Below are 123,764 nucleotides of genomic sequence, written 5' to 3' on the forward strand. Positions count from 1 at the left end.
GACTCATTCATATACTCGTAAAAGCAAACTGTTGTCTACGTACCGGCTAAAAGATAGCAACAAATTTGAGGTGCAAAACGTCACAAGATTATTACAAAACAAATCTCTTATCCGACACTGGCCAGGCGCTGCAGCTTACACATTCAACTAAATATTCGCCTATTGAAAGAAAACACACACTTTCATAGAATTTGTACGAAAATAAATCAGCCATTGTATGCACAAACAAAAGTGTGTAGAATTCTATAAGTGTGGCCAATACAAGCAAGTGTGAAACATTTTCGTATGAAAGAGATAAGAAAGAGCTTTTACACTTCTCTTACATTTTACTCGTACTTACAATACTTGTGTGTGATCATGTGTCTATGTGGTTGTGTGCATGTTTCCTGCAATAAGAAACAAGACGGTCCAGTAAAAGGACTAGTTCTGTTACGGTGAGTGGCCATACGAGGCGGCTACCTCTAATGTGATTTGTTATGTTTGTGTCTTATACTTTGTGAAGGTTATTAAAAAATCGAAACGCGTGTTTTAGACGTTTAAGCACATTTAAACTAAAAGCCTTGCCTTATCGGTGCAAAGGCGCCATTATGATTTCTTTGGTTCCCTTTGGTTCTTGGACTGATGGCTCCTAAGTCGGCTTTTATTTGAAATACATATACTGCAAGATTATTTGGATGTATTGAAGGTGAGCGAGGAAATTTCTCAAGTTAATCAAGTCTCAGCAGTCAATGGGAGTCTTAAGTGGTAGTCTTAAGGCCCTCGGTATATCGCTGGCGACACGGATTGCGGGACTCACAGCTGTCTGAAATCAAAAAGGCAAAAAGTTTCTTGTTCAGTATGAATGTCGTTATTGTGTAAACTACGATCTTAAAAAAAATTGACTTCATGGCACCCGTTCAAAGATGAAAAACCGTTTTCTTGACTCTTTTTTTTTACTTTAAAGGTTCGAAAAAAATACTACAATTTTTTCCCCCGAATGGCCGTAGTTCACTCGATAACGACATCAATTCTACGCCATTTAAATTATATTTCATCAAAATCGTTTTAGTAGAACTGTCTATATCTGTGTCTATTGTCCGTTGGAAGACCATTTTTTGAAGGCTGACAACTTCTTGAACGAACCTCGTATGGCAAAAAAAAAATTTATTTTTTTAACAATGGATCAAGGAATAGAACACTCAATACAGGAATAGCATACTCGTTTCCGTTTTACATGCTTTAAAGGAAACACCGAAAAAACGCCATTTCAAATTAGGCGAGGGCCTTAACCGGGCATTGACCGATAGAAAATCTTATATAATATATAATATCTCAATATAATTTCATGTCGTTATTGTATTTACTGTTTAGCGGACGATGGGTATAATCATCTCAGCATCTTCCCTTCAGCTGCCAAACTTCTTGTTAAACGTTTACCGTTCGTTAATCGTTTTTTTTTTTTATTTTTCCAAGGGTGGTACGATCAGCTATGGTCAACTACAAAATTGCGGCAGTAACTTCGGATGCCACGTCACATGGGACTCGGCAGCAGAATTCTGCACGCTCATTTCACACGCATTCACACACTCGTCCCATCTGTCGTTGTACAGACGGCAATGCAGTAAAAGAAGCGAAGACTGTGGTTGATTTTTTTCCTATTTTACCAACACAATCTCAGTTTTTTCGTTAAAAAACAGTTCTCATGACCCATGTGACGTCAGCGCATCAGCTGATTCTTTCAAATTCGCTGAGAACCGGCTGACGGTCTGATTTTAGCCACACCTCTAAAAATCTGTTCTGTTGGGTGTTTTCTTCCATATTAAAAAAAATGTGGAGTAGGCGTTAAATGGCGAAACTACACAAGAGCTCGTCCAAAAAGAATTCTCAAAAATCAGCGTGATTTTTTATCTATTTAAAACTTACACTTTCCTATACCAATTCAATGATCTATAAAACGCCCGCAACACTGATACAGTGTGATGCGATATCCGGAAATGATATCTACATTTTCGCTGATAGCCAAGCGGCGATAAAATCTCTCACGAAACAGTCGACAACCTCCAAGGAAGCCATGAAATGCCGCACATCTCTTAACGAGATGGCTGAGTCATTTCATTTAAAGGTAGCATGATAGCGAGACTCGACACCAAATAGACCGATGAATACATAGATAATGACATAGGGATACCCTTATAAATATGTATGTAAGCTACTCTTCCTTGAATAAATTGTAAGGAAAGTAAACGAAAGATAGCGTCAACTGTGGCCGACTCTAAATGCTAGACGCACAGAATCTCTGCTAAGCCAAAAAGCCAAGTCTTAGCACACTGATCTCAGTCATAACAGGGCACTGACTAATAGGTAGACACGCCCAAAGGATGGGTGTGCAAACACATGACTTCTGTAGAAGTTGTCTAGATGAGGAAGAGGAAGAGACAGTCTCGCACCTACTGTGCCACTGTCCTGCTCTATCCAGACGCAGGTTTACTATTCTGGGTAAACAATTTTTTAATGAGTTAGAAGATCTCAATTCTGCAGAAATCAGAGATATTCTAAAATTTTAAAAAGCACACACTAGTTTTAGGAGAGATAGGGACAAGGTCTCCACGCGGCATCATAATGGGCTATGAGCCTGAGTGTGTCCCACAGGACAACCGCTTCAACCTAACCTAATCTAAAACGACATACCCGAAATTTTTAAAATTTTGATGAAAATTTGCCGAATTTTTACAAATTTTATACAAAGTTTGAAACTTTGGTTTTCTAGGGTTCAGATAAAATAAATTCGCCTTCTATGTACTGAACATTATATCCAATGGCGGTTCCGATTTGTATCTTCAAGCAATCAGAAACCTGCATCTTTGTTGTTTTGAGACTGCAGCGCTTGTTAGAACTACGATGGCGAGAAAACCACTGTTCTGCGCAAAGCAGTAATCTTGGGCTAGAATTTGATTGTCTTGTAAATTTATTTTTCACGCAGTTTGCTCTTACAGTTTTTATTTAAAAAATTCTTGAAATTGCGCTCCGACTGGTACTACCCTAAAATGGACTAGTTAGGCAATAGTCCGTACGTAGATCAATTTTCGTTTTACATAAGGGCGTGAGTTTATAAAGTCATGCATTCACGTATTTTCCAATAATAATTCAATAAGTTTTTATGCATGATTAAGATTAAGAACGCAAAGCGGCGCGACGTCTTAATGAGCGTAAAACCATCAGCATCACGAGCTCGTCAGCTGACAATCAAAGCTGCAGATGGTCAATGGGGATCAAGGTCCATTAGGTTTAATGGAGATTTTTAATATTATTTCAGTAGGCTTTAATTATTATGAAAGTATTGGTTTTATTAGATTCGAAGCGAATACTTTTTGGTTTTACGAGCGTGTGACCTTTGTTGGTGCAGACTGTCATTAAACCTTCAAAGGTAAAAAAGAAATACAAAAGTGTCAATTATGGTTATTAAATTTTTTCTATATGCCATCTATTTAGTCGCTTTTCCTATTCATCCCAAATTCAGCTAGTTTGAACTGATATTTTCAATTGAAATTGTAGAAACAATTTTTTACGAGTCTTTATTAATGAAGTGTTATTTATTTGACAACGAATTGGGTCTCATTTCAATTTGCGTTAATCAAAATGTAACTAAGCGATTGGAGCTGCACACTGGATCTGTGTCTGTCGCAAATTCGGAGTATAAAAGAAATTTGTTGTTTTTCGTTATGTTGTATATTAGTAAATTTGTAATTTTGTAATGATGCATATGAATGGAGGAGGAGGAGGTCTTTAGACTAAAAAAATGTCAGTGTGGTTTTGACGCAAATAGAAAATTCGGTGAAATTCCACACATTTTTAAGATCTTATCGAAGGAACTCAAGTGGGGTCAGCGATCAGAACGGGTTTGAACTCAGAAGCTGTAATATCTGCTATGTCTGCTATGAAACGGAAAACATATCCCGATTCAGTGTTTCCAAGTATGTTTCAACTGCTTGCGCCACATATGGCCTAACTTGTCTTGTTGAAGCATCTATTTTTCGCACACCTGCATGTAATCCGAATGCTTCTCACGCAGTATACGACTCAAATTTGCCACAAAAAACGCCCTTCAACATTCCACAGCGAATCAAATAGCTGACTTCAGTCACTTTCAATAATTCTACGAGCTGATTTTTCCCTGTACATGGGTACTACGCTTCATGCGGAATGCATACAGGAGACAATGTGCTTTGAACTTCAACACAAGACCATATCGAACCATGGACCCAATGTACAAGTATATATTAAAAGTGAACTTATCATATTTACGCAATGCCTCTCCAAGACCGCCCGAACTAAGGTTGGGTTTATAGCTTAGTTAGGCATAACTTTCTGCGAGTTCTCATTGATGAGACCTTCAACTGGGCCATCAGTGTGGCTGAATGGAACTTTTCTCCTCTGGTGTGATTAGGCGCACATTTACTATCCTGAAGGTAACCTTTCATGGCTCTAATAACACTGGACCAATGTACGAGTTCTTATTTTTTTAGGCCTAATTAAGCCACATTGAACAAGGTTGTAGGGTTTTTGGTCTCTAGAAAGGGCAAGGTTTTTTGGTCTCTAGAATTTCAAAGTTTATAAATGAAGCTTGACAGTATAGAGTATTTTAAACAAAATTAGACAATTCAAAAAAATACACTGTTCTACAAAAATTCTCATTCATAACAAAACCACATAAATTCAAGCTTTTTGCAAAATTGTTTAATATTCATCCAATTTTCACCTCAACTTCACACTTGAGTATTTATAGAAAATTTGTGATGCACGCTTTAAAGCCTATTCAATTCTAGTATAATAAAGTGAAGTTTGCAGAGGCTCGAAATTCGCATTGATTTTTGATCATTTTTTTCTTTGAAGATGTTGCGTCTTTTCTACAGTTAACGAATGCACGAGATTCATTTTTTTTTCAGTTTGAAATTTTAATAGAAACTCGTCGAATTTTTATAAACAAAGTTTGAAACTTGTGTTGATTGAGCTGCATATACCACCTTGTTCAAAAAGTTCCCGGAATATATTCAGCAAATTCAAAATACAAGTTTTTTTTTCTCAAAAGTGATGTGGCGATCTTCAAAGTACTCTCCATCAACTGCAACTCACTTATGCCAGCGTTTGATTCAGCTCTCAAAACATTTTCGGTGTAGCTATCAGAGCCATCTTCGATTTTTCCATACTTCCTTTTGGCTGTTAAAACGTGTTCCCCGTAGTAGTTTTTTGACTCGATCATTAAAAAAAATCGTAGTGAGCTATACCAGGTGAATTGGTTATTAAGCCGTTGCGTTTTTGGTGAAAAATTCACGGATAATGATGACACAGTGCGACGGTGCGTTACCTTGGTGCGAAATCCACGAGTTATTTTCCCACAAACTCTTTCGTTTTTGGCGAATTTCTTCCTGTAAACGTCTCATAACGCCCAAATATTACCTTATATATAAAATAAAGTCAACTTTTTGTGTGTGTTCGCTAACCGGCCATGACTTTGCACCGAATTAAACCAAACTTATACACATTGTTAAGTAGGTATTGAAAATGGTTTACGTATAGTTTGGATGCCTATTGGTGGATAGGGCTCGAGATATAGGTCAAAACGTGGACCCGGGTAACCTTCGGATGTGTATGTACAATATGGGTATCAAACGGAAGCTGTTGGTGAATGCTTTAGTACAGAGTATTTTTCATGCCGCTCCGTGACTAGGGCCTCGAGATAGAGACCAACACGTGGACCCTAGAATATGTTTGTACAATATGGATATCAACTGAAAGCTGTTGGTGAATGCTTTAGTACAGAGTATTTTTCATGCCGCTCCGTGACTAGGGTCTCGAGATATAGGTCAAAATGTGGACCCGGGTAACCTTCGGATGTGTATGTACAATATGGGTATCAAACGGAAGCTGTTGGTGAATGCTTTAGTACAGAGTAGTTTTCATGCCGCTCCGTGACTAGGGCCTCGAGATAGAGACCAACACGTGGACCCTAGAATATGTTTGTACAATATGGATATCAATTGAAAGCTGTTGGTGAATGCTTTAGTTAGGAGTATTTTTCATGCCGCTCCGTGACTAGGGTCTCGAGATAGAGACCAAAACGTGGAGCCTAGAATGTGTTTGTATTTTAGTGTGCCCAGCGAAGCGGGCCGGGTTTGCTAGTTTTATATATATAATTGGCGCTTACACCCTTTTTAGGTGTTTGGCTGAGCTCCACCTATTTGTGGTGTGCGTCTTGATGTTGTTCCGAGTTTTAAGCCTACTCTGAACGGCAGTTGGTTTTTTATGAGGAGCTTTTTCTTGACAGAAATGCGCTCGAAGGGTTACCATTATCTGCTAGAGGCGACTGCCTCGAAAAAAATTGTCTATCATTTGATGTTTCACTTACGGATATACGAACGTACGCATTTCCGAATGATAGTTACGCACCAACCCATTCAGCTGCGATGGTCACTTTGTTATACTAATTTGTAAAAATTATCATCAAAATGGTTAACTTTTTAACTTTATGCTTAGCAGTTTTATAGGACATTCACCTTTAGTACAATAAAATGTAAGTTTGAAGTCACTCAAAAATTGAATCGTTTTTTTTTGATAATTTTTTGTTTGTTTGCATACAATGTTGACAATTTTCTTCCATATAAAAAGTTGTCGAACATGCGCTTTATGTGGAAGAAAATTGTCAACATTACAATCAGAAAAAGCGCACGCGCCGAAGTTTTTGATATGGTAGAAAATGTTGAATACCTCAGCGAAAAAAAATGTCACAAATCCAAGAGAATTTCGAACCACTTGAAACCAGCACTTTATTATACTAAAATGCATAGGAGATAAATCTACACACCCAGAAGTTTTCTAAACATTTTGATGATCCTTTTTTTATTACAATATTATTTATTTTTTTTTTTAATTTTTTGTAACTTTTTAATTATTTGTAAGTTCTTTATTATTCAATAATTTATATTTTTACAAAACTTGAACTAACTACCAACTGAAACACTATCATTATCGAAGATGTGGATGAGCTCTGCTACTTCGGTAGCCAAATCACAAAAGATGGTGGCGCAGTTGCAGATGTGGCAGCTCGTATTTGTAAAGCACGAACTGCGTTTCATAAGCTAAACAGACTGTGGCGATCTTACACTTTGTTAGTAAAAACAAAACTTAAAATTTTCAATACCAGCGAAAAATCGGTTTTCCTATATGGGTCTGAGACCTGGCTTGTGTCTGACCACATACGATAAGTCAACGTTTTCAAACGTTTCTCAACAAATGCTTCAGAATTATGTATATGCCGTACCTTTTGGCCGAGAACAATCTCCAATATGGACATTCTTCGGCTTACTAAAAGCTACCCAGTTAATTCCGATATAAAAAGACGAAAATGGAATTGAATTCTCCGTAGAGAAGGCGATAATGTTTCCAAAATGGCTTTCGACGTCGCAGAGATCGCCCACGTTAAAATTGGTTGCGGAAAATCTCCCACGAGAGACCTTCCACCGACATGTGGAACCAAATTAGACACATAGCGGCTGACATAAATCGTTGTTGAAAAACATTTGTTTCCGCGCTATGTTCCGACTAATATCAAGATAACCAAGAAGGTCCACGGGGGGAGTATTATCTCCACTTCTATGTGTGATCAGTAAGATCTTAATAGAGGTGGGGTAAAAGCGGTCACGTACGCTGATGATGGGGTGCTAATGGTGTCAGGACTGTGCCCCAATACGATCAGTGGGATCATCCAAAGGGCGTTAGGTGAGCTTAACTCTTGGACTACAGGATGTGGCCGCGTAAAACAGAACTTGTGCTTTTTACCACCAGACACAAGGTACCAACTTTAACCCTACCAAATATCAACGGACAAACTCTTTCACTTTCACCGAGTGCAAAGTACTTAGGAGTAATTCTGGACTCCAAACTTAGCTGATACGACCGATTTTAACGTATGGTTCGGTAGTTTGGTGGAAAGCTCTAGGTAGAGATTACAATACCAAATTACTCGGCAGAATACAAAGATCAGCCTACGCAATAACGGTCGGTGCAATCAGGGCATGTCCTTGGGAGGCTCTCAATGTACTGACACACGTTATTCCAATAGACCTACGAGTACATATTAAGAAGACGGCAACCATGAGTGCGTTTAGATTAAATGAAGCGGGTCGCTCGAAAGAAAAAACTCAGTTAACCTCGGAGATTACTGATTACATCGTCTCAACGGTAACTTTCAACAGGAATTTTGCCACTCTCTTTCCATCTAAGAAGGAATGAAATAAGGGACTTTCACTAAAAAAACTTCGACACTACAGTCTACACAGACGGCAGTAAAATAGATTGTGGTGTTGCAGCTGGTAAATATAGGGTGGGCCATGTAAAATTTGCTTTTTAAATCGGTTATAAAAAAAGACTAATCAATATTTAAAAAAATTTTTTTTTTTATTTTGAAGATTGAACATTGTCATTTATGAATGAAAAATAATATCGTTCAAATGACTGCCACGACTGGCTTTACAGTAGGCCATTCGATCAACCCAATTTTTAAGCACATTTTCGATTATTTGGGCTCCAATTTCATGAATGGCAACTTCGATTTCGTGTTTTAAAGCATCAATTGTCTCTGGATGGTTCGCATAGCATTTGTCCTTAACGGCTTCCCACAAAAAATAGCCCAACGGGCTTAAATCACAGCTCCGAGGCAGCCAATTGATATCGGAATTTCGGCTGATTATTCGGTTTTCAAAAACGGTAGCCAAAAGTTCGAGTGTAACTTTGGCAGTGTGACAAGTTGCACCGTCCTGTTGAAACCAAATGTCGTCCATGTCATCCTCTTCAATTTATGGAAACAAAAAGTCGTTGAGCATGTCACGGTAACGCTCGCCATTTACTGTAACCGCGGCTCCTCGCTCATTTTCGAAAAAAATGGCCCGATGATGCCGCCAGACCAAAAACCGCACCAAACAGGTACTCGTTGTGGATGCATTTGCTTCTCTACAGTAACGTGTGGATTTTCTGGGCCACAAATCCGACAATTTTGCTTATTGACGTAGCCACCGATGTGAAAATCAGAAAAGAAGAAGAAATACACTTTGGAAATAGGTTTTCAATATTTCCCAATTTTGTTCAAGCGTATACCGTCGCATTTCGTAAATGTCAAACCTTTAAGTAAATTATGAACACATTTGACATGTCATTTGTGTTACCATTCTCAAAAAAATAGGTGGTTAAAAAGGAAACGCTATATGGTCCATTCTCATAGACTTGGAATTGAAAATTTTGTGCGCCTCCCTAATACCAGCAGTGTATTCCATGATGAAATCACTGGCAATTGGGGAAGCTAGTAGGCTACTAATCACAGATTTCTCTTTTAAGGGCAATATCGCTATTCTTTCGGATAACCTTCCCAGGCACTGGAAAAAAATTAAGTAAGAAAATCATTGGGAATATTGTAAAACGATGAAGTCACTTCCATAATTATGTGAACACAAGTATATATCATATAATCATCCAATTTTGACTGTGAATAACATTTTTATTAAATAAAAAAAAAAATAGTTTCGAGTAATGGAAATCTTTATTTTGACCTGTGCGCGCTTTATTGAATCTCTGTTTGCATTCTGCCGCTGTCTATCTCACAAGTGTCAAATATGATTGCCGTACGAAGCCATTTGCAAAAATATATATTTGAAATATTATATAATTACTGTCTTCAGAGACAATCAATAAAATTTGGCGATATGATTTTTGTGGAGCATTTTAATCCCCTAATTTCTACTTGCAGTTTTATGCCTTTTTTGTTTTAAATAAAGTTTTATTAAAAAGGGTTAAATTGTTAAAAAGTGTTAAATGCATTAAAAAATGTACACTGAAAATTTGATTGGGACTCACCGAAGAATGAAAACTCTTACGGACCCTTCAACGAAAAACTGCTTCTAGCGCAAATTTCACAGCCCAACAAAAAAAGCACATCGCCCAACAAATGTGTTTGTTTTTTCATTTTCTTTTAATTCACGCAATCATAATAAAAACAAAGAGGCGCTTACATATGGCATAAGCAAATATATGCATCTGTATGTATGTATGTGTGTGTGTACACCTGTATTTATTTATTTCTCTTTGTTTACTATTCACAACATGCGGCGGTGTCTGGCCGTTGCCAATTTTGTGCTGCTTTTATTTTTGTTAATTAATTTATAAAAGTCTATGCAAATATACATTTGTGTGTACGTATGTATGTGTATGCGCAAATTTATAAAGTATTTGGTTCTTGTTGTTCCGCTTTACACTTTTTAATGACGTCGAAATGAACTAAAAGACAATGAAAACAAATTATATTACTTGAAAACTTTTCGTTAAGCCGGATCTTGTGGACTGTTTGCGGTGTGCGCTTTCCTTAATTGTTTAATTAATATTATTGATAATATAGGGTGGTGCAAAATGAAAGATTTATAATTTTTGCGTAATCATATTTGCACTTCCAAACTAGACAGCTACAGTATGAGAAAAAAGCAACATTGCGCTGGAGGTCCATATAAATATTTTCATCACTCAAAATCATTGTTTTGTTATTTAACAAAAAAGTTGTTGGAAAACGTAATTGGATGATTAATTTTGCGCCACCTTGTACTTGATCTCGTTTTATAAATATTTCCTTAATTTAAATGCGAATCAAGTATTGTAAATAATAATTTTAGCCCCCAATTTCTTTCCTGCTTTAAAGTTTGTTCTTCTTCTTTTGCAATTGTGTGACTTTGCATTTAACATTAAATAAAATACACAAACAAAATATGCACCTCACCGCCAAATTCGAGTTGGTTCGAAGTGTTGTTTGCGTTGTTGTTGTTGATGGTGTTGATGCTTTTCTTAAAATCGTATACAACTGAATCGTGACACTTTAATTGACACTCGCGTGGCTTTTTTGCTGGTTGCATTGATTTCAATAAATTATGGATTTGGCGAGATGTATCTGTCACTGTGTCTGTAATATGCTCGTCAATCTTATCATTCCCCACATTGCAGAAGCGTAACAATGACTGTAGGCAGCTGAAAAATTATGGATTTCAAGCTTCCGCTAAGTAAAGAGCGTGGCCAAATTATTATAGTAAATGCAGGCATATATTGAGCCTCTATTTTGTGCTTTAATGTTTATTTAGTAATTATTGAAAGAACAAAATTTAACGCAGTGTGTAATGGAATTGTGAATGACCGGAATTTTCCAAGCACTCAGGTAATATTGCTCACAGCAGAGGGAATACAAAAGATGGCGTCGTGCGCCTTGCTATTCTACTATCAGTGAATTTGACAGAATTAGCTGATTTCCTGCTGTAATTATTGAATATTTGTAGTAATTTTATTGTTGTACGAGGGTTACCTGCCTCGGGCCGCCATAGCCGAATGGGTTGGTGCGTGATTACCGTTCGGTTTTTTTCTAATAGGCGATCGACCCTCGGCAGGTAATAACGAACCTCCTCATAGAAAACCATTTACGCTTCGTAGTCGGCTTAAAACTGTAGGTCCTTCCATCTGTGGAACAACTCGGTAGGAGCTTGTCCAATCACCTAACAAGTGTACGCGCGAATTATTTACTTATTTAAAACACAGTAAAATTATAATGAAAATAGTTTCATTGTTTTTCAAAATATTCTTTTTGAAAGTCAATGCACTTCTGCAGTAGCACTTTTGCTGTTTAAAGGCTTCAGCAACGCCTGCAAGCGTAGAAAAACGTTGAACTCACTTTTATTTTTAATGTTCGGGAATAAGAAGAAAGAAATAATTCCAAGAAATCAGGTACCAAATAAGAGCTGTAAGACGGATGACTCATTAGTTCGATCTGTTGAGTGCTCAAAAACTTGGGTGTGTCGATATGTGAGAGGTCGCATTGTCTTGGTGAAGGATGATTTATCTTGGACGGTTTGTTTTCCCGCCGAAAACTTCTGGAAAGCAACTAGTTATGCACCACACAGACTTGACTGTTTTAAGTTTCTCTAGTGGAACAGTTGCGACATGGCCAGATTTTCCGAAAAAAAACACCCTTCACGGAATTCATCCTGCAAGTATTGATGGCCACATTGGAACTCGTTATACCAGCGTTTCCTTGTGCTGAGTGTGGTATTTCAACGCCAAAAGTCGAAGTAAGTTGATCAATGCACAACTGTCTCAATAATCCACATCGAAATTCGTAATAAATCATCGAATGGAAATTTTTTCGAGTTAATTCCATTTTTTGGCCGCGACGCATTTTTCAAATTATTGGAAAGGGAACCAATAACGCTCGCAAGTGAAAACGTTATATGTCAGTTTACGCCAAAAAATACCAAACTTTTCGATAAAAATATTGAATTATAGTTCAGCAAACGTAGTCTTGCAACGGCGCCAAATATAAAAGACAACCCTCGTATACAGCGTATTTAAAATAATAGTGGAGCGACATATGGCACTGCAAAGTTTTAACGAGAAATTTTGTATTTTTTTGCTTTTATAAAAATATATTTGATAAAAAATAAAAAACATAAAAGTATAAAAATAAAGAAAATATATAAAAACATAAAAATGTAAAAATATAAAACTCATAAAAATATAAAAAGTATAAAAAATAGAAAAAATATAACAATATAAAAAACATAAATATATAAAAAATTAAAAAAAATATATAAGAATATAAAAACTATAAAAAATTAAAAATATAAAAATATAAAAAATTAAAAAAATATAAAACGTTAAAAAAATAAAAATAAAAATAAAAATATTTAAAAAATATAAAAAACATAAAAGTATATAAATATTATGTAAATTACTAAATGTAAATTACTCATTGATCGAGAATTTCACAGCGTTGCTGATCGGAGGTGGCGAGTGGAAACTACTTGCGTTACGACCAGACAAATCTGGCCATCCTACAATCTGAAACAGACAAAAACCCTTATAAGTCTTTCGAAACACGAACTAAGGCATATAACATCTCTTATCACCGGCCACTGCCTTTTGGGCACTCACGCACGTCGGCTCGGGGTTCCTCAAAACGACCTGTGCAGATACTGCGAGGACGAAGATGAGGAAGTATCGAGCAGACATTTGCTGTGCAGTTGTCCGGGTCTAGCCAGAAGTCGACTCGCTCTTCTAGGCTCTCCAACTATTGACAATCTTTCAGTACTCTCGGACCTGAAAATCGAATCTCTCATCAAATTTTCGAAACGAATTAATATCTTTGACCAAAATCTACAATAAAAATCTCGGTTAGGTGGGGAAATCATTTAAAATAATGAGCTCTAGGGCAACACAACGGACCCAACTTGCGGTCTATGTGGCACTCCGATGCGGGGTCACCCTTAAACCAACCAACCAACCATATAAATATTAAAATATAAAAATATATAAAGATGGGAGAATATAAAAAATATAAAAAAAAATAAAAATATAAAAAAACATAAAAAATACACAAAATATTAAAAATTTAAAAAATAAAAATATAAAAAATTTAAAAAAATAAAAATATAAAACATATAAAACATATACATAAAAATATACAAAATATAAAATATTTATAAAGTATAAAAAATATAAAAATAATATATAAGAATATAAAAACATGAAAATATAAAAAACATAAAAATATAGAAAAATGTTATAGATTTAAAAATATAAAAATTAAAAAATATAACTTTATATATATATAACTTTAAAGTTAATAATATAAAAAATACAAAAAATTAAAAATATAAAAAAATTAAAAAAGAAATCAAATATAAGAAATATAAGAATATAAAAATATAAAAGACTAAAAAAATAAAAATATAAATATTTAAAAAATATAAAAAATATAAAAAAAATTAAAAATATATAAATATTAAAATATAAAAATATTATATACAAAATATAAAAAATATATAACGATATGAGAATATAAAAAATATAAAAAAAATAAAAAATATTATATAAAAAAATAAAAATATAAAAAAATAAAAAATATTATATAAAAAAATAAAAATATAAAAAAATAAAAAATATAAAAAAATAAAAAATATAAAAAAAATAAAAAATACACAAAATATTAAAAATTTCAAAAACAAACATACAAAAAATTAAAAAAAAAATACACAAAATATTAAAAATTTCAAAAATAAACATACAAAAAATAAAAATATAAATATTTAAAAAATATAAAATATTTATAAAGTACTAGCAAACCCGGCCCCCTTCGCTGGGCACACTAAAATAGAATAGATATGGTTTAGAACAGAAAATATATGGTTTTCATATTATTTATTTCTTTATTCTTTATTCAAGCGCTTTGTTTTTGAGTAAATATAAAATATAAATTGAAAACAGGAAAAAGGAAGATTGTTTTTAAATTTCAAATCAATGCATATGAATAAACAATCGTCTTTTTTCCTGATCATCCATGCATTTTTCGTTTCAATTTATATGTTTAATTAAGCATTGGAGCTTTTTTAACCATTATCCATTTATATTTTTCAAAAAAAAAAAAAAAAACGAAAAAAAAATTTTTTACCACGAACACATAATTTCATTCGGATTTCACATTAAATTCTCAAATTTCGTAAGAAATTATTCACTGTTCCAAAATCCACTCCAAAAAAATTCACAAACAATTTTTACATGTTGCACTTACGTTTTTTCCTTATGGCATCCAAATCAAAAAGAAATATTGACACATTGTAACTCACACTGTCAATTTGACAGTTCAGTTCCGCCCCAAGCGTTAAAAAAGTAAGCAACATTATGGCTGGCTGAAAAGAACGCTGTACCCGTTGCCACTGCTCCGAATTACAACCAAACTTTACGAAACCCATTTTCAATACTTACTTAACAATGTGTGTAAGTTTGGTTTAATTCGGTGCAAAGACACGGCGGGTCCACGTTTTGGCATATATTTCGAGACCCTAGTCATCAATAGGTATGAAAATTACCCCGTATTAAAGCACTTATCTCGAGACCCCAGTCACGGAGCGGCATGAAAAATACTCTGTACTAAAGCATTCACCAACAGCTTCAATTTGATATCCATATTGTACAAACACATTCTAGGGTCCACGTTTTGGTTTCTATCTCGAGACCCTAGTCACGGAGCGGATGGAAATACTCTGAACTAAAGCATTCACCAACAGCTTCCATTTGATACCCATATTGTACATACACATCCGAAGGTTACCCGGGTCCACGTTTTGACCTATATCTCGAGCCCTATCCACCAATAGGTATCCAAACTATACGGAAACCATCTTCAATACCTCCTTAACAATGTGTGTAAGTTTGGTTTAATTCGGTGCAAGACCCTAGTCATCAATAGGTATGAAAATTACCCCGTATTAAAGCACTTATCAACAGCTTTCGTTTGATACCCATATTGTGCATACACAACCAAAGGTTATCCGGGTCCACGTTTTGACCTATATCTCGAGACCCCAGTCACGGAGCGGCATGAAAAATACTCTCTACTAAAGCATTCACCAACAGCTTCAATTTGATATCCATATTGTACAAACACATTCTAGGGTCCACGTTTTGGTCTCTATCTCGAGACCCTAGTCACGGAGCGGATGGAAATACTCTGAACTAAAGCATTCACCAACAGCTTCCATTTGATACCCATATTGTACATACACATCCGAAGGTTACCCGGGTCCACGTTTTGACCTATATCTCGAGCCCTATCCACCAATAGGTATCCAAACTATACGGAAACCATCTTCAATACCTCCTTAACAATGTGTGTAAGTTTGGTTTAATTCGGTGCAAAGACACGGCGGGTCCACGTTTTGGCATATATTTCCAGACCCTATTCATCAATAGCTATGAAAATTATCCCGTATTAAAGCACTTATCAACAGCTTTCATTTGATACCCATATTGTACATACACAACCAAAGGTTACCCGGGTCCACGTTTTGACCTATATCTCGAGACCCCAGTCACGGAGCGGCATGAAAAATACTCTGTACTAAAGCACTCACCAACAGCTTCAATTTGATATCCATATTGTACATACACATCCGAAGGTTACCCGGGTCCACGTTTTGACCTATATCTCGAGCCCTATCCACCAATAGATATCCAAACTATACGAAAACCATCTTCAATACCTCCTTAACAATGTGTGTAAGTTTGGTTTAATTCGGTGCAAAGACACGGCGGGTCCACGTTTTGGCATATATTTCCAGACCCTAGTCATCAATAGGTATGAAAATTACCCCGTATTAAAGCACTTATCAACAGCTTTCATTTGATACCCATATTGTACATACACAACCAAAGGTTACCCGGGTCCACGTTTTGACCTATATCTCGAGACCCAGTCACGGAGCGGCATGAAAAATACTCTGTACTAAAGCATTCACCAACAGCTTCCATTTGATACCCATATTGTACATACACATCCGAAGGTTACCCGGGTCCACGTTTTGACCTATATCTCGAGCCCTATCCACCAATATGTATCCAAACTATACGGAAACCATCTTCAATACCTTCTTAACAATGTGTGTAAGTTTGGTTTAAGTCGGTGCAGACACGCCCGGTTAGCGAACACACACAAAAAGTTGACTTTATTTTATATATAAGATTTTTTTCAGTTTGTGTCCTAAAAATCCAAATATCTTACGGAACCCTATTTTTTTCCAAAATAAAATGTAATCCATGTTACTCGTGGATAATGTAGTTTTCGAATGGTGAAAGAATTTTTAAAATCGGTCCAGTAGTTTTTGAGCCTATTCGTTACAAACAAACAAACAAACAAAGTTTTCCTCTTTATAATATTAGTATAGATAAACAATATAAAAATAATAAATTAAAAATATGAAAAGTATAAAAATATAGAAAAATGTTATAGATATAAAAAATATAAAAAATATAAAAATTAAAAAATATAAATATAAAAAATTAATAATATAAAAAGTACAAGAAATTAAAAATATAAAAAAATTTAAAAAATTAAAAATATAGAAATATAAGAATATAAAAATATAAAAAATTAAAAAAATAATATAAATAATAATAAATAATATAAAATATAAATATTTAAAAAATTTAAAAAATATAAAAAACATAAAAATATAAAAAATTTAAAAAAAATATAATATAAGAATATAAAAAATATAAAATAAATAAAAAATATAAAATATAAAAAGTATAAAAGTATAAAATGTATAAAAAATTTATAAATTATATAAATTTAAAAATTTAAAAATGTAAAAATATAAAAATATAAAAAGGATAAATATATAAACAATATAAGAGGGTAAAAATATAAAAAATAACAAATATTTATTATAAATATATAATGTTGTATACTTTAACAAAAAAACATTTTAAAAATTTCGAAAAATTGTCATAAGAATTTAAATTTTTTTAACCAGAATTCCTAGAAAATTTCAAATATGATTTTTTATAGCCCATTGAATTTTGTTGTAATAAAGTGTCAGTTTAAAGTGACTCAAAATTCGCGTTGATTTTTTATAATGTTTTCATTTATAACCAAAAGGAGTTTTCCTTCAACATTGTTTATCAAAACTCTCTCAATATCTTGAAAATGAAACCCAATAGGTTCACATTTGTAAGTTCATGCATTGCATTGGATTTTAATTTTCTTATAACCCATGGTGAAAAGATTTTTAGAGGGGTACTACCTAACAGACCTTTATTCGGCTCTGAGCGAATTTGATAGATATGCCAACGTCATTCGTTTTGTGTTTCAGTAAGCTAAAGCTAAATTTTGTGCAACACAAAACGAGTGACGTAGAATTCAAAGTTCCCCTCAACAAATTTTTTTTCACGATACTTAACGAGCAAACCTGGTATCTATCATCCTTGCTTAAAACCAACTTTAGCACCAGCTTCTGATGAATTAAAATTTAAGCCCAGGTCTAAGCTAGAAAAAAGTTACCAAATCGACTATGATTAAAATAATCTATGGGTTTTCTTCAATCTGTGTTCAACTATTATAGAACCGGCTTATTTTTGGCGATGATTATGCGTCATTGGAATATTTCATGGTTCCTAACGAAGTGGAGCACTCGCGACAGTGGTGCAACTGTACCTTATCTAAGCTCTCGCTCTCTCCGACCTTGAAGTGGTGGTTTAACTTTTTCTTTAAACAAAGTGTCGATATTTATTACTAATAAATTAACTGCGTACACAATAGTTACACATCATAAATCAGCCATTAATTGTGTCAACAATTAAAAAATAAGAATCACTAAAATATTCTATTAGTGCAACAAAAAGACAAAACAAAAAAAAAACACATTGCAGTCAATGATCATCATTATCATCTTATTTATGGTCAGTGTGAGTGTGAGTGAGTAATTCACCTATGTGCCGTCGTAAAATCCCAATTAAATTTAAATAATTTATCGTGTTTTCGAATTTGCCTTTTTGCTTAAGCGCTCGTAATCGAGTTTGTGTTCGCGCACTCGTATTTCATACTCGTTGCGCGCGCACTTAGCGAACTCAGTTATGTATAATTTATAACATTTTTTGTGACGGATTACAACTGTTGCTTATTACAACAATATCTGTTTTGATTCTGATTATGAATGTATTATATTATACCCTACGCGAGAGCCGCCGACACCCCGGTGTGTAATAAGCGGCTGTAGTGTTGCAATCCCTGTCGCCTGGGGTAATTAATAATACATAAATGATGTGGTGGATGGGGCCGTAACTGGTTCAAGGTTATGGCCTGTTCCTGTTAGCGCGGTTTATTGTACTCTACTATTTAGAAATAAATTCTACAAATATGTACACAAAAACCAACAAAAAACATGAAAAGTGTAAAAATATAAAGAAAAACGCAAAAACAACTGTTAATTCCTTTTTATGACCTTTCCACTTATGATTTTCGTCGCACATCAACGCTGGTTCCTAATTATTTATACGATGTTTCATTTGTTTCGGAATTTTCCATATTTGCCTCATGGGCAGAAATTGAATATGTTTTTTCTTTACATTTCTTTTTAGTTGAAATATTTTCGTACATAGAGTATGGGTTTATATGTATGTGTGGGAATTTAGTTATTATTTTGCCATAAGAGTGTCCCTTGTGAATTTATTAAGTAGGTATGTGTGTATGTAGATGATTTTGAAGGTTCACTATGTCTTTTTTAGGCGCGCACTTGGACCTAAGGGTACTAGAAATTCGTTCGCATAACGGTTGTATGTACATCGAGATAGATATAAACATATGTATATCAAAATGCTCAGAATGATGAGGAGAGTCGATGCGTGACACGATTACTCGAGCAAACATTAAGGGGGAATTCTGGTCTAGACGCCTTAATTTTAGGTATTTTTAAAACTAAGATAAAAAAAAAAGAAAAACATTTTTACTATCAATTTTTTATGGTTTTTATTAATATTGAAAAAGTATAAGAAAAAATTAATCCAAAAAAAAAAAAGCGTGGAATTACAGGCCGGCGGCGTGGGGGCTACATAAAACACGGTGTTCCATCGTTAACATGATTCCAACCCTTGTAGTGATCTAAAACAAACAAATTAAAAAAATTCTTCTTTAGTTAGGATGTCGCTATCGGATTACGCCAAATCAAAGAAAAAAAAAATTCACAAAATGGCATCAACTTGAAAAAACAAAAAAATTTGTTTACTCTGTTTTTTTACCTTCTCAAATTTTTTAAAAATACTTAATAATAAATACTTAAAAATAAATTTTTCAAAATCTGAGACAGGTGCGATAGACAAATGCATAATAAAAAATTCTTATCAAACTTCAAAGCGATCGGTCAAGTAGAACTTGAGATATCATGATGACGACCATCTCAAAAAAAGTAGTTTTGAGAAAATCGCGTTTGAAGTTTAAGCAACAATTCCAATAGAATAACTTAGATCATAATATTTACTACTCACTCTGGATTAATCGGCGATATATTTCCTGGTATATATTATAGAAGTATAAAGTATATACATACATATATGTATAGAATAAATAAAGGTTGTGTGGGATACAAAAGATTTTGTGGAAAGAACGAGTCCTCAAGTCATCCGGTAACATCTCGTCCCCTTTCTGTGTTAACCTCGTAAATTCATTTTTTTTTCGAAATTGAGATTTTTAGTGAAAAACACTCCTTAGCACTCCTGTTACGTAAAACAAAACAAACAATGTTCATAATGATTATAGAATTTTTTTCAGAGCGTTTCGATTTTTCTCGTATCTACATGCTCGAATTCAAAAACCTCGTATCTACTATAAGTATCGTATCAAATAAGTTATAACTTTTCATAGAAGTTAAGTAACTCTAAACATTTTTATCGATTTACTGAAAATTATGATTTTGTAGATACGAGGTTAACACGGAAAGGGGGCGATCTGCCGTTCATTGTGCGATTCGCTCCACTCGGCCGGCTTAGACGCCACGTCACAAGATCCGCTGTGTCTCCGAAAATAATTCGAATTTTGAAAAATCCGTTGAAGGGCATATTTTGGAAGGTCTAAACTTTGAAAATATGCAAAAAATAAATCGATTTTTTCAAATTTTTAGACCAGAATACCCCCTTAAATAAAGGGTGATCAATTACGAGGTAACCGATTTTAAATTGAAATAAAAAAAAACGAAAATTTTTTAAAAAATTTTGGGTAGAACCTGACATTTATGTTTTAAAGATAATCCCTACCAAATGATTGCCGCAACTGTGCCGTAAACACCAATTTTGAACGACTCGCTGGAGGGCTTCGGTCGGTATCTCGTAAATAACTTTAGGAATGTTGGCTTCCAATGCCACAATCGAAGCCGGTTTATCCACAAAGCATTTAAAATTTACATAACCCAATAAATAAAAATCCAAAGGTGTGATGTCACACGATCTTCGTGGCCAATCCACTGGTCCGAGACGAGAGATAAATTGCTCGCACACCGAAACGACGACGCAGTAAATCCCTTGTTTCACGAGCTGGTCTTGTTGGAACCACGGGCGCGTTGTGGATATAGCGGGCTTCAATTTCCGTTCGTCCGGCATGAAAAAGTTGTTTATTATGACGCGGTAGCGTTCGCATTCACTGTTACATTGGCGCCAGCCTCGACTTTGAAGAAATATGGACTAATGATTCCTCCAGCCCATAGGCCGAACCAAACGGTTGTTTTCAATGGATGTAGTGGCTGTTCTTAAATAGCTTCGTGTTGCTCTTTAGCCCAAATATGGCAATTTTGCTTATTGACGTAGCCGTTAAGCCAAAAATGGGGCTCAACGCTGAACACCATAAGTTGGCCTGAGCGTGCAATGAACACTTTTCACAGAGCGTCGATTCTCTTAGAACAATTTTTGCGATTTGTAAACATTGTTGAGAAATTTTAATGAATGTTGAAAAAAATGATGTACTTAGTTTGACAGTAGTCTCGCGTTGTCTGTCAAAAAACCCTATTGGATCCTTCCACCTGATCACTCTTTACAATATTTGAGGAAAATAATCAAAGAGAAACTCTCAGATTTTCTTTCGACTTTATATTTTCTTTGTGAATTGTTTGTTTTAGTTATGCCTATTTATTCCTGTCTACTAAGTTTTTTATTGCCTAAGATACTAAAAATCAATCGCTGAAAATTGAAAAAAAAAAAAATTCCATGATTATTTAAAATTGTATGCCAGCGTACGTGAAACATTAAACACGCACTTACTTTTAGTTGCTAGTTTATGTGCATACGACGGTCGTTTGACAAATACGTGCAAAAATAAAAACTACTTAATGCTTTGGGGTAAAACTTTTTAATTTTTCAACTTAGTCTCCTTTTAGGCTTACATTTTGTCCAACGCTGTTCTAGTTTGATGATCCCTTCCAAATAATAGGATTTGTCCAAGTCTGAAAAATAGCCATTCGTTTCTGTAATCACTTCCTCGTTTGAATGAAATCTTTTTCTCGCCAGTCATTTCTTCAAATTGAAGAACAAATAGTAGTGCGTGCGAGGTATCCGAGGGAGCCAAGTCTGGAGAAAAGAGTGGATGTGGAACGAGTGGGAACCCTATTTCCATTGATTTTGCGGCCAAACTGCTGAGAAAAAGGAAAATCATTCGACTTTCCCGATTCAAACGAATGCCAAACACTAAGAAATAGACCGATCTGGCTGAAACTTGGTGTGTGTTCTCCAAGAGATGCTACTATCAAATAAAATTTCGATACGCGCCAGTGGTGAAATCTCTCTGACTTCGCACGGACTTTTCAAACGACCCTCGAATGCCAAAAAATGAACGCACGTGCCCTACTCTAGTACATGAAAACATTGAAGGCTATCAGCAGCCTTGCTTTAATGTAAAATATTCAAATACTTTAGCAGATTGTCATTAAATATTATATACATATACACACTTACATACATACAGTTTGTCAAGAAAATGTTTTGACATACTAAGATATTCAAGTTATGTGCACTTTTTTAACTAAAATCATCATTTTCTTATTGAGTTGGGAGAGCCTTTCAAAATTATTTCATTAACTTACAACCGTAACCAGTATTTCGTAACGGTTAACATTTTGAATCCCCAAAAGCGAGAAAAAAAAATGCAAAAACAAAACAAATTCTTCTCTCGGCTACCAAGAAAGTTTTTTACATACGAGTATCTATTTCGGCATCGTAAATCGCGCAAAAAATGAAAATAGGCTGGAGCCAAAATCTGCAAGTGAAAGAACACGGAAAATATCTGACCGCACCGAACGTATTTTATTGAGAAAAGTAACCGGAAAGAGACAAGGAAATCTTGCTGGAGAGCTTAGAGATGAGTGTGGGGTCGAAATTTCTGAATAAACAGTACGTCAAGTTTTGCAAATGTACAATCATACTTCGGTTATCTGCTAGAATGTATCGAGATGAACCAGATAGCAACTGAGATGGTGTGATATTCTGCAACGATACTAAAATCATGCTGTACTACAACGACAGACCCAATAGAGTGTGGAGGCAGCCATTGAAAGCACTGGAAAGACGGGATATTATGCAGACAGTAAAAATTTTCAAACTTCAAGTCATGGTGTTGGGATGCATATCCAGCAAGAGAATGGATTCAATCAGGACAACGATCCAAAATATGAAACTCATATGGCCAGAATGTGACTTCTTTTTAATTGCAGTAGAGAACTTTTTATTTTTAGAGTATTGGATACATCAGCCCAAAGCGCGGATATGAATCTAATAGAAAATTTTTGCGCATATTTAAAAAAGAAAGTTGCAAAAAACACTCAAAACGTCGGGCAGAGCTCAAAAATATAAAATTTTATTTACGAGGAGTGGCACAAGGCACCCCAAAACTTATCAAAAATTTCTTTCATGTTAAGAGAAGCAGATTGCAAGGTTTATATATAGATGCTCGGGCTAGTCATACAAAGTACTCATTCAAATTTTATTTCTCAAAACCTATAACTTAAAGCTATTAACTGCAAATGCAAAAAGACTTTCTTGAGAACTGTGTGTGAAGTGTATATTGTTTTTTATTTTATATTTTTATTTTTTTTTTAAGTTTTTTTATTTATTTATTTTTTTTAGTTTATTTTTTTTTTTAGTTTATTTTTTTTTTTTTAATTTTTTTGTATTTTGTTATTTAGTTTTTTTTTTAATATTTATTTATTTGTTTTTTTTTTTTGTATTTTTTATATTTTTTTATATTTTTTTATATTTTTTATAATTTTTTATAATTTTTTATATATTTTTATTTTTGGTTATTGGGTTCTAAATTATTTATATAATATTAGCCAAATAAAGTCAAACATTGAAAGAAAACCGTAGAAAATATAGTATGTTTTCTTAAGCAATATGACTGATTTTCGCTAGATTAGTAGATGTCAAAACACTTTCTTGACCAACTGTATATTCATAATTATCTATTAATTGGCTTTATTCATATGTACATAAAGCGTTTTTCAGTAAGAGCGCTTCAACTTTTTTTTTTGAATAAAACACAAACGGTTTGACTTTTTTAACTAATATTTTTTTTATTATCGAGTTTGAACATATACATTTAAGTATGAAATTCGATTTCTTTTGCATGACCACCGCGTGCACGTTTTACGAAGTCCAATCGTTGAACCCAATTTTCGACCACTCTTTTGCATAAATCGGCCGAAATTCCAGCAATTTCGCGTTCAATATTGGCTCTGAGCTCACCTAGACCAATGACTTCACATAACCCCAAAGAAAATAGTCTAGAGGCGTCAAATCACACGAGCGCGGCGGCCATTCGACCGGTCCATTTCTGGAAATAATGCGCTCATCGAACTTACTTTTCAACAAATCAATTGTAGCGTGTGCTGTGTGGCTTGTGGCCCCGTCCTGTTGAAACCACATGTCGTCTAAGTCCATACCATTCAATTGCGGCCAAAAATAATCGATTATCATGTCGCGGTATCGATTTCCATTCACAGTAACGTGGCGATCGTTCTCGTCAACGAAAAATATGGGCCAATTACGCCGCCGTCCTCTCTCGACGAACAAAACTAACACTCTACAAGACTCTCATCATGCCCGTCCTAACGTATGGCGCAGAAGCTTGGACGATGACAACATCCGATGAGGCGACGCTTGGAGTGTTCGAGAGAAAGATTCTACGCAAGATTTTTGGACCTTTGCACGTTGGCAACGGCGAATATCGCAGACGATGGAACGATGAGCTGTATGAGCTTTACGACGACATAGACATAGCGCAGCGAATAAAGATCCAGCGGCTTCGTTGGCTGGGTCATGTCGTCCGAATGGATACAAACGCTCCGGCTTTGAAAGTATTCGATGCGGTACCAGCTGGTGGTAGCAGAGGAAGAGGAAGGCCTCCTCTGCGTTGGAAAGATCAGGTGGAGAAGGACTTGGCTTCACTTGGTGTGTCCAATTGGCGCCGGTTAGCACGAGAAAGAAACGACTGGCGCGCTTTGTTAGTCTCGGCCAAAATCGCGTAAGCAGTTATCGCGCCAATTAAGAAGAAGAAGAAGAATTACGCCGCCGGCATGTAAACCGCACCAAACAGTGATTTTTTCGGGATGCAACGGTGCCTCATGAATCACGTGTGGATTGCTTTCTGCCCAGTAACGCATATTTTGCTTGTTGACAAAGCCATTGAGCCAAAAGTGAGCTTCATCACTGAAGATGATTTTTTGGGAAACAGCAACAGAACAGAACAGCAACAGAACGATTATTTTCATAAAAAATTTGCACGATTTGCAATCGTTGCTGAAGTGTATAGCGTTCCATGATGAAATGTATACTAATGAAGTTTACAAATGACAAGCGAAAAATGAAAAATATTGCGTCGTTCGCCCTCCCTATCGGAAAAAAGTTGAAGCGCACCTATTGAAAAATGCTTTATATTGGCATATTGGAGTGAAGCTTATCGAATTTGAAAAAATTTATACACAATTTGAAGATATACCCTAGACACATTTGGAAGGTGTGCCGAATCCACCTCAGCGAAGTTTTTTCCTTATCAAAATTAGTACATCTGCAAATACTTACCCATATACATATGGATATAGTACTATATTTACATACTTACTTATACCTATGCACGTACGCATCATATTTGGCTACATAGTTTCGACTCTTTCCGCTGCCGCTTTAAATTTGTCCCAATAGGGGATAGCGAACATTTGACGACGATGTTACGCTGTCGAATTTTGCCGGTAATGTTTTTACGCTTTAAGTATTGTGTGTGTACGATCGCGCACACTTTTTACAGCACGGCGGTACTTGCAAAAATACTGCAACATGTGTGTGTGTGTGTCTGTGTGCGTGTGTGAATGTACCTCGTACTCATAAAACCGCAATATGCGTACGAGAATGGTTATATTGCGCCCCCAACTAGCCAATCACAATTTAACGTCTCTGTCTTGCCCATTACCAAATACTCTCACAATTGAGAGGTGGTAATAAAAAAACAAAAACAAAAAGATTTCCTCAAATTTTAATACAAAAATCTTGTTCGAAAGAGCCTCTTACTTTGTATGTACTCCTATGTATGGATGTCGTCGCCTACAACTTGAGCTGCATTCCTATTGGTCGATTAAAATTTTTTAATTGGTTTTTGCTTTTTTTTAACTTTTTTCAGAATGAATGTTGTCGTTTTTTCAATGTGTTGCTTGAACTTATCTTGTATATGTTGTGTTTTTGTCAAATAAACGTGAATTTGGCACGCGATCATGCGTCATACGCCGACAAGCAAACGATTCGTATTTTGTCTGTTCGCAGCAACGTCTAATTTCTTGGCGCGAATTGCGCACCTGAGACAGATGAGTAGATGGATGTGTGTTAGCTATTGCATATCTGCATAAATGTTTGTGTATTTGCTTACGAATTTGTAAGAAATCGGTTTACATACATACATACGTATGGAATGAATGCGAGAACGAGCCGCTGATCACAAAAAATCAGAGTACGAGTTCGAGTTTCTTACTTCTTTGTTGACTACCAGGCAAACTTATCGAAAACCCTTTAAGAATTTAACTAAAAGCTTAAAAATATTATAATTTATTTTAATATTCTTCTTATATTTGCTCATACTATGCGCTACTTTTTATGCTCTCTCCGTCGTTTGACGATCAAATTCTAAGCACACCAAACTTTCGCTCTTGTAAAGCTACGACGAGTAACTGTGAAAAATCTTCGAAATGTCGAATATACCTTAACAGGTGTGGCTATATACATATGCATGTGTGTATATGGGAGTGTAAAAAACCACAAATGTTTACTTTCCGAGCTGTACCCGTTGTAGTTATTTACTATAATTTATTCACTCATTTTGGTCAATTAAACTAGTTATAACAGCAACCCAACAAGTGTTTTGGGCTCTCAAAATATTTGTTGAACACTTTGATTTTTTTTCTTTGAATGCGAACGTCAACACTCGATTTGGAGCGTGAAATATGTCTAACCATCTAAGAGTCTAATACTATGTATAGGATGTATGAAAATATACAGTGTGAAGTTAAAGTATACGCACGTTAGTTACAACAATTTTTATTTGTACGAACCTCTTGCTTTTATTCTATTTTAAAGTAGTTCTATTGCAACGCAAACTGAAGAAAATTTCATAAATTTTTATTGTGAAGTACTTGGTTATTGGTGAGTGCGCATTTTGTACCACGTCCAGCCAGAAATATTATACAGGGTGGCTGATGAAAGCCGCTACCAAAAAAAAATTGAATAACTTTTTTTTCTTTTTAAGTTATCTGTTCCATTTTTATTTTAATTTGCAGATTGATCTTTAAAATTTATTAAAATGGATAACTGGGACACGCAAACAAGAATTTGGATAGTCCGCCGCTATCACGCACTGGAGTCCGTAGTTTTGGTACAGAGAGTACAGGCGGATGTTTGGCGGTGATCCCCCGAGCAGATGGACCATAATGAGACTGGTGAATAATTTTGCTGAGCAAGGAACAGTCGTAAGAAGGCCTTATCATCGAAACCCACCAGTTCGGACGGAGGAAACGATCGCTGCTGTAGCTGCAGCTATACAAAGCAATCCAAGGGTTTCAACAAGAAGCTTATCTGCTCATCTGTCAGCCAACAGTCTTTGCAAACAATAATGCACAAAGATTTAGACTTATTTCCCTACAAAATTCAAATGGTTAACAAACTGAATGCAGCAGACTTGCCGATTCGCTTGGAATTTTGCCAGAAGATCCTGCAAATGGTGGAAGAAGACCAAAACATGTTAAACTGCCTTTTCATGTCTGATGAGGCCCATTTCGATTTAAACGGCAATGTGAACAAACAAAATTGTCGAATATGGAGTACTTCTAACCCGCAGATACTCCACGAGACGGAGTTGCTTCCTCTTCGCGTGACAGTGTGGTGTGCGGTATTGTCGGGCCTTATTTTCTTGAAGAAAATGGTCACACCGTTACGGTTACTGGAGACCGTTATTTGAAAATGCTGAAAGAATTTTTCTATCCAGAACTACGCGGAAAGAGAATTCCTTTCAACTCTGTGTGGTTTCAACAAGATGGGGCAACGTCTCACATAGCCCAGACTGTTATGACAGAGTTGCGACGAAAATTTCCCAATAAACTGATTTCAAGAAACTCCGAATTTCGTTGGCTCCCCAGGTCGCCTGGCCTTACTGCACCTGACTTTTTCTTGTGGGGTTTATGTAAACAAGAAGTTTATAAAACAAAGCCAACAAATTTGGATGAACTAAAACAATCCATTCGGGCAACAATTGCGGCTATTCCTGTCGCAACTCTCAAAGCAGCAATGAACAACTTTTTACTAAGATGCCGCACTTGTGTCAACGAGCATGGGGGGCATTTAAATTCAATTATTTTTAAAACTAGTTAAGCTACATTTAATAAAATTTAATGACCTTCAACTTGAAAAAAAAAAATTAATTCCATACACTAAAAAAAAAGTTATTTGAGTTTCTTAATGTAGCAAAATTCATCAGCCACCCTGTATTAAAAATGCCGTGCCATTTGTTTCATAATCAACGTCTGTTTAGAAGGACTTTTGCAGATAGACGTTCTGATTGAAATATTATTAAAGAGTACTTAAAAGTTTCTTTTTTTCTTATTCCAAAAGTTTATTTGGCGATATCTCGAAAATTACATAACAAAATGGAAAATAAATGTGGATATTCGGACTTAGCGACCAAAAGGAATTGGATGATCCGATGATTGGGTAAAAAAAATCTTTAATTATTTGCTGTGTAATAAGTCTGGCGGCCGCCGTAGACAAATGAATTGGTGCCTGACTACCATTCGGAAGTGCGTAGGTTCGAATCTCCGTGCTTGAAACATCAAAATGATAGAAAAATAATAGCGGTTTGAAACTGTAGGTCACTCCATTTGTGGAATATCATCAATATGCCCACTATAAATTCGAGAAAGAGTTCAGTTCGGCAAAATATCCAAAAAGGGTGTTATCGCCTATTATATTATATATATATACTTGGTCCTGCCATAAGTTCTGTTACAAGCCATGTGCGCATTGCACCACACACGGTTTCCATGGATAGTGACGTCGCTACTCTTCACGTTCTTCCTGAGGTCTTCGATAGGCTATGTTCTCCAATTCTATCCACAAGCTGTAGTCCAACGGATTCAGATCTGGACTTCCAGACGGCCAATCTTCTGCGGCTATGAACCCAGGAATATTGTTGTTTAGCCATTGCTTGGCGGAATCTTGCTGGAAGATCCAACACGCTCCATTGAAGAGAGTACTGCTCAACTGCTTCACTACGCCTTTCTCCTGGTACACTTCTGCACCGATCTTAACACCTCTTTTGCAGAAATGAAGAGCTGTAACGTCTTGACAAGACATTCCCCACTTCTGCCTAAGAGTTACACATTTTAGTGTTTTTATGTTGGCTCATTCGAGCTGAGTACAAAGATGACCAGCATGTCTACTGAATTGATGGCTCATCAAGCTTTTAGGCTCTGAAGAAGACTAATTTCTTTCTTTCCATAGAAAATATAACGTTGCATACATGTTTGAAGTTAGGCAGGGGGGTTTACTTTAATTTTGATGTGATTATGAAAAAAATGCTACCAAAAGAAGGAAGAACCAAGAAACGCTTGAAAGAAAATGCAGCTGTAATCGAATGGAGTGGTACGTGACTAGCATTCGGAAGTGCGTGGGTTCGAATCTCCGCGTATGAAATACCAAATGATAGAAAAGGTTTTCTCTATTAGTATTCGCCCCTAGACAGGCAATGGCAAACCTCCTATCAGCTTTTTGGAATTGGCTTGAAACTTATGTACCTTGATTTATGGAGCAGCATCAAAGCAGAAGCTAAGCCAAATACCTAACAGAAGTGTACGCGCCAATTATTTATTTATTTATTTATTTAAGGAAATGTCAAATGACAATTTGGAAAATTTCTTGACTGAGTGTGGAATAGTTGTGACATAAAAGCCATGCGCAATGCCACAAAAATTTGAGGTGGCCATTTTTTTAATCTTCCGTTGGGCACCCGGGTCCATGCAGACTTTTTCGAATTTGGATATGAATTTAACATATTTCTATTATAAAGGGGTTTCCAATAAGAGGTGTTATTTTGATATTCAAAGAAAAATGTTATTTTTTAATATAAATGATCGGAGGTTTTTATTTCATTATAAAGAGAAAGGTAAGCCGTTAATAGTGGAAAATAACATCAGGTAAATGACCACCACGACTAGCTTACAGGACAATATCCCTTTCATGAAATTTTCCATAACCGAATTGCCCTATGTCCTCGATAGCCTCACGAATTCCGTCTTTGAGGTCTTTAATCGACCCTGGTCTGTTGGCGTAGACCTTATCTTTCACGTGGCCCCAAAGAAAAAAGTCACAAGGTGTTAAATCACAAGATCACGGTGGCCAATTGTGATCACCTCTTAGAGAGATAACACGAACCGGAAACTTTTCCCGTAAAAGATCAATAGGTTCGTTGTTTGCGTGGCACGTAGCGCCGTCTTGTTGAAAATAAACCTTGTCCAGATCAATACCATCCAATTCCGGTCATAAAAAATCGTTAATCATCTCTCGATAGCGCAATCCATTCACCTGTAACACCTGTTATTGGAAAACCCTTTAGCTAACGACTTGAACTTCCAAGTAGCTTCCTAAAGTTTAATTTTCCAACGACTTATAGATATAACCCTTTTAAAAACGGTACTCGAACAGGACCCGAGTGCCCAACCGAAAGTTTCAAAAAAAGGTGTCCAACGGAGGGCTTAGCTTTTACAAATTTTATCAACTAAAAAGGAATGAATAAATTTAAACAAGTTTTGAAAATACATATAAATGCCTTTATATTTTCAATTAAAACTAAACACCCCAATTATTATACCGATTGACGCAAAAATTTAATCAACGGAGTATATCTTTCTTTTTTGTTTTGGTAATAACCGCCTAAAAAAATTAAAAAATATATAATATATATATTTTTTTTTTAATTGAAAACTATAAAAATTATATTAAAATATATAAAAAAATTAAATTGAAATTTATAAAAAAAATTAAATTAAATTAATTAAAAAGTATAAAAGCAAATATTTTTATAAAAAAAATATTTTTTTTATATTTTTAATTATTTATTTATATATAATATTTTTATATATTTATATTTATATATAATATTTTTTTTATATTTTTCTTAAAATTTCTTTTATCTTGAAAAAGTATTATTGCTTTTATATCTCTTTAAAAAAATAAATTAAACTCATTTACGTGTTTAGCAAACCAAAAATTAGTCTATAAAACACTTTGTTAACGAGGTACCACTTTTTCAATAAAACAATTGTATACATACTAGCGCAACCACTGTGCTCCTACTTTCACGACTCACTGTATACACCCATCGTACTGGCGGACAAAAGTGAGAAAGAGTGAGAGAGTTTTTTGTTTTTGTTTTTATTATTGACTTATCAGTGCGTTCACTTACGCTGCTACTCGTATTTTGTTATTTTCTGCTGCTATGCTGCTCAGCCGGCCAACCAACCAGCCAGCCAGCCACCCATACACTGCCTACTTTACTAATTTGCCCGCTTTGTGAGTTTACGAACGCGAAAGCTATCGGGCAGGTTCTGCTGGGTTTTCAGAAATTCACGATTTTCATTTCAGTTCATCGATCTCAACGTAAGCGATCGGACGCAGAACTTCTTCCAACCCCAATGTGTTTTATAACAAAATAGTTGAATAGTGAAATTTTTGCAAAGAAGTGCAACGCCAGTACAACCAACCATTGAATCGTTCGACACAATTTGCATTTCCTTACAAACACACACGCACAGTTGCACATATTCGCATATATACGTGCATGTGTGTTGTTGTTGTACTGACGTCTATTTAAGAAGTTTATCTTATCGTATCATTTAATGCGTATTCAACGGCAACCAGCAGCAGCAGCAGCCTATCGTCGGTGGTCCGTCAGACTCGCCCTCGTCCTCATTTGCAATACACTAGCAATCTAGCGTTGATATACATACATATATACAAATGTACATCGTAGATATCCTAGTGAGAGGAAAAAAGAGCTAAAATTTTGCAAAAATCCGTCGCGAAACTGTCACCAACATTGAAAATTGTGCTTAAAAAGCTGAAAAATCGTTACGCGAAAAGTTCTTTCATAAATTGGAAACGTCGCAAAAGGAGACGGACGCACGGGGCAACCAACACCACACCAGCGGCAGGGTATTAATCAAACATACATGCGTTCAACATGCATAGAATAAAAATATTTAAACTTACATATAGTACTGCTCGGTTTGATTTGAATTGTGAGCGCGGCATGACATAAAGACATACATACAAATATACACAATATTATATGCGTGTGATGATGGTTGTGACTTTTTAATTCAACTTTGTTTACACTAACGCAGAAAAGTGCCACAACAATAACATAATTTCTACAAAAACGCATTTGATCGGTATAAAATGCTCGGTATAGAATTAAATGCAGGCAATCGTTTGCGAAAATCGCGATCGTACAGAGTTACAATACAAATACAAGTGACAGTTGCGTAAAGTGCAACAAAAAGTAAATTGGCTGCTTAAATGTAATTTATTAGTTAATTGACAAAAAAACAAATTTTTAATAATAAATAAATACAAAAAGACGTGGCTGGTTAGCTAAAACTATTTTAAAAACATTTCACAAGTGATTAAAAAAAAAAAATATGTGCACAAAAAAATTGCAAAAAAATTTGTTTAATCTTAAAATCCAATATCTGGTAGATATATGTAAAAAGCGCTCAATGCAAGTGGCAATATACAATACAATATACAAATATATATATAGCGTGGCATATGCATTAAAAAATTCTTCAATTAATTAATTTAAAAAACCCTGAATTAAATTAATACAAAAAACTCAACTAATTCATGAAATCAATTTTCGGAAAAAATCCTTCCTGAAATTTATAAAAAACTATGCATTAAGATTACCAAGCCTCAGAAAAAATGTTCATCAAAGTTTGCCATAATTTGTTGCATCATGCAAAGACAAAATTTTTAATAAGAAAATGTTCGCATAACTTACAGGTGTTTCTAGCAAGAAGCCTATTTATGTTTGTTTAATTTGATTTCGCAACTGCATTGCTTTTCTTTACTGCATTTTTTTCTCTTTTTTTATTGATATACGATCAGTAGTTGTTTTAAGCCAGGCTCGGGTTTCTTTCTGTTTTAGCGCAAGCCGCTGGTAACTTAAAGTTCGATTTATTTAAGAATATACTGAAATCCGCTTCACACATACAAATTCAAGGCACAAATAAAGCTGCAATTTCCAAAACAAAAAAAAAACAAAAAAATAAATAAATAAATAATAATAAAATAAAGCCAAATCTAATGAGGCAATAAAGGCACCTTGTGGCTTTCTTTCCACGTGCTAATCCTGCGCTCCGCTAGACGAGTGAAAAAATGAAAATATCATTCCATTCCATCCCTTGCTACGATAAAAGAGACAAAAAACTGACCTAGACCTACCCTTTGACGACCAATTGCATATGCGCCGACGGCAGGTATCGCAGGCACGCGCCTAAGTACTGCGACCAGTCTACTATTTTCGCTCCTACGTATAAATTTGAGAAATTTTAACCCAAATCCAATAGATTGCGATCTAAGAGGCAATTACCTTACTACAAAAGTTGGAGCCACGGTCCGTGCACCCCAGTTTCAGTATCGCTGATCCTCATCTGTTATTAGAATATTTTATTAAAATAATCATTTCCATAAATTTAATTGTTTTGCTAACGGATGTGTGTCAGTAACTGGCAGTGAAATTTCTTTTTATATTTCTTTATCAATAGTTTTAATCGGTGGAACTGACGAAATTGTAGGTAGCTTAAATGAATACTAGGGGTGGGACTATTCGAATAAAAATTATTCGAATAATAAAATCTTTTATTCGAGAGGTATTCGTAATTCGAATAATATTTATTCGAATTTTTTATTCGTTTATTCGAATAATGCTATTCGAATACCTCACTATTCGAATACATCACTATTCGAATACTTTACTATTCGAATATTTTTGGTAAATATTTATTTAGATTAGCGGACTACTAATCGGTTTATGTACAAGTGCATGCACCATGAGAAGGACCAATGTAATTTTTATATTTTTAAAAGCATTTTCTCCCTGATGTAAATTAATATATAGTGAGGTATTCGAATAGTAAGGTATTCGAATAGTAAGGTATTCGAATAGTGAGGTATTCGAATAGTAAACTAAACTGGAATAGTAAACTATTCGAATAGTGAGGTATTCGAATAGTAAGGTATTCGAATAATGAACTATTCGAATTATTTGAAACGAATAGTATTATTCGTTTTATTCGAATAATGTTTATTCGAATATTATTCGAAAATAATCCCACCCCTAATGAATACCCTCCTTCTCATTCGAACAAATCGTTTGGCGAGTAACGGCGACTTTGCGCGCTTGTATCCTCGATTGCGTTGAAACTTTTTTTACGAAACCAATTTATTGTTAATTCTTCACAAAACATTTTTTTAAGAAGTATAAAAGAAAAATTTTTTTCTTGGCAAAACATGCTATCAGTGCCATCAGTTTTACCACTTGAACTCGTGCAATGCACAGAATTATGTAAAGTGTACTTTGTTATTATTTCAAATAAGAAAATATGAAATTATTTTTAAGAAAGTGGAAACTTCATCATAGCAGTGTTTTTTTTTCTACTGACACTGTAGATATACACTGAAAGAAAAAAGCTGGTAATATCAACCAACATCCATCTGGGTTAATTCAACCAAATCTCCAGTCAATTCTTATCCAGTACTCAAAACTGTTAGTTCAACTGCACCAAGTCTGTTAACCAGCTAACAAACAGTTTAGCAGTCAAATCAATAGAAAACTCCTTTTAGTTTACACTAACAGTGATCCTGTTAAATCGAAATATCACAAGCACTTTTTGACACCATATTTATGCCAAATTCCAGTGAATTCTTTTCCAGTACTCAAAACTGTTAATTCAACTGCACCAAGTCAGTCAACCTGTTAACTAGCAGTTTAGCAGTCAAATCAATAGAAAACTCTGTTTAGTGTACACTAACAGTGATCCTGTTAACTCAAGTGCACCAAGTGAGTCAATCTGTTAAATAACAGTAGCAGTTAAATCAATAGAGAACTCTGTTTAGCTTACATTAACAGTGATTCTAGTAATCAATATACATGCATATATAATTCAACTGCGCCAAGTCAGTCAACCTGTTAACTAACAGTTTAGCAGTTAAATCAATAGAATACTTTCTTCAGCTTACATTAACAGTGATCCTGTTAAAACAATATATACGTCGCTGGTGCATACAAGCGATCTCATATATTTCAATAAAAAATTTCACGAGGACGTGTTGAATCCATTTTAATGTTATTTAGGTACATTCTGTAACATTTGTGCTCACTTTATTGTGCCGATAACCAAATTTTCGTGCTTTCAAAGGCTTTTTAAAGTCTGGGACCGATATTTTTAAAGCTTAGTTGATGTGCCCTTTAAAGTGAAAAAATTTCAATTAAGTTCAATTAAACCAGCCTTGAAAATAGGTGAATAAAATAGTTAAGAAAAACAAAAAGAGTTCCAGCGCACTTAGAGTTAGCAATAGTTCAACGAAAAGTTGATAGGTAATTGATAAGAAAAAGGAGAAACAAAATAAATTACCTCAAAAATCAGTTAATCTGCAAAAGCCTTCTGTTTAAGCGAAAAATTGTAAACATTTTTTCATTTAAACTCATATTCTAAATTGTTTTCAAAATTTTCTTCAAACTACTGTGTTCGAGAGGTAAGGTGAATGTGGTTGAAAAATTACAAATTTTATTATTCATTCTTCAAAATCAATTTCATCCATTTTAACGTAATGTCGCTCCGCTACAATGTATTTATGCCAACCTTTTTGCCATTTCTTGAAGCATAAGCCAAAACGTCCCGGTGTAATCTTCAAAGAACGTCGCAATTCACGTTGAATATCTTCAATAGATTAAAAGCGGTGTCCCCAGATCGGTCTTCGAGTTTGGCGAATAGCCAAAAGTGAATAAGGCATTTGCGGAACCACACGAGTGTAATTTTAGGTGAAAAACTCACGTAGAATTCAATGAAAGAAATTGAATATGTTTGGCTCCAAACGCGGTTTTGACTCTTCTGAGCTCCAAATGATTCTGCGAAATTTTTTGAATTGATTGCACTGAAATTCCAAATAAAGGGTGGTTAAGTTTCAAGGGCCGGTGTTGATTTTGAATAAAATACAATTTTTTTAGGAAATTATTGTCATTTCTCCTTATTATGATAATATTGGTATAGTGCTTTCGGCCTCGGCGGCACACCTCCATCCGATGGTCCAAATTTTCGATGACGCTAAGTCATAATTGAGGTTCTATGCCGTTAATGTGCCGAATTATCTCATCCTTTAGCTCTTGAATTGTTGCTGGCTTATCGACGTACACCTTTTCTTTCAAATAATCCCAAAGAAAGAAGTCCAACGGTGTCGTTGACGTTTAGGTGTGGTACACATTCAACATCGGACCTTGAAATGTATATTGGCAAAGTTTGTAACTTTCAATCGACGACTTTGTTGACGTAGCTGGGCGCTCATCTTCGTTCTCAGCCTTCTTTGAAGTCTGTATGCCACTTATAAAGATTTTTCTGCTACATAGTCGATTCACCGCAGACTTGCTGCAACATTTTGCGCGTTTTTGAAACCAAAACTTCGAAACTTTATTCTGTAAACCAAATTCAATGGAATATCGCGCTCAAGAAAATCGGAGATTGTAAAAATCACAAAAAAACATTTTTAGCCGCTTAGAGTACACACGCGTAACTTTACAATTAATGATAATATTAGCATGAAATTTGGCACAGATACCACTAAAAGTATGTGCTACCTGCATAAATATACAAAAACTTGCCCGCCAAGTTCAAATTAAAAATCGATCTTACTTTTTGAACGCAGCGGTTCGTAGTTAAGCCATGCATTAACATTAGTGGGGATTTACTTTTTTTTTTGGAGCAGCGGAAAATCCCAACTAAAGCTCAAAAATAACTGTTCTAGTAAATTCTTAACTTTTGAGGTCGTCGAACTGGTCGACTGGAGGAAACATGAAAGTTGATGCATCAAGGTTTTTTCTTCTGAATTTAAAATTCTAAAATACGCGAACTACTGTTAAGCAGGTTTCAAAAGCAGCCGTCAGTGAAGGGATTTCAGTTATACGAATGGCTTGCACGTAAAACGGAATTCGTTGTGATGTACAGCCAAGGTTAACATCCTTTAAATTGCAATGTTTGTATGTATGTAGAAATGTAGAATGAACGAATTACTTACTTGAAGCATTCAGATGAATGCATGCAAACATCTGTATGTATGCATGTAAATATAAAACGGCTGTGCAGTTGATGAAGCAATGTTTCGATAGCAAAATGGGAGGAAACCAGAGCAAACATCGAAGCAAAAAAGTAAAAACAAAAAAGCGGTGCAACAGTAGAAAAAAAATATAATAAAATGAGAAAAGATTTAAAAACAGGACAGCTTGATAAAAATAAGTTGAAAAATGTAAAAAAGTCAGCGGCAAGCAAATGCATTGAAATAATTTTACAAAGTCCACAGCAAAAGTATTTTTTTATTTTTATTTATTTTGTTTTACATATGTGTATGTATGTATGTAGCTACATATTTTTTGCGCTGATTTTACTTGTTTTTCTGTGCAGCGAAATTTCTTGTTTTACGTACACACATACACACACACATACATACACACAAGCAAACATGCATTGCATTTAAAGAGTTGTGTAGGATCAGTGTGGACTTTGTAGCAAAACAAAAAATGTGTATTCTTGAAATGTGTTTTTGTTGTTGGTTTTTGTGGACATTGGACGCCGAAAATCGAAAAGTAGCAGCCCAAAAACTGATATCGCTTGCAATTGGCGATGCAGAATTGACACTTTTTTCGCCTTCAACTTTCCTGCAGTGTTGCTGTGATTGCTGCGGCTGTTGCGGTTGCATTCGTCTGCCCGCAAAGGCAAAGCAACAACACACAAGTTTATGCTTATTGTCATCGCTAGCTTTCTACATTCGCCGCAGCAGCAACGGCAACAGCGGCATGCAAACACACACACACAGACACACACTTCTACAATGCGTTTATTAATTCGAAATTTGTCGGTCGCGCAGTTAAAACCAATTGATATTCACTTAAAATACTCGCTTATGCATATAAACATTTATTTAAATTTGCATTCTTTTCACTTCTGCTTTAATTTTAAGTTTAAGATTTGAGTAAATGCCGCAAATCAGAGTTTTTCACAAAGACAGAGATAAAGACATCGGCTTAAATGTGGCGCAAAAGTAACCACCACACGGGATAAAATATAAATAAAATTAAAAAAATAAATAAATAATCAAATGAAAACAAAAATCGAACCACCCATTACTTATGAGTGAAAATATCATCAATAAGTTACAACAATAAACCCCCTCCCAAAAACAAAAAAAGTGCTGAAGTGTAAGAAACCAGTTCGACCGTGCACAGCAGGCAGTGAGCAGTTAACAGCCACAAAAAATCACAACAAAATTATATATATTGTATTGTGGCGCATACTTGAATACATACACACACATATACGCACACAATAAACGCCAGCAACTTTTTCTTCCGACTCTCATTGTCGTTGTTATCATCGGCTGTGCGCTGTGCGTTCAAATCATCGTCGCCAAATACGGAAAAGTGTCAAATAATGCGTTTCACTTACAATCAGTACAATTATTCCGAATCCGGTTATCGGATTCCGTCCAAGATGCACAACAACAATGCTGGTAATGGTCCAATGGCGGCTGCATATCAACATCACCACAGGAGTAATTTTGGTAAGCCGCAGCGCTTCATCTTCTTTCCTTACCTACTTAAATGTGAATTTACTTAATTCGTTTTTCGATCTTTTCTTCCATATCAGTAATATTTTTATTTGTACGCGTATTATGGCATATATGTATGTATGTATGCCTTTCCAAGAACAGTTATGTGCAAATATATGTACGTATAATGCGCTTAGTTATATTAAAAAAAATGTGTAGACAATGACTTATTTTAAGTTAATCTGCGTTGTTGTAGGCAATGATAAACCTCTGAGTATTTTTCTGCCACAATAAAAACGGCGCATAAAGAACCAACTGTCTCTCGGAGGCGGCAAAACACTCTATAAACATATAAAAATTTCAATTTCTTTAGCGCCAGCATTTTCCCGAGTACACGACCTTTTTTATATGATTGAAAAAAAAAAAAATAATAATAATAATATGAAAACTTCTTTAGTCAGTATTTTCCCGGATACACGACCTTTTTTATCTGATTGAAAAAAAAAAAAAAAAAAATTAAAATGAAAACTTCTTTAGTCAGTATTTTCCCGGATACTCGACCTTTTTTATATGAATGAAAAAAAAAAAAATTACAACAACAAACTAAAATTAATATGAAAACTTCTTTAGTTAGTATTTTCCCGGATACTCGACCTTTTTTATATGAATGAAAAAAAAAAATAAAAAAAAAAAATAAAAAAAAAAATAAAAAAAAACAACAACAAACAAAAATTAATATGAAAACTTCACGACCTTTTTTACATGAATGAAAAAAAAATTATATAAAAAAAAAATATTAAAAATCATTGCGAATTTTCACCCACTTTAAGGCTGCGCAATCTGAGGGTTGCCTTTTATATTTTGCGCCTTTGCAGCACTACGTGTGGTGAACTGTGATTCGACATTTTCATCGAAAACTTTGGTATTTTTTAGCGTAAACCTACATTTAACGTTTTCTCATACGAGCTTTATTGCTTTTCTTTTCAATGAGTTGAAAAATGCGTCACGCCCAAAAGACGGAATTAACTCGTGAAAATTTTCGTGCAATGATTTATTACGATTTTCGGTGTGGATTATCGAAAGAGGAGTGCATTGATGAACTTACATTAACATTTGGCATTGAAGCACTACACTTAGCCACTGTGAAACACTGGTCAAATGAGTTCCCATGGGGCCGTCGATCCTTGCAGTATGCATTTCGCGAGGGCCGTCCAAAAATGAATGTTGTGCTTGTGCAAGACCTTAATTGATAACGCAAGATCGTCATGTGACATATCGCAAGATAGAGACATATTTAGGCCTAAGTGGGTAGATCTTTTGCAACGCTATCAACGTGCTTCTTAAACCAGTTGCCAGCTTGGCGATACGAAGAGACTTAATATTGCATGAACAGAACGTCAAGCAGATTTGTTCTCATTGGAAACCGCATAATTTGGCAATTTGCCCAAAAAGCGGTTCGTGTCGATTGGTGTAAAGAAATGTTGAAGAAATTCAGCCGCGGTGGTTTAAAACACGTCTATGACGTCGTAACAGGTGACGAATGTTGCACCTGAGTCGGGAACGAAACAGCAAATGACTGGGTGTTCCAAGATGAAACAAAATTTATCGCGGAACAAGAACCTCAACGCAAGTGGTCGCCTGTTTTTTCGGAAAATCTGTTCATGTCGCTAGAGAAACATAAAAAAGACAATTCTGAGTGTTATGCAAACATTTTTTTACCAGAAGTTTTCAGAGAATTATGGAAAACCAACCGCCAAGAACGGATCGTTCTTCACCAAGGCAATGCGAGCTGCCATGTATCGGCTCACACAAGAGAGTTTTTCAACACTTAAAATATCGAATTAATGGGTTATCCGTCGTACAGCTCAGATTTGGTACCTAATGATTTCTTTTTCTTCCCTAAGATTAAAAAAAATGCGAGGTTGACGTTTTTCAACGCCTAAAGAAATTGTGGAAGCTTTTAAACAGCTCGTTCTGAAGATATCCACTTTTAAGTGGCAAAAGTGCTTTGAAAATTGGCGAATGCATTTTTGAAAAGCAATAAAGCCATTTTAATTTTTATTTTACTGTCTCTTCATTATTGGGCGCAAACTATGATATGAAAGGCAATTTCCGTAACACAAAAATTGAAGATAGGGAAAATCGGATAGTACCTTGGGATATAACATAAAAAATTACCACAACTTTGTGAGGTATTCTTTCGGCCGTGCCCTAGCCATCAGATGCGCTGCAATTTAACAAACCGCAGGAAATTTTCGACTTGTAGGGATTCCTCTAGCTCGTTATTATATCTGATGTGATAGAAACCATTTTCCTCTCGTGCTGGATCCAGTATTCTTCTTTCCAATAAGCCTACTTGTGGTACTGTATCTGATTTCAGTGTCCACGTTTCACATCCATTGTTGCGACTGGTCGAATCAGTTTTTTATATATTTTGATTTTCGATCTTCTACTCAAAAGTTTAACGTGGACAAAATATACCCCGTTTGCAGCCTGCCCACGGTCTTGGGAAGCAATCGCTGTACCATCCGTTCTACTGAGAAGCATTACTAGATATTTAATTTGATCCACGGTCTCGAATTTATGATCACCAATTGTAACGTCTGCTGCTCTTCTCAAAGTGTTAAGTCTTGCGAGGTATTTCGTTTTGCTTTAATTGATCTTTAATCCAAACATAACAAAACTGATTTAAAATATAAACGTTATCTTAAATTGTATTTAGTTTTGACAATGGAAGTTTTGAATATCATTAAAAAAACACTCTCGAAATTATACGTCGATAATCGAAACATCAACCCTAGAGTAGTCGCGCTCATCAGTGGTGTCACATCATTATTGGATGCTCTCAAGCAAAATATTTTCTGGTGCACTTAAATAGCTTTTTAAAACGCTGGTTATAATACTTTTAGAAGCAAGTGGAGGCGCAATTGATTGGGTGAATCATTTGACAGTTAAAATAGTGCGTTCCGCTCCGAAAATGACATTTGTCACATTTATAAAAACTTGTATTTCCTTCTGCCTGGCCTTCTCATTTCCTTTCTGGCTTGACTGTTGTGAGCAGCACACATTTCTACCAAAGTTTGTTGCTGGAATGACAGCCTTTAGTTGAATATAAAGTACTAGCAAACCCGGCCCCCTTCGCTGGGCACACTAAAATAGAATAGATACGGTTTAGAACAGAAAATATATGGTTTTCATTTTATTTATTTCTTTATTCTTTATTCAAGCGCTTTGGCATAAACAATATTTTTTGTTTTTCTATTTGTTTTTGAGTAAATATAAAATATAAATTGAAAATCAGAAAAAAGAAGATTGTTTTTAAGGGGGTCTTCTACCGTCGCGCCTTAATCTCGGGCCTATTTTTGGGAATTAATTACAAAGCAACCACTTGAGATAATGAAATCAGATTTTTTTTATTTAATTTGCACAAGTTTGCACTATTTAAAAATATATTTTTCAAATCGAATTCTTTGGCCCTGTGTCCTTGAACCGTCCTCGAGGTTGCCCTTGTAAAAATGTCCTAGGCGACTTTGTGGCACGCGATCGACCATTTTACTTATCTGAAATCAAAAAAATTTTTTTTTTATCATAAAGTGTAGCGTTGGCTATGTTTTCCCAGTGGCGATTTTAAATATTTTGAAATTTGTAAAAAATGCGTGATTTAAAAAAAAAAGTTTGAAAATTTCCTCTTTTTTTTACACTTTAGAGGCCCGCAAAATTAAACTAATCAAAAATTGAAAAAAGTGGTCTGGGAAAACATAGCGAGATGTTCACTGAATAACTGGAAAAAAGATGGAATGAATTCGACAAATATTTATAGTAGATGTGTGACCAGAAAGTTGAAAAAAGTCAACTTTCGGGAAAAGGCGTTTAAAGATAAAGAAACGCTCGAAAATGCCACGCGCATGCATGTATTCTCCCCTAAATGCTCATGAAGGAACATGTTTTTCATAAAACCCTCTTTATAGCATACTCTTAACATTAGTAGCTTTTAAAAAATCTAAAAAAAAAAAAATCGATTTTTTCAAACCGTGACGGTAGAAGCCTTAAATTTCAAATCAACGCATATGAATAAACAATCGTCTTTTTTCCTGATCATCCATGAATTTTTCGTTTCAATTTATATGTTTTATTAAGCATTGGAGCTTTTTTAACCATTATCCATTTATATTTTTCAAAAAAAAAAAAAAACGAAAAAAATTGTTTTTTCCACGAACACATAATTTCATTCGGATTTCACATTAAATTCTCAAACTTCGTAAGAAATTATTCACTGTTCCAAAATCCACTCCAAAAAAATTCACAAACAATTTTTACATGTTGCACTTACGTTTTTTCCTTATGGCATCCAAATCAGAAAGAAATATTGACACATTGTAACTCACACTGTCAATTTGACAGTTCAGTTCCGCCCCAAGCGTCAAAAAAGTAAGCGACATTATGACTGGCTCAAAAGAACGCTGTACCCGTTGCCAGTGCTCCGAATTACAACCAAACTTTACGGAACCCATTTTCAATACTTACTTAACAATGTGCGTAAGTTTGGTTTAATTCGGTGCAAAGACACGGCGGGTCCACGTTTTGGCATATATTTCGAGACCCTAGTCATCAATAGGTATGAAAATTACCCCGTATTAAAGCACTTTCATTTGATACCCATATTATACATACACAACCAAAGGTTACCCGGGTACACGTTTTGACCTATATCTCAAGACCCCGGTCACGTAGCGGCATGAAAAATACTCTGTACTAAGGCATTCACCAACAGCTTCAATTTGATATCCATGTTGTACAAACACATTCTAGGCTCCACGTTTTGGTCTCTATCTCGAGCCCTATCCACCAATAGGTATCCAAACTATACGGAAACCATCTTCAATACCTTCTTAACAATGTGTGTAAGTTTGGTTTAATTCGGTGCAGACACGGCCGGTTAGCGAACACACACAAAAAGTTGACTTTATTTTATATATAAGATTTTTTTCAGTTTCTGTCCGAAAAATCCAAATATCTTACGGAACCCTATTTTTTTCCAAAATAATATGTAATCCATGTTACTCGCGGATAATGTAGTTTTCGAATGGTGAAAGAATTTTTAAAATCGGTCCAGTAGTTTTTGAGCCTATTCGTTACAAACAAACAAACAAACAAACAAAGTTTTCCTCTTTATAATATTAGTATAGATGTATTGGGTATGGGATAAGTTTCCGTCCTTTCTTAGCAAAATTTACGAGTTATTTAAACAATTAAATACAGTAGATTCTTTTTTTATGCGGTTTTGAAATAGTGCGGTTTTTTTTAAATTAAAAAATGCATGTCGACCTATGGGGAATTGTACACTAATACTAAGCAAAAACTCATCACACATTATATCAAAAATGCTAACCTTACAAGTATGGAATGGCCTGCATCACCATCCAGATCAGACGTGTACATTTCCTCAAGTGACGGAAGTGATTTTACGCCAAATCCTAAACGAATGCGCAACATGCGGGTATTGTCTGATTCTATTTCTGACGATGTAAATTTCTGACGTTTCTTAAATAAAGATATAATTTTCAAAAATACAATTTTTTGTTTATGCGATTTTATTTAATTATTTCAGATTCATGCGGTCTATGGAACGTATCTATAGTTATAATATGGGACTAATACCCTTTTTATGCGATTTCATTACATTATTTCAGATTTATGCGGTTCTTAGCACTTTTGAAACGTATCTATAGTTTTACTATAGAACTGGTAGTTTTTTTTATGCTGTTTCTTGCGGAACGTACCTATATACCGCATAAAAACAGAATCTACTGTAATACACGATATTATGTGAAGTATGCGCCATTAGAGGCTACAGCTTTACTCCATCTTTTAGGTAGCATACGGATTTCTCTGACGAAAAATTCGAGTTCTTTTGACTTGATCCATTCGTTGAGCCAGTTTGCGATGCTCTCGTGAACTGCTCTCCAATAAGAGTTGACTGACTGCATTGATCGGAACAGATAGTAGCCTGAAGGTGCAATGTCTGGGGAATACGGCGGTGAGGAAAGATTTCCCAATTCCCAATATTTCTGGACCGATTTAGCAACGTGAGGCTCGATTCAAACGCATTAGCAGCAGTAGGCAGCTATCGCCAGTGTCGGTTTCAGATGGTTTAAGGAGTTCCTAATAGATGACACCTTTCTGATCCCACCAGATGCACAACATAACCTTTGAAGCATGGATATTTGTTTTTCGCTGTCGATGGGCCTGGTTCACCTGGCAGGCTCCAACATTTTCGACGCTTAAGGTTATCATAATAGATCAGAATAGAATTTTGATTTTTTGATGAATAGATTTTTCATCGCCAGTGACTATGCGATGAAGAAAACCTTTTCTTTTCTGTAGTTCAAGAAGCATCTCACACGTCACCAAATGTCTCTTTATATCCTCTCTCCCAATTGATGTGGCACCCAGTTACCTGCTTTCTGGACTAGTCCGATCGCGTGCAAACGTTTACCGTTGATCGTATACGGTTGATTTTTCAACATCCAACTCTTTAGATAAATCAATTTTCGGTGCCTCTTTGCGATCTTCATCACTCACGTCGAAATTGCCACTTTGGATGCGTCGAAACAACTCTTAACAAGTCGTATTTGATGGAGCGTGATTTCTGAAAATATTGATCAATTAACGACACGTTTCAGCTGCACTTTTCTTTAAAAGGTAATAATGAAGGATGACTTCCCGCAAATGCTGTTTTTTTCGGGACGAACATAGACAGTTTTGAAGTCAGATAAAAAAGGATCTTTACGCTTCAAACGAATGCCAACTACTGCGATCGAGACCTCACATATACACCTTCAAATCACCAGTATATTATTCGAGCTAACACAAAAATAGTATCAGCAGCCACCACTTTTACGAGGGCGGAAACTGATTCGCATACCCAATTAATACGGATCATTCCAATGACGTACAGGGTGACAGGTGTCTGTTTGGGTAGGGATCGACCTCTTTTGTATCGATTTCTTGTTTATTTTGCACCTGCAACAATGTGGAAACCTGATGTGTGATACTCACCAGGTTATTGAAAACTTTGTCTCTGTCTTGAATTGGAACTCGCAATTGGCTCGATCAAAGAAGACTGTTCAAGCGTAAAAAAACGATAATTGGCTTTAAGGAACCAAATATAATATTATACTTTGTAAACACTGTTTCATTGCCAAGCAAATACTCGACGAATGTCTGTGCATACACAAATAGCTTTTTTTCCAACTACTGCTAAAAGGTGCTAAACTGAAATTCGAGCGCCAATTGCTAATTCTAACAAAACAATCTAGTTTTATCCAAACAAATGTGCTACTTTTTTATTGTTGTTTGCTTTTTTTTTTGTAAATCGAACGTGAGCACTTTGTAATGCGAAGCATTTTCATCGCTTCTACCCTTCAGTTCCTCATGAGGGTGACTAACGTCTGGTGGCAGTGTTTAGATTTTGCAATGACACGAGTAACAATATCGTGAATAAGACTGATCTAATAATAGTAATAATAATCACTTTTTTTTGCGAATGAGGGGCTCAAAATAACTCATACATCATCGAAACCGACCTTGCAGCCATAGTATCTCCCGTTTACGCTCTTCTTTGTTTCGAACCGTCGCGCACTCTGCAACCGCTTTCGCATTGCTTCCGAGTGTGTTCCATATTTCTCATTCCAAAGTCTGTATCTATACATACAGAGATACGGTGCGGTAGACAATCAAAACTGTCAAAGTTGCCGTTCGTTGTACCGCTGCTAGGAGCCTTCATCTGTGATTTACCTGCATTTGAGCTCCGTATAAACGGAAAAAGTCTCATTTCATAGGTATATACCTGGTAACTCGCGAACTAATGAGTAGAGTATCATGAAATTTTAACAGCTGTCTTTTTAAAGTTAGTACTAACTGAAAAAGAGGCGGCTCTAGCTTTATTACACTTATGTTTGGCCCGTAACTATTCAGCCTATGTTTATTCATTACAAATTTCAAAGAATTCAATTAAACTCTTGCAAAAAGAAGGGGGAAAAAATTATATTAAAAAATAAAAATAAAATATTTATGCTCGCTCGGCATTAGTTGGTAGTATTTGGCCCACCCTGTACATGCATGTTTACTTGAACGTAATTTGATTATCACCGCGTACACGTGGCATTGCGGAATTCGAATTTCACAGATAAACTTTTCTCTATTTACTATAGTGCTTTAAAATTATTCTGAAATAACACGAACTATTTGCTTTACTTAAATTGTCAGCTACTCTGAATGTGTTGGTAGTGTCTCGTCTCTTAGAATAAATTTAGAAGTGTTGTTTGTATGTTCATCGCCAGAACTTGTCGATTGATGTTATGCTTTATGCTCTTCCACTTTTCGCATCATTACTGGCTACTTACTGCGTGTGTAGGTCGTCTACACAGGCGACACAGAGAGTGTAAGACTGGGCAAAATTTGCGATTTTGAAATTTAACTTTTTCTCGTGATTGTTGAGAATATAAGATAATAAGTTGTGAAATGCGCAGGCCAGCCACAAAAGGTATTTAGACTTCAAGCACCGAAACGCTAAACAGCACAGACAAAAACAAAACAAAAAAAAAACAATCCTAATGCGACGCGCCCATAAACATATCACATGGTTGGTTAATAAGCCGTAATATCTAAAAATGGTGCTGCGCAACACGCGCGTACATATGTCTGTGTGGCTGTATGTTGGGTAAAATGAATTGCACCCAACAAAGAAAGGGTTTCTAGTTTTTGTATACCGCGAGCTCTTCATGAACTTTAAATTTAGGCTCACAGCTGCATGCAGTGTTTTTCAGGAAGAGCTATAGCCACCATCAAAGAAGTAGTCGGCTAGCTGCTTACTGGTACAAAGTCAGTTAATGAGCTCAGCATTTATTATGAGCCAACTGACCCTGCGCAAAAAAGGCATCGTATGGACTTTCACCAGACATCTTGAGGTCTTGGACTTCGCCGATGACATCTGACTCCTCCCTCACAAACTCTCTGACATGCAAGCGAAGGTGGACAGACTAGTCGCGCTGGCACGTATTGTCGGACTGGATCGGTCAACATCGCCAAGATCAAGGCTTTGAGAGTTAATCACATAACGCAAGGCAGATATTGGTTGACGGATGCCCGGTGGAGTTCGTCGAAAGCCAGATAGCATCACGAGAATGGCACTGGACTGGAACTGGACTGGTCGCGGTCGACTAAAAAACACTTGGAGAAGGTCGATGTTGCGCGAACTAGCAGATGCCGACATTTCATGGGACGGTACAAAAACAACAGCACAGAACCGTGTACGATGGAAGAGTATTTTCGATGCCTTATGCTCCCGAGAGGAGGGAACAAGGGTGGAAAAAGGTAACCTGCTTCGGCATCAGTGACTTCCTTTTCGTTCGCTTCTAAATACTTCCTTTTCACGTTGATTTGGGCACCAGGTCACAGTGATATTAAAGTCGATTTTATATTTGCGAGTAAATATCTTTGATTTGAGAGGATGTAGAGGAGGCTGCTTTAGTTAACTGCGTTGCACTCTTGGCCAGTTCGTTCTCATGTTAGCTTATCAAGCGTTGTGCCTTCTCAAGGATATGTAAAGTTGCTAAGCAATTCAAGTTGCTGGAGTCGGCCGGATTAGGTCTTCAGACGAATCACATTCCATCTCCTTCATATGATAGTAAAGGGTGATCACATTAGAGGTGTCGGTTTTTAAATTGAAAAAAAAAAAACAACGAAAATTCTTAAATAAATTTTGTGTACAACCATTTATGACATTTATTCTTTAAAGATAATCGCTAAATGTTGGTGGCAACTGCGCCCTAATTCGGTCATCCGCAAACACCAACATTGAATGACTCGCCAGAGGACCTCAGTCGGTCGGTATCTCGTGAATTACTTTAGTAATTTTGGCTTCCAATGCTTCAATCGCAGCTGGTTTATCCGCAAAGCTTTCAGACTTTACATACCCCCACAAATAAAAATCCAAATTCACGATTTTGGTGGCCAATCCACTTGTCCGAGACGAGAGATAAATTGCTCGCTCACCGAAACGACGACGCTTTTGGAGCATGTAGCGCTGTCTTGTTGGACCCAAATGTTGTTGAGATCATGGGCTTCAATTTTCGGCATAAAAAATCGTTTATTATGGCGCGCTAGCGTTCGCCATTCACTGTTACATTGGCGCCAGCCTCGTCTTTGAAGAAATATTGGCCGCTGATTACTACAGCCCATAGGCCGCACCAGATGGTTGTTTTCAATGGATGTAAAGGCTGTTCTTGAATGGCTTCGTGTTGCTCTTCAGCCCGAATACGGAAATTGTGTTTATTGACGTAGCCATTAAGCCAAAAATGGGCCTCATCGCCATACACCATAAGTCGGCCTGAACGCGCAATGAACACTTTTCACAGAACATCGATTTTCGTAACATAATTTTATGATTTCTAAACGAATACTAAAAACAATTCTATATTTCGTTCGACAGTAGTCACGCGTGACCTGTCAAAAAAAAACCTATTGGAAAAAGTACTTCCAATCTGATCGCCCTTTATTTCTGGCATGAAAAAAGCTGCCCATAAAAAACCATCTGCCGTTCAGAGATGGCATAAAACTGTAGGTCCCTCCATCAAGATGGAAAAACATCAAGACGTACAATACAAATAGAAGGAGGAGCTCGACCAAACAACGAACCAAGGAGTTGGGATGCAAAAATTTGTGAAATTTTTCTAATTTGCGTATAAAATTTCAGAATTGAATTTACATGGGCTTTGTTAGACAATGACCCATACTTTTATGAGAAAATAAGGAACATTAACCGCAAAGAAGCAGAATAGCAAAACTGTAAAAATGTTTTGTGTAGCGGGTTGTAACTGTATTTCTACTCTAAATTAACCACAAATCATTGTTCAGAAGCAGGGTCAATAAAGCCCATGTCATACTATACTTTTTTTTTTAATCGAACTGAAAACGAGGAACATCCAAGACCTGGCCTGAATGGTATTCGTGTTGCTCCCTCATTGGTCTTATTGCGCTAGCCTCAGCTAAAATTCTTAGAATTTGCCAATTGTATTTTAAGTTCAGTACATTTTGTGACCGTTTTATTAAACGTAGGCCTACGAGTAAAAAGAGAAATACCCACAAATATCTATTACGTTTGCTGAACACTGATTTCGGGATCCCAAATTCCGTGCCGAAATAAAATTTTATGAATTATTAAAAAAAGTAAATTACCTAAAAATTTTTTTTAATCAATGCGTGTTCTGAGAATTCGCTATTTGTTCCGCTTTTGACTACAGCCAAATTATCGGAGTTGTAAGCGTAAAAAAAAGAAATATAAAGTAAATATCTATTACGGGAACTGTTTCTAATTTCGGAACCCCGAGTTGAATCACGAAATTAATTAATAACTGTTTTTAGAAGGGATACAATAGAAATAAATATAAAAAAAATGTATATATTGTTTATTAGTACTTAAACTTTATAAAAAGATTTATTTTCATTTTTCTTTACAAAAATTAATATATAAAAAATCACGTGACCCAAAGTACAATGAAAAAGAAGTTGCTCCACGGTCTGCGTCATTTCTCCTTGAAATGTTGATGGATCTGTAAAAAGTAAACAAAAAGAATTAAAAAAATATATAAAAATTTGGCAGTTAACGGCATTTTAAAAAAAGTACAACTACAATAAAGCTTATAAGGTGTTTTAAAACTGCAGCTTCTAACTAATATACTTCTAACCTTTAATTCCCCTTCCCTTCTCCCATGCTCACCATCTTTCTCTTTTTCTCACTTAGTATTCTAAGTTTTAGACTATAAGTTTAATAGTTAAAATAGTTTTAAAATTTAAGTAGCATTTTTATGTATACCATCCTCGTATTCTAGAATTATAAGAAGATGTACTACCACAAGACTTTGTCTTTGAAAAGTATTAAAAACTGTATGAGTTATCATGCAGACCGTGCCGGAAAAAGTAGTTTCACGAAAAACGAGTTTAAAATTTCAAGTCCTCAAACGAAGGACAGCTCCCTGTGCGCATCAAACTCTCGTCGGGCAGTCACATTTTCTACCATAACTTTGTGTCTATGGGGAATGTTTGCAACCGATTTCCTCAGAAATACGCCTAAAGCTATAAAGAATAATAATATGTTAAAAAAATCGGGTTTTTCTTTTAATTCTGGACGTATGTAACTCCTTAACCGAACTGAAAGATTTTTAAATAAGCCGGTTTTATTTTGAAATTGAAAAAAAAGAAAATTTAAGGGGTTATAATACACTTTTTTTTGAGAATTTTTTACAAAGAATGATTTTATTAAACAAATAAAATTTTTTATTATTCAAATCATGTCTACTTTAAAGTTAATTATAGCACGTAAGTTAGTGAAAATATTGAAGTGCACGGCTACTGCAGCTGATCTCCCAAGCGTCCCCCAAAAAAAGCGTTCGGCGGTTCACAAAATATCTCCGGTTTGGATTCTCTGAAATCCAAAAACCAATTAGATTCTTTTTGTGGATAGATAAAGATAGGTTCGAAGGAATAGTCAAAATTTTAACTTTTGATAAAATGGCAGCTATAGGAAAAAAAATCGAATTTTCTCCAAAAATTCCTAAAAAAATAGAAAAAATCATCAGAACTCTTATTTCTTCAATTAATACCTGGAGAATATATCTGAGAAGATTGTGTTAAAATTTCAAGACGATCGGTTCAGCCGTTTTTGAGAAATCGTGTCCACCGACTTCGAAAACACGGTTTTGAGAAAAACGCGTTTAAAGTTTGAAAAGCACTTTACATAGGGTAAAACATCTCTGAAACGCCTTTTCAAATTTTGCTTGTAACTTATACTAATATTCACAGGAACGATGTTAAAATTTCTGTGTGTATTCTTAAATATATGTACATTAAGAAAAAAAATAAAAAAAAATAAATTTTTTGAAAATTCTAGCTATATGCATCCATACCCAGGTGTATTTCTTATATCGCTTAAGGGGGGGGTAGGGTCACAAAATCGAAATTTTTTTCTTCACTCATCTTATAGTAAATCATTTGAAGAATGTTGTGTCAAAATTTTAGGTGGATCGGAGCAGAACTCTCAAAGTTATAGCCTTTGTAGGCACTCTACCTCGAATGCGGAGCATAGATAATTTTTCAGAGTCATTTTTTCAAACGCGTTTTTCCCGAAACGACTTCTTAAAAGTCGGTGCCAATCACAACTCCGAAACTATTCAACCGATTCTTTTCAAATTTGGCACACGTTTTCTAAATCAAAAATACCTCCCCCCCCACACTGTTTTTTTTTTATTTTTTTTTTTTTTTAAGGTTGTTTTTCACTTACAAATATGGCGAAATTTTTCGCCAAAAATGCTCGTTTTACGTTTTTTTGCCACCAAAACTACAAAAATGAAAAAAAAAAAATTTTATTCATGTGGGGGGGAGCATTACGTCATACTTTAACTGAAAAATTCGACTTTTTTGGTTTCAGATGATTCTACGACGAATGCCGATTGGCACCGCAGAGCACCTCTCGAAAAACATATCTCCAAAAAAACTCTGTCATGGGCTTATTTGGCAATATTTTATTATTAATATTTTTTAAAAACTTATTGAAAAGATGTACAATAACATGCAACTGATTTTATTAAAGTATCTTAAGCCATATTTCTGTAAAAAATTCCAAAAAAAAGTGTTTTTTTTTTAGCGCTAAACCCTACCACCCCCTTAAGTATTTATGCCATCACCTTAGTGATTTTTGCCCACTTCTTCGCGTAGTTGTGCCCTTATTTCGTCAATAAAACATTTTCTCAAATAAAAAAATTGGTTTGCACAGCATTCTGATTTTCTACACGTCAAAAAACAGAAAAAGCAAAAATCATTCCGGGATCCCGGTATTGACACCCCAAAAAGCCATTGCCTACTTTCAGTTACTCTATTGACTTTTATCAGCTTAGGAGTTTCTTGGAAACCATGAAGATATCACGTGCGGTTGGTTGGTTGAGTTTTTGGGCAAGAAAAACTTTAAGTTTATCTAATATACTAATTATGCAAATGATGGTAATAAGTCGCATATTAGCGTACAATCAACGTTAGATGGTTCGAGCGATATTGACGAGCCTTTTTTCGTGAGTATAAGTCTGAGTACGTATGCGTGTTGTTGTTGCTGGCGCCAGAATATGATTAGTAATATTAATTCGCATTGAATATCAAGTGTGGGCCAAGCCAATCTAATCGAAATCACAACTGAACAGACAGAGTGAACTCATTGACGATGGCTAATATGCTGATAAGCTTTTAACACATTAACATGCAAACACTCCAAATCTATAAAAGCGTGCATGTATACGAGTACATAGTAGGTGATTACGTACATACATACATACATACATACTTATTAACAAACTCTATATCACCGGAGAGAGATAAAGCGCACTTTGCGATTGCCAAAAATTTCAAGAAATTGTAGAAAAAATTACTATAGCAGAAATTGATTTATAATTGTAAAGGAGCAATCAAAAAAAAAATTGTTTTTGTTTTGTTTTGAACTATTTGCTTATTCCAGATTTCTTAGAAATTCTCTGCTTTACCGTTTTATGTTTGTAGGTTTCCCATGAAATATGTTTTGACACCACTACCTGTTAAGGGGCAGACCGTTATTAATAGACAACTTTTCCAACATTTTAATATTACATTTCCCCTCTGAGAATGTGGATTCGTACACACAACAGTGCTCGGTTTAACATAGCATCCGACATGCCTTGCTCAATCATTCGGGACAACGGCGTCTGCTAGAAATAACATACAATTGTTAATTATTTATTGGAACAAAAAATTGATTTACGTTTGCGATTAAATAGCAGAACTTGACAACAACTAACAAATATTGTACAATACACAGGCGCAAATGGTTATACTAATGTATTCGTTTAATGTGTAGCGTTGTGTTTAAGTACAATAAATACAAAATTTTATATGAGTATTTATCTAAATTTTTATTTTGTCTAACTTTTGCGTTCTACTTCTTTAGATTTTTTAGCATTTCCCGCGATTTTTTGTATCGTTTTCTTTGATGTCTGCATTTTTTTCAAATCATAGCCCATCTTCGCACCTGTATTTGTTGCTTTTTCTGCATGCTTTGTTTTCTTTTTGCTAGGATGTTTATTATTTTATATCCTTTAATGAGTGAAATTCCACTCGTGAAATTTTCGTAGTGAACATTATTTTGATAACTAAACTAAGAAATTGAAAAGTCTATACATATTGTAAACAGTAGTTGTAGGCATGTGCTTATACTTACGTAATTAGCCCTTGAGACTTATTTAGTAAGCTTTCGTTGTAATTAGACCTTAAGACTCGTTGATGGTAGCGTTTGGTACGATATGCCGTTTTGCATAAATAAAGATTCATTCAATTTATCGCGTAAGACGAATACGGTGCTATCGTCATATTTAATAAGACATATATTATAAGATTTAAATTAAATTAAAAAAAAAAAGATTAGACAAATTTAAAATTTTTTTTGTTAAATGTTTTTTTTTTAATTTTAAATTTTTGTTGGAACATTTTTTTTGAAAAATTTTAAATTTTGTTGTAAAATTTTTTTGGAAAAATTTTAAATTTTTGTTGTAAAATATTATATGTTTTGAAAAATTTTAAGTTTTTCTTGTAAAATTGTTTTTGAAAAATTTTAAATTTTTGTTGTAAATTTTTTTTTTTTTATTTTAAATTTTTGTTGAAAAATTTGAAATTTTTGTTTAAAATTTTTTTTCTTGTGCAAGGGAGTTTGAGAATTTGAAATAACTTTGATAGCTAAAGGCTCGCCTTTCGTTTGAGCAAAGTTGAGAAAATCGAATATCGAATAATCAGCCGAAACGGTGATGGTGACTGGGAAGCCACGCCACCCGGATTTATATCCGTTCACTCCAGCAGCATTCCCCGTACATGTATGGGGAATGTTTATGTTACTACAACAACAACTGCTAAGCCGCTATTTTACTCTGTTAAACGGGTTTTTTGTGGGATATTGCTTGAGATAAATGTTACGCCAACATTACAGAGACGATCCACGTGGTGAAACTTGAAATCGAAGCTGCCATTTGTGAGATAATAAAAGCCGAATGTCGCGTAAATGCACTGGAAAATTAGATGGAGAGAATGAATGGGATACTGTAAAGTCAGCCATGGATGTAATTTGAATGAATTTTTGTTCCATGTTTAATCGCTATTTTTAATCTTTTGCATGCGGTTTAAATTAAATTTCAAATACTAGATTAACCACCCTGTAGTAGAAAAATTAGGGTTGTACTCCGATCGGAGACTCCTTCTATTCATTTTAAAATTTGCGATAAATATGAACCGCTCTAGTCCATATTTGTATCTAGGTTAGGTTAGGTTTACTGGTTGTCTAGAGAGAGGGCACACTTGGCCAAAGAAATCAAATTCGTCCTTTGTGATATCATTACGCAGAGAAAATAAGGAGGAGGGAACGAATAGGGCAGACAGAAAGGGGGATATGTGGATGACAACCAGACGATGACTGAGCTACATTTGTTCTAACCGCTTCATGCTGCTGATGCAGTTCGTCAGGTGGCTAATATTAAAGCCTACTATGTGCAGGCGTAGCAAAGAAATGGGAGAAAAAAAGCCCAAACCTTAGCACCACGAAAGCAGGAAAGCTAACGAGTTGAGAGGTGCTGAGAATTTGTATCCAGTACCTGCTTTTTTGTTTTAATATTTGCTTCTGTCTTTGTCTTCTTCATAGATTCTTCTTAATCCTGCTTGTACGGTGACGATGAACTTAGTTCTGATTATTCGTTCGCAGTTTGAAGTTCTCTTGGTACACAAACCGGACGTAAAGGTTTCGTAGGAAATGGGTTTCGGAGATTAACTCGATTTTGAAGCCATTATTATCTTTGAAAAAAAATTAATTAATACACAGTTCATATTATCAACATCTTAATGGGTTGCACATTTATATGAATCGTGATCTGCTAAAATATGTGCGAAATGAAGTCAGAAGACACTTGAGTCACCATTTGATAGTATACTCGTACACTTGAGCCACTTCCTATATTTACTTATAAGTGAATTAGTACAAATTTGCTAATGCATTTAAGTCTACGATTTTTGTTGTTTTTTTCCCCTTTGATTTAATTTTATAATTGAAGCGGAGCCGCGAATAACGTCTTAAAAGCCATTTTTTGCAAAACGTGTTTTTTTTTGCAAATTTTTGTTACTATTATTCTCTTGCATCTCTAAAGCATCAAATAAGTTAAAATTTCGGGCCATAAGGCAATTTAAAAGCAATTAGAAGTCAGTCCGTGGAAGAACGTTGTAAGTTACACGCAAAATGATACGATCGCAATTGTCGAAGGTAATTGATAAGTGTAACAGGGGTACAAAACGGAAATATAATGTTAAAAAGTGGAGTGATAATAAAAACAAAAAGCTTAGAAATATTCTAAATGCAAATATAACAAGGGAAAACAAGTGTATCCCTCAAAAAAAAAAAAACGCCCCAGAACAAGTAATGTGGAAAAACGTTTTAAGTGTACTTGCTGTAATTTTAATTTATTTATTGTTTTTATTAAGGTTTGTGATTGTCGTTGCTATTTCAATTGCGAAAAATTTAGTGTTAGTCTAATAAAGGACTATTTTGTCAAATTCTATGAATAAAATTATAATGACGGTTTTTTTTATCGTCTTTGATCGAATTGAGTGAGCCTCGAAGAAGAAGAGTTAAAAACGCAATTTCATATTGTACCGTCACCGTAAACTACTTTTTGCAAAACTATGTACTTCGAAAGGCATACATTAGTATAAGTGATGAGAAAAAAAGATCTCCTTGCAATGACGTTATACTTGCCTGAGAAGTACGCGGAGTTCTATAAACTAGTATATAAACTTACACTTACACGATGGTTTTTCGCTCTATTTATGTAAAAGTGACCGTGAAAACATTCGGGAATTAATATTTAAAAAGAAGTAAACAAAAAAGATAGGTAGGAAAGTTATTGTGTAAAAGGGCTCAAAGCTAATATTCACAGTTTTTGGAATAATTTCATTTCTGTTTTGAACACATTTTTGTTTTGATGCCGAAATAACGTTTTATATTAAATAAATAAACTGTAAGAATTGTATAATATACTCTTTATTTAAAAAACAAAAACAAATAAATACTTTTTTTTGCGATAGTAACATTTTAAATGAGTTCCTCCGTATTGCTCAATGGAACAACGTTTTAAAAGCCATCAGGATAGATGTTGTGCATAGTGGAAAAACGTTTCAACTGCTGTCGCGCTTGGGATATGAAACGTTTTTCCACTGAAAAAAAATTTAAATTGACCGCTTACTTGTAATTCGAAATTAGAATTCCCAAATTTTTTTCGTATAAATTACACAGGCCAACAACCAAAAAACTTTGTCGATAATTTTAACTAAGGTTTTAAGGTTTTTTTATGCTGAAAACGAATATGACCTTGAAAATGCTCCAGCACGTCAGGATTTTTGGCAATTTGAGGTTAAAAAGTCAAAAAATGCAGATTTTGGCCATTTTTTTAATTTTTTTTGGGCAAGGTAAAGTTTTTTTTTAATTTTCTACAACGGCATCGCAAAGTACTAGTCTTCAGCTTTAAAATCAATTTTTTTAAATATTTTTACGATTAATATAAAAAAAGTTATTCTATTTTGAATTGGAGACTTTTAGATATGCAAATTCAACCTTTCTAACTCTCTAACGCCCCTGTAAAGAGCGAATTCAAAATAGTATAACTTTTTTTATATTAGTCGAAAAAATATAAATTTAAAAATGGATTTTAAAGCTGAAGACTAGTACTTTGCGATGCCGTTGTGGAAAATTAAAAAAAAACTTTACCTTGCCCAAAAAAAAATTTAAAAAAATGGCCAAAATCTGCATTTTTTGACTTTTTAACCTCAAATTGCCAAAAATCCTGACGTGCTGGAGCATTTTCATGGTCATATTCGTTGTCAGCATAAAAAAACCTTGAAAAAACACCCATAGCCGTTTTAAAAGCTGTAAAAAAGCGAGATTTTGTTGGCCTGTGTTATTAATGTCATTGTTTTGGACAAGCCAAAAATACAGGAACAAAAAACAATCACAAATCCTCCAAAAACGTTTTTTTTTTTCTTTCCTGTAAAAAAACGATGTTGGCATTTACAACGTTATTCGCGGCTCGCTTCAATTGTCTACTTATCCATAAAAGTCTGTTAAATAAATGGGAATAACTACGTATTTGGTTTAAATCATTTTCTAACAGTCGACCTGTTATTTACAGACTTCTGTTATAGAATGAATGGTTTTTATTGTTTTTTGACTGGCATAAAAGAAGCGTCGAAGGTGAGTACTTCAAATCCAGGGTTGAGAGAGCACAACAAGATTGCGCATACCGTTGCTCGGTTCTTAATACATTTCAGAGAAGTAGTTGTTGAGTAGTAGAGTTGGATTTTCAAGCTCTTTACTGAGATTTAGTTCCATTGTTTTTTTTTTTCTCCGGATGACTGGACAAGCTATTCCCCTTACTCATAGTTCTTTGTTTTTGTAGGCAAATTTTTCATAACATTACATTACATACATTTTACCAAAGCGATTCGAGCGAAATATGACATTTTATTATTTTGAGTTTAGTTTAGTTTTAGACTCTTACTCTAGACTACCGAGGCCTACCGACGCTAGACTAGATGCTTAAAGTAACTTAGTCTTAACTTTTATTGTTGTTTAAAAAAGTTGGCTATTTTAGCGCTTTCCTGTAGGTTCTCTCCTGTAAGTCCTATAAAATGACGTCACTTCAAAATTACTCTAAAAACTCCTCTAAATTTTCACTTCTACCAGCTTTTATATGGAAATCCGATTCCCTTTTGAAATTTACCTATTTTGATTTTAGATTGGAATACGAGATTTCACATTTCGGAAAAAACCGACTTTTTAGTTTTCGATAAATCGATAGTTTTGTAAATAATACGAAACATCGCAGATTAAATAATTACGCTTTCGATTTGGTTCATTGGTAATACAACTGATGCTAATCAGTATCGCATAAATTAATTGCTAGGCTGGCTGCGCATGGCCTTTTAAAATAATCATTTGTTCGTGGTCACACTTCCAGCCAAAGCAGGAGACCACCAATGAGTTGAGTAGAATTTGATAACCTTTAATTTTTTTTAAGCTTAAAAATATTTTATTTATTTTTATAATTTTAATGCTAAAATATGACCTATTTTAAAATAGAATAATTCAGATTAAAAATTCATATAAACTATAACTGGCTGTGCATTTTTCATCATCTTTCAACTGCAAATTATATTTTGCCTTTAATACATTTGCTTGTATGTATGTGTTTGAGTTCTTCTAAAGGCATTACTGATTCCTATCTCCTCTCTACGCAGATGAGTACATCATTGAATTTATACTTATATGTGTGTACATATTTGCACATACTTACACTTACATACATACACACATATATGTATGTGTAAAAGCACCCATTGGTTCGGTTCAATTATATTCGGATTTAATTTACAGCTAACAATCACTCACTTGCGATTCGAAAACAACAATTAATGCCGATTATAGCTGTAAAATTACGAATACATCAAATATACGTAGGCATAATCATAATAAATAATCTTCGCTAATAACAATAGTGCACATTTTAATTAACATTATTTACAAGTGCATGTTAATATATTTACAATCAGCGGCATACGTACATTAGGGCTGTTCGATGTGTGTATGGGAGAAAAATCGTTTGTAATCGCATAGAAAAAAATTAGTTTAGTGAAGTATTCTTCTGAGCGGCGCGAATTTTATACAGACATACCATACACCTGTGTGCAAAATAATGGGAGCGCGACGAATTGTTAATTTTTTTTGTATAAAAAAAAAGGTTTTGTATAAAATAAAAAATAAAAAAATAAAAATTGTGTATAAAATTAAAGCAAAACATTTTGTATATAATAAAAAATAAAAAAATTGTGTATAAATGTATAATATTAAAAACAAAAAAATTGTTTTGGATACAGTTTAAAAAAATTTTTTTTGTATAATTTAAAAATTTTGTTTTTTTGTATAAGATTAAAAAAAAAAATGGTTTTGCATTCTGCAATAAAAAGAACCTTTGTACGAAATTCACAAAAAATTTACAAATTAAAAACAAACCATGCAAAAAACATACCTTCTACTCAAATATGAACGAGACGGTATCAATAAAACGGTCCGCGGATGACATATGGCAAAAATAAATTTTTTGTTTTTTGGTAGGACTGTTATAAGCTTACATGGCAAATATCAGCGTGATATGTCACATAGTTTGTTTTCTGTGCTACTGTAAACAAGTCAATCTCGAGTGTGTTCTTCGAATTCTCTTTTATGACTTCAATTGTCTCAAATGTTTTCCACGGAGCGGCAACTTGAGCTTGGGAAACAGGAAAAAGTCACATGGAGCCATATCAGGCGAATACGGTGCTTGCGGAATGATATTAACATTATTTTTGTTCAAATAATCGTGAACAAGACGTGATGTGTAGGCTGGTGCATTATCGTGATGCAAGATCCATGACTTGTTATCCCACAATTCCTTCCTTTTAAGACGAATGTTCTCGCGCAAACGCTTTAAAACGTCTAAATAATATTCAGCGTTAACCGATCGGCGTTGCCGAAGGAACTCCGAGTGCACCACACCTTCGTAATCGGAAAAAAAGTCAGCATAACCTTGATTTTTGAGCGACTTTGGCGTGGTTTTTTGGGTTGATGTACGGCCCTCTTTGAACGATTTGTACCAATGGAAAACACGTGCACGCGATAGAGCAGAGTCCCCATAGGTTGTCTGCAACATTTTTAAGGCGTCTGAAGCCGAAATTTTGTTGGAATAACAAAATTTCAAACAAATTCTTTGTTCAACATGAATTTCCATCGTTAAATTCGAAGAACACACTCGAACTTGACTTATTTACAGTAGCACAGAAAACAAACTATGTGACATTTCACGCTGAAATTTGCCATGTAAGCTTATAACAGTCCTATCAAAAAACAAAAAATTTATTTTTGCCATATGTCATCCGCGGACCGTTTTATTGATACCGTCTCGTTCATATTTGAGCAGAAGGTATATAAAATTTTTTTTTTTTGGATACAATATTTTCTGTATAAAATGTTTATATTTTGTGTGTTTATATAAGTGTTTTAGGACATTCTGCAATAAAAACCATATGAGTCATAGCTCCAAACTGTGTACGAAATTCACAAAAAGTTAAAAAAAAAAATTATCAAAATTTTCGAATTTTTATTAAGCATTCAAAAAAAGAAAAATTTCAAGAAATACAGTTTAATAGCCCATTCAATGTTAGTGCAAGTTTGAAGTCGCTCAAAAATTGCGCTGATTTTGGTAATATTTGTTTTGCATACAATGTTGACAATTTTCTTCCATATTAAACTCTTGTTCGAAGATTTTTTTATGTGGAAGAAAATGTTCAACACCTTAGCGAAAAAAAAAATGTTTTAAATCAGCGAAGAACTGAAAAAAAAAATTGAAAAAAAGAACAACGAAAAAACTTTGCCACTATCTAGATGGTGTCAGCTACTTCAAACCGTTAGGTGACTGCCGTATCTAGGCAAATTATTATTAGTTTCCAACCGTGTGGTATTTGTCAAAAGGATTACTAAAATATTCTTCATCACATTAATCAAAATCACAACTTTTGTGAAAACTGTTGCTATCACTCTGACAAAATATATTCTCTATTTCTGCCGTTATGAGACTGTGTATTGGAAACGACGTCTCAAAACGTCATGTACGAATTTTCTCAAATAAATGCATGATGCTTGACATTCATACGTCAAATGTAGAAAAAGACTTAATTAAGGTGAGCACAAGTGTATTTACTTATTAAGATGCTAGTAGCTGCCCCTACTGTTAGAGTTTCCCCTAGAGTTTGCTTTACTATCCGCTATTGAGCACTCACCTCATCTCAAGCATGTGTGTATGTATGTATGTGTGCACATATAAGCACTTGCGTTCTATGAGACAATTAAAAACTCATTGATTATCGTTGGGAGCTGGCGTGGTGCCATCGCTTTTGTTCGTGATAGGTTACTCTCGACATATTCGCATATACACACACGCACATTTGTTTACCGATTGTTCATTGCAATCATACTTTCAACGACTGTCTGCACTCTGAGAAGCGCCCTGCTTTAGGCATCACTGAAACTTGGTTCTGAGATAACAGAAGCTGTCATATCACGATGTGGTACATGCATACATATGTATGTGACTACTTTACTTAGCAAATGTACGAGTATACATACAAAGTTATTTACGTACGTACATATATATTTTAAGTTACTGCTTTTGCTTGAGGGCGTTGTACTTACGTTTTTTATCAACGCTTTAAATGTTGTCTGTTTATACATATTTTTCACTTCTCTTCAATCCATTACTTTCAACGTTTTTCAAGTCTTTGTTGGCCCTGGACCTTCAGTTACGCCTGATAAAGCTAGTGATAAGTTTTGATAAGTTTCATATATTATTTATTTTTATATTAATCCGCACTCTTTTATTTGGTTTTTTGTTTTTGTAGGCATGCGCATGACCATGGCTACTGCATCAACGATGACAGCACGCATCCAGCGAAAAGGTTTTCGTACGCCCTCAAAACGTTATCCGGGCAAGGCGATACCTGGTAAACTGCACTCGGTTTCACGGGTATGTACTCATACAATGTAACATAGTTTATTATATTATAATTTCGAGAAGTCTGTACCACAACCACCAATATGTAAAATTAACTTTGAGTGTAAAAAAAAAAAATTTGAATCGCTGCTCTGACTCCGAGCGATCGGCTCACATAAACGGATTCTCAATAGATGCGTTTTTCGTGGCCGTTTTGGTAAAGCTATAGCTGTCAAATTTGGCGGGAACATTTAAATTTCGAAGTATGTTAGATTACCAGATTTGAGCAACCGAAACCAAAAATTGTGAGAGTAACTTCGGCTGCCATGTCACCGGGTAGTCGGCAGCAGCGTAGTAGTCTGCCCGCTCATTCCACACGTATTCACCCATTCGTCCCATCAGTTGTTGTTCTGACGGTAGTGAAGTAAGAGTATAATGAAGTAAGAGAGCGTATATCACTAACACAATCTCAGTTTTTTCGTGAACAAACCGCTGTCATGATTCTGGTTACGCTAGCCAATCAGCGGATTCTTTCAAAACCGCTGAGAGTCGGTTAACGGTCTGACACCTCTGTGTTCTCGCTAGTCACACCTCTGTATTCTTTACATCGTGTTAAATTTCCATTGCCTTGACATTTAACTATGGAACGCAGTACGATTCATTAACGTCAGGAAATTCTCAAAGTTTGGTATCTAAATCAGAACCAACTGCACAGGAAATGTTGAATTTATTTGATGAGAAGCTCGGGGGTTTCGTCATCTCGCCATCTCACAGTATCGGATGATCCACTAGAATGCGCCACTAGAACTATGCAAATCATTTGTTTTATTTAATTTCAAAGTTCGAGTCCGTTAATGTAAAAGATGAGCTAAACTACTTTTGAATACGCTCAAGTCTACTAATATGGCAAAGGTGACGCGGGCTCCGTATAAAGACAGCATATTCCTACTCAGATTGCACGAGTGAGGTAAATAGTAACTTTAACGTATATGGATCAGTAAATTCTGAATCATAGCGCCGAGTAAAGGCAAGTGTGGAATATGACTTAGAAATTCATTCATTTAAATGATTTAGAAATAGGAATTTTCAATCAAAAACATCATTCATAGCGGTGATTTTTAAGGCCGAACCAAGGCGAAGCTATTGAAGGTGGTTTTAGCTCTAACCTTTAATGAATGCGCCTTGGGCCGAACCGCGCCGAATGTTTTCAATGGCAAAAGCAATGGCCTAAGCAAGCAATGAATTTAAAAAAATTCAGTATTTTTATTAATAGGAAAAGTAAAAAAGGTGCATAAGTTGCAATCACATAAGTTTTAGGTCATAACAAATACTTCCATAGGTTTGTAAAAATAACAAATGACGAGATTACTTAATTAAATATAAGGTGACAAATAACTGCCTTGAAGCCTGAAAGCATTTCCGAAAATTTAGGTGAAGGCGAGTTTTATCACACCAAGCCGCGACGTTTTTGAGATCTGACTGCGGCTTACACGAGTCGAAAGACTTGAAATGGATTTAAAATTGATACGAAATATAATACATAGATATCTACTATGCATTCCTATATCACAGCTCAATGTGAATTTTCTCGATGAATACTAATTTCTACATACCTTACGATTTTCTGTTGCGTGCTCCCACCTTTTCTTATTTCAATTTGACAAGTTTTGCTTAAAGCTGCTAAATATTGACAATCACAAATTTGGCGGACTATCTCTATGTAGGCAATCTGAGTAGTACAGTAAAACCGAATATTTGAGAAATAGGGAAAAAGAGCGTATATTTTTTAACAATCAATATATTCACCTTCTGCTTCATTATACAATTTTTCACGTTGTACCCGTGACCAGAAGAATGTCGCGACTTTGCACGTTTGCGCACTAGCCCAGAGCTCGCTGAGTTGACGCTAGGCCCATCTTTCCAGTAGCAGGCCACAGGTTCTCCTTTCATTTTGCGATGAAACCGTCTCCAGGATTCCCTGTCTAGCCAGCTCATCTTTGCTATACTTTTATAAAAAAAAGTGGCATTCCAAACAAAAAAAAAGAAAGATTTCGAAATTTTCTTTAGGTTGGTGGTCACAGTACAGAAGCTATCGAATGAAAAGTAGTAGTCGCGGGCTCCTAAATGGTGCAACGCAATAATTTTCTACTTTGTAGTCTGTTAGTTTTTGTGGCACAAGTCTTGAATCGAGCTTACGAATACTCGCTCAAAATGTGTAATAGAGTAAGGAATGCCCACTATTTTCTTTTTATTTCTAATCCTTAAAGGGCATCGATTTTTTAGAGTTGCAATCACATTAATATATCTATTTACGAGGATCGTTTGAAAAGTTCGTGCAAAAATAAAAAACTACTTAATTGTTTGTGGTAAAGCTTTTTTATTTTGGAGTTCTATTCAAAAGGGGCTGTTTCTTCAATTTAAGAGAGTTTACTCATAATCCCAATACATACAAGCATTTATTAGAAATTTTTTAATTTATATATATTTTTTTAACTTAATTTTATTAGATTGGTCCTGGAAAATTGGTGCCTGGCAAACGTTTACCCCAACGGCCGCATCCGCCACCCTGCGATAATTCGAACGACAGCGGCTTTGGTTTCGATCAACATCTAGAAGTTCAGCAACAGCAACAACAACAACAAATGCAGCACACGGCCTGCGGTAGTGGTGCCAGTAGCAGTAGTAGCAGCAGCAGCAGCAGTAGCAGCAGCAGCGGTAGTCCAGGCAACAGTAGCGGTAGTGATATTATGCACAACAACAACACTGCCACCAACCTTAGCATTGGCAATGGCAACAGCAGCAGCGGTAGCAACAGTGGTCATCACCATCATCATCACCATCACGGACATGGCCATCACCACGGCTCGGCAGCAATGCAACATTCGACGCATCTCATCCGTGCCATACCGGCTTCAAGGTATGTTTTTCAGCCTAGACCTTTTTGAAATTTGTTTGTTCATTTTTGGGTTTTTTATTTTTGTGTTCACTTAAGGCCAGCTACTCCAAAATTAATCACCGTAACTTAAGTTATCATAAGACCGGAGGAGGAGTGTTTTTAGTCTCCGGACATGCCATTGCTGTGACGGACGGCAGCTTTGATGATGCATTAGGCATTTAAGGGGTTAGTGGTAGTCAGAGACCCGAAAAAATGATAATTTTCAATAATTTTTTTTTACTAGTCAATTGCTTTATTTTACAAAAATAAAAACATAGCATTCATTCAATACATCATGTTCGACTTGACTTGAGCAAAATTTCAAAAACAAAAAAAAAAAATGTATAATTGTAAAAGTTATCGCTGTTTGTGTGGAGCCCGTTTCTCGGGACGGTGATCATCACAAGTCCTTGGAGATTCATCTAAAATCAATCAAATAATCTTGTGCCTGATCGATTTTTTTTTTTTTTTTAAATTAACAATGTGGCGGTTTTCAGAGAAAAACGCTTTCAAAGTTTTGCTACTAGCTCTCGAACGCTCCGGTGCGCCCGAGCCCCCCTTTGTTATTTGTTGAATAACTCGAAAAGTATTTGTCGGATTCATTTATTTTGAAGGTATTATATTTTAAGAAAATGTAAAACAAAAATCCATTTGTTTGAAAACTCTGACTACCCCTAACCCCTTAAAAAACGACCATAAGAAATTGGCAACGTTTACTCAACTTTTTTGTTGCCTTTAATTTTTTCGTCGTCAAACGCATTCAAAATCTACAGGCTCTTTAGATTCTTTTGGTGAGCTGTGTTAGTTTTGATTAATCGTTTACACAGCTTTCCATATAGCAGATTGACAAATACAATTAAATTAAGTTACGGAAACAGATTCTGGACTAACTCGGCCTTAAGTTAAGCTGCAATTAGTCGTGCCGTAGGCCTAACGCTATAACCTTAACCATAACCGTAGCCGCAACATTGCAGCACTTGTCGATTAGTCATGCCGTTACCGTGAACAGCTGATATTGAAGTAGAATTAATGGCAAGATTTGCATTTTGTCATAAAAACATGGGTAATTTTCGACTGAGTCAATTAACTTTTTCGTCGTTCATGCCAAATATTCACATTTTTGTCGCAAATATTAAAAGAAATGTAAAGTATTTCACAGCTGCTTACGGTTACGGGGAAAAACCTAAGTTCAAAAGATACATACAGCCACGGTTATGGTTATGGAGTTATGGTGCGGCACCTATAATCGTTTACAGAGATTCCCATATGTTTGATCAGAGCAGCTGATTGCTATGGTTACGGTTATGGCTAAGGTACGGCACCACTAATCGCAGCTTTGATTATTTAGCTAATTGTATGCTCATTCATGCTCATACTTACACGAACTCTCTCTTTATCTCCCGGTTCAGCGCCAAATGTGTGCTACCTTTCGTAAGCATGAAAAAAAATGAATTGTTTTCGTTCAAGTTCTGTACTCTTTTCGTTAACCCGAATTAAATTATTTTAAATTTTATCATCAAACTTACATTAATTAATTATTAATTTTATTTGGCAAAAATTGAAACAAAATTTGCAAAAATTCATAAATTCTTAAAAAAATTTAATGGTGCTAAAAATTATTGATATTTCCGTTGTTAGCAATTTATTGCAGATAATTTATAAATTTAATATTTTACATTGTTGTTGTCGTCAATTTATTGTTTTCTTTTGTGTTTTTTTTTTTTCTGTTCCAACAATAGTGTTTACTGATTTGTTGTGACGTTGTTTTGGCCTAATCAACTCGTATTGCAATGTCTGCTAAATTTTCTCTGTTACTGAGCGCACAAGTGCAGATTTTCATTTTTCTCTTTCGCAGTTATCGTACGTATATACGTATGTATGTTTATGTGCATGTACCGTTGAATGCCACTCTTCTATTACACATGAGATAATGTTTGTCTGCCTGGTATACAACACAAATACAGTGATGAACAAAAGTGTACGTGCACCTCCGATCTTCGTTGGTTTGAAAGTCCAAAAAGTTTATTGAAAAATGTGCAGAAATAATTTTATTTGATACCTTTTTTGCTAATGACAATAAATTAAAAAAGAAAAAAAAAAAACTTTCTTTAACACAAAATAACAACTTTATGGTGGAAAAACGCAAAAAAAAGCGTTTACAAAAGTCTGCATACAAGTCCGGCATTCGAAGTGTAACCATTAAAAGGGCCATAAATTTAGTGTGAAAAAATTCTTTTATTCAATTCAAAGTAAAAAATGTGTGAAAATAACACAACATTAAAAATCAATTTACTTTTGCTCGATATGACCACCTTTTGCCTTGACTATGGCCTTCAGACGGTGTAAAAACGAATCGCAAGCTGCCCGAATGTGACTTGCGGGTATTTTGGCCCACTCGCGGACAATGGCTTTTTTCAGCGCCTCAAGACTGAAAAATCCTGTAGTTCGGACTTTGCTCTCCAAAATGGTTCAAAGAGAATAACCGATCGGATTAGCGTTTGGTGAATTTGAAAGCCATTGGGTGGACTTTATGAAGTTCGGAACGTTGTTTTTCAGCCATTCTGGGCTCACTCCAGCTTTGTGAGACCGTGCCGAGTCCTCAACTCTTGGGCTACAGGTTGTGGCTGAAGGTTGAACCCACGTAAAACAGAACTCATGCTTTTTACCACCAGACACAAGGTACCATATTTACCCTACCACTAATTAATGGACAAAGTCTCATGTGCAATTATGGTCGATGCATCTCGATCATGTCTTAGGGAAGCTCTTAATGCACTAACACTTGTTAATCCGGTAGAACTCCATATCAAGTGGGCCGCTGGTGTGAGAAACCGTTTGGTCAGTTCACCTCGGGGAGTATTGCTTACATCCTCCCAACGGTGACATTCAATACAGATTTTGCCACTCTCTTTCCATCTCGGGAGGAATGAAGTAAGGGATTTTATTCAACAACTTCGACATTACAAAGTGGATTGTGGTATTGGAGCTGGTATATATTTTCATAGACTTAGAATTGAAAAATCGGCGCGTCTTCGTAATACCTGCAGTATCTTCCAGGTGGAAGTATTGGCAATAAGGGAAGCCTGTAGCGCTACTAATCGCAGACTTCTCATTTAAGTGCAATATTCTTTCGGATAGTCAAGCTGCAATCCAGGCTTTGGATTCGGCTACAACAACCTCTAAACGTGTGAAACAAAGCAGAAATAGCCTTAGCATCTCTAGTGAAAAATATAAAGTTACCTCAATTTCGGTCCCGGGATATAGGAACATTTTTTTAATAAAGTTTGAAACCTCGAGTTTTATATTAGTACATAGTTTTTATTGTGCTGAATTATATTTCTTTATATAGTCGAAGCTTAGCAATAAGTCGCTTTGCTTTTTATTTTGACCGCCACTTCACCAAGAATTCATAGATGTTCCATGACATCAGGCGAAATTTGGCAACATCTCACAATGAAACATTGCACTAAGCATCAGGGATGGCACTTTCCGAACAAAAGTGTCATAATTTCGGTAAGAAAATTGAGAAAGCACTGTAACGAACTGATATAAGCCTAAAAGTGATAAGAGACCAGTATTTTTTATTTATTTTTTTAATTTTATTTTTTTTTTTATTTTTTTTTTATTTTATTTTTTTAATTTTTTTTTATTTTTTTTAATTTTTTTTTTTACTATAAGGTGAACATTAGTACTAACGAGAAATGCAGTTTCAAGTGTAATTAACCCTCCGTTAGACACCTTTTTTAACAACAACCGGGTCTGACCTTTTTTCGTCCTGTTCGAGTATCCTTTTTAAAAGTTTATATCCATAAATCGATACAAAATTAAATTTTAAGAAGTTATCTGGAAGCTCAAGTCGTTAGCTATAATAGAATTATTTTAAATTCTCGTCCAAAGTCCGAAAAGCCAGTCTGGCCAGGCCCGGATGCTCAATGAAGGGTTAAGGTCCACGCTTTTTGATGGAAGCATGATTATGAGACTACAGCCTTAGCTCAATCTGTGGATTTTGTGATGTGATACCATAGGGTTTAGGAATTTCCCTAATAAAAGTGAGCCAAATACAAATAAGCAGTGGGTGGTTCATCAGTGTCTAATATCAGGCCTTATAGCTCGAAAAGCTTTTCGATTATATCAATCTAACTCCCCAGAAATGGGATTAAATTTGCAAATAATAAAAAATCTAATATAGAATTCCAATAAAGCTCTTAGAACGCTTGCCTGTAGTATGCTGACCAATATGCGTGGTTGATGTCTTCTCATATTTTTGTAGAGGCAGTTACTCAATCCTTCATTTATCCAAACTCAACAACAAACTCTCCTAACACCGTCTGCACTCAAAAATTGTTTTGCAATAAACATTTGGACTAAAGAACGTAAGTCAATATTCCAAACAAGGACCACTTGAGTTCATATCATTTTAAACCTAGACAACAAAGCCTAGTGCGCACTATTGCTGACTCTAACACATACATATGCACAAATATCTAGCGCACAAGAGACTACTCGAGTGCAGCTTTCTTCAGCCAGCCTATTCAGCCTAACCCAACCCAGTATTTCTTGCGCCCTATAGGGCACGTTCGCTTCACGTGACTCTCTTATCGTATCGTAGTTCCTTTATCAAATCAATTAAGGGAACACTAAAAACTTTGTATCACACACTTGGAATCTATACGAAAAATGGAATAAAGGGCTATTTCGTTAGATTTGTAGTCATGTGGTCCAAGTTCTTCAATGATTGTTTGAACACCACTTCTATCAATAAAGAACTGTATGACTCTCGTAATGGATTTCGGTTTTCTTTTTGTGTTTTGCACAAAACTTAACTCGGTTGGCGATAACTTGTATGAGGTAAGCAATCTGAACTTTTGTAGGTCATGTTTGTAATAGAGCTTGTTTAGGTATGAATGTATGTACATGCATACATGTACAGTTGAGGACACTAAAAATCGGACACGAAATTTTACGAAGTTTTTCTGTATTACTTTTTTATATGAGAATAGTTTGCTAATTTTATTAGTTAATAATTGTGCGAAGTAGTCCATTAATGATAATAATATAGTTAGATGTACATTTTTAGTTGGTAACAGACATGGGCTAATTTTGTATATTTTGCATTTTGAAACAAAAAAATTTGATATTTCCTAATTTATAACTTATAAAATTTTATTGCATTATTGCAAATTAATCCGCTGTCACTAATCATTTAATTCACCATTATCTCAGGATTGACGGATTGACAACTAGACTAATAGTAATTCTCATAATTTAAGCGACTTAGGGGGATTCCGATGGCAACATTGCCGAAAAATGACAGTTAACATCTGTTGTGAATAAAACTTTTAATGAGAAGAACCAGAAACACTGGATGTAATCTAGTTTGCACTAAATTACATTAATTGTTTTGATATTTCGGAGCAGTTGGAGAAATTGTAATTGAAGATTTTTTTAAATAAAAAAATATTTTGTAGTAGCAGGACAGCTAATATCCGTGTTAGTTGCCTCGGGTCCATTTTTTATTGACAAAACTATCCAATAAACAAATCAGCTGTTCACTAATCCGCGTAATTAACTGTATCGGTAATCGCGATTAACAACGTAGTCCGTCTAGGCTATAAGAAATTAGGAATTTGTACACAATCAATTACGTTGGAGGTTTTTAAATTTGCAAAGGTGCGACAAATCGGGTTTTAACAGTAATTCAAGATGTTTCGATTCTTGTTTAACGCGATAAAACCTAAAAACAAAAAAAAAAAAAAAAAAAAAAAAAATAGCTCCACTTACCAGGTACTTATTTTTCAGCGTTGCACCTTATAATTTTTTACCTGTGAAATAAAAAGAGTTGCAATCTGGGTTTTATATTTTAAACATATCATTTGGCATAAGGACTCTGGACGCAGAATCGTTTGAAAAAATAATTAATTGCTAGCACTGGCCTTCATTCAAGCTTTTCACAAGCAGCTGTCCCTGCTTAATAGCATTCACTGTTCCCCTAGCATTCAGTTTTATAGTAGTAAAAGCACGCCAGGACCATTCGGCCCTACTCTTGGTAACGGTTTATCGAACTCACTTGTCGCTGTAGTGTTCAACGTACCTTCTCCTTACAAAGAAGTATCGCCATAAACAAAAAGATACATTTTGAAGGCGCCTGAGATAATTTTATAATCTCTATAATTTTCTTAATGTACTCATTTGGGTTGTGAGGCCCGCTCAAAGAAGATGAAGAGGCTCTACGAACATATTGAAGTGGTTGACGAACTTTTTTAGCATAAATTACCACAGTCTAAGAAAAACAGAAATTTTGTGACTTCATTTACAAGAGTTAATAAAATTCGGAAATCCTTCGAGAAAAATGCTTAGGAACTAAAGAAATTAATAGCCAAATCATAAAAAATACAGGCGCAAGGAAGGAGTATAAATTGGTATTTTATTGAAAATCCTTTTTGCTTTATTACTGCTGCAGAGCTCCTTTGACATTGACATTGAAATTATTAAACCTCTATAAAGGGCAACAGAAATGGATTCCCATCCTGCCTTGGCCGTTTTTAAATAACTGATCCAAATTTGTGATATTCTGCGTACTCAGTGCATTTTTGACGTCGTTCCAAAGATGTTCTATTATATTATAAGTCAGCACTCGAAGATGCTAAATTCAGAACAGTGATCAAATTGTTTTCAAAAAAACAATTTGAAACACGAAAATTGTCTTGTTGAAATTTCCAAATCACCGCTAAATTCTCTTTCGCATTAGGTAGCATTACATTTTGAATTACCTGAGCGCATACTTGACCGCATCCATATAACCTGCAATACGATGAATTGGGCCACACTATTATTGACCCTCCTCCGTGCTTTTTGGTTGGCGACACGAATATGGGGTCGAATGCTCCCATTGACTTCTTCCATGCCAGTCGATCGTGAAACCCTGCTTCTGCCAATCGAAGCGCCACTGTTCTTTTCGTTATTGGCTTTTCCAGGTTAGCAAAAATTGCTCCATGGATGTCAGCAGTGCTCTTACTGAGATCCTATTGTGATAATAGAAGCCAACAATTTTAGTTTTTTAGCTTTTTTTGCTGTAAAACAAAGTTTACGTTGGTGTTGGCTCCCACTTAATTGAGCGTTGATTTTCTTGAACGGTTTTTGGGCTAATCTTCTTCTGCGATTTGTGCAATCCGTCTTACAGCCTAAACTGATGGTGGTGTTAATCTGGATTAACGACTTAATTCGGAATTATCTCAGGGGAATTTTCAATGGAAACATTGTTCAAAATAACAGTTAATATCTGTTGTGAATGAAACTTTTAAAGATAAGAATAAGAAAGGTTGGATGCAATACTAGTTTGCACCAACACGTTCGAAATTATATTACATGTGTTGATATTTCGGTGCAGTTTGAGGGATATTATTTTAAGAGTTTTTTTTTACAATAAATAATTATTTTTTAGCATCAGGTCAATTAATACCTGTATTTCCATCTTTTACTAACAAAACTATCCAATAGGCGAATCAGTTTTTCACTAATCCGTGTAACAACCGTCTGTCATACTACAATTCCGTCTGTCTAAGCTATTATGATCATCCTATCCGGCTAGTAGTCTTGCGTGCTTTCTCTTTTCTGGAAATGTTTTCTGCTGTTTTATACTCGAAAAAATATTTCAAAGCAATAAAAATCATCGTTTTCGAAACTCTTTTTTTATTACTTGGTAAATTATGCATTTAGGTGGCATTCTCAATTGAAAATAAATCAACTATAGAAGAAACGTTTAGTTTTATTGCAGCACTGTAGCATAATCCGGTCTTTTCCAACTCTATGACTGCTTTTCGAAGTGCTGGGGTGCAATTTTTCTCCTTCGACATCATTGAATAGTTTCAACTTTACTTTAAAGTAGCTTTTACGAATTCGTGTGCGAATTTTTATTGCCACGACTGTATGTTCACATGCATGGATGATTGTGTGAGTTGGTTGAAAATGCAAAAAAATTCGCTACTGCAACGTGCATGTGTATGTGCTTGTGCATACATACATACATAGATGTAGATTCATTGTAAATATTGCACTCTGAGCTTGTTGATTCTAAGCAGGTGTTGTTGTTCATGTTCTACACTGCTGTTACAGCAGTGTTTAATTTGTATATTTACTGTATTTGCATCGTTATTCGGCGAGTGCTGTACACTCGTATATGTACGTTTAGATGCGCTCTCTACCTATCGATATCTTATCAGTCGAAATGACGAAAACAAAATAAAAAAAAATCAAACAACAAAAATTGTCATAACGTTTTCTGAACATTGGAGTAGTACTTAGGCGGTACAGCCTCAACACCAATAACGGGCCATAAATGATGATCTTATCAGTGCTAAGTGCGAATAAAAAAAAGTATTTTTTTGCTGCTAAAATGTCTGTTGTCAACCGCGAGAGTATTATAAATCGGTGTGATTAAATAAAAAACGAAAGTGGTATTAGCTCAAACAATGCCATAAAAGTATACCAGATGTTCTATTCACCAATTTCATGTTAGCACTAAACTTTTTGAAACCAGATAATGTGCGATTCTCCCTGCGGGCCTCAGACATCAAAGAGTTCCTTCAATCTGCCATGAAAAGACTAACATATAATATAAAAAAACACAAATATACGAAACTTCAATTGGGCGGCAACACTAATAGCCTAGACAAACGGCGGCATTAATACTGATTAAAGTTGTAGTGGGAGTCACAGACGGTTGTTACGCGGATTAGTGAACAGCTGATTTGTTTATTGGATAGTTTTGTCCGTAAAAGATGGATCGCAAGCGACAAATGTGGGTATTAGCTGCCATTTATTCTTTGTGCTTGCCATCTGAAATTGGAAAAACGCATTTTTAAACTTAAAAATAAAACGAAAATGCTATAAAATATTTACTCCTGTTGTGCTCGTAATCCGGGTCGTTGCGGTAACGTAAAACCGACTGTCGTGAGAAGTCATCTTCGGTGCTGCTCACGAACAAGATGTTGGCAAGTTTTACGTACCATTTGAATGCTTTCACGTTAGTCAACATACGAGAAGGCTTCAATAAGTATCGGTGTTAGAAATGAAGACACCATTTCAATTTTTTTTTTTTTTCAACATAGTCCCCCTTTTAGAATTTTAAAGAAAGGGACTGTAGAGCATTTTCTCTGTAAATGTCCGGGTTTGGCAACTAGACAACTAAGATCACTGGGCGCTCCTTTCTTCGATAGCCTGGGGCAGTACGCCAACCTAAATACAATCAATCTCCTCCATTATATCAACAGCTCTGGTTGGCTGGAGGTCTCATAATGGTATCAAAACAGCGCTTTAGTGCTACTTGAGGAGTGCCAGACCGGCACTTCAACCATTTCACTTACCTACCTTTTAGAAAGACACCACTCCCAACGCTCCGGCCATTTTTTAACCCCTCCAAAAAGTAGGATTTGTCGAACTCTTCAAAATACGCCTCTGTCTCGGCGATGACGTCCTCGTGTGAACTAAATTTTTTTCCCCGCGAGCCATTTCTTCATGTTAGAGAACAAGAAAAAGTCACAGAAAGCCAGATCGGGTGTGCATACGAGAGATGCGGCAAAAATTCATAAGACAATTTATGCGGTTTGGCGGCGACAACTCCGTATGGATGTGCTGGTGCATTGGCGTGGTGAAGCAGCACCTTTGTTTTCGTCAAATGCAGCCGTGTCTCCTTCAATTTTTTGTGAAAGCGGTCCAATAACTCACTGTAGTATTGTCCAGTCATCGTTCTTCTTTTTTCTGAAAAAGTCCTGGAGGATGACGCCGTTCGCACCCCAAAAAATCGTCGCCATGACCTTTCCGGCCGATGGGACTGTCTTTGCCTTCTTTGGAGCAGATTCACTGGGAGAAATCTATTGTTTTGATTGTTACTTAGTTTCTGGTGTGTAATGATGAATCCAGGTTTCATCAACTGTGGCAACTCGATGCACAAATTCCTTCGGATCTCGCTTAAATCGCTTCAAACACTGCTTCGCCGCATTCGCTTGTTGTTGCTTGTGAGCAATCAAGGCAGCCATCGGGACGACAATTTTCTTATCGCCAACTTATATTGCCATTCCGGTCGACACACTTATGACCTCTGTTACTTCTCGCACTTCCGTTCGTCGATCAGCGAGAATCACGTCGTGGACTTTTTGAATGATTTCCTCGGTAACCACGTGTGCCGGACATCGCTCCTCATCAAAAACATGAATTGCCATTCCGGTCGATACACCTATGGCCTCTTCGCGCACTTTCATTCGCAAGAATTATGTCATGAACTTTTTGAATGATTTCCCTTGAAACCATGTCTACCGAGCGTCCTGGTCGCTTCTCATCAAAAAGGGATGTTCGTGCACGTTTAAATTCGTTCAACCAATATCTAAATGTGGTCATAGATGACGAAGCGTTGCGACAGCATCCAACTTTGCTTTTCTCTCCTCGCATTTTTTTCCATCCAAAAACAAAATGCGAATTACCGAACGACGCTGCTCTTTTTCCAATCTTAGCGAAAATCACGAAACACTTCTTACTCAAACAGCTGCCAAATCCAAACTAACCCATCGATCAGTCTGAAATTTGTTTTGCCGTCGTGTGATAGATGGCAGCACCCGATGCTAACACCAACTTCTCTCAGGAACGCCCTCTGTCATCAAACACGGGTTCTTATTGACCCGCCCTCGTACATATAATATTATATATGTATATTTCGTTGTTCGGAAAATAATTTCGTTTTTTCCCCGACGGAGGATTTAGTTGCATTTTTTCACAGCTAACTTCACACTTAAGTCACATTTTCGTCATATTTTAAGTTTTTACTCTAGAAAAGGTAAACATGCTGTTCAAGCCAGAAAGAAATTAACCGATGTGTATGGAGAAGATGTGTTGACAATACGCCAGTACCAGAACTGGTTTGCAAAATTTAGATCCGGCAATTTTGATGTCGAAGATGCACCACGATCTGGAAGGCCGGTTGGTTGAAGCTGATGAAGGCGCCATAAAGGCATTAGTTGATGCAAATCGGCGAATAACAGCACGTGAGATCGGTAAGAGGTTAAATTTATCGCATTCAACTGTTCATGACCACCTGAAAGGCCTGGGTTTAACCTCGAATCTCAATATATCCACAAAAAACACGAAATTACTTTCCGAACAACCCAATAGAAAAATAAACGTCTATTGGGACAGGGGCATAAAGACACCAAACTTCACAGTAGGCTTTAGCAGGCAGTCAACGTTAAATTAAATTACATCACCGCTCTAAATTAACTCTCAGCAGCATCTAATGCTAATTCGTTCCCAATCGAATCTAGCCGTTTTCACACTTCGAAACAGCTTTGACAAGAAATTTGGTAGGCACTTTGCTTCACAGCTGCCAAGCAATTATTGACGTTAGCAATAATTGAGCTTACTATTATTAAGCATCATACCCATAACATGTCAAATGAATTTACATGCCAGAAGTGTGAAAAAATGTTTAAAGTTATGCGCCAGTTTACTACTGTATATTTACTTTGTGGAAATCTATTTATTGTAAATAGAAATCATTTTGGCGAGTACGCATCGAGTACATTGAAACTATTTGAATTTAAATTTGAATAAATTCATTCGTTTTTTATGTTTGTTTAAATTATTTTCTGTATAAGAAATGGTTTCAGGGTTACATGGTTAAATGCAATAATGCTCTGCATTGAAAATGTATCTATCTATGTATGTGTGTGTGATAAATATGTGATGGGCGCTTGTTCTGTGAATTCTTCAAACCTGAAACACGTAAAAGCTTCTCATAAAGCCTCTTTGCTCTCTATCGCTTGGCTTTATTTACATTTTTGTTTTTGTACTATATTTACTCTCCGTTCTCGTGTTTCGGTGTTGTGTTGTAAATGGTTACAATTACAAATGTGCTCAAACCCTGCAAAGAAATCTACTAAAGGGTGATTTTTTAAGAGCTATAGGAAAGTTTTTCAAAAAAACACATGTAAAATTCAGAAAACTGCATGAAATTTTTATTTAAATTGATAGTACAGTCCATATAATTTAGTGTTTGAAGATTATTTCATGCAAATGTTGACCGCGACTGCGCTTCAAATGGTCCATCCGCTTAGTCCAATTTTGGCATACTCTTTCCAATGTTTCGGCCGGTATCTCACATATCAATGCTTTAATGTTGTCTTCCAATGCGTCAATTGAAGCAGGTTTGTCTGAATAGACATGAGTTTTAACATAGCCCCACAAAAAATAATCTAAAGGCGTTATATCCCACGATCTGGGTGGCCAATTGGCAGGTGCCGAACGTGAAATAAAATGTTCACCGAACTCACCTCTCAACAAGTCCATTATTACGCGTGCTGTGTGGCATGTGGCTGAAACCACATGGCATGCAAGTCAAGCTCTTGCATTTTGTTCAAAAAAAAGTTGGATATCAGTTCACGGTAGCGCTCACCATTCACAGTTACGTTACGATTCGCCGCATCTTTGAAGAAGTACGGTCCAATGATACCTCCAGCCCATAAACCGCGCAAAACTGTGACCTTTTCTGGATACATTGGTAGCTCTTGTAACTCTTCTGGCTGATCTTCACTCCAAAATCGACAATTCTGTTTATTTACGTACCCATTGATCCAAAAATGAGCTTCGGCGCTGAATACAATTTTTCGACTTTAAATTTTCTTAACAGAACACACATTTTTATAATAAAATTCAATGATTTGCATGCGTTGTTCGTTTGTAAGACGATTCATGGTTAAATTATAGACCAAACTGAAGATGTTTGACAGTGAAACAAAACACGAAACGTGCGTCAGCTGTTTAAACCAACTGTTTAAAAAGATAATAGCTAAAACATTACCCTTTAGAAATATCTGCACATGATCGAGATATGGTCTATCAACTCTTGTCGTTTTTGCGACCTATCCCAGAAGATTCCAATGCACCTTCTCTTTGAATGCACCGCTAAAGTGCGGAGAAGTTTGAGACATCTCGTCCAACTGCAGCTGGAAGAAAGGCACAAACGCTCAATCCAACCCAGCTCTATCCTCAATTTAATAAGGCAACTGGGTCTGGATGAGGTACTGTGATGAGTAGAGGGCACAGAAGCCCATGAGGGCGAAATATATATTTAAATTTTTTTTACATGAAAGTATGTACAAAACTACGAGTCGCAATTACTCAATAAGCCGTAAAGTCTCCATCGTTGTCGAGTATAGCCTGTCATCTTCATGCTTTAAACCAGCTTTTCCGCGTAGCTCGTCGACGAACAGGACTAGATTTTTCGAACTTGACGCACGAGTTGATTTAAATCATAGACTGGCCTTCCGGGAAGATGCGTCTTCATAGTTCCCCACACATTTTCAATGGGGTTGGCGCCTGGGGGCTGGGAAGACCAATCCAATACTGTGACGCCATTTTCTTGTTTTTTCGTTTCTCAATGTGTTTTTCTGAGCGCAGTAGTTTTGATGATGTGGGACGATAGGATATGTTCGCTTCCTTCAGCCGACGTTCGATAGTGTTGATACTCACATCTATTCCCTTTGTGCTTGGCGTAGTCACAAAGAAGAGTCCCGCTTAAAAAATTGGACGATCACTTTATCCTGCTCTTTTGTCGTCACTCTCTTCAAGCCCCGCTCGGAAAAGTCATAAACATTTTTTTACTCTTTATGCCGCTGATTCTACATCAGAATAAATTTTTTTGATTTTTTAATCACTTTTGCAGCCGCGGCGTAAGATAATTTCGGCCCTTTCTAATGCGTGCAAAAAAAATACCGCCTCAAAACGCTTCGCGTACTTCTCCCTCATTTCTGTTTGGTTGCGCTTACGGGAAAGTTTCGAACGACACTAACCTGAGTTAACACTGGCGTCGTAGCCCTTGAGTGTGACTATTGCGCAGCAAAAAGCAGAACAAAATATATCTTGAAGTTATAAGAAAAAAACCGATTCCTTTCTTATGACACAGACTGTAATATCTAGTCTAGTTGGAATAAACGACTATTGTTTTGCTCTAATGATGTATCAAATCTTATTCTTACTTTGGCATTTACGTAAATATTTTCTGTAATTTTTTCCCCCCAATATATTGTGAATTTTGTTGCATTATTATAAAGTAATAGATTTATTTTCAAATATAATTTTGTCATTTTGATACATCGCGCCTCTACTTGTTGCAAAAAACATTGCGCCTATCGGAGGGTTAAAAGTCAAAAGTAACATTATTGCCTATATTCATACACATTTTGAATTTCAAAATAAAGCCCGCCGTACTCCCATTCTGACTCAAACAAATAATGTAAGAAGCCGTTGTTCCCAAAAACATTTGCGATAAGCTCGTTGACACTGCGAGATTATTGACGAACTGGTTTGTATAAGTAATTGATGAATTAACACTGGTGCTATGAATCAGAATCTTTTTCACTGATCCAGTTTTTTCCTACAGGCCATGCACAACTGAACGCCACGTATGCTTGTTCATCAGTATTTAAGTCTTTAGGTATTTATTGTTGAGGCAGCTCATGTTTGTAGCGTGTCGGCGATGCGATCATAAAAATTGAAAAGCGTATAAGTAGGCATTGCTTATACGCATACATACATACATACATATATACGAATGGAATCTATGTATAAATGTAGACATTTTTATATGTCTACCTCAATCTTTCAGGTTTTCTGTGGGCTTGACAGTATCGTTGCTTTTGGATCTTCACTTGAGTTTCTACTAAATTTACTTTTTTCGTTTTTTTTTTTCTTTTTTCATTCATTTTTTTTTCATTCGTTTTAATTTGAAGTATTTACTTTATATTTTTTTTAGTTATATGGAAATATTTTGAGAAGTGGTTTTGGTTTGTTTGGGTTGATTATAAACTTTTGTAACTGAACGTGCCGATCTGCTCTAGCAAAAATGTCAGCTTCTGTTCAAAAAGTACCCATCTACAAATATTTTTCGTCATCAAGTCTTTTCTTTAGTATATTTTGCAAATTTTGCTATGCCGAAATTTAGTGGAGCAAAAAATCTGCGTGAAATTTGGAAACTCTGTCTTTCTAACAAAATATCATTTCGGTCGTTTTCCATTTTTGTGGCTTAGGCATTGAGAACGTTAAGAAAATTGTACTCGAAGATCTTTGTGGAAGTTTCAGAGAGTTAGCAGTCGATATTGGTATATTTTTCAAATCGGTACGAAGGAAATTTAGTTGGGCAAAACATCTGTGTGAATTTTGGGAACTTTGTCTTTCTAATGAAATATCGTTCTGGACGTTCTTCCATCTCTGTGGTTTAGGCGCGATGATTGCGAAAGTTAAGAAAATTGTTTTTGAAGATCGTTGTAGAAGCATCAGGGAGTTAGATATTCCTCAAATCGGTGCAGAGCATTACGTGCGATCTTTTGACACATTGAGCGCGATCCGAGTCCCTTGGGACCGACGGTATTAAAGTTAAAAAATAAATGTAACCTGAATAATTGCAGTCAAGTAGGCTTTTAATTAGATTTATTAAAGCATTCTTAGCATGTAACAACTTTTTTTTGTTAAATTTTTGGCTTTCTTAGACTCGAAACGACGCTTTAGTGCTACTTGAAGAGTGCCAGACCGGCACTTCAACCATTTCACCTAGGTTCAAATAATCTTGAATTGTCATCATAACAACCAGAACAGTATGGACGTCCGTCCAGAACTTTGTGAACGTCTCCTTCCTTTTTCTGTAGTTTACGAACATTTTTTCCTTTTCGAAGTAGAATTCTTTCATCTACTGGCTGTGACAGTCCATTGTCTCCGAAATTCCGTAACTGATATTTTTGCCCGGTTACTTCTTGTAAGAGGAACAGGGAATTGATAGCTGATAATATAATATTACATTATCGCATACCGCAAGAGCAACCACGAAAAAGGTCAGAAATTTATTTATTTTTATTTAATCAACAAACAAGAGGCTTACAGACTATTGCATAGGTAGATGAAAATTAGGACCTTATGACAAGATTCTTATAAGTGATTTCTTAAAAGTAAACATAGAGTAAGAGAAATCAAAGACTAAGGAAGAAAAATAAATATTAAATTGAGCTAGCGTCCTTCTAAAAGGAGCATTCATTCCATAAACAGTTTTAGGAATACCCACAAAAACAGTTCATTACAACGGAAAATGCGTGAGGGAACATTAAAATTAATTTTATTGAAAAGATACGGACAATCTATTGAGCCCGCACAAATATCAAAGACAAAACACATCGACAACAGAACACGCCTAGACTCTAAGGACATTAGACTAATTAATAAGCAACGAGCCCGATTAGATGGGATGGGATCAAAGAATTTTATCGAACGCAAACTAAAACGCACAAAATCTCTCTCTCAACAGACTCTAATATATTAATATAGACTGCATGAAACGGTCTCCAAATTAGATGGGATGGGATCAAAGAATTTTATCGAACGCAAACTAAAACGCACAAAATCTCTCTCTCAACAGACTCTAATATATTAATATAGACTGCATGAAACGGTCTCCAAACGAATACCGCATGTTCTAACCTGGACCGAACTAAGAACGTGTACAACAGTTTGAGAGTATAGGGATCAGAAAACGAAGAACTATTTCGATGAATAAAGGCTAACATTGCGAACGATTTAGAAAGAATAACGTTTATGTGGGTTGTGAAATTGAGCTTGGAGTCAAAATAAACACCCAGTACCTTTAATTCACTAATTGATATTAGCGGCGAGTTCGAGATGTAGTAAGCTGTTGGAATAACATTAAAAACTTTTGCATACGAAGTATAGTGACATTTACTACCGCGCTCAACGAGTTAAGAATAAGTTGAGTTGAAGTGTGGAGAGTGCATCACTTTCTTGCGGGCCCAAATACTATCGAAGCATCATTACCAGTGACGCGGGGCCAAAGAATGTGGCATCGATAGGAAACAACAATCATCGGAATGCCGAGGCTAGTGCCAAAAAACTACAATAAAGTTGATTTAAAATTCTTTTCATTCGATAGCGGCACGACCAAGCAATAAATAAAGAGTTTTATGTGAGCCTACTGAAGCGTTCGAGCGCAAGAGGCCGAAAAAATCGTCGTTTTTTCACCACGTTAATGCAGGCCAGATTTGAAAACACATCTTCTGATCATAACCATGGCCATGATCACCCACGGTTTCACCAATCCGTAAGCTCTGTATTCACCTTATTTGGTCTCATGTAACTAATATATTTTCTGTTCCTAAGACTCAAGTTGCCTTTCGAGGAAAGTATTTTGAGATGATTATGGCGGCTTCGGTAGACTAGGTTAAGTGCACTACCCTGCTTTCCCAAATGATGCGGGTTCGAATCCCACGTAATACACGGTCCTCGCACTTTCCCAAATTTACCTACTTTCCCTGTTCCTAATAAAAACAATCTTATTTCTCAACCCCAAAAAACTTATCCTTTCCATCCTTACTCCCGCAATAGTCAGCGCAAGCAAAAACACACAGTTACACATTGCATCAATGGCGCCCCCAAGAGGAGGCGGGCAACCGCGGTAATAGCGCAGACAAACCAAATTTAACGAAGTCTCAACCATCGGTGCGATCCTTCTGGCAGAAAAAGGTGAAACACAGATGGCGCTCCAAGCAGTAAAGAAGGCATTGTTCCTAAGCAAGTAGACATTCCCACTACTTAGGACTGATAGCGGCGGGCTAATCACCTACCCTGTCAGAAATCAAAATAGATTAACGAAACCAATGCAAGACTGAGTCTAGTCGAGGCCCTATGCTCCCGATAGGAGTGAACAAGAACCATTTTAGTTTTATTGATAAATTCGTGTTACTTTTTGCACAGAATCTATGTGTAAGTTAGTTTTACTTTAGTTAACGAAACGAAATCGATGAATTATGATTGTTGAGCATCTCCGTTTTTACTTCTAACAATGCGGCGAAACTTTTATTTCATTTTTGTCGTTCTTCTTTTAAAATATTTTTTTGTTTGAATTTTTCAATATGCAGTGCCACCTCTTCTGCTTCGTTCACGATAACACGTTAATTCTTCTTTTATGAAACGTACTGGTTATCAACTACTAGAATATTAAAATAAAAAAAATATTTTTAACGCTAGTTTAAAGAGTCAAGAAATGATCAAATCACGAATTTTTGTAACTGTCAATACGAAGTGGAAAAATATTGATTAAGAGCCGAACCTGTTGGCGGCACCAGCGAACGGTATGCAGCTTTAAATCCCGCTGTAGCCGTATCCATTGGTGCATGACTCCCATTCGGGAATGCGTAGGCTCGAATCTCCGTGCATGAAACAGCAAAATGAAAAAGTTGTTTTCAATAATGGTCGCCCCTCGGCAGAAAATGGCAAACCTCCGAGTGCATTTCTGCCATGAAAAAGCTTCTTATAAAAAATATCTGCCGTTCGGAGGCGGCTCTCTCCATTTGTGGAAAAAAAATACAAGACGCACACCACAAATAGGAGAATGAGCTTGGTCAAACACCCAATAAAGGGTGTCAGCGCCAATTATTGCTATTATTAAGTATAAAAGTTCGAAGTCGCTCAAAAATCGCGCTTGTTTTCAACAATTTTTTTTTTGCATAGGTTAGATTGGGTTAACGAGGTGGCTTGTCTAAGACAAGACACTCGGTGGCCCTAAAGCGCATTGTGATACCTGCATTTGATTTCTATCCACTTGATTCTTTTTAAGAAGATAACTTTCTAACCCTCCAGTGAGACATTTTCCAAGTTTCCCAGGTCTTCAAAGAAATAATCGCCCAGATAATTGGCACGGCTTCTTTGAAGTGCAGCATACGCAGCATGACATGCACAGAGGAGATGGTGTATCCACTCGATTTCTTCTTGATCTTCACAGCTCCTGAAGAAATCATTTTGAGGTACACCCATTCTGCTGGCTACGTTGCCAATAGCGCAGTGACTCCTTATAACACCAGTGAGGACGCTGGTAGTTGATCTGTTGAATTCAAGCAGACATTTTGTTCTTTTAAGATTTAGTTTTGGCCAAAGCGCTTTGGAGACCCTGCTGTTAGTAGTCAGAGACCACCTTTTATTGGTTTCCGCGATTACGCTCAAGTCAATCGCAGTGCATAGTTGGTTTAGAGGATTGCTTATGTCCTTTCCACTCCAGAGTGGCGAGGAACCCAACAAACTGTGATGTTGAGTTGTTGGATAAGCGAGAGCGACCTCCTGCATTCTTTAACACATCTTGAATTTAAGTGCGTTGAGGTCAGTGCCTTCTTCGCTGCTTGACTGTTAACAAAAATGACAAGGTTTGCTGGAGGTAAGTCTCTTAGTCGTATCGCTTTTGCTGCTTTGTCTATACCGTAAATCTTAGTTGGGAAGACGCTACACCAGTCTGGGAGTCTGAAAAAGCAATTTAAGGATAATTTTTCCGAGTACACTTCCGATCCAGTGGCATTGTCCGTCTTTGAGCCGTCCTTATAAATATGGTGACCACTATCATCTGATGTGACTCTGGTCTGCCAATCCTCGCCATACAAAAGCCCTATAAGTCAAAATGTGTCTGAGGATTGTATTGTACGCCAATGGGATGGAATCATCTCAGCACCTTCTCCTTAGCTGCCGTGCTCTGGTGGGGCTAAGATCCGGGCATCTTGGCTCTTACTTCTTTGCTACGCCTGCTGATAAAGCTGGCGTTGACATTAAAAATCTGATGAATTTCATCAGGAGCACAAAGCGGTTGACGCAAACGCAGCACAGTCATCGTTCGTAATCCACACACTCCTAACCATCCCAGCACCAGCTCCCCCCGGCCTCTCCCTGCATGCCATCGGTCCTTCTCTTCCACCTCACCTCCTTCATAATGGTATCACAAAGAACGATACCGTTTTTCTGAGAATTGTTTTCATATAAAGCACAGGTTTTCGGCAGTCTTGCGATGACGCCGATTTCATCTTCACCACCTCCGGTTACGGATTTTTTATAATCTATCGCTATTACTTTCACCGTAGCCGAATGGAATGGTGACTAGCATTCGGAAGACGTAGGTTCGAATCTCCGTTAAACACCAAAATGAAGAAAAAGTTTTTCCTAATAGGCATGAAAAAGCTCCTCATAAAAAATATCTACCGTTCGAAGTTGGCTTCGAACTGTGGGTCCCTCCATTTGTGGAACAACATCAAGACAAGACGCACGTCACAAATAAGTGAAGAGGCTCGGCCACCCAAAAAGGGTAATATACAACGTGAAGTTCAAAATAAACAAGACTAAGCTAAAATAGAAACGACAGGAGCTTTGTTCTGATAACTTCGAGTTTATTTATTCAAAATAGTTCCCTTTGGATTAGATACACTGTTTTGTGCGATCTATTCAGGGCGAATTCGACGAATGTGATGCAACAAACGCTTCAAAACGCCAAGATAGAAAATTGCATTGACGGTTTGGCCCGTTTACATGAACTCCTTTACTCATTACTCATTACTTTCGCCTTTTTCAAGATTCTAACCGAGGGACGCAGTGATTTTTCCATAACTCATTTGTTCACCAGGTGTGCTGATTTTTTCTTTTCTAAAATTAGTCCAGCATTTGCTCTCTCCTTCTACTGCTGCCTTTCGGGAGTTTTCATATCAGTTTAATCAAATCTTCTTAACTCTGAAACTCTGAAACTTTAATTCTTGTTTCTTGCAAATATATACATTTTTTCTAGATTAAAAATTATAATACTTATAAACTCGTATCTGAGCATTACGATCAAAATGTGTGTCCCAAATCATTTAAAAAGCTTATTGATAAACACAAAACTAATTGCTTCCATTCAATACAAAATTAAATACATTCTAACATCACTGCCGCCTGCCAAAACAAAACAATCAATAACACGCCAACAACACCACCGATGCTCGCCACCAACTACTTACAACAGATCAACACCCAATAAACAGTTGCCATTTGTCACCTCCACCGATGATGAAGATTATTATGAAGATTTTTGCACTGATGACTCCAATGATTACTACCGGCAGCGCTTGAATTCAGATTCGAATAGTCAATCGCACATTGGCTCCAATCAAAATCAGCAATCGCAACAACACCAACAATGCGCTGAGGATGAACAACTTGGCGGGAAGAAAAGGAAGCTGGAAAGCTATGTGGAACTCGATAATGATGATGCGTGCAGTGAAGATGCTTTTATACGGAAAATCGCTAGCGCCAGTAATATGGAAACAACTGCTGAAGCACCGCCAGCCAAGCTGATGGTCGTACCCACAGTGGCGCCCATAAAGTAAGAGAATTTTGTTTGCTTTGACTAATTTGCTTCAATTAAAAAATGAAATGTGCATTCGCTACTTGCAAATACACAATTTCTGTATAACCTTTATGAGTTTTCAAAAAAAAAAAAAACCAAACTATTCCAAACGGCAAATATCAAAATTTATGTGCCCACTAAACTAACAGTTTCCCATTCAGCAAATGCTGTGTGTTTTTTATTAAATGTATCTATAGAAATTTAAAAATTCTACACTACTTTTAAAACACCACCGCGTGTATATTCATAAGCCCTAACATATAAACGTTCGCATATCTGTACATACACAAAAGTACGCACACACTCTTGTCATTCCCCCCTTTCATGCTCATCTTTACTTTTTTAAGTAAATGTTTAAAAGCAAAATTGATTCGGGTTTTAATATTTTTCCATCTTATTTTATTATCTTATAGATTTATACCTACTGGTCCACGTGCTATGACTCGAGTGGCACATAAGCGCCAGCCAGCAATACCGCAAAATACGGCAGTGACTTCATCAAATGGGCGTGTGCAATTGGAAATAGTCTCGCAGCCAGAGCAACAGCATCGTGCACGGTAAGATTGTTAAGAATACGCAAGATTTTAGTATTGGCTTGACCATTTTTTCTATATCTAATCCTTGCAGATACCAGACTGAAGGTAGCCGTGGCGCTGTAAAAGATCGCAGTGGCAACGGTTTTCCCATTGTCCGTCTTACTGGCTACAACAAGTCCACTGTGCTTCAAGTTTTCATCGGCACAGATATTGGACGCGTCGCACCGCACATGTTCTATCAGGCGTGCAAGGTGGCAGGCAAAAACTCCACACAGTGCAACGAGAAGAAAGTGGATGGCACCATGGTCATAGAGATCGACTTCAAACCAGAGTCGGATATGACTATTACTTGCGATTGCGTTGGCATACTTAAGGTTTGTCCATAGACGGCAGTTGTGATAGCATTTTTTATTAACTTTATTTTAACTTTTATTTTTTTCTACTCTTTCAGGAACGCAACGTTGATGTGGAACATCGTTTTCCGGATCATTTGGCACAGAAGAATAAAAAGAAATCAACGCGCTGCCGCATGGTGTTTCGCACTCAATTGACACATGACGATGGCACTGTGGAGATGTTGCAAGTGTGCTCAAATCCCATAATTTGCAGTAAGTAATTGTGAAGTTTGGCTTAAAAATTGGTCGTCCACTTTAGTGTACGAGGGGTGCCTTTTATATTTCGGGATTACAGAACAAAAATCACTTTATTGTTTTTCAAAATATTCTCCATGAAGATCTATATACTTTTGCATGCGTTTGAACCAATTGTCGAAGCACTTTTGCCACTCTGAATGAGGTACCTCCAAAACATGCATTCTGAATGCCGTAACCGCTTCTTCAGATGTCGAAAAACGTTGACCTCTCAGTTTGTTTTTTACGTACGGGAATAAAAAGAAGTAATTCGGTGCCAAGTCAGTACTATACGGCGGATGACCCATTAATTCGATGTTTTGGGTGCTCAAAAATGCAGTTGTTTGAGCCGATGTGTGAGAGCTCGCATTGTCCTGGTTAAGAGTGATCCGTCTTTGGCGATTGGTTTTCCTAATTTCTTGGAAGACAACTGGCAAACAAATGGTTGTGTACCAGTCAGAATTTACTGTTTTGCGTTGTTCTAGTGGTACGGTTCCGACATGTCCAGTTTTTCCGAAAAAACAGGCGACCATTTGCTTGGAAGTGCTTCGTGCCCGAACAACTTTTGTTGGATTTGGCTCATCTTGAAACACCCATACTGTCGACTGCTGTTTACTTTCGGGCTCATACGCGTAAATCCATGATTCATCACCTGTCACGTTGTCATAGACGTGTTTCGAAGCCCCGCGATCGTATTTTTTGAACATTTCCTTCGACCAATCGACACGAGCCTTTTTTTGAGCGATTGACAAATTGTGTGGGATCCAACGCGAAAAAATATTTTGACAGTCAAATGTTTATGCAATATTGAATGTATGCTGGTCCCACTAATGCCTAAGATTATCTCAATGTCACGATAGGTCACATGACGATCTTGCAATATCAGTTCGCGCACAGCATCAATGGTTTTCGGAACAACAACTGATTTTGGACAACCTTCACAAAATTCGTCTTGGAGTGAACTACGACCACGATTGAATTCACCATACCATCGATAAATACTGGTCCTTGATGGAGCTTCATCGCCAAAAAATGAATTAAGTTCATCCATGCAATGTTGCTGAGTTAATCCACGTCGAAAGTTGTAAAAAATAATCGCACGAAAATGTTCACGATTTAATTCCATTTTTGGACCGAGATGAATCCTTTAAGTTACTGTAAACAACACAAATAGCGCTGGTATTTCAAAACGTTCTGAGTACGTAAAAGCCAAAAAATGTCAAACTTTGCGATACAGCTGTCAGTTGCCAGATTGCAACACCAGGGTTGCCAAATCCCGAAATATAAAAGGCACTCCTCGTAATGAATTAAGCCATTTTGTTCATTTTGTGCGATAACATAAAACGTCTGTGATTTTCAAACTGTTGATAAAAATTGTAAGCATACTTACCCTTCTTCTTCTTCTTCTTGATTGGCGCGATAACCGCTAAGCGTTTTTGGCCGAGCTTAACAAAGCGCGCCACTCGCGTCTTTCTCGTGCTAACCGGCGCCAGTTGTGTACAACAAGTGAAGCCAAGTACTTTTCCAACTGACCTTTCCATCGCAGAGGAGGCCTTCCTCTTCCTTTGCTAACACCAGCTGGTACCGCATCGAATACTCTCAGAGCCGGAGCGTTTGCATTTATTCGGATGACATGACCCGGCCAACGAAACCGCTAGATCTCTATTCACTGCACTGCGTCTATGTCATCGTAAAGCTCATACAGCTTATCGTTCCATACTTGCCGTTACTAACATACAAAGGTCCAAGAATCTTGCTTTGAATCTTTCTCTTAAACACTCCAAGGGGCGTCTCATCGGATATTGTCATCGCTTAACCTCCGAACATCTGAGGACTTCCTTCAGTTTTCGGCTCCCCGACTACTCTAGTGTCTTTCAGGCTAAACTGATGGCAATAATGAAAGCCGCGACACTGATACAGTGTGATGCGATATCCGGAAATGATAACTACATTTTCACTAATAGCCAAGCGCCAATCAAATCCCTCACAAAACAGTCGACAACCTCCAAGGTAGCCATGAAATGCCGCACATCTCTTAACGTGATGGCGGAGTCATTTCCTTTAAAGGTAGCATGGGTTCCTGGCCATCGCGACATTGAGGGTAACTGTAGAGCCGATGAATTAGCGAGACTCGACACCAAATTGACCGATGAATACATAGACAATGAAATAGGGATACCCTTACAAACATGTAAGCTACTCATCCTTGAAGAAATTGTAAGGAAAGCAAACGAAAGATGGTGTAATGAAATCACCTGCAAAATCGCCCGTCAACTGTGGCCGACTCTAAATGCTAAACGCACAGAATCTCTGTTAAGCCAAAATAAACACAGTCTTAGCACACTGATCTCAGTCATAACGGGGCACTGCCTAATAGGTAGGCACGCCCAAAGGATGGGTGTGCAAACACATGACTTCTATAGAAATTGTCTAGATGAGGAAGAGGAAGAGACCATCTCGCACCTACTGTGCCACTGTGCTGCTCTATCCAGACGCAGGTTTACTATTCTAGGTAAACAATTTTTTAATGAGTTGGAAGATCTCAGTCCTGCAGAAATCAGAGATATTCTAAAATTTTTGAAAAACAGACACTGGTTTTAGGAGAGATAGGGACAAGCTCCCCATGCGGCATCACAATGAGCTATGAGCCTGAGTGTGTCCCACAGGACAACCGCTTCAACCTAACCTAATCTAACCTAACCACTCTTAATTCGTATTCTTACGATTTTTTCTCATATGCGCCCCTTTGCCAAATTATAAGCACACCACTATTTTTCTATAAAAGTAAGATTCATATAATGATCTTGTTCTATAAATGCAGGAACCTACAGAAATACACTACATATGTACGCCCGCCCGTCGAACAAAAACCCCGCCCTTCTTGTGATTATACATTTTAACATTTAATTGTTTTAAATTCAATATCGACTAAGTTTCCATAAAAATTAGACTATTCGTTTACAAATTCAATGTGAATAAAAATTCCAAACTTTGTACAAAATGCAGGAAATTTTATCAGATTTTCATTGAACTTTACAACTTTTTCAACAGAATTTTTAGAAAAATTTTGAGGCTGCAATTTTATAGCTAATTCAATTTTAGTGCAATAAAGTGCAAGTTTCAAGTGACTAAAACATGACAAGCACCTTTTTAAATAATTGGCAACTTTGCTGAAATTGTAAGACAATTTATATGAAAAGAATATCAAAATCGTCTTCCCGAACATTTGAGTTTTTGAAAATAAAGCAATATGATTAGCGGCTTCGAGTTATTTTTCACAAGTCGTGAAGAAAGCGCAAATGTTGCTTTAATACCATGACATATAAGAGATCGGTCCAATCCTTGGGATCTGCCGGCTGCTAAGTGAGTTAAAAAAATAGAAATGTGGCTATTTTATTCACAAATCCATATATCCGAAATCCATGTAAAGTTCGTTAGTAATTTTCGCATAAACAAAAAAGCGCTTTTATATTTGTTTGGAAAACAATATTTTGCCACCACTTCTCATAGTGTGGATATTGTTCGTTCTTTCGTTGGATCTCCATCAGTCGCTCTTAAGTTTTGGTTGTTTGTAGTCATTTTTTTTTTCTTTGTTTTCGCCTTATAGTTGATCCACACCCAAAGAAATGTGGTGTGCATGAAAATATTATACCTTGATGTGCGTATATTATTGCAAAAATTACCCTCTGCCACTCTTTCCCAGTTCTAGTTGTTTGTCATTTTGCAATTGATTTTGCCCAGATGTCTGAGTTCCCCTTGAAATTGATGGGTTGGATTCCGTTAAATGTACCAAACGCTAAAACTGCTCCTCATTGTAATTTTTACTGATCTGGAAAATTATTAAACTTATTAATTATCTACATATACACATTCATATACATACATACATAATAACCGATTAATTGCGCTACCTGGCTCGCTTGCCGCCGGTCAGTAGCGGGTTGTTATACATAATGCGAATTTCATTATATGGTTGCCGAGAGTACCTAATTTTGGTATATACATAGGTAAATATGATACTCTCCCAATTACGGGACAAATGTTTTTAACCATAAACAAATACAACAGAGTCCGGCAGTCGAAGTGTAACCAATTTCAGACGCTCGCGCAGCTGTCTGTTTGTTGGCTAAATGGCAATCCAGAGTATTGATTACAAGCGCGCGGAAGCATTTTGCCGAGAGTAAACGCGATAAAAGATTATTCGTGAGCTCGAGCACCTAAGTAAATAAAGATTTTGTTTATCGCACCATTACTCGTTACAATGATACTGATAGCATCTCAAAACGTCATGGAGGTGGTCATCAAAATACTGCAATGTCACGTGAAATGATTCAAAAAGTGAAGAAGCGACTTGAGCGAAATCTCCGATGAAGTGCCAATCAAATGGCGAAAGAACTGAAAATATCTGACCGTAGTATCCGCCGCGTACTGAAAAATGTGGTAAAAGTTAAGCCTAACAAGGTCCAAAAGGCTCATGATCTCACACCAAAGCAGCAACAAGTCAGCCTTCAGAGAGCGAAGGAGTTGCTTCGCTTGGCCGAAAATTTTTCAAATTGAGCAATTCGTAAACTCCCAAAACGATAGGGTTTATTTGATCGACCGTTCATACGAGAATTCGAGTCATTGATTGGCCAGAAGTAGGCAGCACTCGCCACAGGTAATGATTTGGGCCGCTGTAACCGCTGATGGGCGCTCTCCAATCGTTTTTATCGAGCCTGGAGTCGAGGTAAATGGGAAATATTATCGAGAAAGTATTCTGGAGGTTGCTTTGAAGCCGTGGTAAGACAAACCTTTCAGTGGTAGACCATGGCCGTTTTAAATGAACACTCGTCTCACAAAGGTCGAACCAAGAATGGCTAAAAAACAACGTTCCGAACTTCATAACGTCCACACAATGGCCCTCAAATTCACCAGACGCGAATCCGATGGATTATTTTTTTGGACCCTTTCGGAGAATAAAGTCCGAACTAAAAGATTCAACAGGCTCGAGGCGCTGAAAAACGCCATTGTCCACGAGTGGGCCAAAATACCTGCAAGTCACATTCGGGCAGCTTGCGATTCGAAACCGTTTCGATTCTGAACCGTTTCAAGGCCATAATCAATGAAAAAGGTGGTCATATCGAGCAAAAGTAAATTGATTCTTAATTTTGTATTATTTTCACATATTTTTTACTTTGAATTGAATAAAAGTAATTTTCCAAACTAAATTTATGGCCTTTTTAATTGGTTACACTTCGAATGCCGGACCCTATATTGAGTAGGTACATACATAGATACACACAATACGTTCAGAATAATGTGAAAATGCAAAGGAGTTAAATTTAATTTAATTGTAAGGCTTTATTAACTTCATCAATTCGTAACTCAGCTCAAACCTACAACATCGATTAATTACTTACAATAAATAATTCAGCAAAATCCATTAATTTTACCTTTTCTTCCTCCCTCCAGCACAACCACCAGGCGTACCAGAGATTTGCAAAAAGTCACTTAACTCCTGCCCAGTAGATGGTGGCCTCGAACTCTTCATTATCGGCAAGAACTTCCTCAAAGACACGCATGTGCTCTTTCAAGAAACCTTCGAGAGTGGACCACCAAGCGACACGCCCTCGGAGCTAGCCGTACGCCAGCATTTGGGCGGCGCATTATGGGAACAAACAGTGCTACCCGATAAGGAATATTTGCAACAAGTAAGCAACGCAATGCTTTTGAAGAAATCGCATAAATGCTTACCAAATTGTTTTTGCATTTTGTACTTATTTTCAGACTCACCTAATATGCGTAGTGCCACCCTACATACATCAGAACATACTCAAGCCTGTAACTGTGCAGTTGGTAATCATTTCCAGTGGCAAAAAGAGTGAGCCGCACACATTTGTTTACACGCCGAAGGGTAGCTATTCGACCTTAGCAGCTGCCACGACACTAAGCACTGCCTTGCATGGCAGCTTATCAGGCGCACAAGGTATTTACTTGTTTATTTTCCATTTAGATTTTAATTCATTTTTTTTTAATTTAAAATGAGAAGAAAGAAACGTAATCTTAATAATCAGGCGCCAGCAAGGTCAGATAGAAAGCGCAATATACACGAATAGGTAGGTTGGCAGGTAGGCAGGCAGGCAGCCAGAAGAAGAAAGAATAAAAGGTTTATACTGAAGACAAAAAAAAAAACTGTAAAAGTGAAAAATCATAACAATTCGAAAAAAAGTAAAATTACAATAACATTTAACGATATAAATACATAGCGCATATAATAAGAAATATATTTTTAAATTTATAAATCTGCATAAATAGTTTTTAAATAGCGACAAATGTTAGATTACTGTTGCAGCGAATAACATTTTAAAGGCAGACACATTAAGAGGCTAATAAGTACGTGCTAGTACTTAAAAACGTTTATGAAGAAATATTTGTGATTAAAAATCCAATTCTCATCCCCAAACCTTGCAACGTTACGCTGAAAATAGCTGCATATATTTTTTACAGGTAGCGTGAAATTTACTGCGATATTTCATGAAAATATGACGAGATAACTTTAGCGTTTACGTGTTTAGTTTGCAATTAAAATATAAAAAAATAAAAATAAAAATAAAATTCTATAAATTTAATTGTGAAATGCGCGATTTTCGTTTAATAATTTAGCGCAGCAAATTTGAATATCTTGCAAAGTAGTAAAAGCAAGTAAAACTACATAAACTCAATACCTATAGCGTAATTACTATTATTATTAAATGAATTCATTAAGTTTTTTTTTTTAATTCAAAATTAGCAATTGAAAAAATGAATTGAAATATCGCATAAATTTCGCTTAATTTTTAAGTCCAATGACGAAATCTAATTTTAAGCGTGCAAACTATATAACAGTTAATTTACTACAATATTATTATAATAACTAAGCATACAACAACCAGCGATTGTTGTCAAAGCCTTCAAAGCTATGATAAAACAATAGATATGCACTATTTTTGGTGGGATTTTCTACTTTTTTTCTGCTGACGATATCCCGAATTCAGCTCACTGCCACACAGAGTCAACTTGAAAGCGACCAAAAATGTCAAAGCAAGTGCACAACAGAGCAGAGCAAAAGAAGAAAAAAAACACATCTTCATTTTTTTATTTGTGATTTTAAGCAAAGTTAATTATCTGCTACAACGTCGCTGCTTGCAACGCCATTGCCGAATCTAATCCAGACAACTTTGATGTGTGATTGTTTTTGCGTTAATAATTTTTGTACTTTCTATAGGCACAGTTACTTTATTTTGTTTTTATTTTTATTTTTGTTGTATTTTTCTATGTAATATCAGTTTCGCTTGAACAAATGCAGTGGTTGGTTTAACGTTTTCTTTGTTTTCGGTAGTCGGTAATCGGTAAACGGTAATTGATTTGACCGAATGTCGCATTCTTCGTGTTTTTTTTTCTTGTTATACACAACAATAAGAAGCTGGAGTTAGTTGTTCGCAGTTAGTAGTAAAGCTGGTGTGAATGGGTGATGCATGAATGAAGGAGCAGAGTTTTCTTGAGTACATTTGGCATGCGATAGAGCGCCAACGATGCAGCAAAATAAAAAAAAAAATTTATAAAAAAAAACCCAAAAAAAAAAACCAAAAAAAAAAAAAACAAAAACAAAAAAAACAGCTTGTATTGTATTCTCCCTCCCAGAATTACAATGACTTCAACAACAAGCAACTAGACAGATAAGCCTTTAAAAAACTCTTTCCAGCTCAGTTTCCGCAATGTACTTAAATTGCAGTTGCTTTCACGTCTACTTCAAACAAATTTTAATTGAACTTGAATTTTTAGCAGAAGAAGAAGAAAAAAAAAATAAAAAACAATCAACGGTAACGAATTGGATTTTCAAAGATGGAAGACTTGATTTTTCAACAGACAAGCAACGATGATATAAAACTAAAACAGTTTTTTAAAACAGTATCTCCCCGCATTTTATTTGATAGGCAGCTTTACAACGTTCAGTGTGTTTTTGGCTTGATTGCTTCTGGAATTAGGCAATTTAAACACAAAAAAAAATTTTTTAAATAAAAAAAAAATTTTTTTAAATAAAATTTTTTTAAATTAATTAAAAAGAAAAAAATTAAAAAAAAAAATTAAAAAGAAAAAAAAAAAAAATTAAAAAAAAAAAAATTAAAAAAAAAAATATGTTATGAAAAAGTACAAAACCCTTAACCCTTCAATCTGGTTAAACGCAAAAAAAGAGTGTAACAAAAAAAATGTACATACATCTGTAAAAAAAATGTCTCTGTGTTATTAACATTTGAAACAAAATATAAACAAAACTAATTAAAATAAATGCAAAAATCAGCAAATCACAATAATGAGCTAAGTCATTAACTCACTCCAATAGGATTTTGTTCAACACTAATCACAAAATATTTTTACTTTATTTTCCCCCTTCTCTTAGCAATTTAGGTATTTGTGGTTGATATCAAATGAATTGAAACGCGAAATTATATTCACGTAATGCGAGTGCATAATAGAACTTCAAGCTGTTTCAATATTGACAATTGCAAATGTTGCGCGCGTCGAACGATGCCATCAAAAAAACAAAAAAAAAAAACTTCGTTACTTTGCAAATGCACAAATACGAAACACTTGAACGACTTGAAAAAATACGCGTATACTTAGAAAATAAACAAAAGACTGAATTAATAAAATATGAAAATATGAAAATTATTCGTGTATGAAATTAAAAGAGAGATCTAATGATAAAAACGACTATATTAGTCGCTGTTGCTGTTACATGGCGTCAAAACGTTGACATTTTTGAACACGAATTGTTGCCTGAACGAACCGTACACACATACATACAGACACCATTTGAAACAACGGAGTTGGCCGTCGTAGTTGGCGTGTAGTTATGGTTGTATATAGAAAAAGTGCTGAAATGGCAAGGAAGTTTCCTCTTCTACTACATCAACTGATTGCAATGCAAAGATAAGGATTATTAGATAACCAGATATCGAATAGAAAAGAAAAGAAGCAAGTGCATGCATAAGTGAAGAAGAAGAAGAATCATCAAGTATCAAGTTGCAGTATTGAGAATTGTAGGAATCATAACTTCTGCTGACCAACAAACACTCCATTGCCTAGTGCCCCACCACTTTACTGCACATTTGCGCGCTGCTGTATGCTGTCGCCATTAGCTGTCACCAATCCAGCATGTTTCGTCTCGTCTCGCCTCGCCTAGCTTCGTCTCATCTCGTTACACCTGCTGCATCTGCTTCACCAACTGTACATTAGGGTACTGGTTTATAGAACAAAAAACAAACAATATTTCAAACAAAATTCATTTCAAACCAATTTTTACTTCATTTCTCTCTCTTAAACTAAAATAAATAATTTAGTATTCGAAATTGTCTTTTAATATTTAAGTAACTTGTCCTAAATAGTACATACTAAAGTACCTACATACATACATATTACTGTTACTCTAATACATACATACATACTACTTACTAGTTACTGCTCTTTAGTAATACTTTTGAATAACTTTTTGCTCTTTAATGTTTCATTCTTTTTTTTCGTATTCGCAGCTAATTTCAATTTTTACACTAATTGTTATAGAATCTTTAATACAGAATTGTTGTTTAACTGGCAATAATTTAAATTTTTATAGCATTCCAACACTTTTTTTTGTGCCCTCAAACCTTGTTTAAGGGGGTATTCTGGTCTAGACGCCTTAATTTTAGGTATTTTTAAAACTAAGATAAAAAAAATGAAAAACATTTTTACTATCCATTTTTTTATGGTTTTTATTAATTTGGAAAAGTAAAAAAAAATAAATAAAAAATGAAAAAAAAAATTAATAAAAAAAGATTAAAAAAAAAATAAAAAAATCGTGGAATTACAGGCCGGCGGAGTGGGGGCTACGTAAAAAACGATGCTCCGTGGTTGACATGATTCCGACCCTTGTACTGATCTAAAACAAACAAATTAAAAAAATTCTTCATTAGTTAGGATGTCGCTATCGGATTACGCCAAATCAAAGAAAAAAAAAAACAAAATTCACAAAATGGCGTCAACTTGAAAAAAAAAAAAAATTTTTTACCCTCTTTTTTACCTTTTCAAATTTTTTTAAAATACTTCAAACTTAAATTTTTCAAAATCCGAGGCAGGCGCGATAGACAGATGTAAAGGGTGGTTAAGTTTCAAGGGCCGATGTTGATTTTGAATAAAATACAATTTTTTTTAGGAAATTATTGTCATTTCTCTTTATTATGATAATACTCGTATGGTTCAATTACGTATGGAACAAAATATTGGCCAAATCCATCCGATAGTCCAAATTTTCGGTGATGCTGAGGCATAATTGAGGTTCTATGCCGTAAATGTACCGAATTATCTCATCCTTTAACTCGTGAATTGTTGCTGGCTTATCGACGTACACCTTTTCTTTCAAATAACCCCAAAGAAAGAAGTCCAACGGTGTCAAATCACATCATCTTGGCAGCCAATTGACATCGCCGCGACGTGAGATTATTCGGCCATCAAATTTTGCGCGCAAAAGAGCCATTGTTTCGTTAGCTGTGTGACAAGTGGCACCGTCCTGTTGAAACCACATATCGTCCACATCTATATCTTCCAATTCGGGCTATAAAAAGTTCGTTATCATCTCACGATAGCGAACACTATTCACAGTAACTACCTGACCGGCCTAATTTTGGAAAAAATACGGCCCACTGATGCCGTCGGCAATGCGGCAATTCTGCTTTTTGACGAAACCACTGAGGTGAAAATGTGCCTCTTCACTGAAGATGAAATTCGAACGCCCGTTTTCATAATAAGTCTGAATAACTTTAACGCGTTGCTCGATTGTGTATCTTTCCATGCTTTAAATTGAGATAGTCTGAAATTGAAAAATGTCAAATTAAATGCAGAAAGAACTTGGACGTTTAGGTGTGGTCACATTCAACATCGGCCCTTGAAATTTAACCACCCTTTATAATAAAAAATTCTTATCAAACTTCAAAGCGATCGGTCAAGTAGAACTGGAGATATCATGACGACCATCTCAAAAAAAAGTAGTTTTGAGAAAATCGCGTTTGAAGTTTGAGCAACAATTCCAATAGAAGAACTTAGATCATAATATTTACTAATCACTCTGGATTAATCGGCGATATATTTCCAGGTATATATTATAGAAGTATAAAGTATATATACAAAAGATTTTGTGGAAAGAACGAGTCCTCAAGTCGTCCGGTAACATCTGCTGTTCATTGTGCGATTCGCTTCACTCGGCCGGCTTAAACGCTACGCCACAAAATCCGCTGTATCGCCGAAAATAATTCGAATTTTGAAAAATCCGTTGAAGGGCATATTTTGGAAGGTCTAAACTTTGAAAATATGCAAAAAACAATAATCAATTTTTTCAAATTTCTAGACCAGAATACCCACTTAACAGAATTTTAAAATTTTATCAACTGCTTCAACTGAGGATTTCAATTTTTCAATAATTCATTTCTAACCCTTCAACTTTCAAGTGCCAAAAGTGCTCTAATACCTCTGACTAAAATGACATGTTTCTCACTAATGGCAGTTAAGTAGCAAGTTCTGTAATTCACTTTCGGCTGAGTTTCATTAAAATTTTCTGGCAACTGCAGTAGTGAATGGACAGAACCTGCCCGATAACTTATCTGTTAAATAGCTGTTAAAATGTATTAAAAAGCAAAAACACATTTAAATCTATATACTAAATAAGTAAAACCAAAAATTTCGGATGTGGTCAGTAATTAGAAATAGTCAATTATTTGAAATAACAAATTTTTAAATTCTTAACCCCTGTACAGCTTTCTTCACAACTAAACTTTTTCCAAAATTTTTAAGATTCTATAACAATGCATTCCATTATCATTCATCAATATCAGTAAATAGTGCTCTGCAATCAAAATTTTAATGAAAATCGATAAATAAGTAATTGTTAAAATGGCCTCAAAATATATAGTTTCCATATTTTTGTGAGCTCACAGCATAAAAATATGAAAAATAAAAAATTTATTTATTAATATCTGACTAGCGAATGTAATTTTGATAAGAAATCCAAAGTTAGCAAAGCTTAAACCGGCGGCCGTATTATAAAAATATGCCTTTCTGAAAAATTATTAATTGATATTAATTCATGAAAAAATTTGTCACAAATATTTGTTCGGGGGCAAAAGAAATCCATTATTTTTGCATAAAATCTTTGTGCAAATGGCTTCAAACTGTTTTATGGTCTATCTTTGACTCCTGAGCGATGCTATGACCACTAACATGCCGGTCAACTTCGATCTCTGTGATGTTATTGACATTTTCGATATTTTCTTTAACTTTAAAAATGCCTGCGTGGAACCGACCAAACCGGAATTGCACGTAATTAGCTCTTACAGTATCGGCATCGTAAACATCATTCATAATTTCATTGTCGCCTGTATCAAAGAAAAAATGTAAAATCTACCGAATTTTCTATTTGTTAGCACCCTGTAACGCAGAACTGAGTGAAACAAACAAAAAACAGCAAACGAATTTTTTTAGCGTGAAATGTCACCATGGCAACGAGAATAAACTTCAAATTGTTTGATCCATACTTTACGATATATCGATCACTACAGCCAACTACCGCGAAAATAATGGATTTCTTTTTCCCCCAAACTAATATTCCAACACATTTCGTTTTTCTTCTATTCTTGTTTCCTTCGATTCTTCGTAATTCTAAAACAAGAATCTCAACTCTTGGAATGTCTGCTAAAACCCGTTGGATAACTAAGACTTGCTAGCTAAATTTTTAGACTCGCTTGAGCTTGTCCATAAAATTCAAATAAATAAAACCTCAAAGTTAAGCTTTTAAAGCCTCGCATTTGATCTGAGTTGTAAGTCCTATTTTGCAAGCATCTTTTACGTCCTGAATGCAGAGCATTTTTTAACTTCGGCATTCGCCGTAGGCATCTAACCTACCTGCTATTGTCCGCACATTCAATCGGTTACGCGTTATTTTTTGTTTTTTTTTCTAAATTTTAACCCATTTTTCCAGCAATTAAATGCAATTCAAAGCGTCCCTTGCGAGCGACTTATTAATCAACAACAACAACAACTTCAATGTCTTCCGCTACAACTTCCTAATCATCCTAAAGTCGTGCTTCAACCGCATATATGTACAGTGTAAATTTCGGTAATGTAAAAGTACAGACTCTCTTTCTTAAAATGAAAAACAAAAATTTTACGTTTCATCACTTCATTAACCTAAATATTGCTTTTAATACTTTTTATTTTTCTGTGGTTTATTTTAATATTCTTATGTTATTTTTTTTTTGTTTGTTTTTGTTTTGCTTTCTTTACCTTTTTTGTTAACTTTAACCATTTACCATTTAGTTAGGCACAAAACTAAAAAACAAAAAAAAAAAAAAACAACAAAAAAATCAAATTTTCTTCCTTCCAAACAGTGACTTCTACAATATAGCTAGTGGGCAGAGCAAAAGAGCGAGATCGTCAACGTTGGTCGTCCTCCCATTCACTCATTCAAATTGGGCTTTTCTCTTTTATTCCTTTTTGCAGGTTTTACACGCACCGAGCGTTTTCGAATGCGAAAGAGTCCATTGCATCTAAGTACTTTCCAACCCCACACCTATGATAATTTTTATAATACATTACTACATACATAGCTTCCCACACATGAACACAAACACAAACATATGTTAAGTGAATTCACCTAGAAAATAGTATTTATTTTTACATTTAAGCGGTGCGGTTATTTTTTAATTTTTTACATTTAACCTAATTAGTTGTAAGTAATGAAAAAAAAATTTAAAAAGTTTATAATGCTAGAGTGAAATATAATTTAAAAAATGTGGTAGGAGATTACTTTGAAGTGTATTGCGTGTTGGTGGGGGAGTGAGGTTAGTGGTGTGAGTGAGGTTAGGAAACTGATTTAGACTTTAAATGTGTGTGCGTGTGTGGCTGTATAAAGTATGCGTAAGGAGATTACTTTTAATAAGTTAGGAGTTGTACATTTCTTAAAAATAAATATTTTATGGACTTTATTGAAAAAGCGTAGATTCATTAAAAAAAAATACTTACAGATAAGGAAACTTTTCCACTAACAAATTTTTCTTAATAGCAAATTTCTTATTAAACCAAGTAAATCTTAATTAAAATAATATTCACAATAGAATAAATAGAACTCACTACACATAGACGGATTACAAAAGTAGAAGAATAAAAAAACTCGCTCGAAATGAAAAATTTTTTTAAGGGGGGAACACCACTATGATTTTTCAAAAAAATCGATTTATTTTTTGCATTTTCTTAAAATACATATATTCAAAAATATGTGAAAAAAATGTTAACTTAAAATCTTGAAAATTGACGAAATACCCAATACAATAAGTGCAGGTAGTGAGTTACAACGGCCAATGGAAACTTTAAACGCGTTTTTCTCAAAACGACTTTTCTGAACACGGTGCCCTCGATTTCTCGAAGACTTTTGAGCTATTGGCTACAGTCTCACATAGCCGTTTTTAAAAATTCCAAAAATTAATATTTTTTCAAGTCTTTCGAAAACAAAAAAAGGGTAAAAACACAAACTCAGATTTCAAACCTGCACCATTTTCTCAAAAACAAAAAATAAATAAATAAAAAAAACCGCCACGTACGTCGATAGCCATTGATGTATAGATTAAGATTTTTTTTTGGTTTTTTGCTTTCAGATGTTTTTTCACCGCGGTATCGTGGCCACCAGGGTGCCTCAGTTTTTTAACAATGGTAATTTTTAATATTTTTTAATAAAAATTTGTGTCAGTATAGTTGAATATATGTTAAATAAATCCTCAAATAATCATCCCTACTTATAAAAAAAAAATTCATGAAAATCACTTAATTCTCACGCGTTCACAATGGTGTTCTCCCTTAAAAGGATAATAAAATAAAGAGTCTTTCAAAAGATGCGCCTAGATGTTGTTGTGAAATAAAACTTGTAAAAAATTAGATTCTTTCAGGTTTCACTATTTTTATTATTCAAAATACGTTGTTGTTTTAAGGGGTTATGGGTAGTCAGAGGCCCGAAAAAATGATGATTTTAAATAATTTTTTTTTGCTAGTCACTTGCTTTATTTTACTAAAATAAAAACATAGCATAAATTCATCATGTTTCGATCTGAGTTAAGCAAAATTTCAAAGAAACAAATTAATAACTAATAATTGGAAAAGTTTAATTAACAGATAATCTTGTGCCTGATCGAAGCTGATTTTTTTCAAAATTAACAATATGGCAGCCTCAGGAGATTTTCGAGAAAAAAACCGAGAATTTGTTTAAAAAAAAAAAATCCTTCGATCAGGCACGAGCCCTTTATGTTTTTCAAAAGCAGTATCGATTTTTAAGTTACATTGATCACAATTCAAAAAAACATAGTTTTGAGAAAAACGCATTTAAAGTTTTCCTATCGATTTATGTCGAGTTCTACGAATTATTTAATTACTTACACTGTGTCATCTATTCCTGGGCTATAATAGTTCGTCAGCCGTCATAGCAGCTTCCAAAATATCGATTTGCTGTTGCCTACGTATTACGTGCGCTTATCTACGGGCAGCTGCTAGCTACTTGCTCTCGAACGCTCCGGAGTGGCCGAGCGCCCTTTGTTAATTGTTGAATAACTCGAAGGGTATTTGTCGCATTCACTTCAACTTTTCACATAATATTTTTAAGATATCATACTTTAAGAAAATGCAAAAAACAAGTAACATTTTTTGAAAATTCTGACTACCCCGAACCCTTTAAAATAAAACTGGTACAAATTTAGATTCTTTCAGATTTCACTATTTTTATTCAAAAAACGGTTCGTAGAAATTATTTGTGAAAAATTACATCATTTAACCCTTTTGCATCACCGCGCGAAATGCGCGATGTATTAAAAATATCTTCTTTTTTTTGCGGTTGAGGGGGTTTAAAATGCCTCCTAATACATTATCAAAGCTGATGTCGTAGCATTGGTGTGAGACTAAAAAACTCCCCCTCCTTTGGAACCGTCGTCCACTCTAGAACCGCTTTCGCCGACATTTACTGTTTGTGCTGATGAAAAATAATGTTACAGGATTACCAAAATTATTATCCTCAAGCTTTGACAAAAAATAAAAAATAATAATTTATTGAGGATTATTCCGTTCTTGGTGATAAGGGAGAGTTTTTGTTTGCGGATTATTCCATTGAATGATGCAAATGTTCACCAAGAGCAGTTCAGATAAAATCCACCAAACAGCCGATTCATGGATGCCTAATTGTCGAGAATGTCGATTGTCGTTTTGTTCAGGAACACTTCGCGCTACAGCAGCGCAATCGCAATACTCTCAACAGAACGTTCAGTTTTTGGAAGTACAACTGTTATGTTCACTCACTTTTTCGTTAAGTTTTACAATTCGGGCAATGTTTTCAATTTGTAAATTCGAGAACTCTTTTATGCTTTTTTGTGCCTGATTAAATAAGCTTTTCATTAAGGGGTAACACCACTGTAGAAATTTCAAAAAATTGATTTTTTTTTATAAGCTTAAAAAATTCTTTGAACCTTTTAAAATACAGAACAAAAAGTTTTATACGTTACCGAAGTCTATTTCATAAATATTTTAAGCTTTTAACCAAGCGTTAGTGACTGCTACCTAACGATTTCTCCAAATTTCCAAACTTTAAACGCGTTTTTCTCAAAACACGTTTTCTGAAATTGGCACGCAGCATAACTCAAACAATTTTAAATATTTTTAATCAGGTTTTTCACTACGTCTGTATAATAACCTTCTTAAGAGAAGAGCGTAGGGGATTTTCGATAGATTAATTTAAACGATTGTTATAATTATTTAAGTGCCGTTTTTTTTAGTCCAAAATAGAGTTTTTTCCTTCAAATGCTTGCTAATTCCACAAAAATAAATATTTTTTAAATCCCCTACGTGTTTCTCTAGCTATTCTTATCTAGATTAAGAAAAAACAAATTTCCTTGTTCCAGATTAAAATTTGCACCCTCTGTGCTGCGTGCCGCGGAGCTCCTTCAAGAGAAACCACATTACAAAAATGTCTCCAATACCGCCATTTTGTAAAATTTTTCGATCAAACTTTGTAGTTTTGTATTTTAGTATATAAGTAATAACTTCCCAAATCAGAGTGATTGTTTTCCCTTTCTTTCTATACAAAAAAATTCTTTAAAAATCGTGTTTATTTTACGCGTGTAGAGTGGTGTTACCCCTTAATTTGGTTAATAAAATTAAACTATTTGAGTCAGTTACTTTTCTGAGACCAAATGCCAAAAAGCGGTACGTTATTTCACAATTTTGTTTTTTTTTTTGGAAAAAATAGAGTTTGAAAAATATTTTATTAAGTTAGCAATTTGTTATATGCAAGTGTGAAGAATTTTGTTTTTTATCACAAAATCGTTTCAAGGTACTTTACTTCATCTACTTTTCCAAACTGCTTTTGTACTCGTATTATTTGTTGTTCAATGTAGTTTTGTATGCGTGTGCGTATGTGTATGTATGTATGCGTATGTGTGTGTGTGTGTGTGTATCAGTTTGTGCGCAATTGTGTGATGCACTCAAAGTAATTTCCCCAACTCATCATCCAAACGAAATCCAATTTCTGTGTTTCCATTTGTGTATTTATTTATTTTTTCACTTCAATGCAGTTGATGCAAAATGTAACGAAATCAGATGCAAATATCGATGTGTAATAAAGCAATTTGGCTGATGAAGAATAGTAATAATAAAATTAAGCAAATTAGAAATATCATTAAATTTAATCAATAGCCATTAGTCGTAACATTTAGACTTGAGAGAAGTAAATTATAAGTCGTAGCCCATACAATTTAGTCCGTAAGCGCATATTTAAGTTTTCGTTAAAATATATATTTACATATATTCTCAATAGCAAAAAAAAAATACAAAAACAAAAGAGTAACTAAATATGTTTGTCCACATTTTCAATGAAATATGGTTTTTATTTATTTTTTTATTTTTTAACCACCGACATTCTACCATTTCTTCACCCTTTTTGGGCGTTATTAACAAAGTCTTATGTATATTTGTAGATGCCACCTCATATATGGATACATCGAACGCTATTGCGCCAGCAATGGGTGGAGCTGCTGGTGGTGCAGCCCTTTGGCCAGCCACGGAGACCAAACATGAAATCGATTCCGGTATGATGCCACCACCAATCACAACACAAATGCCGATGGGCGTACGGCGCCCTTCATTGCCCACAGCCACGCCCATGCTAACGGATCAGCAATTAGCACACCTGAACGTCGCTGAAACACTCAAGACTGAGCTGATCGACGAGACGTCGCAAAGTTCGTTGGCGGAGGCGATACAAACGCCAGATGCCGTTATGGCCAATTGCGGCGCTCCCATCAGTCCCAATGCAATGCAATTTCACTCACACTATGACCGCAAGACTAGCATGGACACAATGATGTACGATTCGAACAGCATGCCTGCATTTCCGGTGGCACCGCCGCCCTCCGTAGCTGCCGCCGTTGAATTGGCCGTGAAGACGGAAATTGCCAAAGTTGTGGCACAACAGCAACAGGCAGTGGCAGTAGACAAATTCATCACCGATTTGGCTAAATCCACAGCAGTGGCAAATGACCCGACCGTGGCGGCTGTTGTTGCCGCAGCAGCAGCAGAGGAGTCGCTTTTCGGTGGCGTTAATAACAGCGTGGGCACAGTCATCGATCATCCGTTCGCTGGTATTATGCAGCAAGCTAATGGGCCACAGCAACCGGCAGTGCTCGAACGCAGCTTATCCATATCGAGCAATTCTTCCTCTCACTCGAATGGTTCGAGCGGTTCGTCGCCACACTCAGGCTTAACAGCCACTCTTTCTGTCTCGCCGAATAATTCACTCAATGGACACAATTCACCCATTACGCAGGATATTATCTTAAATTCGGAACCTGCGGCGGTGTTAAATGCAATGCCAATGCAACAACTCTTGCCGGCCCCTATAGGTGGCAACGGCGCAGTAGCTGTGCCAGCCAATGCGGTGGTGGAAGCCACTGTAGCTGTTCCAGGTGTGGCCACGGCTGCAACAATCACCGATACAAATGGCGGCATCTCCACTGAAATGATTATGAATCCTGCAGTTTCACCGTCCACGATTTTGTGTTCAGCTAATGGTGCTGCCACCGCTGTAGTGCCGAATATCATGGCTCCGCACCAAGTGACTATGGCTAATTCGATTTTGAACGATATTGCCATGCAGCCACAGCCCACACAGCAAGATGCCGCGGTAGCAGCACTTGCGCTCAGCAATATTATAATGAGCCCTACAAATCCAACTGGTGCGGTGGTGGATAATGTGGCCGATGTGGAACAGGCAGCTGACCAGCCAGTGGCTGTGACAGTGGCGACTTCCACTGCTGTTAGTAATATGATCATCAAAGCCGCAGCCGATTTAATATCTAATCAGGAACAACAACAGCAGCATCAACAACAACAACAACAGCAGCAGCAGCAACAACACCATCACCAACAGCAACACCATCATCAACAACAGCAACAGCAACCACCACCACAAGCATTAATAAATCCGGCAGCGGCAGCAGCAGCGGCGGTGGCCTCGACTGGCAATACAAGCCCCTTAGTTAACTTGCTTCTAAATCACCCCGACGTGCCGCCATCTGCAGCTGTAGCAGCAGCAGCAGTAGCAGTCAGCGACGTGCAATCGCAATTCTCATTGGGCATGTAAGTGCGACTCTACTATTTTGTATGACGCTAAATGTAATACATTTGAATGCTCATTAACTATCCTTTTGTTTCGCCACAGTCCTCCCACTTCCCCACAGGAATCTCTCATAGTTGCCTTGGCCACCGAAAATTCATTGCAAAAATCAGTCGCCGCAGCTGCAGTGACCACAAATGGCGCTGTTGTTACTCAACAAACTTCAGCGGCCGCGCCCGGTATTCACGCTGGCGCGGCGGTTGGGCCTGTGCCCCTACAACCGCCGATTCCGCAAGAGCTGACCACAATGTCGGACCAAGACTTGATTAGCTACATCAATCCAAGCACATTTGATCAAAGTAAGTTAAAATGGCTTTTATAATTATTCTATTTCATGCCAAAAATATCGCCCGCTTTCTAGTTTTATCAAGTCGAACCTAATTTTGTACTTTTGGTGTCCATGGCAGAAACACTCTGATGTAGTCCTTTTTAACATTTTACTCCAACTTTCGTGAATTAATAACAGCAACAAAACGATATTATTTCAACTGGCAGAATCACTATCCTCGTCATCACATAGCGATTACAGCTCAGGGTGAGCCAGTGCTTTCTTCACAAGCGTGGTCCATACGACTCGGTTCATCGCGTCGCTTCTCATAGCATTTATAACACAAAAATCTGCATCAACATCGTCTGCCCATCTTCTTGGCGTTCTTCCACGCTTTTTACTATCCATAATAAAAGAGTTGAAGGTCTTTTTTATAATACTGCTGTCGTCCATCCTGAGTAGGTATCCAAACCATCTCAGCCGCTGAACTTTAGCGAAACGCACAATGTTTTGACCTGATATCAGCTGTTCGATCTCCTCATTGTATCTTATTCTGTATGATCCGAACTTCCCTTACTGCTCTAAATATCCTTCTTCTTTATGTTAGATGTCAGTACCCATGAGACGGTGGGCCACATTCTGTGCGTTTACCCGGTCTTCGCTCGAATAAGGCTTGAGGTCTTTGGCACTGATACGTTATGAAGCGACCACCTTGGCTTCTTGGCACCACGAAATCTACTCAGATTTCTTCAGAGATTTAAATAAATTTAAAAAGGGTACCCGAGTGCAGTACCATGGACTTAGGTTGTCTGAGCGCTGTACTTGCTAGTTTGTCCCGACAAAAAAAAACATGCTTCGCAGCCATATCTTAACACTGGTCTTATTAGCGTTCTGTAGATTTGTAGACCTCGGTAGTAATTTATTTTTTGAGAAGTTTCAGGTGAGCAAAATATCTTCTATTAACAGTTTGAAGTCTATGATTCACGCTGATTAGGGGATCTGCAGCACTGCTAGGGTTTACAGCCAGATATTTAATACTCTTCACTTTGTGAAAAATGTATGAGCCGATCTCCAGGTTGCCGTAGCGTGTGGCGCTTAAAGACCCAACGAGGTATTTTGTCTTGTCTCGATATCAACTTCAAGGCCGACTAGCTTTGCTTTAGTTATAAGCTCCAGTATACAGGCAGCAAGTACGCGTTGGTTTCTCGCAACGATAGCAAAGTCGTCAGCGTAGCCGTAGATCTGAACGCTTTTCGTGAAAATTGTAGCTCCAGGATCGATATCGCTGAGTACAAAATTTAAAACTGGGTTAAATATGACGGAAGAAAATCTGTCTCCTTGTTTCACATCTGTGACAACATCAAATGAGTCTGAAGTTTTTTCTTGTATTGCAACTGCTTGGATGTTGTTCCTGCCGCGGTCATTGATAGTAAACACTCGAGATTCTTCTTCATATTTACCGGACTAAGCCCACTGTGACTTTTTCCTTCTCCTAAAACTTAAAATGCCACTCCGCGGACGCCGCTTTGAGTCGATAGAGGCCATTAAGGAGAGGTCGCTGAAGGAGCTGAAGAAGAACTCTTCAAACGCGTTTAAAAGGTGCTTTGATGACTGGACTAATCGTTGGAATATGTGTATTGCTTCGAGTGGATCCTATTTTGAAGGCGACAAAATAAATTTTGAGGATTAAACAATTATTTTGCGTTTTATTGAACAATTCCCGGTACTTTTTTGACAGAATATACTCGTTAGGAAATTGAGTGCCGAGTCTCGCTACTTTATCGGCCCTACTATTTCACTCAATGTCGCAATGGGCTGTAGTTCATCGACTACATTTGAGCAAAATGGCTCAGCCAACTCGTTTAATTAATTACATAAGGCCTCTTCTATTCACGACTTCTCTGCTTGACTTACTTGACGAAAAATTTGCATGCGAAAGCAACAACAAAGTTATCGAGGAAGATTCGTCACTAGCAAGTACGGTTATACCTTATAAAACTGGTATAACTCACTATTTTCACAAACAACAGTAATTTCAGACAGCTCTATTTCAGCGTTGCCCAGATATGTTCATTTCTACCAGTTGCTTCATCTACTCATCACTTGCTAACGCTTGGCGAAAAGATGAGGCCTATAATCTTCTTCTTCTTAATTGGCGCTATAACCGCTTACGCGATTTTAGCCGAGATTAACAAAGCGCGCCAGTCGTTTCTTCCTCGTGCTAACCAGCGCCAATTGGACACACCAAGTGAACCCAAGTCCTTATTCACCTGGTCTTTCCAACGTAGAGGAGGCCTCCATCTTCCTCTGCTACCACCAGCTGGTACCGCATCGAATACTTTCAAAGCCGGAGCTTTTGTATCCATTCGGACGATATGACGCAGCCAACGGAGCCGCTGGATCTTTATTCGCTGCGCTATGACTATGTCGTCGTAAAGCTCCTACAGCTCATCGTTCCATCGCTTGCGATATTCGCCACTGCCAACGTGCAAAGGTCCAAAAATCTTGCGTAGAATCTTTCTCTCAAAGACTCCAAGCGTCGCTTCATCGGATTTGTCATCGTCCACGCTTCTGCGCCATACGTTGGAGAGATTCTACGTTGGATTTCAAGGCTGACATTGTTATCGGTGTTAATGCTGGTTCCTAAATACACGAAGTCTTTTACAACCTCAAAATTATAACTGTCAACTGCCGACTGTTTGTTTGAAGACAGGAGGTACTTCGTTTTGTCCTCGTTCACCACCAGTCCCATTCGCTTTGCCTCTTTATCCAGTTTGGAGAAGGCAGAACTAACAGCGCGGCCTATAATAAGATTACATATAATTACTTGCTTTACATATTGAAATCTAAACTTTAATTTTAATTTTTGTTCCTCTTTTCTTTTTTTTTTTTTTTTGATTTTAGTCTAAAAACTTATCTGGCGGCGCTTTCGGAAGGGAGAACAACGAGCGCGGTACAATTTTTGTGTACCGTTGACAGCATTCAGAAGCATTGATTTGAGGCAACGAATGTTTCACGGCTACAGCGGAGACCATTGGCTACTAGCGCAGAGGTCGTTCGCCCGCTTGCCACTAATGCGAATTGAACAAAAATCAAATAGTGGCGCATTCAATACGGCAAGTGGAGAGAGCCAGCCATGGCAACTGCAAAACACTAAAACAAAAAATAATAACAATTACCTATTGATTAACAAATATGAAAAAAATGAAAATATGAATAACACACATGAAACATTCTAACATGCAAATATTTTAAACACATACATACATACATGCATATTTTCGGTCGGTGTGTCTATGTAATTTTGCCTATAGGCAGTGAAAACTTTGGTGTAAACTATGTGTAATGGTTGAATGTCCCTTAAAAAAACGAACTTGCATTAACTTGTAACTTTAAGTTTGCTTAATTTCATTGTGGCAATGTGGACTCAATACAGCAAACATACATACATACCAAAAATATGAACCATCGCTTTTTTCACATACATACCACAAATATATGCATGTCGCGCATAGTGACGTCATTATTCAGCAGTTTTTACTCCCAAATGTACAAATTAACAGATATGGAATTGTCTTGTATTGGTAACTACATAAAATGCATTGCAACTGATTTGCTCCCCAAAGCGCGGACAAGTCACAAGAACAAAAGTCAAATTATCTCAGAATGAATGAAAACAAAACAAATTACTTATTACTGCCATAAGTCAAGTAAAGAATTGAACTACACTTATTTCTATTGATAAACTTGTATGTAAGAATTGAGAATTGAATTGCACACCCCCCCTGGTCCCTTGTTTATGTTTGCATACACATGAGGAGGGGGGAACACATCTATACATACATACAACTATATAAATATATATGTATATTTTTTTTAAATGTTGAAAACGTAGTATGTAAAACATATTTTTGTAATTTGTAACTTATACATGCATACATACATATATACAATATATTATAATGCATATATACACGTACATATACAAAATGACCAGTTGTAATATTTATGAAAAAATGAAAAAATGAAAAAACTAAAATTACTATGTATATGCAAGTGTAAGTGCAGCAAAATGTAAGGCGAACGAATTTGCAACAACGGGTCTATAAGATAATAAGTGAGAAGCCGTTAAATTTCAATAAATTGTTAGTTAAGAAAAGTGTTATTAGGTGTGCTGAAAATTTGTGTTTGATTTAAATCGAGCTGCAGGCCGTTAACTACATAAGAGATACATGAATATATTTAATTTTGACTGGGCTCGAAAAATAAATTGAAAATGTGTGCTTGTTGTACATAAAACTTGTTCATAAAATAAACTATATTATACACGTATTTATATGATTTCCTTCGTTAGTGTGCACTTTTAGGATATTTAACGAATTGAATGTATACAGTGACCTGTGCTTTATGTGCACTTAAAAATTGAATTGAAAACAAAAGCGACTAAAGCAAAACTATTTGGTGCAAAATTTTTATTGGTAAACTATTTATAATACATATATATAATATATATACAAACAAACAAAGCTGAGAGAATATTGTGAAAGACTTTTTGATAGTTCATTATTATCATAAATATATATATATTTTTTTTTATTAAAATTGTATTTTGCGTTATACTGATAGGTTAGCCATACATGTAAGATGAAATAAATATAATACTTTATTTGTAATTCAAGTTAGAGTTGCAGTTTGTGGTGAGCCAGATATGTTTGGTAAGAAATCATTTAATGTGACTTTTGGATTTGTTACACACTGACACATGCGTCTTCTTCAAAATCTTTTTTTTTTATTTCTAAATCAAACTGATTTTAATTGTTGCAAATGCCTCATATTTTTCTTTTTTTTCTACTGGCACATGCAACTTCATATTTGGTTTCTTTTTTCTTAATCAAACTGATTTTAATGCTTGAAAATTTCTGATATTTTTCATTTTTTCCACTGATACATGCAAATTTTGAATCCATATACAGTTCGAGTCGGATTATTTGTTGCAAGCAGCAAACTATCATTGCATGGAGTGCTGCAGCTTAGTAATTAAATTACGTATCGAAAAAAGGGCACCAATTATGACCTCAATATTGACGCGTAAATGAATATACAAAGTTTTTTTTTTTCAATAAAAAAATAACAAAATGGCGGCGGCGGCGCTACAGCTGCTTAAACGTAGTTCCTTTAAATTAAACTGAATTGAATCAAATAAGATAAATAAAAGAAAATAATAAATAATTCAATTAAGTAAAAGAAAAAAATTAAATTAAACACAATAAAACAAAATGAGACAAAATATTGTAAATAAAAATAAATTTGAATTAAATTAAATTAAATTAAACTGACTTGAAGAACAAAATAAATTAATTAAAAAAAAATACATTAAAAAAAGTATAATTAAATTGAAATAAATTAAAGCAAAATGAAATAAAATAATTAAAAACAAATAAAATAAATAAAAGAAAAAAAATTAAATTAAACATAATAAAACAAAATGGAATAAAATAAATAAAAATAAATTTGAATTAAATTAAATTAAATTAAACTAAACTGGCTTGAAGAAAATAAAATAAATTAATTAAAAAAAAATTCATTAAATATAAAAACTATAATTAAATTAAAATAAAATAAAACAAAATGAGACAAAATAAATAAAAATAAATTTGAATTAAATTAAATTAAATTAAACTGACTTGAAGAACAAAATAAATTAATTTAAAAAAATACATTAAAAAAAACTACAATTAGTAACAGTTAAGGGGACAGATACCTGTAAACGGCCATATTTTCCCTGATTTTCATTAAAATTATTTAAAATGAAGAAGTCAATATATTTTTTTCAAAATTGGCATACAGTTTATTTATATATTAAAATAATATAAAATTTTTTTTTTATTTTAATCATTTAAAATGGCGGATGTACACTCAATTCTTCCAGGAAGGTCGCAGCGGGCTTCTCAATCGGCGTCAGTGACCTGAATACAAAAAACCAACCATTTTTTTGTTTATTAATGTCATAATTTCTATATGAATTAAAAAAAAAAATGGGAAAAATCGCGGAATAAAATGCTTAAAAAAAAATGAATTTTGTGGCGAACGTTCCTACTATTTTTGCTTCGAAAATTTTTCGAAATTGCAAATTCACATAGAAAGTAATATCATAAAAAAGATGTGCGCAAAATTTCAGGGAGATCGGTCAATAACTTTTCGAATTATCGTGTACTCCAATTCGAAAAATATATTATAGTTTTGAGAAAAACGCGTCTAAAGTTTAAATGCAACGTAACTATACCTCTTCCAGCGCTCAAACGCAAAGAATAGAGTCGTCACGGTTGACGATCTATAATATAAGAAATACTTAGATTTACGTTCTAAAAATTGTTTGACATATTCTTAAAGCGTTATATTAACATTTTATGAAAAAAAAACATTTTTTTCGAAATTTTACAGGTATCTGTCCCTTTAAGTTTTATAAACGATTACCACTCGGCAACCGCTAGCAGATGTCCGACTGCATAAGCATTTCTCTCAAAAACTTTTAACTTTTGCTTGGTTGGCATTCCACATTTGCAGGAAAAATGGCTTAAATCTGTTGAGATGACATGAAATTGAAATTTGAAAAGGTCGAGCCAAGGAGCACCAGGAGATTTGGTGGCTGCTAAAACACTCTTTTAGCCTGAGTGTATTTAAAGCTCTGGAAAGAGGGTAGATAGTCAAGGGGAGAGAAAGAAAAGTAGCAGAGAAAGAGATAGAAAAGAATAGAGATAGAGATAGTTAGTCCTGTGAGAATTTTCCAGATTCTTTGGCAAATCTGTAAATATTCTCCAGTTTTAGAGAACGAATATTACTATTCTCACGACATCAGAACCCAAAACTCGTAGCCTTGCTTTAGCAAAGGCCGCACACTCACAGAGAAAGTGCTCAGTGCTATCCGCCTCATCCAAGCACGACAGGCACATTGGCTCCTCAATGATTCTAATGGGGTGTGTTCTGTAATGATACCGACCATCAACCGAATGTCTTTCCTTCCAAGTTTTAGTAGAAAGTTTGACAGTTACATACTTTAACAGCCGTTTAGGCCGAACTGCTGCTGTGATTTATGGTGCGCGTCTTGAAGTTTCTTATTGCCAAACGCAGCGTCTTGCATTTTTTTTTCTGCCAACTCACGCACAGCAGCTGTTTTGTAACGAAAACTGCCGCTGCGATGCGTCATTGTCTGCCAGGTGGCAACCGCTAATAGAAAATACTTTTCAATTTGTAAAATCTAAAATTAGTATTGTGATAAAGTGCTGAATTTTTTGTCTATATTAGAATATGAAAAACATGAGTGTTGCATAAAAAAGTATAGAAATACTGAAAAATTTAAAATTGATTAATGAATAATAATGATTACTCTGCATATGAGCGTGTTTTTTAAGTGTATTTTTGTTTTTTCGTTGTTTTCGCAGTTTTTGCACTACAAATGATTTCTTCCCTATATTTGCTTACATACACAAAATTGGCACCTAACCAACTAATATATGTATGTAGGTGTCTATGTATGTAAACGTATTTAGTTAAGTATGTATTAAATTTAGTGTTAAGAACAAAGAGAAATAAACAACGCAGACCTTAATAATTTTACATTAAAGTGAAGTGAAGCGTACATACATACATACATACAAGGATGTCATGTGTTAGTTGTGTCATGAAATGGCGCTTTATTGAGGATTATTTACAATCGATGAGCTTGCTTGACATATTCCATTTGCTAAGCTGGCTGCATACATACATATGTACATATGTACATACATACGAGTAGCATATCTACAAATACATATATAACGTTGTCTTTCTGTTCTATAAGCGTTATGTGAGCATTAATATAATTGTAATACATACAGCGAAAATTTTAACAAAAAAGTTCAAATAAACATACATACATACATACATACAGAACAAATAAATAAACTTCTTCCAAAAGCATATTTGATTTTGAAAAGATGAAATGTTTTCCTGATGTTTATTACCCACGCAGGGTACAATATATAGTCTAAACCTTATAAACAAAGCTGTTAAATTGTTAATGTCTCAAATTTATAATTAAAACCACCTGCATACAAGGCCACAGAAGTATTTCAACGCACAGGGTAGGCGAGTATTTTGATGAGTGGCGTTGTGTGGTGGATTGTTGCGTTTCGTGTGTTGCTGTGTAATATACACTGTTATATGTAAGTTGTAAGCTGTGTGAATTATACTGTGAAGAAGATATTTGTATAATTGTTTACTACACTCATACATACATACATACATACCTACATTAATGGTTTCAGATAAATAAATAAGTGGATAAATTACATTTGTATTTTTGCTTCAAATTTATTTCATCTGGCGGGTTGTCTCAATAAATACAAGTATAAGGTCAGTCCATAAGTTCGTGCGTTTTTTAAAGGTGGTTTTTAAATTAATAAAAAAAATTTTTAAAGTAGTTATTAATCAATAATATATTTTCCTTCATTATTTACGTTTAGGCAAATTTTTAATTCCCTGCTCAAAAAATTGTTTGTCCTTGGAGCCAAAATACGCTTTAGGAGTAGTTCTTGTTACTCATATGGGATTGAAGTCCACGGAAAAGGTGATAATCACAAGGTGCAATATCCGGCGAGTATGGTTGAAGCGGCATTAGCTCCCATCCGAGCTCGTTCAGCTTGCCTAATGTTTGCCTTGCGGTATGAGGCCTTGCGTTGTCGTGGTGAAACAAAACTTTGCGTCTATTCACTGTAGACAGTCGATTTTTGATAGCTGATGGGAATAATAATCAGCAGTTATCGTCTAGTTTGGTTCCAGAAGTTCATAATAAACAATACCGGTCATAAACCACCAAATAGACAGGAGAATCTTCTTTGGGTGAAGGCCAACTCTAGGGGTGGGTTCTGGTGTTTTATCTTTATCTAACCAAAAAACTTTCATTTTCAAGCCGTTGCAGCAGCTGAGAGCACACATTCACTCTCTGCTGAAGGTTGGCGACGGAAAGTCGATGCGGAACCCATTTTCCCCGCTTTGAAACCCAACTGAACCAGGTTCGTGTGAACTGTTCCATGCCATCGCATTTTTAATCTCTGAGCTATCATATCGACTGTCTAATTTGACTCAGCTTCCACGAGTTCGAGCAAGGCGTCGGAGTTAAGGGGATATATACCTTGTGTTTTTCAAAAAAATCAAAATAAATTTTATTTCTTTATCGTAAAGTACAATCCCTTGAGAACATTTTCCAAAAATTTCATAGAGATCTGAGCAATAGATCGAAAGTTACAGCGTTTTAAATTGTGCGTCGTCACGTCCTGAGCGTACGGCCTCATGCGGCGCTTGAAACTTTAAACGCGATTATCTCAAAAACGTATTTTTCCAAAAATGCTTTTGCGGTGGACGCGATTGCAAAAAAAGTATTCAACCGATTTTTATAATTTTTTTTTAAATTGTTCGTAATTGATGTCGCCTCTTAGTGAACGATCAACTTTTTATGTATAAATTTTTATTTTGCACATATGAATTTTTTAATGCCAATTTTAGGACTGTAGAAGTGGAGTTTTTTAAAAACATGTTCCTATTTTCACAAAAATCAAAATATTTAATATATTGATCGTTCACTAAGAAGATATAACCCTATACTAATGAAATCTTTTCGATTTTTTGATTTCAGTTGACTTGGTGGACTTGAATCGCGTCCACCGCAAGCCTCTTCCAAAAAAAGGGTCTTGGGGGAAAACGCCATAACTCCGCCATTTTTAAATATTTTTACACAAACAAAGCCTTTTTTTTTCTTTAAACATTGTAATATCCAATAATAAAAACTTTTATACAATAAAATTATTGCTACATATCTTTAAAAAAAACCCAACTTTCGCTAATTTCACCGGACCACAAGGTATATAACCCCTTAAAGACTTCAGGACGACCAGCGCGCGGGACATCCTCCACGTCTATCCGCGACTAAAATCACTTTTTGAATGCACAATATATCAAATAAAATATAAATAGTTCCGTTATATTCCGCGAATAATTTTTTGTATGTAAAAATCGTACAAAAATAAATTATTGTGGGTAAAATTCGAATGAACTTATGGACTGACTTGATATAATATGAATATGGATATCAGAAGGAAGAGCAACGACGTGAAGTCCAAAATAAACAAGACTGACGTCATAAAAATGTTTTTGATGGCGCTATCTTTTTAATAAGTTAGTGCGTTGGAAGTTACATCCCTGGCTGACTTTCAGTGAAAGCTTAGTGACATTCGGTTCAGTAGAAGCGAAGTTATTGCGTCTAAAGTGTCAGTATGTTTGTCTCATCGGTACAAAAATGAGTTTCGAACAAAGGCGAATATCAAATTTTATTTTAAAATCGGTAAACATTTGAATTGCTGCAAAAAGTTAATGGCGATGATTGTCTATCTCGTGCCAGAGTTCATGAGTGGTTTACACGTTTCAGAGCTGGTTGTGAGGACGTAAATGACTATGAACATACGGGCCGCCCAGAATCAGTAATCAGCGAAAACTCCATCGGAATTGTTCGTGAATTTATAAAAAATGAGCCGAAATCATCATTGAAATTCATGGAATCGCAGTTGAATATCTCCAAAACATCGATTTATCGCATTTTAATACCCCCTCTAGTCTAGAGGCCCGAATTTCGAGCATTTTTTGACGATGAATAAAAAAAAAGCTATTGATATTTTTACGATACATTTTTTTATCATTTATTTATTCATATATTAGGAGCACACAAAATAAATTTGAAAAAAAAAAAAATGAATTTTCATGGAGTTATGCGTCCTTGAAGTGGAAGGGGGGAAAAAGGCAGTGTGCCCGTCGTCCCGATTTCTACCCTTGGTCATCTGAAAACAAAAAAAATACAAATTCTTAATTAATGTGAATGTCATTATCGTATGAACCAGAAAAAACGGAAAAAAAAATTTTCCATAAAATGGCGGCTACTCAAAAAATTGAAGTCGATTTTTCTCTTATTTTTAAGCTTTCTCGAATTGTTTACACATATTAAAACATTGAAATTTCCAATTTTTCGAGCTTCATGCGATAGAGATATATTTAAGGAATATTCATGACAAATTTCAAGCAAATCGGTTGATTAGAACTTGAGATATCGTGCCGACCGTATCGAACGAAGTAGTTTCGAGAAACACGCGTTTGAATTTCGCCGTCCGCTCAAACCAGTCTAGCTGTCGCGTCACTAAAATAGTTGTAATTTCGAAAATAATTCGAATTTTGCAAAATTCTTTTAGGGAGATATTTTTGAATACCTAAACTATCGAATTTTGAAAAAAAAATTTCGATTTTTTCAAATTTCTAGACTAGAATACCCCCTTAACTGATCATTTGGGCTTACGAAAGGTCTTTGCACGTTTCATTCCCCACAGGTTAACTGAGGGCCAAAAATTACTCAGAGTCCAACATTCGAAAGACCTCATTAAAGGGGCGAGAAAAAACGAGAACTTCCTTTACAACATTGCAACTGGTGATGAAGGTCTCATCCGAGGCTTTTTTAGTCTTTTCATTGAGGGGGGATTTTTAAGTGGCGGTTATTGAACTGGTGATGAAACGTGGTGTTTCTAACATGAACCTGAAACTAAGCGCCAAAGTGCCGAACGTGACTGATTTTTTGACTAGAAATCGAATTTTAACCATGAATCACTCTCCGTATTCATGTATTCGCCTGATATGGCTCCCAGTGACTTCTACCTATTCGAAAGATTGCATTTGGTCAGGCGTCCGTAGAGGTGATCTAGAAGGCTTGTACCGACATCCTGAAGGACATTCCGACTCGCGCAAAACAGTGTATCAAGGACAGAGGAGACTAATTTGAATAAATAAACTCGAAGTTATCAGAACAAAGCTTCTGTTCGTTTCTATTTTAGCTCAGTTTTGTTTATTTTGGACTTCATCTTGTATTTCAAGGTGAATTTATATTATGATTATGATGCTATGGACGATAATTATGATGGCTATCTACTACAGCAATAACAGAAAAATGTCCATTTAACGTTTCGTTGATTGTATGTTTAAAACAGTATCATCATCACCATCATCTTCGCTTTACACTCCGGGGTGGACCATTGCCTCCTCTACAATACGCCTCCATTCTTCTCGACAGTCTGCTTTCACTCTATGTCGTGAGATTTTCAACTTTCGTATATCGTCTTCTATGTCTTGCAACCATCGTCTCCTTGGCCGGAGAGGGTTTGCTCTATCAGGGTTTGCTTCACATACTTTTTTGGTCGCTCTTTCGCTGCTCATTCTTAAAACGTACAGTAATCTTTGGGACTTTATAAACATTTCCTCCCGCGATTAAAACACCGAGCTCGTGGTTATACCGTATGCAGTATGAACCGTCTTCTATTCGTATAGGGTCGAATATTCTTCTAAGAATTTTTCTTTCAAATCGTATCAGTAAATAAAGAAACCATGTTTCACAGCCGTAGGTGAGAACTTATTATAGTTTTGTACATCTAGAGATTTTGTTCCTTTGATATCAATGAAGACTTCATAAGTTTGATATGGCCAAAATAGGCTCTGTTACAGCTGCCTGAATACGGTCCTTGTATAGATAAGGACATATCCTTACTTATGCTGAGTATTACGCTTACATATTTAAACTCTTGCATGAACTCAAATACATAACTTCCGATTCTGATGTGACTATCATGAAGGGATCGTGTAATGTACTTCGTCTTTTCTTCATTTATGTTGAGGCCCGCTGGTCTTGCAGCCTGCACTAAGCGCATGAAAACGTTCTGAGGGAGGCTCTATTTCTCGCAAGAATCACAATATCATATTTGTGTCGATTTATAAAATATTGCGCCACCTTGAGCTGTTTCGTTAACTTCTGAATGCAGTATTAAGGAGGATGGTTCCATATGTAGAAGTCCACGCAAGTGGGGAAAGTTACTGATCGCCATTCACTTGGGAGTGGCCAGGACGATTCTTCTGCATATAGTTCAAGCAGCTCACAACGGCCGGGATTAGCCCACGTATCCTCTGGGTAGCTTCCGAACACCCGTTCGGGAGTGAGCTAAAGTGAGAAGGCGAAACATTCCAGGATAGCTGGTTGTGCGCTGGATTTGGAATCCGCCACCTAAAAACCTCGCCCAATGAAAACATACACAAAGTCTCGGATGAGAACTTCCAACACTGATGACGACCCCTGCAAACGAACTAAGGACTATGATTTGAGGGCATGCACCTGGAATGCCCGGTCCCTTAATGGGGAAGGTGCCTCTGCCCGGCTGGTTGGAAAGATCAGGTGGAGAAGGACTTGGCTTCACTTGGTGTGTCCAATTGGCGCCGGTTAACACGAGAAAGAAACGACTGTCGCGCGTTGTTAAACTCGGCCAAGATCGCGTAAGCGGTTATCGCGCCAATTAAGAAGAAGAAGTATTAAATTAAATAAAAGCCTTGATAGTGAGTCACCTTACCTCACGCCGGATTTCATTTCGAATTCGTTAGATATTTCGCCATTCGTTATTATCTTAGCGTTTGAGTGTATAACAGTCATATTGATAAAATTTATGTATTTTTGTGGTATACCCAGTAGGGTGGGCCGAAAAAAATTTTTTTTTTTAGGATCGAATTCTAATAGTGCGGAAAAATTGTACTGTTAGACTAATAAAGTGTGTGCCAAATTTGTTGCCCCTCGGCAGACAATGGCAAACCTCCGAGAAATACCTGCCATAAAAAAGCTCCTCATAAAACTGTAGGTCCCTCCATTTGTGGAACAACATCAACACGCACACCACAAATAGCAGGAGGAGATCGGCCAAACACCCAAAAAGGGTGTACGCGCCAATTATATACATATAGATATGTAATAGGAAAGAGTAGTTTTTCCGATGAAAAAAAATTCAATTTGGAGGAAGAAAAAGAAAGAGAGATTGGCTCGTAATTGCGGAGAGGCTTCTGTCATGGTTTGGGCAGCCATTAGTGTCAAAGGCAAAACGCCTATATGTTTCATATAGGCACAAAAATGAATAATATCAAGTAAAGGGTGTTTTTTTAGAGGTTAGGTTTTTAAGTTGGCACTACTTTTTTCGTAGATGGTCTTTTTGACAGCTGTCACTTGATTTATGCTCAGTTTGGTTTGTCATTTCATAATGAATAGACTTACACCTGAACAACGTTTGCAAATCGTGCAAATTTATTACGAAAATAATGGTTCGGTTCGCGCGACGCATCGAAGAAAATTTTGTTCAGCGATGAAGCTCACTTTTGGTTGAATGGGTAAGTCAATAAGCAAAATTGTCGCATTTGGAGTGAACATAATCCACAAGCCATTGCTGAGACGCCGTTACATCCTCAAAAAGTCACTGTTTGGTGTGCTCTATGGGCAGAGGGAATCATTGGTCCATATTTCTTTAAAAATGAAGCCGGCCATAATGTTACAGTCAATGGAGAGCGCTATAGAGCCATGATTAATGACTTTTTCGTGCCTGAATTGGACGATGTTGATGTGGACGACTTTTGGTTCCAACAAGACGGCGCTACATGCCATACAGCCAACGCAACAATTGATTTATTGAAGGAAACTTTTTGTGAGCGCATTATCTCGCGCCGTGGACCTGTAGCATGGCCTCCAAGATCGTGCGATATACCACCGCTGGACTATTTCTTGTGGGGCTATGTGAAGTCGCTTGTCTACGCTGATAAGCCCGAGACGATTGACGTCTTGGAAGAGAATATTCGGCGCGTTATTGCTGACATACGGCCCCAATTGCTGCAAAAAGTGGTCGAAAATTGGGCCTCTCGGCTGGAATTTATTCGAGCCAGCCGCGGCGGCCACTTGCCCGAAATCATTTTTAAAACATAATGGCAAACCCTTATCTTTATAATAAAGCTAAATTCTTGGCCATAACATTAAATTATATACGTTTTATTTCATCTTGAAAACCTAACCTCTAAAAAAAACACCCTTTATATAGAGCTTCTAGATAAAGTACTTATTACTTTTTTGATGATAATTTCACTAAGAAGTGGATTTTCCAGCATGACAACGCAGCCGTTCATGCTTCCAAAGCAACAAAAGAGTTTTTGTAGCGAAAAAGCAATACAAATCTTAGAATGGCCTGCCTTGATCTTAAACCAATCGAAAATGTATGGGCAATATTTTGGCAAGCGGATTTCAAAAATGCTGACAGTTTGATTGCACCAAAACCCTTAGAAGTGCCTTTATTGTTAGCTGGCCAAAAATTGATAAAAATATTATAAAAAACTGAATCAAAGCGATGCTTCGACGACGTCAACAAGTTATAATCAAAGGAAGATCAAAAACAAGTTACTGGGCTCCAAATTACAAAGTTACCCCAAGAATTCGATTTGTTTATTTTAAATTGCTCTTATGCTTTTTTCGTTCTGCAGATTTCTTAATAATGAATTTATTTCTTTATTAATAAATAATTTATTTCTTTATTTCCTGATATTTTTAAAACATTTATTATTAAAAACGTCACCTGTTGGCTCTAAATAGCTACAAGAAATATAAGAAATTTAGTTGGGCATGATGCGAGCCCAATAGAATGTTAGTTTTGTTCGTCGAGAGAGGACTTTACTACGCATTCGCCTACTTAGTCCAAAGCGGGAAAAAGTTCACACACTACACCCAAGGATTTCAGGCCAATTAGCCTATCCTCCTTTCTGCTAAAAACATTAGAAAGAATTTTAGTAGAGCATATTAAGGCTAACATCAGCCCTAATAAGCTCAGCATCTCACAACATGCGTACTGTAAAGGGAAATCAACTGAAACAGCACTTAACTCACTTGTTACAGAAATCGAGAAGTCAATGTATAATAAAAAATTCACACTGGTAGCCTTTCTAGATATCGAGGGCGCATTCAACAACATCCTACCGGATACCATAATAAAGGCACTGACGGATTTCGGGATCTCTGGCGCTCTGGTTGAGTTCATCAAAAACATGCTCTTGA

The 123,764-nt window shown here is 35.8% G+C and overlaps 1 protein-coding gene across 4 annotated transcripts; it reads left to right on the forward strand.

Moving 5' to 3' along the window:
* The first annotated feature begins 31,854 nt into the window (after positions 1-31,854).
* LOC129237437 (nuclear factor of activated T-cells 5) lies at positions 31,855-112,132 on the forward strand. 4 transcript variants are annotated; one of them, XM_054872190.1, is made up of 13 exons: positions 31,855-32,103; positions 38,182-38,781; positions 62,362-62,486; positions 64,961-65,370; positions 86,240-86,599; positions 87,037-87,180; positions 87,251-87,533; positions 87,611-87,767; positions 93,240-93,478; positions 93,555-93,753; positions 105,836-107,495; positions 107,578-107,831; positions 110,705-112,132. In XM_054872190.1, exons 2-13 carry the CDS (start codon positions 38,652-38,654, stop codon positions 110,707-110,709), a joined length of 3,966 nt encoding a protein of 1,321 aa, XP_054728165.1. In that variant the 5' UTR covers positions 31,855-32,103; positions 38,182-38,651; the 3' UTR covers positions 110,710-112,132. The 4 variants fall into 4 exon arrangements, with proteins under 4 accessions (XP_054728165.1, XP_054728168.1, XP_054728167.1 ...); XM_054872193.1 differs by lacking the exon at positions 86,240-86,599 and having other exon boundaries at positions 31,856-32,103; XM_054872192.1 differs by lacking the exons at positions 31,855-32,103; positions 38,182-38,781 and adding an exon at positions 56,130-56,140.
* The last annotated feature ends 11,632 nt before the right edge of the window (positions 112,133-123,764 follow it).

This window comes from Anastrepha obliqua, chromosome 2 (assembly GCF_027943255.1).
Source record: "Anastrepha obliqua isolate idAnaObli1 chromosome 2, idAnaObli1_1.0, whole genome shotgun sequence".
NCBI classification, from domain to species: domain Eukaryota; kingdom Metazoa; phylum Arthropoda; class Insecta; order Diptera; family Tephritidae; genus Anastrepha; species Anastrepha obliqua.

Coding starts and splice junctions, on each gene's coding strand:
- LOC129237437 (XM_054872190.1), top strand. CDS start 38,652: ATGCGTTTCACTTACAATCAGTACAATTATTCCGAATCCGGTTATCGG. Junction 87,181..87,250: donor GAGCAACAGCATCGTGCACG/GTAAGATTGTTA, acceptor TAATCCTTGCAG/ATACCAGACTGAAGGTAGCC. Junction 107,496..107,577: donor TCGCAATTCTCATTGGGCAT/GTAAGTGCGACT, acceptor GTTTCGCCACAG/TCCTCCCACTTCCCCACAGG.